Here is a 126,453-nt window from a genome sequence, read left to right as displayed (position 1 = left end):
ATTTGAAACTCTTACCACTAAATGGCGTCTTCGGCCTTCCTTCTCCAGACGAAAACATGTAAAGATGTTAAAAATTAATGTTAATTGCAAACGTCTCCTTAATAATATTTTATTTTAAAACACTCCCATGGTTTAAAGAAAGACAGTATATGTGCCTGCCAGGGGAGAAAAAATACATCTTTATAAACTAGACTATTTAAACCTCAAAATACAAAAAGGAAAAAACCCTCAGTGATACATGACAGACTGGAACATTGTACTGATAAACATATCTTATTTGTTCAGTGTTGGCATTAAAGCAGGATGCAGTGATTAGAAGAGAAAATGCCATCTGTACTAGAAAACTCAAAGTATTTTAATTAAAAACTTGATTTATATGGATCAGATTTATATGGATCAGATTTTTATTATCTGGCAGAAGGAAAAAGAACCTCACAAACTTACAGTTGCTTCAAGCAATAGGGCTCAAGCAGTGCATCATTTTACTCTGTGTTTGCTTTAAAACAAATTAGGTACTGACTGAATACTTTGCTTAGGAGTTCCAAGAAGGAGACCACTGCACTCCAATCCACTGCTTGCAAATATGTTGTTGTCTTGGAGATCATGAAGTTATTGCCACTCCATAGGGGAAGTCAGAACAGTCTGCTTGGAGGTCTGTGCCTTTCAAAGAGAGATGCATTTGGTAATTTATGCCCTGATTTAAAGTTCATAGGAACTAACATTAAGTTATAGATCAAGTAATTATTAAATAAGGATTGCAAGATTAAGCATGTGATAAATTCACTCCCCTGGGAAACACCTGGCACCAAATACCAGGCCTCATATTTAATCAAGTTATCAGAGAAGCTGAGATACATGAAGATCTGTTTTACTCAGCATCTGTGCAGTGACTATTAGACATCTGAAATGTACAAATCCTGAAGAATGTTTTTATACCTACAAATATTTTTAACCCGCTCAATGCCTAGGATTAAATGTTTTGAGATAGGTCCTCAGTCTTACATTTTATAGTCTTACCGTAAAAAAACCCTAAACAAACCAAAAGAGAAATAAGGGGAGAAGAAGCTATTTCTTATGGAGGAAAGCAAGTCAACATTTAAAGATTTGCCACTAAAACATACCTGTAGGTATATCACTGTATGAACTTCAGACAGGAAAAGTATTTGTTCCTTAAATCATAAAGCAGCTACTTATTTTCTAGAGTCTTACCACATTTGAATTACAGAGATGATGTACAGTACATGAGGCATATGCTGTTGCCATTTCATGGTGTCTCTTCATCTTTTTACATGCTCCAGACCATATTCCAGAAAAATTTCTTCATTCCTTTCACAGAAACATCTGTCCAACTGGAAAACCGACCCCTTTTTTTTGTTGTTTTGTGGCTTCTATCACAAGACTTAAAGGCACCATATTTTACAATCTAACACATTTAGATTCAGTGAAACTCTATGTTACTGCACGCTAATGTAATAATGAGAAATGTAATTAAAGTCACTGCTATAATAACATCTTATCGGAATGCACAATGAAGATAAACTTGCTTATTCCAGAGACAGAGGGCTTATTGCATAGGAAGCAGTTTGTTCTGATGGGTTCTTTGATCTACAACCGGTATTTCTGTTAACTGGAGGGGTGAGGAAGGGCTCAGTATATATTGCCACATTTTCCTTTGGCTGCCAATGGGAGGATAATTAAAATAAAGGGGGCTTCAGGATCAAAGAAATGGAAAAAGTTATGCTGCCTAGTCAACAAACTGAGGGAAAAAGTTTTTTAAAAAGATCTTCATTAGTAAATATTTAGAAGGCGCAGATGCTGAATAAACACTCATTTAGCTACAGAGTTCAGCAGAACAATTACTGTATGAAAAAAATCAAAATATTCAAAAGAAAAATAAAACTGGGTTGGTGGCTAGTATGTAAACTGTGTGTAGAAATACCACAACTATGCACAAGGTATCAGGTTTTCTTCATAAAGGGCGAGAAATTACTCTGACTCATCTCTCCATATTTTGTACACAAATGAGACTGGATAGCAACTGAAAGCCTCAGAGAAGGCTCAGAAGTCAATCCCTGGGAACTGCGTGAGATAGTTTCAGCAAACTGGCCCTTGGCACCGTGTATATCAAACTGGGGTGCCCAACTAGCTCCACTCTCTTCCAAAGGAAGCACTAACAAGACCAAGGAAAGAGAGAAGAAAAGGAGTGACTTCTTTATTCTGCACAAGGCTTGCGAAAGATGGAGCACAACATTAATTGTTTATTCCAAATACTTAAACAGTCAGTGCAAGGGTCCATGTTTGCAGAGTCCAAGTGGAAATGACTCAGCATGCTAAAAAGAAAAAGAGCAGGCTGTCTTGTTGTAATTCACATAATTAAAATATTCTGCCTAAATGCATTACATCTCCCCACACACATCAAAGGCTTGTGTTTCCTCAAACTCTCCATTTACATTTAGGGAAGCAGACTTCTTAAGCTCTTATGAGAGAGAAAATATGATGTGGTCTGGGCATCTCTGCCTTGCTGTGCATAACAAATCATACTACTGTGTAAAATACCAGGTCCCAGGCAAAGATGCCTGATTTTCAATACATACTGCAGCAGAACCACTGCTCTGCTACCCTTTGCTGCGTGAAGGGCCATGTGTCCAATTCAGTTTGTACACCAGCCTTTATTGACATGAGCCTGCCTGTGGGCCCACCAGCAGCCCAGCAGTGCTGGAAAACTAGGCTGCAGGTCTTAAGGAGTCAGCAGGAATTTATATCCTAGCTGGCATATTTTTAAAGTTTTTTTTTGTTTCCTTGCTTTTTGAAGGCTGTGTGGGGAAGTCCTGGGAAGAAGAGGTCTGCCTAGAAGAATGGCACTTGTGATGTGAATGGGCAAGGTCCTGCTGGGTCACTGTTGGCATTTGGATAGGGCTGCTCTTTTCCTCTGTGCCTTTAGATAGCACTGATGAAGGCTTCATCAGCATATGTGAGGTGTTTGCTCCCTGGCCTGGCAGCCTCCAGGTGATAGAAAATGCAGGTGGAGAGGCAGCAGTTTAGGGAAATAAGGACTCAGCAATCCGCACAATGGAAAGAGCAGCAGCTGTGGGCTTTGGGCCAGTGACAGTCATTGCAGAGGTGAAAAAGCAAGGAGGAGCCAGCAATAATGCTTGTGTGTGCTGTTTGCACTGGGACTGATTGGATTGTGGGTGCAGCCTTGGGGGTTTGCTGGGAAGAGACATTGACAGGGAAGATGAGGAGCAGGCACCTAGTGCTTGTTGTACCCTCTTGTATCATGCCCTGGAGACAAGTGATGTAAGTAAATGACGAAAAGTTTCAGAAGAAAAGGTGGTTGCTATTTTCCCTTTATAGCCCACCTGGGCCTACAGCTGGGATGGTTTTAGGTCAAGGATGATAATGTGAAGAGAGTGAGGATAGGGGCCAGGGTGTGGTAGTGTTACCCTCTGGTGTGAGATCAGGTCTTTTCCCTGGATTAGGGGGTTGTGTCCTGGGTGACTATGTGATGGACAGTGTCTGGACTCTTCTGGTGGGGGCAGCCCCTCAAAAGCTGGAGCCTGTTACCTGGCCCACATTCTTCTTATCTGAAGCAACATCTCCCTTTAGGTTTCTTTAATAGCTTTGTATTAGGTAATTTGGTATTTCCAGTGGGTTGGTGCTATTTACTGGGGCATTGTACTGTGTATCTTGTGAAGACAAGACTTAGGACTGACCAGTCTAAAAAACTACTACATAGTTCAGGGAATCAAGAAATGAACATGTGTTAGAAAAATCTTCTTGTTCAGTATTTTCCCATGATACTCCCAATCTAGTTTTCTCTAGCAGCAGTAACCAACCATTCTGTGGCATTTAGTCTTATGCTACAAAACATCGGTTTCCCAATTAATTTTCCCTCTTAGTGAAGAGTTGGGGAAGAGATCTCATTTCCACAACATGGGTGTATAATCCCTTTTTTTTTTTTACAGCTTTGATGAATTAGAGCAGTTCTCCTTGCCTGCCTCAGCCCCTCAGCTGAAAGCTGTTGGGCATAACAGCTGGTGCTTGGTACTTGTAGGAGAGTGAGAACCAGACTGTCATCTGAGGGAGGTAGGAAGTAGGGGCTGTGTCACCACAGCAATATAATAGCTACAACAAAGCATAGCAGACAGTTTTTGGATCTTGCTTAGCTTAAAGGAATTTAATCTGTGGTACCTCCTTTCTGAAACAGTCATTGAGCTACGGACAGGTCCAGCATGAGGCCACTGAAATCTATTGGGCCACTGTTCAGCAAGGAGTGCAGGACTCCTGAGGACACAGGCAAAGTGGTGAGGTACACACCCTCCCTTTTAACAGAAAAATGTGTTTGAGAATGGGAAGTCTTGGTTCTTGTCCATGTGCTGGAAACTGCTTCACAACACTTTGCCCAAAAAGCAATTGAGTAAAAAATGCCTCTGCAGCACTGGAAACAAGACAGAGGACTCCTTTCCCAAGGGGATATTTAAACTTTTCATTGGAAAAGATTTAAACTTGTCATTCGACATATTTTGTCAGCAATGATTTTATTACTCAGTGGCTATTAATCATGGACCTTACTGTGGCATTCATATTTCAAGTCATTAGCCTTTTATTTTCTGGCAAAAATGTAGTAGATCTGTAAGAGTGACTGTTCCCTGCTGTTGAGAAAGCCATGGCATCATAAAACTTGAGAAGCCTTGCACTAATGTAATCAATCTACTAAATGACAGCTATGTTTGAAATACAGTGTGCATGTATAATGCCTCACAATGGAAAGCAAAATACTGGTAGCACTCCCGTGTTGTGGCTCCACACCAGCAATTTGGGGAGTTTCTTGTGTGAAACTACTTCCATGCTGCGAACCCTTCTTCTTCTTGAAGGTCTGCTCCCTCAGACTTGGTGGTGCTTCAAATGGTGTGTTGGCCACATAGCATTTTGATGTCAGGTTTGCATCCTAGCAAAATGACAACCACATCTTTTTTTTTGTTAATTACATTATCTCTCAGATATGAAAGATAATGTTTGCCACTAACTTTACATCCAGCGAATGTTTCCTGTAAGTATTTTTTTGCTGTGTTAAGTAAAGACCTGTGAAACCTGAATCAATTTATTTTGAAGTTCTTTACGGTGATATTAACTACAAAGACAACAGCCATCTTAGGAGCATTGCATACTTTTATTTGTCCTCTTCTTTGAGAATGAAGAATTAATCTCTACAGACCCAGTCCCATTTAGTATGGGATTCAACTCTGAGTGAATTTATAAATGCAGATTAAATTGAGGGAAAAATGTTGACAAGTCTGCAGCAGGAACATGGAAAGAACAAACCTTTTATAGAGCTAGGAATTTCCTAAGAAACTTTTAAGGTCCTCGTAAATTATTATCTAGGCACAGCTGAGAACATCAGTCTACATTCCTGCGGAATTTTCCTAACTCTTAAATATCTGACTGAATGCAGCAATGGCTTTATGAATGACTATTCTGCACATTTTTTTCCCCAACATCAAACATCTTGCTTGATGGAAAAATAAAAGCTCTTGCACATTGCTCGAACTTGTGCAGTGATATTATCCATTAGATTTGCACTTAGTAGCAAAGACAGCATTCTCCCCAAAGTAATCACAGTGCATAATAAAGCTTCTTTCAAGTGGGGAGTGTAATTGCCTGCTGTTGACTGCACACCTACAGAACTATAAGGGTAATGCTTGCATTGATAGAGAACATCTCAGGAGCAGAGGAGCCAAAACCCCTGGATTTTTAGTGCAGCCTACAGGCAGGGTAATTGGGGCCCAGGTAGTTGACAAAATGACTTCATATTCCCTGTGAATGTTTGCTGTTCACAGTGTGGAGCTTCTATTCTGACATATTAAAATCTTTTGTCCTACCACTGGAAAATTCAGCAGAGGTTTTTTGAGGGTAATTAAATTATCATGCCCATCTTCCAGATTAGGGCTAGACTGATTTACTGTATAATCTTGGGTAAATAAGGAGTATCCAGGAATAGAAAGAATGCTTCATTATTTTACAACCTAGAGAAATCATTACATGTGAAATTAGATTCTTGTAACTACGCAGGTCTGTTCAAGGCACTCCTGAAATTCCTTTGTGATGGGCAAGGGTGCACACAGCAAGATCACTATTCCCTCACTACTTTCTCCAAAACCTTTCAGTACTGGAGGCAGAGCATCCATGGTTTCAGAGAATGGAGCGGGCCTTACACTGAATTTTCCTTTCAGTCTTCTCAGTGTAAGATAAAACCCCATTCTCTTGCCTCTGAATGATTGTTCAGCGGTGCTTGAGCAGTGACCCTGCTTTATCATGATCCTCTTCTACTTTGTGGAAAGGGGAACGTCCAGGATATGAAGTTAGCTGTTCCCTGGCTCTCATGAGGCTTAGGAAGGCACTGGCAAGTATGTGAAAGACACATTACACATGTAGAACAAAATGGTGAGTAACATCTCCACTCTGCAGTATTGCTGTAGGATCTGACAAATCACAGCATTCCTTATTCTTTGTTTAATACTTAAAGATGAATGGCTCTATTAAGTTGTCTAGCTCTATTTATTCATTTTGGTAAACAGATTTTTCAGTAATTAATTTGTTTGATAAGGTCCAGATTTCTTCTGCCATGGGATTACTTATATGCAGATATGAGTGTGGGTGCAAGAATTTCAGAGGTGTCATGGAAATTGAGGCAATACATGAAAACATGAGTAACACATACAGAAGTTGCTTAAATCTAATATATTCTTGTGTAATCAACCATTCATTTTTTTCTAGCTTTCTAGCAAATACTGGAATGAAATTGCTTGCTGTCTCCTTTATGAGAATAATTTTTGTATTTGTCCTTTCTGTAGTCCCCTTGCAGTACTCCTGCAGAAAATGGGCTGTTTTTCATTCTGTTCTTGTTCTTATGAAGCATTTAATTGAGAAACTATATTGTCAAGAATGGTGAAATTAAACATAACATCAGAAAACATTTTTGTGAGATCAGAATTTTACTGTTTGATTGAAAACCAGTAAAGGTTGTTCTAATCTCATCTGTGTTTCATCTTTCATTATCAAAAACCTTTTACCAGGGCAGAACCTAGCCAGACTTGTAAAACAACCAAAGGGAGAGCTGACACAGTTTATTACCACTTCCAAATTGTATGACTTGGCTGAAAAACTGGAAGATGGCCATGGATATGGTTTTGGTTTTTTGGCAGCAAGATATGGAAGTTATCAGCAGTTCTGTTGTTGAGACCTTAAATGGCAGACCAAGTCAGCCAAAAAGAGTTACAAATTCCTTGTGGTTTTGACCTTTTTCCTAGTCTGACAGCAGATGATTGAGAGTATGCAGTGGTTAGTTTATGACAGCCTGTGCTGCACAATGAAGGCTGTAGCGTGGCTACAGGGTGAAGCCTGTCCTTGACATAATTAGCTAAACCTTTCTCTACTCTACAAAGATAGGAAGATAAGGATTAGTCCCACATGTGGAAGGCTGCTTTCCAGAGATGAGGCAAAGTGAATTTGCCAAAACTCTTCTCAGAACTCCATGATTCTTCATCATCCTGTGGTTCAAGTACCACTTCTGATCTCCAGTCCAAAAGCTGACACTCAATATTTCTCTTTGTTTTGTAACGGGATCTTTATACAGTTCCAGAATAACCCCAGATGAAACACCAAAACATGGCAAAAACCAGATGGGACTGCCAGAGTTCATGTCACCTCATTCTTCAAGAATATTGCATAGAATGTGCCAGCAACAAAGGCTTGGATTCAGTCTAGATATTGAAGTTCATTCTGCTAAAACAACAAATTGATGAAAATCCAATGGAGGAAAGTGATCTTGACAGCAGAGCGTGAAGAACTAAGGAAGGCAGAGCCTGACTGATGCAAAGGGAGGTACCTGAGGGAGAGTTAAGGTCATGTAGGTAAGAAGGATCACCTGTGGCTAAGCCATTTTGGAAGGATGTTTGCTTGGTTTGCAGCTGTTTCTTTAACACTGAAGACTGTTCTGGTACTTGGAAGACTAAGCCCAGCAAGCAGGACTGGAAAGGTTTTGTTTGTTCCTATTTTACACCAGGGAAATATCTAATTATGCAGCCAGGGCAGTTGAACAGATCCATGAACGAAAAGTTAAGTAGATTAAAAAACATTGAGGGAAATGGAGGCTAGTTAGCCCTTTATTTTCTGATGGATCTCTTAAATGAAATCATATTCTAGCACACCCCTCTCAGCTATGATCTCACAACTATTACTAATGCTTGGTCATATGAAAATATAATTTCTCTCCCAGTAAGAAACAAAGGTTTGTCTGTAGCTTCTCCCCTGAGCCTCAATGACCCCTTGGGCTTGTGCGCTCAAACTCTCTTATGTGCTGTTGGACAAAGCAATAGGCACGACTTGGTACCATCCCATTCTTAACCTCTGAATCTCTATCCCAAAGAGGTAGATAACTTATGGTCCAGCTGGCAGGGTGCAGCCTCCAGCAGTGCTGGAATACTACTTTAATTCATGCCCCTTGAGCTATTACAGACATGCCACTGCATCCCTAAGAAACACACACAGATCATAAATAAGGTTAGATGTTATTTTAAGTAATAAACACTAAGATACAGAAATTTCATTGCAGCCTTCTGTCTTTGTCTGTCTCTTCGTTTCGACTATTTTTAGTTTGCAGTCAGCATTATGACTGTGAGCTCAAGGAACACTTGGACAATAGGTACATAAATAATTATGGATAAGTCTCCAGAGCCTTAAACATTAGCAGAGAATTTAAGTTAAATACTGACTGGTACTATTCTGTGGCTTGGAAATACAAACTGTACTTATACACATTGCTATAATTTTATTTCCCATGACCTGGACATTGGTGGTGATGGAAGGGTCTGCACAGAAGCTTCAAGAACTTCAAACTGATGTATTACTGAACACAATTCTGCAGAACAAACTGGTGCCATCTTCTACGTTTATCTGCTTATACTTCTCAGTAGTGAACTTTGAGCTGTCACAGAAACGATATTGCACATCCACAGACATGCCCGAGAGTAAAAAGAAAGATTTTTACTGGTTTTCCAATGGATATTTAAAACGTGAGTTCAAAAAATAGCTTGTAAGGATAAAAGCTAAGTCTGTAAGGGATAATGCATGGCTAGTGCTTTGGGTTGTGATAAAAAATAGTAACAGTAAAGAAAACTCATGTAAACTACTGAACATTTTCTAGTAACTTTTTTTTTTCTGCATGTGTTTTTCAAAGAGGACTCTTTAATATTCTTGCCTTTTGAAAAAATCTCTTGTGAAGTATTAGTAAAGTGGTGCAGAAAAGTATGGTTTTGACGCAGAGATATAAAAGTTTTTTTTCTTAACTTGAAATCTGTATTTTTAAAAGCACTGCCTACACAGACACTGATGTTGGTAAGAATGTTGCAGAACTACCATGTAGATTTTCTCTATTTGTTTTTATTTTCTTTTCACAGTCTGTGAGAATACTTTGAGTCTATGGAGACCTGGGTCAGGACAGTGAGTAATATAGAAGACTTTCACCTCCTGCAGGTCACCTCTGCAAATGCAAGGCTAGGAAGAAATAGTAAAAGTTAAGACTCCACTGGAATACAAATAAATGTATCTCTGCAACTCTACAAAGAAAAGCATGAGGACAAGTTAGGCAGAGCACTGGTTTGAACGACAGCCTTGGCAATCAGGGGGGCTCTTTGTTTATATCTGAGGCACTTAGTACTCTACACAGTCTCTGCAATTAAGCAGGCCTGCATCAAATGTGAATCAATCAGCTTTTCTCCTACTAGGAATGACTGAAACATTCTACTCAAATGTCTCATTTCATGTTGTATCACTTTGTAAAACCAAGTGGGGTCCCTGGAACACATCAAGATCCAGAGTCAAATCTTTCTTGATGGAACAGAGTAATTCAAGGTCTCATTTTGAGAGGGCAACAAGACCTCAGGTCTTGTATGTGCTTAAAAAGAGAGGAATTTTACTTTTCCTGCCCTTGGACAGTGAACTAGCCTCCAGGTGACAAGTCAGTCTACAAAATTGTGGTAAATCACAGCTACCAAAGGGGGAAGCTGTCCTTTTGCTGCTGCACCCTCTGCCTGCTAGACCATGGAGGGAGTAATTTTAGATCACTGAAATGGTAGAAAACTATCTCAGAAGAAAGGAAAAAAAAACCAACACACATGCAGAAGATGGCATCCTGCCATTCTAGTCAGCTGAACTGGCTTGAGGGAGTCTCTAAGTAGCCCCATAACAGGTGTAGAGAGACAGAGCAGGAATACTCCTCTTTATGGCTTTGTGCCACTAAACCAGTACACCTGTTTCTGAAATGGAACCCAGGAGAATCTTTCCCTGATTCTGGGATTGCTGTGCAACAATTGAGGTGTGCTGGGCCTGAAGGAACACACAGGAGAGCAGAGCAAAAATCTAAATGCAAGTGGGGAGTCTAAAACATGCTTTTTTAGAGCATGTGTGTGGTGAGTCCTGGTCTCCTCTCTCTCACACCGCCTGTGTGTCTTGTATTTCTAATCTGCAAATAACGGCCTAGGAGATGAGTATGCTACCCAGAAGACTTCTGACTGCTACATGAGTGACAGAAGACCAAGCCAACCATCTTTCTCAGCTAAAGTAAATCTTCCATTTCACTCGGGCTTTCAACCTCTGCCCCAGATCACGCTCCTTTTCTATTTCTCCCCATTCTCCTTCCATCCCAGTTGGCTCCTTTTATTCCAGTTCAGTCTTATCCCCCCTGCAAGGGAATGCATCAGGCTGCACCTATAGAAACAACCATTATAGGTCCCTTCCAACTCAGAATATTCTGTGATTCTGTGACTCCACACTGTAGCAGGTGTCCTGAGGAGCTTATTTTATTCTAGTAATGGCAATGAGGAGTCGTGATTGATTCTGCAGAGGTGACAGACATGTATCTGGACAAGGTAAGAGAATAAAGCCTGTGAAGTCAAACTGAATATATTTTTTGAGAATTTATTCCAGCACTTTATAGAAAACTGAGGTAACCCTAACAGAAGCAAAACTCAAGTCAGTATTACAGAAAGAACAAAAAAATCACCGGTGAATTCACATGTGAAAGTACAACCATATATACTGTTCATTCTTTAAAGCTCTTCAAATTTGTATAAGTTTCAGGAAGACAGATTGGCTTAGTTTGTTGGCATTTCACAGCTACATTGAAAGCACAAATGAAACTGTTACTGTACTGTAATGCAGTGTGACATTAGTATGAAAGAGTCAAGACCCTCCCTCTGTCTCTGATCTCATTTGAAGCATGCCAGCATCAGACTGGCATTACTAATGCACAGGTCCCCAGTGTACACTGGCTCTCACTTTTGCATGCTCTGAGCTTTCCATACCCTTTTCACTACAGATCTGTAGATGTCAAGGACCCCTAGCCTTGAGCATGCAGTACTAAGTATGTATGAGCAAAACACACTTATAGAAGACATTTTAAAATTAAATGTACTTTCTCTTGGACCCTCTACAGTCTGGAAAAGATCTGCAGTTGGATCTCAGGAAAACTATTTCAGCTTCAGATAAAAACATTTGGAATGTCAAGGGACTACTGGAAGTCCTGAGAACAACTTTATGAATATTACTGTTATAACTCAGTAAAATCCATTAACGTTTCCCACAACATTGAATCTAAACATGCATCAGTGTGAACCATGAATGATAATTCCAAGCTGCAATATGTCCTAACATTTCCAGATATAACAGAAACAAATGGCTGTGGTCATTCACAACAGAACATTGCACAATGTCGAACAAAGTGCCTCTTTTTAATACGTATAAGGAGATTCCAGATGGATGATGAGACAAAAGCAGATATATTTATTTGAATGAATTTTTAAGAAATGTTAAAGCTACTATTTAATAAAATAAAAACCTGATTACCACATAAGAAAATCTTTTTGGAAATGCTTTCTTTTTTCAAAATGTAGAAATTCTCTGCTGACAATCTTATAAAACACATACATGCTGCAAAAACGAAATATACAGAGGAGCAATGAAGAATTACCTCAGCTTTCACCACCACTTCATTTGATTGAAACTGTTCTTGTGTTCCATTAAGCATAATAATATATTTGGAAAATGTAAATAACCTAATTATGTTTTTTTGCTTCAAGCTTCCAGGCACCAGTCATATATCGTAGTCGTATAAAAAGAAGATCCCTGCCCATCTGCAGCCAGCTCCAAAAGGGAACTAACTTAGAACCTGTGATTAATGAAGAAGAAAATCAGAACGACATTGTTAGGAAAAAAATGAGCACTGGCAAGACTCACATTTAAGCAGTCACGAAACTCTGCACTCTCAGCATGCTCAGCCCCACAACCTAGATTTTAACATTTATAAAAAATATGTATTTTGAAAGCAATTGCTATAGGTGAGACACTCTAGTTTGCAAGCAGCACAGTAATTCCATGTATGTGACAAGATGCAGACTGCTCTCTGTGACAAGCTTTGTTCAAGTAAAAAGGAACCTGAACACCAATAATAAAGCAAATGATTTATCTAGCAACTTTGGAGAAGAGGACCACCAACCTGTCTTACAACAATAATATGAAGGTACCTATCTTCAGGCAAGGCAAGGAACCCATACTACAAAACCAAGCCTTCTACCATCTCTGCTAGTATTTGTGTTGGGTGTAATGTACACATGGAACTGCACTGAAACATTTCTAGTAAAGCTGGCTCAGGACATTCTCTGCTTGCACTTTTCATCATTACTACAGTTCATTATAATTTCTGTTGTCCAGGGGTTGTGCTGAAGAGATAAAAAAAAATAAAAAACATGAAAAGGGCAAAAAAATAGAGGAACTGCATTTGATGGGGGGGAAGTGAGCTGAAGCAAGCAGTACCTCTTAAGCTGGTTCTGCACTGAAAAAAAGAGCTATACTTCCCAGTAACTCAGTGGCAGAGACCTCCCTACAGGTCTGAAACAGTATCACATCTTAAGAAGAGATGGTGCTCTAGAGGAAGCCCTAGTAGCTGAGAATTTTGGAAGGCAAGATACAGTCAAATGGAATTGAATCAGTTAAGTGATGATGGTCAGACTCCCTGCACAGTGTTTTAAAATGGCACTAATTTATTAACACATTATAGCAAGAAGACATGCCAAAATAGTGTTTTGTCCTGGCACTGTAATTCCTTACTTTTGTCTCCAGTGGGACTGCAGAGTTTCTCTGCTATTCTACCCCTTCACCTACACTTTCTGTACCAAGCCATAGCAATAGGCTGGCAAGGACACGAAATTCAGAATGTATATGGAAAGAAGGCCGTGTGCTATCAAAACCAGGTAAATAGGGCAATAACCTTGGATCTGTTATTCTGGATTGACATGTCAGGAATCTTGTAAGAACACGAACTATCTCCCTCCCTACCTTCTATTTCAGTCCAGTTGACAGCAACTTCTGCTATAGGTATTTTCAAGCGCTGGGCTATATAAAGAAGTTCCACGTCAAAAGCCCTGAAGAAGAACAGGAAATACCAAATATAATCACACATACTCCCAGATGAAAGACAGTGGAAATGTTAATTAAATGACTTCAGTTAGTTACGCAGTTGATACCAATGCTCTATGGGTCAGATACACATGGATGGGAAATTAATTTTCTTGACTGAACATCTCACAGAACAGCCAAAATACAGAAAACAATAATAGTTCTCTGTGTCCTGTATTTGAAGGTATAGATCACTCTGTGTTCAGCTCACTACTTGCTTTTCTTACTGTCACAGTCACAATTTAAACATTTTTGAAGACCATGAAAACCAAGCAGTCAAATGTACAGTGTCACTCCACATCTCTAGTAGTTTCATCAAAGAGGACATCTACCTGCTGTGGCTTTATGCTGATCTGATGGGTGCTCCTTTTACTTTCTCAGTCAAGGAACTCAAAGCAGCAGCATAGAAGTGAGAAATTATTTATGTTACCATGCACAACCGAATCCAAACAACAGTTTAGTGACCACTTAATGCACAACACAAAAACCCTCTAGAGAGACACATGTTTTTTATTGGCTCAATTTTTTGCAGGTTGTATGGCAAAATGAATAGGGGCAGTGATCCTGCTGTGTCAGGTGCTCCTTCCTTTTCACTTTGTCCAGAATGCGCCTTAATCCTCTCAGTTCTCTGCACAGTGAATTGTCTGTGTGTTTCATTCCTGTAAATGCATTCTCAAGTAGGCCTTCTGGCTCTGAAACACCAGATTTTTGATATGCAGTAAGTAGTCTGGCAGCTTTTAATGCTCATTTAGAAATCAGCATATGAAACTGCCAGTAGCTACTACTGCCAGGGTTGAACACAAATCACAATTATAAAGATTCTGATAATTTGCCTTAAATTCTCGTTGCTAAGTCCAAGATAGTTTTCTTTTAAAATGAAAGAAAATATTTTGGCACTGAAGGAAATGCATGCAATTAAAAAAAAACCCCAAAATTATTAATTCATGCTTAAAGAGTTGCTTGAATTCATGTCTTTGGTAATTCCATTTAACACTAGAGAAAAGATGGAAAGGGACAAAGTGATCAAGATCAGGCAGAAGACACACTTTAGCAGGTTGCTTGCCTAATTCAGCTGTTATTTCCTTCTACTTCAAGCCACCTTCTCCTTTTAAGCAGTGCAGTTCTGTAAAACTATTAATAAATGCAACAACAGGAGCAGTCCACTCTGAAATGTGCAGGTAGGACTGACACACACAGGTAGGTTCCCACTGAAGTACAGACCACAGCAGGCTGGCTGTGCCTGATACCACAGGCACACCTGCACAGACTCGGACTCATGCTCTCCATGTACACGGCAGGAGAGCCCCTGTTTCCACACGGGACAGCACTAAAACAAGCAAGGGCAGCACAGACAGAGGTTATCTACAGAGGCTACAGATATTGTGTATAGGGAATTTTGAGCTACTTTGCAAATCTGATGTTGATTAGGACACAGGCCTTCTCACTGCCACCAAAAAAGTTAGAAGAATAGATTATTTCTTTACCTCAGCGAACTAAATCTGCTCCAAGCATCCCTGTCATTTCACTGCTGTCTTTACATGAGGGTTGAATATTATTTTATTAATCACTCCATGGTCTCTTCTACTGAAGAGGTAGTATTTAACTTTTTGCTGACATTTTACATTTGTAAGCCAAAAACCCAATGTATTCACCTTTGAATGTTTATGAATCATGTGTATTAAGACTAAATTTAATTTTGTAATACTTACTTAAATGACTAAAAATCTTAAGAGACGCAGAATAATTGTCTGATGAATTAGACTGTATGAGCTTCTCTAAAAGTATTACAAACTATTAGCCTAGTGAACTAATAGTTATTTGCAGTAATTCCTGTGGACAACTGATTACTGGAATGTCAGCACATACATCACAGAACAACAACATTAAATAGTTCTGTGAACTACAGGGCTCAAAGTAAGAGATTAAAAGCACAGGAATTAATCAGGTTGAACACTAATATTGTTACATGTGGTTGCCATTTGGGTAACAGTGAACATATCCTGAAATTAAAAAAAAACAAACCTATTCAAAGCTGAAAGGAGAATTACTTCAGTAGAATACCACTGGGTTATCTTTTTTCTTCCCTTTTCCCCATCACCTTTCAGTATGCCAGAATGGTTAGTCAAGGAATACAGACTGTAGTGTTCTCAATACACTGACAACAGTACAGACATACTGCAGACCACCAGATCCATATGGTACAGCAGAACCATACAGAAGCTTCCACAGCCAAGATTAAACTTGGGTGTCTTAAATGGAGCCTACCCTAGAGGAGATCAAAGCCACACCAGTGGATAAGCTGTAAGTACAATTCATGTGATTTGCCACAAAGCCATTTGTGAGCAGTTAACCTGTGACAGAACTGCTCCCAGAAACAGCAAGATACTCTTCACACCATGTACTTCATTCTGCTGCCTCTTGGGAGGGGGACACATAGCTCAGAACACCCAAACTTGGCTCCAGCCTGAAAGAATTCAGATTCCATTTCAGATATCTATTTCTAATAGTGTCTCCATGATGTGCTAAATACCACAAACGTGTATTGTAAAGTAAAGAATAAATTCTCCACATGATTGTGTTTTGGTTAAGTTACAATTTAAGGCAATGCTGGCTAAAATTCATTTAAACTAAGAATCCTTAAGATGCTTGAGCTTATAAAATATCTATCCTTAAAAATTATTCTGTATTTTAAAATTGCACTAGGACTCTTTCTTTTTCTGGTGCAATATTATGTGTTTCAAAAAAGAAAATCAGGCCTTCAGCTATAATGTTTTAACTGGAATTTATGAGTTTTGTACATCCAAGATATGTTTTTCCAATAAACTCTTAAAGACAAAGAAAACAGCGAATGGTCAAAGAGGTCTAACAATGAAACAAGATGCCAAGTGGGCTAGACTGCCAGAACTGCCCTAGCTGAACTTGGGCTTTTGAAGTCCACATGTCAGCCAAGAGCAGGACTTTTTAAAAGACAAAACAGACAGAGTTAAAACAGCAAAAATATTTTTGTATTGACTAGACACTCATAAACAATTCTACTTGCCATGCACAAAACCAGGAAAAAACCAATTTATTCCACTGCTTGTGTTGGTCTATAATGGCACAAAACTGGGAAAAAAATCCCTGCAGCAATATGAATGCTGATATTTCTGAAATTTTTATATAGAAACTCATATTTAGAGATTAGTGACAAACTGGAGAAACAAACTTTTTTTTACCAGTTTCTTTCCCAGTTTTAAAAGTGAAACAGCATACCTTGTTCAGAGCACAAGGCAATTTTTACAGATAAAAGTAATAGCAACAATTTGATCTCTTCATTGATCTGCTGACTTGTACAATGCCATCATAAATTGCCACTTCACAAAAATATGTCAATCCAACCAGTACTAGAACTACATTTTGAATTTCCCCTCATTTTATCATAAAGGTAGGACTGTAACTGCTATGTCTAGTTCTCCTAAGGATAGACATTTTCCAGCTGGAATAAAATTTATCTTTTTTTTTGTTGTCAGAAGAAATCAATGATCAAATTTAGGATAGGAAAATTCAGCCAGCGAGACCATTTAATTTGCCAGTATTTCTCCTGTGCATCAAAATTTAACACGAACAGTTACATTTTTCAAGTCAAGACTGTAGATGCAGAACTAGATCTTCTTTTATAGCCTGAAGTGACTAATTCCAACTGTCTCTGTTATGTTTTAATAATATCTCTTTTAATTTTCCTTTAAGTTTTAAATTAAAAAATCTGCTCCATCCATTTCTGAAAAACAGATTGCTGTGTAATCAAATGCAGAATCTAAAACACGAAGCATATGCTCTCTGTTCAAAAGGTTGCTTTCATTTCAAACTAATGTCAAAACTTCGCTATTTAGAAAGTAAATTTCAAGAATGTTTCATTTATACTCATATATACACAGCCAAAGGATAGTTAAACAAAAAAGACAATGAGAACACTCACCAAAAAAAGCCAGTTTAAGATGTAAGTATTGAGTATATAAACAGTTTGTAATATCTATTAATTTTCAAATGCCTTCTAAAATTTAGGGTTAGAATAAAAAATTATTCTAGGAAATATCCTGATCTCTCTTTAAGAAGTGTTATGTGATCCTTACTGCCATAATAATAAAACTGTATTTTTCCTTGTATACTTCAGTTTCAAGATTTCTTAAATGTAAGCATCTATAAATCAAATTCAGTGGAACAAGAAGAAAAATCTGGTCTGTTTTCTAGTATTTTTAATATTAAAGAGGTGATATTCACATCAGTGTCCACTGGAATGGAAAAATCATGGTGAAAGCATTAAGAAGTGAGAGTCTAAGCAGGTGGGAATTATTAGATAGCTGATTTTATAATACTTTTGCATTAACTTCATGAGTAAATATGTTATGCCTCAATTTTAGTCTAAATATCTTTTATAAGAATTCACCTAGCACTGTAGTACCCCCCCCAAATCCAAGCCTGACTAAGCTTGAGCAGACAGTTTGGTTTGTGCAGAAGCCTGGTGTTCATTCCCTTCAGCAGCTCACCACACGTTCCAGTGCAGCAGCTGGGGAGCCCCCAGCAAGCTCAAGGACCAGGGTGCTTAACTCAGATGGCTTTTATCCTATTAAATCCAGCACTATCCTTATTCCCAGAACATCTGAGCACTGACTACACAGAACTGAACACTCCTTCTAGTACCTACTAGACCCGCATCCCACTTGTGGGAATTTAAGGTTCAATGAGAATCAAATGTCCATTTCCTTGTATGTCAAGTAGCCCCAGTGCAGTGACACAGAAGTGGAAATAAATCCAGATTTCAGAGCCTCTTAGCCGGTACCAAGACAGTGATTCCACTGCTACCCCTTGCTGATGGTTTGAGTATGAAAAAGTTGCTCTGTGACCCAGCTGGGGACTCCACATTGTTCCAGGCCAGCAGAAGTACAATACCAAGTACTATTTCTTACTTTTCTGTCTCCATACTCATGATATATACCGAACCTCTATGGGACAATATCTAATCAGTTTGTATTTTCTTTTTCACATGGTATGCAATGGAAAGATATCAGGGACCAGATTTGTTTAAAATAAGAAGTTTCCAGCATTGAGCTGTTTCAGATTCTTACACAATTATATACAAAGAAATCTAATGCTATGGGATGAATGTTCGATGTCCCTATATAATTTCCAATTGCAATTATCCCAACTGTTTGTACAACACTGACATTTCACTTAGGACTAAAATTTCCCTGAATATATGCACTCTCCCCACATACAAATACCTCGCCATGTCCCAGTTTACTTCCAGATCTTATGAATATTAAATGGGAAAGGGACAATACTTGATTTGTGCACTGACATGCTATCTTCCAGTTACAGATGCTAAATGACTAGCTGTGGAGCAGAAAAGTAACTTTTGAGATCTTACTATAAGTTTTTTTCTTCAGCAGTGGCAATAATCTGAGTTTCTCTCCTCTAAGAGGGTTTAATTTTCCACTAACCTTGTCAAAGCTTTTGATCTTGAAATCTCTACTGTTCTGTCAGATTTGGTTTGAATTAGCCAATAGATATAAAAAAAGGCATGTAAACTGAGACTGTTGATTGAGAGATCAGCACGAAACCAGAAAATACATTACCAGTTTGTCCAGAAGTAAACCAAATTAAAAGACCCCAAAAAAATCTATAGCTGTTTTAGGCAAATTTGAGACTTGGAATTATCTGAAGAACTTCTTTCTTGGAAGAACTTGAGTTGTTCTTTTCTTGACACACAAAACAAGCATTGTTCATCACCAACTAGCACATTTCAGATAAATAAAACACGCAAGGGGATTAGTTTATGGATTACTATAGATAAAAGAGCAAGAATCAGGCTCTGATTCTACGAAGAAGGCTCATCTTCCAGCGGCACATACAAGGCTCAATGAACTAAGACATGAAGATCTGGTATGTTCCACACCAATGATATAATTACTATAAAATGCTAGCAATATCCCTTTTTCATTGCTTCTATTCCTAGATAACGGGGTATAGCACAATTGTTTTTACTCTTTCATTATTTTGGTGCTAGATAATTGAAGTGGCAGAAGAAAGCTTGTTTTTATCTAGAAAACACTTCAGATAACCAATAACTCCAATTACAAAAAAATCCTTCAGTTTAAAAAAGAATAAAATTTAAGATTGAATTTTTACAGCTGAAATTGATTATCCTAATTTACTTCTTTCAGTTTTCTTCTTGAAGTGCTTAATTTATAAAATGAAGTTAAAAAAGGCAATTTTGAGATGTGCACTTCTGGGCCTCGCACATGAGTTTAACTGTTTATTATCAGTATTTAGAAAATCCCTGTATGTGAAATTTACAGAGCTTTATAGATCAAGACTGGCTTTGGAGGTAGCAGCAGAAATCATACTTCTGGCTCAGCTATAGTCTCCTTTAGGTCAATAAGCTACCCACTCAGGTGGGAAAGTGATTTTCTGACTGTTGACTGCTCAGTTCAATGCAACAATAGCTCTGTTCCACATGAGATTCGTGTGCGTGAACACAACCTTTGCAACTGCGGTCTGGAGGGGCAGTACAGCTGTCAGAGCTCAGCCTAAAACTATACACATTGGAACAGACTAGGACTGTAGGATTGCACATGTTTGTGTTCGGGAACATTGTTCAGCAGTTCTGTTACCTGTCAACCAAACAGAAGCTCGTGAGAGATTTTCCTGAATGAAGACAATAGTTTGAAAAGGTTTGATTACACCTAATTAAACTATCCTTTTCAGCAAAAATTGTGGCATAGAAAATCTACAGGAATTATGGTATTTGTGTGAAAGCTGCTTCAGTCCCATAACAGCAGTCATGGCTGTATCACTCACATACGGGAACTGCTCTACCTAAATTACAACCAAAGGAGCTCTAAAGTTATTAAAAGACCACACATAATTTTCAGTTGTCTTAAATTAAAGATATCTGTCAATGTTCCTCACATAAAATACTTTAGCAAGAAAGTAAGTAAAGAATAAGCATTTGCTTTCACTTTAGAGCCCTCAGCAATTCCAAACACCTTATCAGATATTAATTTTACATAAAATACTTTGGTTAAGCATTACTGAATTGTAATGTATTAAAAAATAACACTGATAGGAGTTTTGAATATGATTAATAACTCTTAACTTTCCTAATCATAATAACAGCTCCTCTCTATTTCTTACTGTACTTGCATGGCTTATATCTGTAAAAGGAGAGAGGACTCTCAGAAATTGGAGTGAATTACAGCACCATGTAAAAGTGTTTGTAATTTCTTCTGGAGGTGAAGAAAGAAGAGTTATTGGGATTTTCAGTTGTTTGAGGCCTTTTTCCTCTTTTTCCCCCTCTCCTCTTTCCTAATCAATTACCATTTCCTATGACAAGGCAAAACCAAAGTATCCTACCTAGGATTACATACATCTCTTGAGAAAAGAGAATAAAATTAAATAAAGAATAAAATTAAATACCCAACTACTTTACTACAATGTATCTTAATAAGAACATAGAATTTCTAGCAATTACCAGGATACTTTAACATAACAAGAAATCGAAGCTGCCATGCAGGCAATACTATAATTGGCTAAACTGAGCAGCTGAGATGCATACACAGACATCACATGCTTCATCATAACTGCAACACTAAAATTACTTTTTCAAACCCATGTTCAATTATAAAAAAACACCACCAACAAAAAAGGAACAATTTACCAGCGTTCTATGTGAAGATTTGAGAAAGTCTGCAAGGCAGCTTCCCTGGTTAGAAGTTTAAATCCACACTGTGTGTCCCGGATCTCTTTGACACAGAGAAACCACACCAGGAAATGGAACCCATACATGAGGAGAGTTCGAAAGTAAGAGCGCTGTGGACAAAAGGCAAGAAGTTAGGTGGTTTTATTTGAGTGATGAGAGAAGTCCTTGAAGAGAGCTGTCTTACAGGACAGTAACTCTTGTTTTGTGATAGCTTTCAAAGTTTGTAAACTGGCTGTATTTTGCACTGGAATGAAAATAGAACTTAACAATTGTTAAAGTACAAACAAAATTTTGGCTGAAAGGGAAATATTTTCATCTAGGGAAAGACTTGCCAGTCATGTGCATAGTCTAGGACACGAGAAATCCAAGTTCCTTCTTCTCCTCTCCCCACTTCAGAGCAGTTTCTCAGTCTGGATTATGCCTTATTAAGTAAAGCAGAAACCTGCACCTGGATTTCAAATAATTAGTGGAACAGCCATAGTGTCTTCTGTATGACTCTTTGGAAGTACATAATGGACCAAGTGAAAACCAGGTCTAAAGTAAAGGCTGCTGTGCAAGATATTTCATTTTATATTACCAGCAATGTTACAGTCATCTCTTGTTCTTTTGGTTTCACGGATATATTTTATATTCTTAATAAATGTTCCCAGCCTACCTGTTGGTTACACTTGTGCTCTTGACACAATAAAAATACAGATAAGTTTGGCGATGAACTCCAAAGACTGAAGTCTGGGTTTGCTGAGGTCCGTCTTAGGCTTTTATTCAAAATAGCTCCTAAACAACTAGAACTGTGATCTAAAAATTGCTTCTGAACTCACTGCTGTTCCCATGGTAAATTTAAGTGACTGTATCTATGACTGCAAGCCACACATCATATAAAGTCTTTAGGAGCCAATGACTCAAATGTTAAGTATCTCTGGGTGATAAGAAATGCCTTTAAAACCAACAATTTAGAATCTCACTTGAAAAATAGAGAAGATGCTTGGTTTATTATGTAATAGCCTTTGGCTTAAGGAAAACCAAATTCATAGCTTGCGTCTTTTGAAAAGTGCTCCTGCCCCAGGTTAATGGTGGATCTGGTGTGGCTTCTTTGGCTCTTTTGGGTCTGTGACGAGGAACACCAGGCTCCCACCAGGCCAGAAGGGAAGTGGTAGGAGGCTGCATGACTGTCAGACAGTGAAGCTGTGCACTTACTTCACAAAGAGCAGTTCCTGGGTTATGCCTGTCATTTCTAAGACCATGCAAGTCATAGTATAGATTCATTAAAGGACATTAACAATTCTGGAGGCAGACCCGAATTCTTGATGTATTGAGACTGAACACAAGGGTGAAATTCTGGTCTTAATGAATTTAATACAGCTGCTTATCACAGCTTCATTCTACAGTTTTAGATGCCAGTAAGTCCAGAGAGAAATCCCAACATCTAAAAGATTGCTCTGCATCTTTTTTATACCTATTGTACTATACAACAGTCTTGTCCCACCATAGTAAATGTAGTCTTTCTATTCCCGTCTAGGGACCACCAAGCGATGAAACAAAATGGGCTACACATTTCAAGCAAATCAGTTCTGCCTAAACAGTTTGTGATTCCTCTATTAAAAATTCAGAAATATGGGGAGAAGCAGGAAGCAAAGGATGGACATGTCATAAAAATTGTACTTTTGTATTAGAAGATGAAAGTCCTGTCCCAATTCCTCTCCCTAATGTAGCAAGAAATATGAATGCACTGAGGAAAGTCTGTCCATATCCAGTACTTGACCATGCAATGAAACATTTTTTCTGGGCTCCACTTTATCAGCTACATAATCTCCTTGTAGTAGTTCCTAGTTTCTGATCATGATGAAGGCTTTTTTCTTGTTGTTTTTTTTTTTTTTTGTTTTGGTTTCTTTTTCTTTTTGAGGATGAGGATGCTTTGAGGATGGAAATATACACACAGCAGTATTTGCAAGAACTCAGGAAGAGTGTACCACTCCAATACTATCTCATAAACCAGAAGGAAAAAGTACAGATCTGCCAGAGGCTGAACATTATCAGTGTAACTTCTTTTGAATGTCTGTAACTATTTTAGTAGTCGTGTATATATTTTACAATACTTTCAAGTACTAAACATCAGTATAAACAAAGCTTACTCTTGAGAACATTCAACGAGCTGAGCACATCCAATGACATTAAAAAATGAGCCCAGCAATGTGTCTGTTGCAATACAAGTTCCATGCCTGTGCTTTGTCAATTACTGTCTGCCAAGACATCAGAAAATCAGATGCAAGCTAAAGCCATGTGCCTGTGTATCACTGTTCATTACACAAGAGTCACACAGAGAACAGTACTGTCTGTGTGTTCAAATCTCAACAATTTTACTGTGAGTAACACAGAATACTTAAACCACTTTCCCATGAATAGAGGTACTCTTCAAACAGCTGGCTGCTAATTATCCCTAACTAATTTTAAACAGGTTTCAAGATCAGCAGGCCAAGTTCTTGCATTGGAAGGCAATCAATAATAATGAACTCATCAGCTGCCTTCCCTTCCAGCCCCAGTACTGGTTGCTGGACTCCAATTCTGTCAGGGTTTCGAAGCTCTGCTTGTGAGATATCATCAACTATAAAAATTAAGTCCTTAAATTGGAACACTAACTGAAATGAGTTCAAAGTGCCTAAAATCTAGAACATACTCTTTGTATATGATGGAGGACCTCCTGCATGTATGACAAGCTTTTCCTTATTTTTAGCTTCTATTCTTTTAAAAATATTGATTATCTAATTGCAAAACCTGTAGAGCAGAAACAAATAATGGAAATATTTGGTTATAAGTACACAGCAGGAAATGAAAACAAACCTTTGCTATTGAGTCCTTCTCCAGATGAGCTCTAGAACCACAGGAAACAGCCATCCCTTCCTGTACAGGAATATAAATTAAAGAGTTATTTCTTAAATGAATATTATTTGAATTGGTGGAATCTTGTGTTGAGAACCATAAAAAAACCCCCAAAACTTCACAGCAGTACACTTTTCTGCTTCCTGTAGCTGTACTTCTTCTACTGCTAGGTTTTGACCCTAAATCAGTCTTTTACAATTAAGAGACAATCTAAAGTTTATTACAATTTGCATAAGGTGCATGCAAATTGCCTCCATTCATTCAGCTCTTGTTTAGCTTTACATTGTTTATGCACATGGAAAATATTAGCAGAACAGATAAGTACACAGCATTCCTAGGAACTAAATTTTATAATGTACATTTTCCTTAAGTATTGCACAATGGAAGCAACAACAGAATAAAGCACTTGTTGCACTGAAGTATCTTCAAAGGAATAAAATGTCATGACATCAGCCAAAAATATAATCTCAAATGAAGTCAACATGATGAAAACAAAAGGTTTAACACTATTCTCACACTACTTCCCACATAAAATCTCTCAAGTCTATTCTATTTGAGGCCAATGCTGAAGAACCAGCAGCTGCTGCAGCCCTGATAGGGAAGAGTGTCAGGGTCACAATGCCGCCCATTGTGTCCTGCACTTGTGGCTCTTCCATTCAGAGGCTGTGACCCCTTCCACAGGTACATTCCCCACAGCTCTGTCTGAAAGGCTGCACATCTTTTCTGTCACTCTGGGAAACCAGCTACAAGTACCTCACCCATCTGCATTTAAGCAGAAAATAAACCTCAGTTCTTTCAAGTCAAGCTTCCAAAAGAGAATGACTGTGCAGGGAGGTGTTCTTGCTCCACAGGTTGTTGAGTTTTTGTTTACAATAGAAGTTCTTCCAAATCCTGTCATTAAACTAAGAACTCTGAGAAAATAAGACCTGTATAAAAGAGGGTGGAATTAAGATGCACCCTTAAAGGTATACAGAATGACATCAGATAAAATGAAAAAACAGAACAGTTCACAAAGAAAACTAAGTAGGCATCACATGGTATTTATACAGAACAGAACAACTTCAAACTATTTGCAGGAAGGATAAACAGCAAATAGAACATTCTGTACTGCCTTCGAGTAGGCACAATGGATGCAAAGGAGGTAAGAACTCAGTGAAAGCTCCTTCTGACAGCCCATTCTTGAGGCTTCTAATCTTACACTTAGGTCTTCAGACTTACACCTGCATCTTCAACTGAATCTCAAAAAATTTGAAGCGAGCTACAAAAGTCTATTTTTGTGTATTAAAGTATGCATGTGTATTGCAGTAAAAGCACGAGAATTTATACTCACAGGCCATGGCTGGAGACTCTTTAGACCTTCTTCTACTTTCTCAATATCTGCAAATTTTGTAGCTCCATCTGCATCAGCCATAAGAATCATCTTCCCCCGAGAACTAAAGACACCCTGCAATGAGAATAGCCAATAAAAAAATCCAACAACTTTGTAATAAATTATTTGTCATAAGCTAGGTGCAAGACACTCCAAAAACCTATGTAGTAACAAGACAGTGGTATCTCACAGATTCCACACAACAGGTGAGTATTAATATTCTGCTACTAACAGTAATTTACCTATTTATATGGCAATAACATCTAGAGGCTTCACACTCTGAGTGTCCACAGTGATAGACAATGCATGAACACGAAAGGCTAACAATCCTTCCCAGGAAAACCTAATCTAAAAGGCAACAAGTTGCTACAGTCAGCTCTAGAGGGGAGCAAGGAGTAGCAGTGATTAGCAGTTGCCACGGCAGGGGATGCCTTTTCTTTGTCATGAGCGCGTAGAAGGAGGATGCAGTGCGAGTTTTTCCTAACACTGTTTAATGAAAATTCAAGAGCTATTTCTCAAAACTAATTTAAGACTAAGTCTCAAGTCACAGTATCACTGCAAAACACTTGTGATACACAGGTTTCACAGTTTATTTTGCCATATGCTTGGTCAGAAAAATCTCTTAATTTTTGAAGGGGTCCAGCCAGGAAAACAATTATCAGTGGGTGTGACAAAAGTACTGTTGCAACCAAGCATGTGTGCATCTGGAAAAGCCTGTCAAGGAAGTAGCTGTACACACATCCACTCTACATAATGCATTGTAAAAGTATATCACATAGACAATTGTTCTCCTTCCCTTGGAAAAATTTCAAAACTGTATCTCTTACAACAGTTCCATATGTTCTAATATTATGTTCTCTCCATTTCCAATAGTTATTCAGTTTTCATAAAAAAGAAATTGACATACTAAAGATAGAGCTGAAAATACAGATAAAGACACTCACTGACAATTCATAGATGATACCATCCTTTTTCAGAAAAGCAAGGTGTCATGCATCATAGGAATACAATGTTCCTTCTAAATGTGCAACAGCTATTTCATATTTAGAACATGTTCATTTTACGATAATATCCATGTGAAAGCATGAATTGTGCTGTTCTGACTATCGAGTGTGGGTGATAGCAGTGGGCTTCAGTAAACACAAACTGTGCTGGATGAGTTCCTGTTTATCAGCCATGTTAAAACCACAGCCACGACCTGGAGAGAGAAGTTTGCCAATTTGGCTCTATTTTGTCTACAAAAGCTTAACTTTAATCTATAACAGTTTTGGTGGTTTTTTTTTTTTTTTTTTGGTTGGCTTTTGTAAATGCAAGCCTATTTTTAAGTAGAACTAACATGAATATGAAATTCAAGCAGATTTTCCACTTTGAATTCTCATGTTAAAAAAATGTCTTTGTTATTGATCTTTCTGGAAAGACAACACTGCTACCAAGATGTAAAATAAACTTATTTTGAAAAAAAATTTTGCTTTAATTTAGAGAATCTGTACTCAGTTTTCTCCTCATGATTTTGTTAATGCATTGAATTCAAAATGTCAATCAGCACAGCTCTATCTTCTGCATATTTTGGCACAGGTAGTTCAAACAGAGAAGGAGATGAAAGTATTAATTACCGTCCTGACTGCTCCCCCTTTCCCTCGATTTTTTTCCAAAGTTATCACTCGCACTTTGTCACTTCCATATTTCTTGCAGTACTCCTTTGCAACCTGACAGATACACAAAAAGCCAGCATAAAACAAAACCAGGAACCAAGGGAGAAGTGTACATTTGCTCACCCTTCAAAAGAAAATAAATTAATAGCACAGAGGTATAACCACTTCAGTCAGCACAAATATATTGCCAGTGTTCGCTGGAGTCTGTTTGGGAAAATAAAAACAGTTCACAGTCAAAACAAAAAGACTGTAGAAACAAAGTAATGTTCAATAGGAACATGATATTTTCCTAAGCAATTTCAACCCCCATCCTCCCACCTCCAAAAAACTCAATCCTAATTTAATTTATATCATACTATTACAGACCTTTTCTATTAACACCAATAGTTCATAAAAGAAATACAATTTTCTATGACAGCTACCTATTTCTCACTTGTCTTGCTGCTATTTGTGGTTTTGAAGAAAAATTCATATTGATCTAAGACTCCATTCACACTGCAAGGATCTGAACATTTTGGTACATGTTGTGGGGAAGAGAAAGAAAGCTCAGGCTTTCTCCTGATTTTTTTCTAAAGGTTGTCTTGAGTCCTTTTAAGTCCAGAGGCCTGCAGCCATTGTATGCTCAGTTGAAAGAGATGGTAGAAAGAATGCACAGCAGTCAAAATTATATATCAGCAATCCTTAAAGCAATATACATTTTAGTGTCTACCTCAAATATCTTCCAAGCAGTAGGGAAAAAACCCCACAAGCTGGCTAGCCTTCCTTGCCAGTGACATAGACAAAAGCTGGAGCAGAAGAATACAGAACTATTTTGAAAATACTAATACTGGCATGTGGATATTTAAATGAACAATCCCACAATGGGTGTGGGAAAGAACCATGTCAGCTGTTCTGTCAATCACAGTATGAATGAAATATTTTAAAAGACTTTTTAGCTTCCTGAAATTCCTATTCACATCATCACTATGGACATGCAGAGTATTTAATGTGAAATTTCTTGAAGTCAGTATTAGCATTCTTAGAACTTCAGCTGCAGAAAAGTGGCTGTCACAGTTGCCAATCAAGAAAATTGAAATCTGCAAAAGAATTGTGTGTGTATTCATGTGCCTCTGCGCCATCCATGATGCAATGACAGAGATAATTCAGATTTGTGAACTTCAACTGTCAACTGCTTCAAGTACCAAAATATAAATATAAACCACTGGTATATTCCACAAATATACAAAAATCCAAACAAAATTCATGCCTCTGATTGCTTGGGAAGACATTACTTTTTCTTACCTTCGCAGTTTGATCTTTACTGCCATCATTAACCACTATCACTTCATAAGTGAATGAAGGATCTTGTTTCTTGAAAATAAAAGCAGAAATAATGCATTTTATTTCAATTTCATCAATTTCATCCAATTTCTTAAGCAGGCAATAGGTCTTTCAAATGTCATTATTCTTTTCTCCCTAGCAGTCATTCATAGTTGCCAACAGATACTAATATGATGCAGTAAATTTGTTAAGATGGCATAATTACAGAATTTTGCTATATTTGATGCAGGAACTGTTACACTGGCTTTCATGCTACCATCTAGAACTGAAAAATCAATTTAGCTGAAGCTCAGAAAAACATAACTTTTAAGAAAACCCAAACAAACAAAATCCACAAACTTTCACAATGAGCTTCTTACCCAGAGAACAAATCCTAATGAAGAACAGATGCTTACGAAACTTGTTGGAACAAACCAGGACTTAGTTTAGAAAATTAAATGCATGGTTAATCCCTAGCTCTGTCTTGGGCAGATTTCATGCATATGAAGATTGTTTCATCTACAGTAGCATATTAAATTTTTACTTCATTTAAAAATCCTTTCTGGCACTTGATCTAAAAATAACTGACAAAAGACAGAAGCATTATTTCTAAGTGGCCAAGTACTACTGTTTTAATGTACACTAACATAATAAAATGACTAGATCACTGACTTCTTATACATAATGCACAGAGAAACAATGAATTTTGAAGGCAAAAAGAAAATACCTGTCTTTTTTCTAGATAATCCAAAGCTTCATCCATCATAAGTGGTACTAGAGAAAAGGTGGAGGAGGTCAGGTTAGTAGCTTATAATACCAAAAGCACCTGCACAAGCAAGCTGAAAACAGCCGCAAACCAAGGCTGAGCAAATCAACTCTTTCATACAACACTACCTTCAGTAAACAAGCTTAGCAGCTGCAACTCTTAAGTGCTGTCTTTTCTGAATGCAGAAAGAACACTGAAGAAAATCACACAGCTGATAAAAAGACAGGATAAAAACTTTTATTCTGAGGAACCAAATTTTCACTTTGAAGTATGTAATTCTCTACATAACATTAAAGGAAAAAAAATCATTCTTTAAGACTGACCCTGTAAAGCAGCAGTAACTTTATCTATTTAAGCAATCTGTCAGCTTGTGTACTGCCCCATCAGCTTTAGAGCTCGATTATTTCTATCGCATCTAAAAGCCTTCACTCAGTATTATGTACTCCTATCTATGGCCAAGTCAAACACAAACCCGTGAGATCATCACTTTTTCTGCTTGTCTGAAGCTTCTGTTGTTGTTTAAAGAGTGGGAAGCTCTCAAATCAATTTAAAAAGTATTTTACTACTTCTTGCCTCGCAGCATTTGCAGGGGCAATGAACAGCCCATTCTTCTGGGGTTCATTAAAATTAAAAGGATTCTTACAAGTGCCCCATGCTATTTTTAGCAGTAGAAATCAAGTTACACTATGCCTTAATTTTGAAATTCAATGTACTTGGACTGTTTTCTGGAAACTGTGTCCAAAATCTGATATGTAATCTGGCCTGCCAGAATCTACTGCTAACCCAACTGACCTCTTCATTATTACAGTAACAACAGATAGATTTTCTTCTTTTCCTCAAAACTAGAAAAATCTTACACCGGTTTTCCTCATTGTATGAAGGCACAACGACAGAGAGTCCTCTTGTAGCAGGATCATGTATGTTTGGCGCAGAGCCTTTTGCATCTTCGTGTGGCATTGTTTTGGCAGTTACATGAGCGATTACACAAATCTGTGATGAAGAAGAAATGAAAAAAGTTGTCAAGCATTATGTTAGAAGTTTACCTAGCTATTAGATGTGCTACCAGAAGCAACCAAGTATATTTTAGCAATGAGGTGGGTCACTGCTGTGGAATTTCACACAGGACCAAAACCCCCTCACACCGTTTGGTTACTCCCACTCTGACCACTGTCAGCATCATTGGCTTGCTGCTGTTTTTATCTGCAAAGCATGCAAGTGCCTCCAAAGCCGTGGTCCAAGCTCCTTCCCCAAGTAACCTTGAGTACATAAGCAGGTGGTACCTTTGATCCCCCACCAAGCCACTGAAATCAATGGCAAGGCTCACAACCAGCCAGCCATATGTGATTGCAAAACCAAGGCTCTGATTGCTTTTTGCATGGCTGAAAAAAAAGCGGTAGAACTTGGGTTCTGGAGCACTTTTACTTGGTGACATCACACACAGAATCACCTGTGTTGAAAAAGACCTCTGAGATCACCGATGCCCCAACACCACCGTATCAATTAGACCGCAGCACTGAGTGCCACGTCCAGTCTTTCCTTAAACACCTCCAGGGACGGTGCCTCCGCCACTTCCCCGGGCAGGAAGCATACGTGGCACTGCGGACAGGCAGCAGAATTTCGCTTTCCAGGGGGTCGACCTTCTTAATCTCGCAGGACATTTCGAATAAGCAGAAACACAGCCACTTCCCAAACGGTTCACGCGAAGGCGTTACCAGGACATTTCCCAACACGTACTGCAAGGCTGAAATGCTCCGTCCTGGTGCCCTTTGCTAGGCACGGCACCCCACGCCTTGCCGAAACACGTTCCCCGCACAACCCCCCGCACAAGCGCAGCCCTGCCGGCTTCTGCCGCCCACCCCAGGCCGGCCCTGCCGCCCGCGGGGCGCGGCGGGACCCCGGGCAGCGCCCCTGCCTCGCACCGGGGGGCGGGCACAGGGCGGCATCGCGCACCGCCCCCGCCACGGAGCCCCCGGGCCCGCCGTGCGCGGCTCTCACCAGGACGAGGAGGAAGGCGGCAAGGGTCGCTAGCGCCAGCGCGGCTGCGGGCAGGGTCAGGGGCAGGGACGGGAGCGGCGGCAGCGCCATCGCCCGCGGCAGCCGCGGGGCCCCAGCGCGCCGCGCCCCGGCGGTCACGGCCCGGCAGCGCCGCCGCCCCTATGGCCGCTGCTGCCGCCGGTCCGCCCGCGAAGGCTGCCGGGAGGGCGGGCCGCCAGGGGGAGCCACATCCGGGGCGGAGACGGCACCGCCATGGCGGCTGCGTTCAAGTAAGTGCTGGGCCCGGGGGCCGCGGTGCCGCCGGAGCCGCGCTGCGGGTCCCGCCCGGGCCCCCACCGCCCCGGCCGCTCGGGGACCCTCGAGGGCTTTGTCCGGGGAGCGGGCTCGGCGCGTCTGGGCGGGATGGGGTCGGTGCTGCGGGGGCTGTGGAGCCCCGATGTGTGCGGGAAAGACTGAGCGAGCGGGGTTTGGCCAGGCGGGAAAAGGCCCGGCAAGAAGCGGAGCTCAGTGAAGCCCGGAGCTACCTGCTAGCAGAATTGCAGAGTATAACGAGGTGGATCCTTAGAGAGCAGCGAGTTCAGCTCCTGGCCCTGTGCAGGACCCCCCGGAGTCACCATGTGCCTGAGAGCGTTATCCAAGCACTTCTTGGACTCCGGCAGCTTTGGTGCTGTGACCTCTGCCCTGGGGAAATTCCAGTTCCAGTGCCCAGTCACCCTCTAGGTGACAAATGTTTTCCTACTCTCTGACCTAAACCTCCCCTTACAGCTGATAGAATTATAAGTTAAAACTGTGGGGAACACAATGACTTTCCATTTATAACTACTTGTTTTAGAATAGTAAAATGGTTTGGATCGGAGGGGATTTTCCCAGATCATGCAGTTCCAATCCCTCTGCCGTGGGCAGGGACACCTTTTGCTAGACCAGGTTGCTCAGAGCCCCATCCAGCCTGGCCTTGAACACCTCCAGGCATGTGGCATCCACAGCTTCTCTGGGCAGTCTGTCCCAGCACCCTTGATTCTATTGTATGGCTTAAAAGCTTCAAACGAGGTTTAGCAAGTGCTGTTACATGAACTGGAAAACAACAGACCTTGTGTTGTCCTTATAATCCAGTGGTACAGGACCAACACATATGGAGCCTACAGGGGCCAATTCATGCTGGCCGTTATGTTGGTGATTCCTCTGTGTGTTAGTCTGCATTTGGACAACTTGCCTATTCCACTTATCTTTTTCCCATCCCTGCCCCAGAAGCACTATTTTAATGAAACTGTGAATGCTTTGTTTAAATATTGGCGACACTTTTTATAAAAGCTTTCTTTTTTTACGTTAATGATCCCTGCTTAAATACTAATACACAGGTACTGTTACTAGTGCATGATTAATAATAAGCAGCAATTATTTATCATCTGAAGCACTGCACGGAGCATATTTTGTAATTTTATACTTTCTCAAAGATTCTAAGAAAAACTGAATAATTTAAAATTTTTTACAGTTTTCTGCATCTGAATGCAGTCCTTGAACTAACATATTTCACACAGTGTAGTAAAATTTTCCTTTTTGCATTCCTTGAAAGGCACTTTCCTTCCTACACCCTTCTGTCACTAAACACTTCTTTTGATTTTAAGTGAATAGGATTATTGAAGCGAAAGCTAGCAGTTTTTGTTAAGTGTATGTGCAGGCATGTTCCTTGTATGGAAGAAGCATTTTAGAAGTGAATTTAGGAAAACATCTTTTTTTTAGATTGGTTTAAAATTTCCTTATTGTTCTGTAAATGTATTGTGAAGCAGCTTTGTCAGGCGTCTTGATACCCAGATTATTTATTATTGCAGGTTTGTGGGGTTTTTTTTCTTTTTTTTTTTGTTTTTCCTCTGTGTCTTGCCTACTCAGGAGCTTGCATTTGAACTTCTCTTTCTATTTGTTCTAGAACTGTGGAACCATTGGAATATTACAGAAGGTTTTTGGTAAGTGAAACATAAGATGCCCGTATAAGTTCCTTGCAGTGATTTTTTTCTTGCTTGCTTCTGCTCCTCTAACTGTATGGAAATATGAAACTATGGAAATGAAAACTGAAAAAAAACCCCACAAAAAACTGTCTGAGCAGGCAAAAAACATTTGTGCTCTTCAGATATGTTTTTCTTTCCATCAGTGGTGTTGGTGCTGTTAGTCTTGATGGATAAATGCTTCTCTTGGTCGTGAAAGGAGTTCAGGTTAAATTAGACAAAGATGCAGGTTTTTGCCTAGTATAGATTATGTCAAACCAGGCTTTTAGATGCTACAGAAATTAGTAATGGAGACTATTGCTGCTAACCATGCACACTGTAACTGCAGAGGAAGAACACTGACTTTTGTTACCTTAAATTAGTTCAGCTATTACTGAAGTTGTATTGACTTAGAAATGGATCCAGTATTATTGCAAATTCTGGTTCTCATAATTGAACCAAAAGTGTTTGCTTTTGAAAAGCTTGAAACTGTGGTGAGTAACAATTCAGATCTAAAATGATAGAATACTGTTTTCAGTTTCTAACATAGGGGTTATGTGTTGTACAGCTTCTGACTGATGTTATTTGAATGCCATATTTTCTTTGGGTGCAGGGTTTTTCTTTTGTTTTCTTTAGTTCACTCTAATTTTAAGAGCTCCGCTAAGCAATGCAGGTGGGTAGAAACTCTCATTTTAAGCTACCAGCGCGTGTTCATTCTTGGATGGTGTTCTGAATCTAGTCTCCTGTAGTACCTACCCTTGAGACAATCAGTCTATTGTTATATTATCTAAATAAAGTTAAATGGATTTTTAAAATTAGGAGTTGTCTTTTGCAGGCCTGCAACACAAACTACATATAAGTTGATTAAAAGCCAACTAGAGTGTGACTGAGTTTTCCCTCATATTTTTGAGAAGACAGTAGTCTTTTTTATGAAGTTCTGTAGTAAAAATATTACTGTGTTATTTGATAAAGTATGTTTTCTAATTTGAAGTTTGTAATTTTTCTTTAGAAAGAGAACTGTCGGCCTGATGGAAGAGAGTTAGGTGAATTTCGTACAACCACTGTCAACATAGGCAAGTGCTTATGTGGAATAATAATAATAATAATGGGGGAGGTATTATTAATATCAGGTTATAGTGGTGACCTTAATGACTTGCTAATTGGTTTTCTTGGTAATTGCATTTGGAAACCAGGAAGAGGAAGGATTTTTTTTACAGTTTCAACAAGGATGAAAAAGAATGTGTGGTACAGTGAAATCCTTGAGCATTGTTTTCAGTCCTGTTCCTGGGCTAATGTGCACGGTGTAATTAGTCAATTCTGCTCCTGTATGTGCAGCACAATATAGGTGCCCTCACAAGTTTGCAGATGACACCGAACTAGGAGGGGCTGATATGCCATAAGGTTGTGCTGCCATCCAGAGGGGCCTCAGCAGGCTGGAGAAGCTCAACCATTCTGTGTGATTGGCTGTTTAATACAGTCAGTTTAATAGGTTCTTTCCCTCTCTGGATTTGAGACTTTGCTTGGGCTGTCTTTAGTGTAAAATGATGGAAAGTAAACACTCTGTGTCTGCTGGATGTTATTTTGCGCCCTTTGAAGGGAAAATAGATTTTATTCAACAATACTTTTTCTCTTCAGGTTCAATTACAACTGCAGATGGTTCTGCCCTGGTGAAGTTAGGAAATACCACAGTGATTTGTGGAGTAAAAGCGGTATGGTTGGTTTTTATCTTTATTTGTTAGCTGACTTTGTTCATTTGTGTTTAGAATTAATTGCCCATGGAATTGCAATAAGGTGCCAGTCAGATGCAATTACAGTCTTTCACCTGACTTACTTCCAGACCTGAAAGTTAATACATAATGTAATTGTATAATCCTACCTGTATAGTCTGAGAAACATGTATTTTTGTGATGCCCATTGTGTATGGGGAAAGATGTATAGAAAACTAAAGTCCTTGTTATTTCTAGATAAAAGCTCTGTAATTGAAAAGTTCCTGAACATGGATCAGTAAGTGCACTGGGAATGAGCTGGCTGGACTATTGAATGTCTTGTAGCCTCAACTCTACTGCTGGCCTGCCCTGACTTATAAAACAAATGACTGTTCATCCCTGTACTGAGTTCTTCCATAGGAAATTTACAGACAAGGACTGATTAAAAATGACTTTTGTAAATCTTATTGTTATAATAATTGGGAAGAAAACAACCATTTTTATATAGAACAGCTGAAAAATATTTTATACAAAATTCTTAATTTTGCTCTTTTCTATTTCTTCAGGAACTTGCTGCACCTGCAGTGGAGTCTGCTAATAAGGGATATATTGGTAAGTGTTTCAGTATGGATCTGAGGTTTTGTATTACTTCAGCTAAAAGGTTGTGGAAATTGTGTTCTGTAGATTTCTTAAAAGAATTAACTTTGATCAAACTTTATTGCAACCCTTCAAATTAATTTCAAAATTGGTATCCAGGCATCTAGAATTCCCTTTGCTTTGCTTGTGAGTTTTCCATACACAGCTACCTTTTTGTTGCTGTTTCCAGGCTGGGCATGGAAGGAAACCTGCATCATTGTGTATATTAAGAGGGAGAAGATACTCCATAAAAGATAGTGGCATGCATGGCTGTGCAAAGGCATGTTAACTTCTGTTTCAAAGTCCCAGTAGGCAAAAAATGTAACTGTTAAAAACAGTGAAATAAAAACTGTTTATTTCTCAGAGAACACTAAGTCCCAGTGGTACCTCCTCACTCTTGTTTGGAGTTTCTTTGGAAATAAAATAATTCAGTGGAATTGAGAGACAAAATCCCCTTTTTCTAAGGCATCTCCCAAGTATGTTGTTTTCAGTAAGCTTAACTATGCTTAGATTTTTTTCATGAATGTTTATGCTTCAAGTCTAAAGTCTCACGTTTTAATGGTTGATGGAAAGCAGACAGCATAGCAGTGAAGTCAGGCAGTGGGATGGAAATGGTACTGTTTCTTGATCTGCTGAAAAGTGCTTAAAGTTTTGTGTGGGTCATGATAGAGAAGGATTATAAACAGAGAATGGTAGCTAGGAGTATGTGCTTTTCCATGGAATATATAGTTTCTGAGTACAGAGAGTACTACAAGTTCTTTAATACAAACTCATGCATAACTTTATTTTTGAGGAGAGAATAAGGAAGGTTTGATTGAAAAATTCTTGGTCTTGCCTTTCATTTGAAGTACATAAAATAGTATTAAGAGCATCTGTTATTTATTTTTTTATTTTTGATTACCCATTGCCTGCTTTCTTTGCTTTATGACTAATGATTCTTGCTACCTAGTTCCAAATGTGGAGCTGCCATCCCTCTGTGCAGAGAGGTTTCGCTCTGGACCACCTGGTGAAGAAGCTCAAGCAGCGAGCCAGTTCATCGCAGATGTGATTGAAAAGTAAGAACCATCTTAATACTGTCAGAATACAAGCAACACTGCAAGAGTTTTCTATTGCCTTGCTTACTCTCATTTCATTTTAGTTCACAGATGATAGTGAAAGAAGATCTGTGTATTGCAAATGGCAAGGTAAGTTGTATCTCAGAATGAAGAGGGAGATAGTAACAAGATCACAGGACCTGTACACAAGTACAAATACAGAAGGTATTTAAGGTTAGAGGGGGTTTTAGTGTTGTTTTTTCTTTTCAGTGTTCATAGTTTACATCCTAAGTGCAAAAATCAAATAATAGAAATAAGTATCTCTGTTTAGAGTGGCCAAAATTTTTCTAATATATTGCACCATTTGCTTAGCTGATGTAATATCTCACATGTGTGAACCTTTTTTGATAGCTTGCATGGGTGTTATACTGTGATATCATATGTCTGGACTATGATGGAAACCTTCTGGATGCCAGTGTCTTTGCTTTGTTGGCAGCATTAAAAAATGGTAAGGCTTCCTTAGAACAAGAGACATTCTGATTAGTGTTGCTTGGAGAAATGCACTCGTTTTGAACCTGATAAGTGGGCAACTCGTTCCTGGGACTGTTTGTTTCATTTGAATGTAATAGAAGGTGGAAATTAGGGTGGGATGCCATAGTGTGTAAGACATGAAAAATAGGATCTTTTTTGTACACTTATTATTGCTTTCTTAAAAGACTAATAGCTATTCTGCCACATGTTCTCTGGGGTTAGATACCCAAGTCTTTTGGCAGTGGCCATGAACAAGTTTAACATCTACGTGGAGTATTACTTTGATAATGTATTTTGTGTAGGCAGGATGAGCTGCCGGAGGTTTTGCTTACACAAGTAGTGTGTCACAACAGAATATTCCTTTCCAAGCTTAATGAATTATCGTTTGTAAAAAAATGTGTGGCCTGACTGTTTGCAGGTGTGTGACTTATAAATGCATGAAGGCAGCAGTTTAAAGGGAAGTTTATGGCAAGGCCTCCCTTTCTAACTATGAATTGCCAGCTTTGGAATTCCCCTAGCTACTTTGCTCTTGTCCTCCTTGTCACCAGCAATGTATGGGTTGTCACAGCAAGCGTTAGCTGAAGGTCAGGTTGCACTGTTTCTACAAATATATACAATTCATGATATGAGACTATATTCCTAGTTTTTATATGTCCAGTAGACTTGGAGAAAAAATACTTCTGGTTAAATACGATTCTGAAGTATTTTAATTGTGTGGCATTTTGGAAGTAGAAAATATTTTTGTGTAAGGAGAAAACCTTCTGTTACCCTGAGTACAAAAATCAAATACTTCCTTGAACGGGTAGTTCTAAGCTAAATACTTTACTTGAATTCAAATTTTTTTTTTTTTTTGTAGCGAATACCATTAGTGTATGAAAAATTATTCAGATTGATTTTCAGTGGGTTAAGAGAACAGCTGAAATATTTCAGTAGTTGTCGACATCTCTAGGCCTGGTAAATCCAGCATGTTTAATATTAGACCATTGTAATTTTTTCATCTCTTCAGTGCAATTGCCGTTGGTTACGATAAACGAAGAAACTGGTTTATCAGAAGTTAATTTAAAACAGAAGAATCCTTTGATTATCAGAAAGCATCCAGTTGCCACATCATTTGCTGTATTTGATGAGTAAGTTCCAAACTGTTTTGTACTTTATGGAAACAACAGTGTCTGTAAAACAAATGAAGGACAGAGGATGCCACCAGTGATGTTTGTGCACTCCTGCCAGGGATCAGAGTGGAGCCTCAGGCAATGCTGCTCCACCCATCTTAAATCCACAGCCTCTCATTGAAGGGGCCTCTAGTTCTGTGATGTAAGGAGTGCAAGGAACAAAGTGCAGTCTGTACTCTGCAGCTTCTTCCTGTGGCTTAAAGCAGAAGTGGTTCCCAACCTGAAAGATAAGTTTAAAAGTGCAGGGAGGGTACTGTTTTAGGTTTTTGAAGTATCTCTAAGATGAAAATGTTACCAGTGCAATTAATGTTTTAGAAGCCTGTGTAACTGATAGAAAGGATGATAACTTTTGAACAGCTTATGCCAAGGATGTAGTCAACAAAGGAAGTAGGAAGTAGAAGTCCAGTTAGAACAATAGAACTCCTGGATAACTGAAAACATAATTACCCAAGGTGAAGTATAACTAGCATGCTTAAGTCATTGTTCATGTAGGAAGAGAATCTGATTATGTGAATTGAAAGTGATCACGTATAATAACTTGATTCCTCATCTGAAATTGTCTACTTGCTCTTCCTTATGTCAAGAATGTTAAGAATGTGTTCTGCTGCTGTTTTTAAGAAATGCAGTCATTTCTAGTGACATCCATTTGCAAAGTAGAAAGTGACAGATAAGTGCTCATTGTGCTATTCAAGATTTAGGCCCGTTTGAAGATATAGGGGGGTTATGGCACATTAATTTGTATTCACAGAAATATTAATACAGGCCTTTCATCCAAATAACGAATGGGGTGGGGAAAGCAATAATCTCAAATGTTGACCAAGTGATTACCAAAATGCATCAGAGCAGGACATTATTGGTACTTTAGAATGCCTCTGTTAATTGCTTTAATACCATTTCTACTGAGTCTGAAATTTGATGTACACTGAGTGTTTGGGTAACATACTAGGCAGACAGCTGGCAGTAGGGTATTACTCACACACAAATCACACATACTTGCACATAGACCAAAAAGCTGCTGGGGAAGAATGCTTTCCATGAGTGTCTGTTGGGCTTTGTTTCCTTCCCTGAAACCTGTTGTTGCATCAAAAAAGTTACTGAAGTCTTCTTTTACCTCCTAAAACTTAAGTATTGAGGGGGTGTTTGCCTGTGTTGTGTGGTTTGCGTTGTTTTCTGGTTTTGTGTTTTTGTTTTTAATTCTGGTTAATAGCCTTTTCAATAAAATGCTTTACATACTCTGGCTTCCAGAGGCATTTTTCTTCTACATAAAAGGCCTTCTTGAATAAATGGAAGTGGTAGGTTGCTGGTTAGTGTGGCCGTGGCTGAGGAGCACTGCTGCAGGGCTGCTCCTGTGGCAGCGACCTGTACATCAACAACAGCCATGCACTGAACTGCTCATGTGACAGTATGACAGCCAGAATAAGCTGTCTTAAGCAACCCAATGAATCTGGTTTTGAACTATTCCCAGTCTGAATGAGGTTACAGTTCACTGACAACAAACTGAGAACTACTTTGGTGAACATAGCAGTGGAAATGAGTTTTACTTTAAGGTGTCTGGTAGAAATTAGTGCAGCCTACACGTAAAACCAATGCCAGTCTCCAGTGTAACTACAAAAGAATGACTGCAATCTTTCATAATGCATACTTGCAAATGGCAGTTTAGTGGCATTTTCCTGCAATACATCACTGTCACAAATTTATGAAACCACTTATATGCCTATTTTCCACATGATTATGTGGAATCTCCCACATTTTTTTGGCTTTTTTATTTTTTTAATTGGTGCATTTTGGTAGGAAAACAGCTTGAGCACTAAATCCATCGACAAGTATTTAGTAAGACTACAGTAAAAATTGTATTTTGCAATAACATTAATGGAGCAATGTATACCAACATATCTGCTTGCATTTCTTTCACAAGCACGTTACTCATTGTTGATCCAACTGCTGAAGAAGAAGATCTAGCAACTGGAACAGTAACCATTGTAACTGATGAAGAAGGCAGACTGTGTTCTGTCCATAAACCAGGTACTTCTAAATTTACTACAAAGAAACCTATGGAGATGATGTTAGATCAAGAAAAGATTCTGTACGTGCTTTGCTTTGTGAGATGCAGGTGCTTTATAGTAACAGAGTGACTGTTTGAATAGTCATTAAATTACCTGCTCTTGAAAGGAGTTGTAAGATGATGGGTGGAAGATGATGGGTGGCATAACTGAAGTTCAAAAAGCAGTCACATCAGAGGACTAATTCTGGGCATGTGTCCTGTTACAGCTTGTTTGTTTCCATTATCTTTGCCTGAAGCTAGGGCTGGGAAAGCTGTATGCTCCCCAGTGAAAGGTGCTGGTAATGACAATTACTGTATTTATACTCGCATTTGGAAATAACAGTTAGATACATGTAACTGAAGTACAAGTAGAAAATCAAACTGTTCCCTTCAATGTTTAGGTGGAAGTCCTCTTACAGGAGCCAAGCTTCAGGACTGTATCACCAGAGCAATTACAAGACACAAAGAAGTAAAGAAGCTGATAGACAAAGTAATAAAAAGTATAACACCCAAGTGAACAAAAAGAGAGCTCTTTTCAAAAATTGATTTGTAAAAATTGTATTTGTTACAGTGTTCACAAACCTTTTTATACTAAATAAACAAATACCAATACTACATTTACAAAGTTCATTTTTTCTAAAATGTTTTTCACCCTTATTCTATGTACAATGTTGTTGACTGGTAAAAAATACAAGATAAAACATTCTGTTAAAAAATTAAGTGACTAGAGGAAACCAGATCCTAGCCGCTTTATAGATGAAATTTCTAAGTTCTGTAAGGTTGGCTTCCAAAATCAGTTCATTTCTTTTAGTGTAATGTCTAAAGTTCATTTTCCCACCAGTAATATAAAACGCTAATTTTATTTTAACCCTGTTCCTTAACAATCTGAAAAAAAAAAAATCCCCTTCCAGTCAATTTTTTTTTTTGGGGGAGGCAAGAATCATGATTTTGGAGGGGTTGGCGTGCCTCTTTTCCTTTTACTTTTTGAGTGGCTGCCTGAATGTTGTTGATGATGCAGGTGAGCTGCTTGTGCTGCTGCCGCTGCCATAGCCATTTGATGCTGCAAGAATCGCAACTGCTGCCATGGAGGAGAAGGGAGAAAAAGCTTGTTAGTGTTGACTATAAAGCTTTCATATCAGGAAGAATGAAGGGGGGGAGAGAAAGAAAAACTGAGGAAGCACCAGGCTGACAAAAGGAACACACCATGTACTGGGGCAATGGGTACAGTCAAGCAGCACCAGTGGCACAGAAGCCTGCTGAGGGCACAAGCTAACATTTTACATGTGAATGTGCACAGCTTTGTTTCTTTGCCCTTTCTTTTCATTGCAGTAACTGCAGTAACTCAGCAACTTCACTGAGTGTTTGGGTTACACAGTACCTTTTTGATGTGATAGCTTCTCAGTGTATGCATTGTATGAATTTTCTGTATTTATTACAAACATGAGACTGTGTGCTAAAAAAATGCTAAAATGTTTTCATGAAGCATCTGAATGGTAAAGAAATGCTTTGCAGAGCTCTTGCTTTCATGTACTGACTGTAGCAGTGCTACATTCGATCTTCCAGGTGCTTACATCCATGCCATTTTGAAATCTACTGGCAGCTGGTATAGTATTTAGATATGTGCCACAAGCACCCCTTGAATGTTTGCAAATCAGGAAGGTGGAGGGCTTAAACAAATAAAAATAAATTCAGTGCTCCAAGCTGAGAGAACCACAGATTTCAGATCTTGCATGATGATTTGCCAAATACATGTTGGTTTTGTTGGTTTTTTTTTTTTTCCTTCAGTTTACAAGACCATAACTGCATTAGTTAAAAAGAGAGCCCAAGAGGGCAATATTTTTGATTTTGGAGCCAAGAATTGTATTTTTAATTTAATTTTTTTTTAACACAGTCAGAGTGAAGTTGCTGGATTACTTGTATCTGTTGCTGCTGCTGCTGCAAGGCTTGTTGTTGTTGCTGTTGCAAGGCAGAAGAGAGCTGGAGTCTCTGCTGAGGAAGGCTTTGCCCAGGTCTGTTCACGGCAGAGCCAAGCTGAGACAACACTGAGAAAGGAGAAGGGGAAAGCAGGCAGGTCAAAGAGGTCAGGTTGAGTTGGTCAGGGGAGGAAGACATAGGAATACAGTGTAACAGGAAAGGGATCAATAGAATTAGTTTCAGAGTCAAATTTGGAACAGTGCAGAATAAAGTATACATGATATACATACTCTGTTAGTTAGAACATAATTAGATTATGAAGTGCTTGTGGAGACACAAAGGTTTCTCACACTGGATGTTAAGCACAGAGTTAAAGAAACATTCCTTAATGAAGTCTGGCATGAAGTTCCCTGCATTTTCTTAATTTTTGTCTTAAGTGTAACTTGTTTTCATGTGATACCATCAATTGATGGCACTTAACTGCCAAACAAAGCAGAGAAGTGCATGCTTTAGAAGTCGAGTATGTCTCATAGAATTCATGTCCTGATAAACAGTAAATCATTCTGATCTAATGTAAGATTTCCTTAAGACCAAACTTCATTTCAGTGTGAATTTATCAACATAAACACTTTGCTACAAAAGGAGGCTCAGCAAGCACATACCTGTGGCTTGAGGTTGCATAAAATTCCCTACTCCAGTCAGGTTAATTACAGCAGCTTGTTGGGCAGATAATGCCTGATCTTGATTGGATGGACCTTGGTCAGACCCCTAGCAAAAATGAAAAGCTTGATCCTTATTACCAAACTTTTGTATCAATGAATAAGCAAACAAAGCCAGTGCGAAGGCAAACTTCTGAAGTGCCATTTAAAAACATTTAATGCTACGTCATCCAGTGTGTGTTACAGTGTAGCCACTATCAGCAGAACAGACACTGAATACCCCAGAACAGCTTTGTTTTGGCAGAAATGGTATTGCTGCTGTTACTCAGCAGAAGTCCACGTAGTTGTTAATTTCTCTGCAGTCTAGCAGAGACTGCACTTCATGGTTGTAATCTTACGACAATTTCCTGCCCCACTCCCAGCCCCAAAGTCTTTAGGGGACCCCGAGATATCCATGTGCAAAGGTTCTAATCAATCAAAGTGTGCAAAGGCTGACACATTCCCATGTTCATATTGTGCCACACGCTCCTTAATTGCATAAAAATACATTCCCTGTTTTTAAAATTATATTTTCAGAACACCGTAGTTTTCACAGTAATCACTTCAAAGGAATTAGTGGAGTCTGACCTAGTGTCTCCTGAAGTCAAAGGGTGCTTAATTATGACCTCTTTTAGACCTTAAATTATGCACTGATTTATAACACAGGGAAATAAAGTATTATATGCACAATTCAAGGAAACTGCATGGCTTATGAGTTGGAAAAAAGCTGGTTCAGTCCAGGAGTTGCAATGCTTCTTTAGCATTACATTATAATACTAAGATCTAGGAAAACCAGACCAAAAGACTGCACGTTGAGACATCATCATCTCCATGATGACTTAAGACATAGAACCAATATGTGGGGAAAATCCCTAAGTATGAGAGAGAATGCATATTTATATTATATTGGTAGCACAGAAAATTGTTGGTTTTGAGCCTAACTTTTCTCACTAAGCACTGTGAGTACATACATTCCTCTCTTTATCAAAGCTAAGGAATCTAGTGTTTTAATATCTCATTTTAGCCAACAATCCCTTCCTCTATAATGCAAGGTATGAGATAGGTTCCTTAGGGCAGTTTAACCAATGCAGAGATTGATTTTCTCCAGAACTTTCGTGCCACAAGAACTAAACTTACATCAGCCTTTTTATTAATACCCTTGATGTTCAAAATCTAGAAAATAAAATCCAACAGTACAAGGTCACATTATTTTTTTTAGTAGTTCAACTACTAACTGACATTTAGAGATTTGGATGCTGTGAACAAATTGGAAAGTTTCCATTAAACTGTCCCACAATCCAGAACAAGGCCTGTGGCACAGGAGGGTATATACCGTAAAAAATTTCAGAGAGGCATTTTATTTATGAACAGTCTACAGTACCACAAGTGAAATTATGACAAACTTGAGTATCCAGTAGAGAGTATTTGGTAAGCAGAAGGCTTGTGTGTCTGAGAACACAAAAGCAGAACAGCTAGTTTTCTCACACTGCTGCATCAATGTTGGTTTTTAAATACTAACCTGGTACTTGCACCTTAGGATTTTTAAGGTGCAACTGACCACTCAAAATTTGTCATTTGAGGATGGATTGGTGCCTACCACCTTTAACACTAGTTACAGGCAGCACCAGAGCTAATGTCTTAAGATTACAGCTTTAAAGACAACTTGTATTTTCTTTGGTGTAAAGAAAATTCTGCTGCTACAGCAGCGAGGTTTGTAAGCCAACTCACAGCAGTATCAATAACAAGTATTTGTTTCTCTGTAACAATCCTCACTGCATTTTTTTCTATGTTCATCTGATATATCTGTTAGTTATGATAAACAAAGCACTAAGCTGATTTTACACCACTCATACAATGGGGCTTGCTCTCTTCATGACAGAGATAGACAATGCTCAGCAGTTGTTACAGGTTTTTCTATACAGGATATAAATAAAGAAGTATAACCCAGCTCCAGCCATAGCAACAGAGCCACTGCACTCTGCTGTTTCAAAAAGTTTAGGAGGAAGAGTTTCAGATCTATGGGGTAATGGCTCATTTACTTGTGGAGATGGGGAGAATAAGAGAAACTGTTTCCTCCACGCACCCCAGACTGAGGGCTGTTAGCACACTCCTGTTCTCCCTGTTGCTGGGGCCTACAGGTTGTAGGCTGCTGAGATTGCTGCTGTGGAGAAAACTGTGACAGCTGCTGCTGGAGTGGGTTAAAAATAAGTGAACCACCTGGAAGCTGCTGAAGATTAAAAACAAAAGGCATAATTCAATCAAACTGCTGAGTTTCCTACTGTTCTAGGACGAACATGGTATTGATAGTGGTGTACTTCCCAGAGGCTTGATTTTCATTTTGTAATGCCTTTAAAATCAATCAATTTACAATTGTTGCTGTTTCTGAAAAAGGGTCATGCTCTGAAAACAAACTTGCATGAACTTATAGAAAGGTATTTCCACAGGAAAACATTTTATTTTAATTAAAATGGCAGATACTGTACTGATACTGGAAAGATAAATGCCAGTCTCTAACAGCACTGTATTGTAATTGTTTTCCACTTTCAGAATATTCCACTGAATTTTAATAGACAGTGAAATGGCTTTGATTACTCTCCCTTACTCCAGCTTTAATTGCACTTATTTCAGCTGAATTGTTCTTGGTTTATGTGAGTGGCAGAGCTACCTTGAAAGAATGTCCTTCAACATGGAATCACTCAAATACAAGCATTTAATTCTATAGAAGAGCTCTACTCTGGCGTAACTGCCTCCTGTGCCTGCCCTTTTCCATGTTTCTGGAGTGTACAGGAGTGGGAAGAGGAAGTAGCAAAGCTGGTAGTAATTTTTTGAAGTGTGGTGCAATCTATGAGGAACACTGAAGCTGCAGTTCTGCACCTGAAAGTGGCAGCTGCCTTCAAGGTCTGGGAACTCCACCCAGTTCCACAAACAACCCCTGCTCTGCTATTTTTTTTTTAAATGCAACTCTGACATAATAAATGCTGCTCATGTTTGTATTTGTATGTACGCTTAGTGCAAATAAAGCATTTACAGTCCTTCTAAACTCCCTATCTTACATGAACTTCCATTTCCAAAAACTCTTTAAACCTATTACTGCACCTACCTGTGCGTGCTGAGCTTGGCTTTTAGGCATTCTGTGTGTAACCTCTGAGTGATTCTACTACACTGTTTTGTACACCATAATTGTAACTTTAGTCTGAGATCTGCAATGAAACCTTAGGCCAATCCTGAAAGATTGTATTTTAGGATTAATATTTTGAATCCAAATGTCAGCATCTTTATATTGTTACTGAGAATTATCTGCTTTTTTCTGAGCTAGGAATATAACTTCCACCTGGTATGTCTATGGAGATGTCTTTTCTCTTATTCTAAGCCTTTTAAATCTGTGTGGGGCAGTGCAGTAAGCAGCACTAAGCAGGTCTCTACAGAAAGATAAGAAATTATCATTATTATTGTGTCCAAGTATATAAATTACCTGTAGAAGATTTAAGGGCCGAAGATTTGATGTATTTTTCAAACCAAATGGGCTGCCTGTTAAAGAAAACATCTTTTTATTAGTAGTGAGTCTTTATTCAGTTGTATTTGTGTTTTGCACTACACCTTTCCACTGGGACTATTTCTAAACATCTGGAAGTTGGAAAACTGGCAAGTGTAAATTGAGTGTAAACTTAATACTAAGTGTATAATAATACAAATATAATAAAAGTGTAATACTGGCAAGTGTAAATTAAGGGTAAACTTAATACAATGCTGCATTTTCCATAATGCAGTTCAGTTATTCAGACTCAAAGCGCACAAGAGCTGACTAAATGGAAAGAAATCTGTATCACTACATAACATTATACCCTGTGACCTATAACCTGTTTGTGCATTTACACAAAGGTGATTGTGGAGAACACCACAGCAGTTATTTTTCAGTGATCCTTCTTCAGCCTTTAAAAAGCTTAACTGTTTGTACAGTAAATCCAAAAAAGTCCAAGGGCTCAATGAAGTAATACACTCTTACCAAACAGAAAACAATCCCACCCCAAATCTGAGCAATGCTCCAGGAAGACAGCAGCTATCAAACAGAAGCCCTGGAGGCCTTGCACAGACCTAGCTCAGCTCACTAACTACATCTGTTGTGTGGGTGACAGCACAGCATGTACAAATCTGTGACACCTAACTGGTAGAAGTTGATAGTGCTTGAAAGGACAGAAGTAGACTAAAAGCGATCCTCATGAACTGAAGAAATGGTCCAAAACTCAGTAACATTGATTTAAAAAGACAAATGACCAAGTACAAAGTTGTAACTATCTTTGTGTCTATACAGCAAGAAAGGACATGAGAAGTTACAGGAGGTCACAAACATATCCAAATCATCCATATCACAAAATACAGAGCACACAAAAGAAAAGAACCTCTTCACACAGTTTACATTTATAAAATTCACTGTCACAGGATGCTGTAGAGATTCCAAAAATACACAATTAGATAAAAAAATCCAATTAGATAAATCCACAGTCTAGAAATCTAGCACAGGATATTAAGCACAAAGATCCATGTGGATATTCTTCAGCTGAGAAAGTCTCAAAGCTGTAGATTGCCAGAAGAGGTACAGTTGTAGACAAGGGATGTTTCATTTCACACTTTTGCCTCATCTCAAACACTCTCCCCAGTATCCTCTAATGGCAACTGTCAGAGACAGAATATAAACTGGATGGATTTTTGGCCTAAACTAGTAAAGCCATTCTTATGTTAAGGTAATGCTGTTGCAAAAAATACAGATAAAAAACAGGCAGACCTCATTTGGGGAAATGTTAACAGGAATGTTGTGAAAGAGATGAGATGCATTTATTCTGCTGTGCTCCACAGTGGTAAATCAGCCAAGCTCAGGCTTGTGTCCCGTTTTGGTTATCACATTTTAAGAAGGATGTAAGCAAATTGGACAGTCTAGAAAAGAGTGACAGGATTATGAAAGGTTTGAAAAATACGACCTATCAGAAAAAGACAAATGTGGGACATGACAGCATGTTTGATACTTAGAAGGTAAAGAGAAAGAGTGAACAACTATTTTTCACATCTGAAGGATATAGGAGGAAATAAAAATTGCAATTCAGGAGATGCACTGTAATTAGAAGCATCAATTTTGCACTGATAATGAGCTGCTCCAAACAGCTACTGAGGAAGACTGGAATCTTCTTCAGTGTAGATATTTAAATACAGTTTAAATAAACATTGGTTCAGTATGGTTTAGACAGATTTAACTTTTAGCATAAGGGATGGATATCTTGAAGTCTTCTACTGTTGTCATTCTATAACCATACCTATAACCTTTTTTTAATTATTTGTTCAGAAAAAATAAACTGATAATTTAAATTGTACTTTTAAAGATTTATATAGCTGCATTTGAAGGCAATAAGGAGCTACTTAATTGTTGTACAAGAATAAAGTAGTACCAGGGCCAGAATAAAATGCCCCACACATTTAGAAAGTGAGGCCTCTTTCTAAATTCAATCATGACTTTTTTTCTGGCAGTCATCATTACCAAAATTTCATTTAAATTTGGAGTTTCTCTCTAACTTCTTACTGAGTGCACCAAGCAATCCAGGTTTTGACTGTGTATCCCCAGCCTAGCTCACCAAAAACCAGCTTCAAATAAACTCCAACACAGCCTACACCTTGAATACAAAAACATGTATGTTGTTCCTGAGCTCCAGCCATCAAATACACAACCTCTTCACACAATGGCCACTTCAGTCCATTTTTCTCACAGAATGTCTTCACACTGTCCCTGTCTGAAGGGTGGCTTTTCCACTCAGTCACACTGACCTGCTTGGGAGGCAGATTGCATTGCAGCGGGCAGCGCACTTGGTACCAGACCTCCTGGGGGTAAAATGCCACTCAGATTTATACCTGCAGGGGCTATGGCACCAGTGTTGCACCCCAACATAGGGTTTGAACCACTCATCAGTGACTGTGCTCCACTGTAGAAGAGGAAAGACAACACATCAAACCCAAGTGGCACAAGTAAATCTGAATAACCAAATCACTGTCCTCTGTCTCATGGCAACTAAATCAGTAGCTTGCTGTAAATTATAGGACTATGGATAAAGCATCAATACAGCTTAAAAAAATAGTTTTGCCTAGAGGGTAACATATATTTCATATGATGAGCACATACTGGTTTTTTTCTTCTTTGATATCAACTGTTAAGAATAAACAACAAGTGGTCCTTTCATTCTAGAAACACTAAAAGGCCAACAGTCTTCAAAATGGTTGTACTATCATAAAAGGAACAGGTTTATTTAAAAAAGTCCAATTTATCAACATGACCAGCTGCTGAACACCTTAGCTGGATAATCTGAATGTCTGAGACCTGCATTGAAGCACACTATGTGTCTTACACTGACCATCGTAATCGCAGAATTTTCCTTAGTCTAAAAAGATGTTATACCATACCATCTATTCTTGACAGCATTTATTATTTTCTTCAAACCACAAAATGAGTTTTAAGAATCAAAGAGTGTTTCATCGCAATGCTTTTTCAAATTGATAGAAACAAATCTGTTCCCATTTTTCATTTAGATTGGTCTGCATATGATATTCTACCTCCCCTCTGATTAATAAAAAGTTTTCAAACTTACAGAGCAAAACCTCAGAAATCACTTAAACTGAGATAAAGCTTTCAGAAATGAACCTATATGACTTCACAAAGATGAAAGCAATAAAGGCCTTTCTTAATAGATCTTTTCAATAATCTACTAGTAGGTGACTTCTGTTTGAGAAATACAAATAGTTTCTAGTGTCTCTTCACTTTGTAATTACAAAGTGAGTGATCTTTTTTGTACTGCAGATCCTGAAAAATATTTGCCCTAATGGATGGTGGACAGTCCTGGACCACATCCCCTCCCACCAACCAACCAACCCCTCTGGCAAATTAAGAAACCATCATAACAAAAGACTTACCACACAGAGCCCACTACATTGATGAAGTTAAGTCCTGCAGGGTTTGCCATGACCTGGGTGGATGTTGTTCCTGTAGTAATGGATGTTACCATGGTGGAAAGAGGAATGGTCATTACAGGCAGTGCCTGGCTCAGAGACATTTGCTGCTGAGCAAACGGGGTTAACAAAGTGGGCTGAGGGGTGAAGCCTGAATCTTGGGGAGTAGGGGTGGCAGAAAGGGTAATAGGAGTTGAGCTCTGAGCATCAGGAGGGTGTGGGGTCGATGAAGGGGTGTTGGTTGGAGTAGGAGTAGATGGTTTAGGAGTTCCAGACCCTGCTCATTGAGAAAAATAAAAAGTGCTAGTTTGTTATAAAAGGCCAGTCCTTTTTGTATAAGGTTAATGGAATCTTACTTAGCATTGACAATTTCTTCCGTTTTTTAGACTGCAAGTGTTAATTTCTACATGACAAGTGTTGCAGCACACACTCATTGTTAAGGATGCAGTAGAATCACAAAGAAAATCCATTCTCCATGCTTCATTCCTTGTGGCATACACCAATTTCTATTTTGCTTTAAGGCTTCCATAATCCATCAAGCCATAATTCTATTCAGAAATACTTAAAATAATTTCTTAGTGACCATTTAAACCCAATTAATGTTTATCCTAAACTGTTAAACAAATAGTGTCCATGTACTGCCTGCACAATAGGTTGTGTTAAAAACTTATCATGGAAAACAAGAGTCAGCAAGATCATGTACAATTTCAATGATCATGGGGCTGATCTAAATTTCATCAGATAGTCAAACTGCAATTTTCCAAGTATCAACCAAATAAAAAGCAACTATCTAATATTTAAGAACCATAGAAGAGGATAATACTGCATCTTTAAAAGCTATTGTGTAATTCTTTCTACTTAAATGTAACACATACAGCTGTATTTGTTGTCGATGCAGTAGGCAAAATCTATCAATAGAAAAGAAAACAAAACAAAACCCCCAAAAAGCTTGAGCTGGTTTCTTTTTGTTTTTCTTTTTTTTTGTTTTAGCTTTCATGTCCTGCAGAAAGAAAGGAAATAAATATGAATGGTGACCAGAGCCTTAAAGTAACTGTGTGCAGCAGATTTACACAATTCATAACACTAACATAAAACCAGACTCATTATTTTGGAAGAAAACTTAAGTTTTCTTTTTTATCTTGTGCAAAACAAGAAGGCAGAAAAGTTACACCTTTTGCGCTATCCAGATTTTAAATTATTTAATGCAAAAAGCATATTATAATACCATGCAGGATACTGGAATGTGCAGTATACAATTATTCATAAAAAAATTGAGAAGCTGCAGCTATGTTTCCTATTTGTACAGATCTGTTCACGAAATGGCTCAAGACACATACATGTTTTAGAAACATTTATGATCTACAGCTAAGATTACAATGATCCTGTCAGTGTTAATGAAAATACTTTAACTAGGATGTCACTTCTGATTGAAATTTCCATTTTTACACCTGAGAATATGGTGCTATCATCAGCAGCATCACCACCACACTTGCAATCAGCAATGATTTGTAAAACAGTGTAGGAGTGTTTTTAAAAAATCATCTTATCGTTTATTGTATCATCACCTCGGGACTGATCAGATTATATACATACACAGATACACAACTGCACCAGCTCCTATAACATTTAAAAAACCAGATGCTTAAATAATGTAAAGGCAAATTGATCTAACATACTGTTTTTACACTGGAGGAAAAAAAATCTACACTTTGGAATTTATCTCATCACATCATCTACCAGCCTTTCATATATGAGGAGATCATGCGAGTTGCATAAAATGTATTAAAACGTATACACAGAGGGTGCATACATATATATACAGAAAACGAACACAGTTACAATAAACATAAAATACATACAGTGAACAAGAGACCTGCCTAAAGCTGCACAACTTATACAATTTAGGGTACACTGTACACTTAAGTTTCATCATTCCACAGGTTAAGAAGTTTATCTCAGGAAGCATTTATGCAAAAGCCTAAGATTTAATGGAGAATTTAGGTCGTGACTCACTTTGTGAAGAGCTCGCAGGAGACATGGCAGCTGGAGAGAGCATGCTAACTTGATTAACATCCATAGATTGTTTCCGAGAAAGACCAGGAGGCTTAGAGGGAGGAGGTGGAGTTGGGGATTTTAGATGGCCACTTGACTGTTGTGAACTAAAAATATTACCTGAAAAATCAAAATTAAAATACATTACTATTCTGTGAGTACATGTTCACTTGAATATTAGGATACAATTTTGTGAACAATATAATCACAAATTTAAAAAAAAACAACCAAAAAACCCCATGCTCTTCTCACAGATAAGATTCTGATATTTTTAAATTAAATGTTCACTAAAGGGCTATCCTTTCATTTTACAACAGGCAGAACACGTTAAAATTAGATGTTTGAGTCAAAAAATAATTACCTGAAGAGCTACTTCCTGAACTTGAAGGTAATTTGATAGGAGGAGGTCGGTGTTTTACACCTTTCCCCAGTACTGAAGACTGAACAGAGCCTGACACACTTTCTGGCTGCTGGGAGGAAAGAGAAATTAACACTACCACAGCAATGATGAGAGCTTTCACATAGCTGACAGAAAAGACAATTCAACTGATTTGTATGAAGGCTTCTCAGAACTATGACAACATTCCTTTCAGCAATTTCAGATGCTTACATATTTATCTAAAAAAAATAACCTATGATGAACTCTCTTTAGATAAAGTCTTTACCATCAAGAAGCAGCATGAAAGTGCTAGTAAAAAAATTAAACTGAGCAAAGAAATAAACAATTAAAGAGTTTCACTTTTCTCCATAATTCTGGATTTTTTTGTAGTAATTTTCACAAACACAAAAGTGATGAATACACCTGAAATAATAAAACATTTAGGTTTTATTTGAAAAATTACATAATTTCATTAATACATTCTGTATATACCTGCCATTTTCAACCAAGAGAGACTTAAAGAACAGGATCAGAACTCTTCATTCTGGGAGCAGGATTTCAAATAAATATAGGAAAATCCTGAATGCAGATAAATCAACACACATTTTCCCAATGTGTGGGACCAGAACTAAATTCGTAATTCCAAAAGCTGACATTGTCTAAAGACTTAACAGTGAAATGCACTCAACAGTGAAATGCACTTATAGTCTGTGTGTTTTTACCTTATAGCAGATATCCATAAATGACAGTAATGTTTAAACAAACAAAGTTTGAAAACTGCTGAAACTAGGAAATGAAACTGCCAATTTAGTGGATGGAGTATTTAAATACTGGAGCCTCAATTAAATGTGCATGAGCTAAGAAATCAGAGCAGAATCACCCTTTTTGGGGAGCTTAACTTCCACTGATTCTCAGTAATAAGAGACAGTCCCTCTACATGTTTCTAATAGCTTGCTTATAAAAAAGAATCTTTTGAGGAGAATTCTGAGGACTACCTTCCCATTCTTCTATTAAAATCTGCTTTCTTAGTTTTGAAAATAAAAACCAATGCCCCATTCCACCATCCAACTAGATCATTAAATACAGTAACCTGAGTAACTTTAGTCCAGCTTTTGGTAGGGGCTTGGATAGGCAGACAAGTTGACTTTGGCAAGCACCCTTCCACCCATTTATTATATTATTTTAATTTATATTTACACACGTGTGTGTGTGTGTGTGCACACATACACAGAAACATCCATATCCCTTTCTGCAACTGCTGGACTTGGAATGCTGCTGGTCTGCCTGACACCAGGAACTACCTCCTGCACAAAAACATTGCTGGAGTTTTTAAGTGGGTATTTAGGGGAAATATGTCAAGGAAATACCCCAGGGGATATAAATCTCATTTACTAGCTGGAGTATAACATACAGCTCACTGCTGAAGTACTGACTCTGACCAAACAAAGCCAGAAGCAGCAAACACATGCAAGGCAATGCCAACAGGCAGGAAAATTTGGGAATGCAAGGGTTTATACTGGATATGTAGAAATGTATGTGCATGTAAACATACACACTTTAAAGTTGATGGGGTTTGAGTTTTGGAGGTTTTTTTGGTGTTTTCTTGTATGTTTGGGGGTTTTTTGCCTTTGGCTTTTTGTTTCTTTTTGTTTCTTTTTGTTTTTATTGGGTTTTGTTTGGGTGGTTTTTTTTTAAGTTTTCCTCTTCAAATTGAAGACAAAATAATTTAAATTTCTAAAGGTAAAAGAAGTTCAGCTACTCCATCTGCTTCTGTGTTTACTGACCTGTAAAACAAGACACATAGCTGCATTTTACTATACTGTGCTATGAGAAGTTCACCTGAACAGGGGAAACTGCTAAAACAAAACTTTGGAGCTACATGATTCAGACCCAACCCCTCACCCCTCAAAACAGCTAAAAGACAACATCTGAACATGGAAAATATAAATGCTTTCCACTAACTTTTCCAATATACTCACACTGAATGTTCATGACCATAATGCATTTAAAAATTCATTCAGGATAACATTTTTAGCTCATTTTACTGTTAAACGTGGATAGGAAAACTTATTCTAATAATTCAATAATTAAGTGCAAATAAGAGAAATCTGTAGCCTGATAAACTCACTTCCATTTCCTTCCCTGGAGAAAGACGACTGACTGATCCACTTGAATTATGAAACATTTTCACAGTACATTTAGCTTCATTTTGCACTAACTCCTGGTACTGGTTCACCACCCTGAAACAAACAATAAGGACATAAAAAGATTAACAAATTTGAACTTCCAAAGTAGATACTTACAGATAAACACATAACTCTATATGTTATAGTAATATATTTTATATATTGTGTAAGCATATCTCTATATAACATAGAGATGCACATATATAAAACATACTTATATCTCTTTGTATCTTTCAACATTATATTCCTGGGCTCTTAGATTTATTTAATTGTAACTTTTAATCTCTTTTTTTTCTCATACAAAATACAGTGTAAGAAACACTCTACTGGAGGAATACAGAAAACAATAGAACAGTTCCATTCCCAAAAGCAGCTGCAGATCTTTGGGATATCAGTCAAAAGGCATCCCGTTCCCCCTTTTTTACAGAGGTCCAGAATATTTTATAAAAGTGTCTCTTCTGGTTATGCTGCCTGTGAAACAGTCAACCCTCCTTCAGCTTGAGGTCTTTGTCAGATGAGGAGTCTAAATGCAGGGCTGAACAATACTCCCCTGTGAGCATTATGACAGACATATGATAAAGCATCAGGGAAACAAGTTTAAAATACTGTTCTATCAAATTATCTGAATCAGATACTACATCCCTACTAATCTAAGACAACCAAGCTGAGGGAATACTGTTTCACAAACATGAGTGGAATATAAAAAAGGACCTTGAAATATAAACCTGAAGTGCTGTGGTCACTTACACTCTGGCAGACTGGACCTCAGTGAAAACCAGCTGGAATATTTCCATTACCTCACACCTAAATGTGATGAAATACTCTTTATTTTGATGTAGCCCTGCTTCTGTCATATGCTGTTACCTGACTAATGCAGACATAAGCAAGGGCCCTGACACACATGACAGAGGGAAGTGGGCAGTGCACTTTTTGTAGCAATTAGATTTTAGACTGACTTAAAAATCGGCAAAATCAGGGTAGTAAAATGCCATGTACTCAAAAAGGTAGTCCTGCACTCTTCTACTGTTTCTTCTTGTCCTTGACACTGAAATCCTGTTGCTTATTCTGATGAAAGGACTTGTGCAACCCAGTGATAAACATGATGCGGAAATCCCAGTTAAAACTAGCCTCTTGTAATACTGTTGTTTTACTTTTCAGCCAGCCAATCTCCCCAGTTCAGCTTACAGAACAAGCAAAAGTATCAGCACAAAGGAGATAGGAGAGAACAAAAGCAAAGAGTTTCTTGATCAAAATTACTTATTTAAAAAAAGAACATTATTAATGATTTTTGATCAAATCAAAGAGTCATTTCCCTGCCAGGCACATAAGGGTGCATGGGATAAGAGCTATGGCATGTACATAGCCAGCGGTATCCTATGGAGGTACAAAACCACACCTGGCTTTGACAGAGGTTCCTTTTTAAAGGTTCTGTGCTTATACGCACAGGCAATCTAATGTGATGTACTCTGACAAACACTTAAAAAACCACTTATTTTGCTGCCTCAGTTACCCCTGAATTGCCACTCCTACTCATTCTACAACTAAAATATACTGAAAAATTGGTCTATTATTTGCTTCTCTAGGAAAGCAGAATCAAGACATATGCAATACACAAAATGAAGGTGTATAAGTCTTAAATCCTTGATTACACTTCAAATGACAAGTTTAAATGAGCTATTTCCATGATTGCTAATTTACCATGCCAAATGTTAGGATGAAATTACTGCTAAGTGCTCAGAGTTCAGGTGTACTCACGTATTTGATGTCCTCTATTCTTCCTTCCTTGTTAAATACAGAAACTACACACTATTCTACTTCTTGATATGATGACTAATTCCTCTTATTTTTTTTCATTTGTTCTGCATCTGTTTCCATAACTGTAACACTGGCAGTCATAACTGCCAAAAAGGAACAAAATTTATTATTTGTCATCAAGCCACATAGCTGTACAAACTGTATTAATTTACCTTTCAGCATCAGTCTTCGAACCAATAAGGAACCTAAAATATAAAGTACATTTTCAGTCATGAATTGGACTAGAAGAACATATTTTTGTAATCACAAAACTTCAAACAAATGGCAGTGCTGTGTTTTTTTCATACCTGCTTGAAATACAAATGATAATGTATCCACTCAATGGACTGAGTATCATTCAGTATTTGAAATACACACTTAACTTCCTAACTATAAATACAATATACACGCATGATCTAATATTGTCTCCTTTAACAGTAAATTACCTACAAAGCAAAAGGCAGAATATAGAAGTTTTGGATTTTATATTTTTAAAAAAATGAAAGCGAGTAACTGCTACAGAATTATTTATGTAAAAAGTACAAAGGAAAAGTTATGTATAAACCATACCAGTACACTCAGACTGAAATACAAACATGCTGAGGAGAGGTCAAAAACAGTGCTATGCGTAATATTTTAACAAACATTTAGTTTCCATTGCTTGATTTCATTTATGCCAATTCCAATTCCCCATGAATTTCCAGACCTTCTAAGTAAGTATCTCTCTTTTGTGTAACACTTATGGCTTGCAAGCTTATTGACTATGTTTCTTTAACTTTACAGAACTTTCTCTTTCTCCAGCTCAAAAAAAAAAAAAAAAAGTTAAAAAAAACATTTTATTCTGCTGAACAACAAAAATGTTTATTTCACCTTTCATTTCATATGACAGTTTGCTAAGGATGAGTTACCCAAGCTTTCATGAACTTTATTGTTAGTGTCTTAGCAATGATTTCCAAAACCCTCCAGGCATTTAATACCCCTAAATTAATTTAATTCCCAGCCTTATTACACAACTCCAATAACACTGTTGTTCCAAAAAGAGCAGTACTAAGTATGTATGCTGGTTTTGGCTAGGGTAGAGTAATTTTCTCCAAGGTAGCTGACACAGGGCTATTTTGGATTTGTGCTAAAAACAGTGTTGGTAATACAAGGGTGTTTTAGCTATTCCTAAGCCGTATTGACAAAAGTCTCTCACAAGCAAAAGGGCTAGGGGTGTACAAGAAGTGGGGAAGTGACACTACAAGGACAGCTGACTCCAAGTGACCAAAGGAAGGGATATTCCACACATATCATATAGCACCATGCTCAGCATATAAAGCCAGGGTAAAAAGGCAGAGAGGATAGGGGAAGCATTTAAAGAGAAGGCATTTGTCTTTCCCAGTAACCATGAGGTGCAATAGGGCCCTGCCCTCCTGGAGACAGGCGAACACCTGCCTGCCCATGGGAAGCGGTGAATGAATTCCTTGTTTTGTTTTGCTTGCATGTCTAGGTTTTCCTTGACCTGTTAAACTGTCCTTATCTCAAGCCACATGGTTCCTCACTTTTACCCTTGCTATTTTTTGCCCCATCCCACCAAGGAGGTCAGGGGAGGAGGTAGTGAGTTTGCATGGTGCCTAGCTGCCAGCTGGAGTTAAACCACAACAGTATGGAAACAAACAGTGAATATCTCAAGTCTAAGGATAAAATATTCTTAAAACTCAGGATGTTTTAAGATTTTCATAAAAAATAAGAGAATGATTACATACTAGAAGATAAAAATAACTTTCATTAGCAGAACTAAAAGGTTTCCTCATTCCCACTGCTCCTTGCCTTAGTGAAATTTATACGCTCTACTCTGCTGCATGGGTTCCTCCACACAAATAATCTGGTGTATACAACAAAAACAGCCGAGAGCAGCGAATCTTTGTAGAACAGCAGCCAAAACCAGCATATTCCAAACAATTCGAAATTATGAAGCTTCTTAGAAGCTTATGTTTTTCTTCATTTATTTACTTCAACTGGATCTAAGAGTAAACAGAATATAGTCACATCTTACGCTTTCATAGCATCAGGCAAATTTTGAGAACAATTAAGATTCTGAGTATCACCAAAAAGGAGTGCAACAACATCTCATAGTCTCTCCACAACTTTCACGGTCTTATTTTTCCTCCAATGTATCTTTAATGTAAAAGAATGTACTAATTTAATGCAAAAGTACATTTGAAATATGATGGTTACTTATACACATTTTGGTTTAGGTTTTTTTTTGGTTAAAATATCTTAAGTCAGACTACTAGCTCTAGTGTATTTTTGTGACTGAAAATTACAAGTAATGTTTGTTTTCCTCCACCTACTGATCACAGCATAGTTTAAAAAAAGAACATGTAACTTACTGTGATGGAGTTAATAGGTTGTCATTTTCCTCATCACCTTTGAGCGTCTGAATTTTACCATAGTACAAGGGATTGCCAAGAGACTGAAAAATGGTCAGTTTTGTTTTTTGAACCTGATTACCAACTTCACATTCAAACACATAATCATCCTTCATTTCCTAAAAAGACAGAATGACCTAGTAAGTCTTGAACAAGCCTTAGCTGAAATAGCAAGTAAAGCAGACCAACTCCATATACAACACAGAGTAAGAAACGTGCTATAAGTAACTTTAAGTAACACTCCACAGGAAGAGGTGCATTTTTTAAAATGGAAGTGATTCCAGAAGTTCCATTAACAGGATGAGAGGAAAAGGATTTATCGCCTCTTAAAAATACAAAGTTATTGCAAATCCCAAACAATCATGTTACACATGGAAATGTAGACTGGGTAAACATATATGGAAACAGTTTTATATAAATTATGACCATGCAAAAAGAGAGTAAAATGTTGGAGCTGAACATCAAGTTCTATGGGGAAGTATTACTTTTTTCCAACAGGCAACTACAAAAATATCATGACACATGCTGTTAATAAAGCTAGTGCCATCCCTCTGAAATTATAAAAAATTAATCAATTTTGTGATTTAATCACATAACTAATCAATGAATTAATTATTATTAACGTGAATTAATCAATGATTATATTAAATTACTACTTCTGATTAAATCACATAGTTTCTGCCAAAAATCTTAAGGTTAAACATTGCAGAAGAAGCTTTTTTGTAACAGGCATTTATATTAATCTCTTCTAAAATGTAACATTTTGATTTCAATAAAGCTCTTTTTCATCAGCTTTTGAATGTCTGAGTAAAGAAAGCAATTTGTTGTGCAGAGTTCCATGTAAATTATGATAACTTCTTTAGTACAAGTTGCTTATCCTTGTATTTCTGGAAAATCTGAGGAAATCAGACTGATCACATGCTTGCTTTACTGTACAAAATTATAAGTATCTCTGGTAATCTTCACATGTCTCTATAACACATGAAAGATGAATTAAATTGGGGGAGGGAAGATTATTCCACATCACATTGATTTTGTTGAAATAAGAGGCATTTCAACTAGAGACAGTGAAGTTTGGCCAAAGGTCTAAATTACTCACGTGTGCTGGCCAGACAGTTGGTTGTGAGTCATCAGACTTGATAGACTTTTCCACTTTGGCATATTTTTCCACCTTAAAGAAAATAGATCAGAAAAGAAAGAAACCCCGATGTTATCTCCTACGTTTCTTCAAGGAAACATAATTTAAGAACCTTCAGAACTTTATAATGTTATACCACATTTGTTATGTTAAACTTAACAGAAGAGTGAAACATGGTTTCAGATTACAGATTGAAATAATTGCCTGCAATGTGGAATGGTTAAGTAATTTCACAATAACAGTCATTCCTAAAGCCTCTGATTAAGTCAGGTACAACAAAGTTGAAGTGAAAAGAGAGGTTTGTTTTGTAGAAACTTACACTGTCATTTGCATTCTTACCGGCCCTATGATGTCCAAAGCTACAGTCTTGTCTAGTCTACAGTCTTTTAAAAAAATCTCAGCATAGTAGAGAAAACTTGTGGAAAGGGACCTGGACATCCTGGTTGGTGGCAAGTCAAATATGAGTCAGCAGTGCCCTGGCAGCCAGGAAGTCCAAGCATGTCCTGGGGTGCATCAGGCACAGCTTGGCCAGCCAGGCAAGGGAGGGGATTGTCCCACTCTGCTCTGAGCTGGGGCTACCTCCCCTTGAGTGCTGGGGCAGTTTTGGGTGCCACAATATAAGAAGGATATAAAGCTATTAGAGAGTGTTCAAAGGAGAGCCACGAGGATGGTGAAGGTCCTTGAGGGGAAGCTGTATCAAGAGTGGCTGAGGTCACTTGGCCTGGAGAAGAGGAGACTGAGGAGAGAGCTCACTGCAGTTACAACTTCCTTGTGAAGGGAAGAGTTGGAGCAGGCACTGATCTAAACTCCCTGGTGACCAGTGACAAGACACAAGGGAATGGCCTAAAGTTGTGTCAGGGGAGGTTTAGGTTGGATATTAGGAAAAGTTTCTTCACCCAGAGAGTCGCTAGGCACTGGAACAGGCTCCCCAAGGTAGCCTCTCTCAGCACCAAGCCTGAGAGAGTTTAAGAAGCATTTGGATAAGACACGTTTTATGATTTTGGGACTTGTCCAGTCCTGCAGGACTAGGAGTTGGACCTGATGATCCTTGTAGATCCCTTCCAATTCAGAATATTCTATGAGTCCCTTCTGTACACTACTAGTATGTGTTCTGGCAGTGCCAGAAAGTAAGAATATGAATGCCCCCAAGAGAAAAATGCACACAGAGCGAAAAAAACAACTCTCAACTACAATTCTCTGCATAAAGTCTAAAACTTTTCAAAATATTAATGTCCCATAGTATAATATATCAAAAGATAGGAATTTCTACCAAGATGAAAGAAAAGTGACTAATTTTTAAACAATCTACAAACCCCATTTGCTTTTTAGGTTTTCATACAATCAGACAACTTCAAATAGACATGTGCTCATTGAGTCCACAGAAGAACAATGCTAACAATTTGTTTGTACTGATTAATCTATCCAGACTATTCTGATACAACTGCAATACATTACAGTGTGGCTAAACTTGTGTTTATACCTTATGGTACAGAAAAGTAACTGTAAATGTTAAAGTCACTCCCGCTTTTTAAAGGTCATTCTTTGATACTGTTTACTTCTTAGAGACTTCTTCATATAATACAATTTCAAATAATTGCTAATTATACATAACAATTGGTGGTCTTACATCTACTTCAGAAGGAGCAGTCAAGTAGCAAGGGTTCTGTTTCCACATATCTACGCACTGGAAAATGAAAAACAGGATTAACATATTAAATCCTTTAATTAAATAGTTAGGAGTATATTACATCACTTTTCAGAACACTTACATTTCCAGCTTTTGAAATTTTGAGGTCATATTGCTGGGCTGTTTTCCTCTCCTTCCTTTTCTGTAAGTAGTCAAGTAGTCTGAGCTGAGGTGGAGTTGAGTAGTGAGCTACTTCTTGCTGTCTGTTCAGAGAGGACCTTGAGTACCTTTTGAAGCACCTATGGCAAAATGACACCTAAGCTTGTAAAACCATCAACATTAACTTCTCCACTGCCCCTGTACAAAACCAAAAATATGCAGGGAACTGCTACTTACATGGAGACAAGTAAGTTTTTAAATACTAATTTAAAATTGCTTTTCTGGATTACACTGTACAACTCTAAATTATGATTTCATATTTATAAAATATACCAGTGTTCTGTTCATCTGTTTCAGCACTAAGAATGTGGTTATTTTTTAAATGTCTGATTTAAGTACATCATCAAAATGAGTAATTAAGAAGCTGCCAAGCTTAAAATATTTATCTATTACCATAATTTCAGTTCTATCAAATGATCCTTGTCCTGCTTATGTAACTATAAAGTTATAATGACAGTAACTACTCTCTAGTCTTTGTTTCATGACAAACTCATGGGTTCAGTAATGCTGTTATGGACACTCATTTAATCCCTTTTCCTATTTTTCTAGTGGAATATTTGTTGACCACCAAGCTTTAATTTCAGAGAAAGCTTGATCAAATACATTTTTTTTTTTTTTAAATTACTGCTGGTTTGGTACTAGCATAGTATTTCAATGCAAATTTATTTTTAAATATTTTACTAATTGTGACAGACCATTAATGCATTTCTATTTGCAGAGTGAATGTAACTCTTGTGATAGAAAAACACGTTGAACAAAGGTTTCAAGCTTGTGTGGAAATAAGGAAGAGCCCAACCATGCACAAAAGTGAAATAATTTCAGTATTTCGTACATAGTGCATACCACATTATTTTAAATTTTTCCAATATTCTTATACACTTACACTTCCCTTTAGCCTCAATGTCAAACAAATAATTATTTTCATTTGCTCATTCAGGATGAAATTTATATGCAGCTTTTAACAAATCAGAGACCAATATGCAACATATTTGTTTATGTATTTTACATTATTGAGCTGTCATCTGACTCTGCTTACACAAAACCCCAAATCCAAACTGCACTAAAATTGATTATTTTAAGAAAATATATATACACTTTCCTTTGGTATACCAAAGTGAGCACACTACAGTATCTACTAGTAACCAAAATAAAATACAATATTGAGCACTTAAAAACATGATATAATTTCTTGACTGTTTCTCACACATTCCTATTTAAATAGGTGTATTACCTACGAGGAGCTAAACTTTCACATAAAGCATTACTTATAATCTTCCTTGAAAACATATTTCATATTGCAAACTACCGTTTCATGGGGCGAGTGTTCATCTTCTGCTTGTTGTACAGGAGTCTGTTTGTAGTACAGGTCACTGCTATTGAAGGATCAAGACACAAAGGCTCTGCTGTAGCCAAAATAAGTTGGCTCTCAAGTAGGAGTTTGTCCTCCTGTAATATACACAGATATTAATAAATATAAAAATTTGAAAACTTTTACAGTAGTAAAGTTCCTATATACCTATGGATGTAGACATTATCTTAGAAAAAACTGGAAAAAATTATAACAAATTACAAATATGTATAAATTTTTGTTTTGTTGTGTATTTATGACATCACTGTAAAATTTTTAAATAACCTCTAACCTACCTGTGTCCATTTGTGGTTGTCACTTGTTATAGAATGCACATCACAAATTAAAGTCTGAGGAAAAAGACATAACGGTAATTATGAATAATAGGATTTGATAATATATGTTCCACTTATATATCTCCATTCTATGAACTACCATAACACTGACAAATTACTTAAGGCTCCTCTTTACCTGCATTGTAGGTCGCAAAAGAATGTGCTTGCTTTGGTACGTTGGAGATTTCATGTTACCAGACTGCCTATAGTCCCGTATTTCTGCTATGACACATCCACAATGGAAAATATTAACCTGGTTAAAAGAAAAACACCAGCTTTTGAATAAACAAGCATTTACCAATCTTCCCCTGCCTCTACAAAGAAGTTTGCTATATAACATATAAAATTCAGTGAAACTAGGAATAAAACTAATGACTAAGTTTTTCAGACCAGCAGACCTTTCTATGTACACAGACATGCTTGTCCTAGACATAACCTAAAATACAAACTTCAAATGCAGTGTTTTCATATGCCAGCAATGCAGTTTTAAGAAATTCTCATGCCAAACATTCTATAATGAGAAAGAACGAAGGAAATATTGCTAGAGCAGAGTTGAAGATGTTTCACAGCTGTAACATAGCAATCTTTCTTTTATCTCCTTCTCCTCAGTAATAAGTACTGTTTTTTTTCCTATATATCAATAAAATACTTATTTGGGGCATTAAATACTATAGTTTCATATGCACAAGTGTCTTGTGGTTACAATCATCTCCGTGAACCACTTAAAAAAATCAAGGTCTATCTGGGTGCAGTACTTAAATTCTTTTTGAAAACAAAAATTTCAAACCTGAGATTTTTCTAAAAGATCAACCAAAATAGGTGGTAGTTCCTCTGCATCCAAATATTCAAGCAGCTCTCCTTCTTCATAAGGCAGACGGATGGTCTCAGAGTCTGAATTTAAACAAAATACATTACCTTTGTGTTTCAAGTTCGCACATTAAGAAATCTAAAACAAACTTGCCACAGGAAAAAGCAGGGTTGGCAGAAACCTATCCACACATACCATATTTTTGGATTCTGTTATTTTTTACATCCATTTCTGTACTTAAGAGTTTTAGTTTGCTCTTACTGTGCTAGCTTTTCCTTCCAGGTAACATAATGTATGCTCTTACTGCCCATGGCAGTACAAATGGCATGAAAATGCCACCAAAGTGGAACACAAATGTTTCTAGGCAGATCTAGACATGGGAAGCAGTGAAAGAAACAATCTGACAGAAGGAACCTGAAGTGAGAGAAACTTGCATACGCAGCTGCAGAAACTAAGGGGAAATAAGAGACTGGAAGGCTATAAAAAAGACTCCTATCTACAGAATTTGTCTGCAGATAAACAGCTCAGAGCTCTATGTAAATTTTTAGCTCAAGTACAGTTGGTTGTTCTCCCACCCCCCACCGGAATTATGTTGGAGGTAAAACAGATAAATGTAAACAACAACACATTCTAAAAATTTATACAGCGTTCTGAGTATTTTTAAAAATTCAAGAGCAAAATATTACCTGAACCATTTTTTCCCCTGAGCATCAGTGAATAACCCTCGTTTCCTGGATAGAGGTTTACCACCAGACATGACAACGTCTCCTGCATAACCAACTTCTCAAGTAAGTTCACATTTCGTCTCAGCTTCTGCTTTAAAAGTAAACATTGCTCATGAACATAGTACTATGAAATAATTAGCAGAAATAAAAACATTGCTAGAATGTGACTTAGATTAATGGCAAATTACACATCTAAACAAGCCCAGTTAAATTTAATTTACTGTATTCAGCAGAATAAACATATTATGTATTATCACGCATGCTTATAGACACAGATTTTTGTAAAAAATCCCACTCATTTAAATTACAAATCTTAGAACTGGAAGCCCGCAGACAAAGTTAATAGGAATAACATTATGCTAAAATGTTGTAAATCTACAATGCACCATTATTTATATCATTTCTATGAACAGCATCAATTCAGTACAACTTGTTTGGTAACAACAAAACATGTAGTACTTTCAAATATTCCTAACAGAAGAAGGCATTTCTCTCCAGGATTAAAATAATGAACTGGAACATTTGGAAGCTTCCTTAATTGCATTTTCTTGTCTTTATTTGCTGAAATCTGATCCAGCAGCCATAGACACTATACCCTTATTTAACTGTAAAACTATCTTTTCGATGTATAACAGATTTTTGTAATTTATTGGTGTGTTTCAGAGACCACATAAACATCCTACAAATTGAAACATTTGAAATCCCCTTAGAACTTAAGACAATGAATTCTGAACCTCAGATAATTTTACAGCCTCTGGCTGGAGACCATATTTCCTCTCTGAATACCAGCTCTGGGTACAACCATTAACTGGGAGTTAACCTGAGTGCTCATTTGTCTTCCCACTCATTTTACTTCCTTGAAAGCAGCAATAAAAAGCAGCAGGTTCCACAGCTTTATATTCTTGTTCAATTTGACCTTCAGAGTTTAGCAAAGTAATTTGTGCCTTTTACACCTTATATTTAGAACTGATAAGCCTGTTTGAGTCTCTTATCTAACATTATGAAAATTTTTCACAAAACTTCTTAGCTTACCAACAATTGGAGAAATAAATCTGAATTTACAACAAAATTACAGGGTCTGAAAAATGTTCCACATTTTTCCACAGCAGTCATACTAAGCAACTGATTGTGAAACAACAATGCACATGGCATTGACACTGGTCCTGAACTTGAACACAAGTGCCCTTCGGTGACACAGGATTAAGACAGAATGAACAGCTCACTAAGCCAGTCTAGCTAGGCCTTACTATTCACATTAGGTGGTCTTATCTTTAAGTGACTGCAGGATTAAGACAGAATGAACAGCTCACTAAGCCAGTCTAGGCCTTACTATTCACATGAGGTGGTCTTATCTTTAAGTGAATACTACAGTAGGAAGGGTTTATATTTCATTTAACAAAGAAATCAAATGGAATTAAAACCAAAGTATTTTCTCAACCTGCCTGTTTAGACAGAAATGAAAAGCTTTTCAGCAATTTCCACTTACCTTTATCTCAGGCTCCTTTTCACATTCTTCAATATATAAATCATAAAGTTTTTGAAATACAGATTTTCTGAAATTAAAAAGACTCAACATGTAACCCAAATTAAATCAAAGAAATGCTATTAAGAAACTAAATACTGAAACTCTTGGTACCTTCCACTGGATAAATATTTTCTTTTGGGAGGTCTCTGACGGGCACTTTCAATGATATACTAAAAGAGAAAAGTAAACAAGAAACCAAAATACATTACAAAGAAATTTAATTCCAGTTACCACACAACTAGAGATCATTACCAGACAGCATTCCATGTATACAGAAAGTAATTAACACTTACAGTACATGACTGCTCCAAAAGTGCACTAAACACAATCTGGTTTATGTTACAGTCATCATAGTTACAGTCATCATATATTACAGTCATCATGTTACATCATCAAGAACACAGCTCAATTTAGCTGTAAAAGACAGCATTTCATGCCCATGGCATCAATTCCATGCAAGGTCTTGATTCTACACTCACATTTTTTAATTACAGTAGTAACTAACACTACAACACTACTCTACTTAGCTACCACTACTGAAATTCATGTGGTTAACACACTAAGGTGCAACCAAGTTTATGCATACTGGCTTGACAACATTTACAAATCAAATACTCTTCAACATGATTATTTCAGGAAGTTCTCCCAAAAACAAACAATCCAAAAAAGTCTTCCTTGGCTCCTAATGTTCCTTCTCTGGTACTCACTTAAGCTCTGACCTCCTTTGTGCAGGAATAATGTGCTGCTGCTAAATGAACTGAACAATGAAACTGATTTGGGGCAGGGTGGAAAAAGAGGACACTATCAGGAACCAAAGTGTTGTAGGAGAATGCCAGAAGCTTGATTCATCTCCAGGTAAGTCCAGAGAAGCAATGCATTCACTTCAGTGGCAGCTGGATAAAGTCCTTAGCAATGTACTCATGACAAGCTCTAATATTCAGTTAAGTTAGGAACATTTGCAATAGGTACCTCTTCCCAAACATGCATTTGTCCTATTCCCTCAGTTTAAACCATCCCTATCAGCTGCTTCTAAAAGCAAACAGCTCTGTTTTAGCCTCAAGGAACAGAAGACGCATGAGCCATGTCCAATTTGAGGTAACACAGTTATTACATAGATAATATTTTATTAGAATAGAATCCAGTGAAAAAAACCATACTACACAACAACAAGAGAACAACAAAGAAATATACAACAAAAACACTCATATAATATACCTAAAACAAAATTTCTTACCTGTTTATGAAAATCCCCCCACCTACTTACCATGCTACTGTGTGGTAGAACCTGCCATGACAGAACATTTTAATTTTCAAATGTCTAGGTGTTTTTATGAAAATGTCAAATACTGATGCTTTCTGTATAAGAGAATATATCTAGCACATACATCTACAATGCCTATGTTTAGGTATGATTTCAAATATTCAATTCACTGACTGTTTAACATTAGGTAAAAATCCATGGTAATATGAGCACCTGGGAATACAAGACTACTGTGCAGAAGCAGGATTTATATACACCCAACTTCCTGCCACCAATCCTGACCAAAAACATCATAGGGCAATTCCTATGCTGCACTGGCCAGTGAGTAAGTGATTTGAAGTATCCACAAGCTATGAAGACACTCCTAAAAAGAGAAATACCAGAATTCAGCAGTAACAAGCAAAATAATTTTTTAAAAGAAAATGTCAAATATTAGTGGCATGCTCCTCATCAGCCAGACAGCTAGCAGACTACAGCAAAAAGATCTGAAAAATATATGATCTAAATCCTAACTTACCATTGTAGTTGAAGCCATGTGGCCAAATGGCAAAAGAAGTACTTAAGGAGTTTCGTGTAGCAGGCAAAGAATCATATTTGATGGTCAGACTTGGAATACTGAAAACAAAAAATTCAAGGAGAAAAAAAAAACACCACTGAGAAACAAAATGGGCATTTTACTTAAATACAACATTTCTGGTGGTTAATTCTACTTTAATTTCATTAGCATAGTTTTCTCCAAGAGTAGGAACAAGTGCTCCATCCGCTGCTAGTGCGGAGGTTCGCACATCAATGACTATTACTTTACACAATCATTTTGCATTAGTTTTATTCAACAGTAAAGCAATAAGTAAATGTAAATATTACATTTATGCAATAAATGCACATATACTTTTCCCTATTGCAGTAGTCTCCTAGTACACATACTTATACTATTATACCTATATATATACTATACGTACATATATATACATATATTATATGTACATGTACTTTTCTCCATTGCAGCAGTCTCCTAGGCTATCGCAAATGTCACATCCTCAAATGCACGGGAGGCTAAAACACTTAATAAAAAGCAGAGTGTTTAGCAGACCGCATCAGCTCTTTTGTTTTGCTTTTGAGAAGGTGTTATTCCATAGCCAACACCTCCACTAGCGGTGTCTTCCAGCATTGTTTGCTTTTAAAACTGACTCACAGCAAGCTGTCCATCAAGAAATGAAAAAAATTTGCTGCCACCGCCTCCTCGGACCCGCCGGGGCGGAGAGCGAGCGGCACAGCCCCCGACGGCAGCAGCCAGGAAGAGCCGGGCCGGCGCAAGCCAAGGGCGCAGGCCGGACCGCCGCTTCCCTTCCCTTCCTGCCCGGCCCCGTCCCGCCGGCCCCTCCCCGGCTGTGGGTCCCCCGTGCCCGCCGAGCGCCGGTACCTGGCGGCCTCTCCCGCGGAGCCCCCGGCACAGCGGGCCCGCCGCCCGCCCGCGCATCCGCCCCCGCCGCGGCGCCCCGGCCGCTTCCGCCCCGCCGCTTCCGAGCCGCGGCCGGAAGGGGCGGGCAGGTCGCCGTGGAGACCGCTAGGGGCGGGCCAGGGCGGGGAGCGGCCGCCGGTGCCGCGGTGCGTGTGGGGGTGTGGGTTTGGTGGGGGACTCGGATAGGCACCGAGTAATTCAAGGGGTTTAGTGGTAGTAAAGAGCCTGGACTGCGCTGCCAGTCACAGCTTTAATGCCTTTGTGAAGATCAGGAGAGGATCCTGTGTGTCTCAGGGATGCTGTAAGGATATTTGAAGGGGTTTGGTATGTCCATGTGGCCCTGCACAGGACCGTCCGCAAGAATCACACCGTGTGCGTGAGAGCGCTGTCCAAACCCTTCTCACGCTTGGTGCTGCAGTCACTTCCCTGGGGAGCCCATGGGCCGATGGAGCCTATGCGCATCCATACTCAAGCTCTGCCAGGCACACCTACACCGCACATTGTACATGGGTCCCTGGGCACGGCACTTTTATGACTTGTAGCACGTTTTTCCCAGACCTTTCTAGCACTTCTCACTGAGCCCTAATGTATTTGTTCACAGCAATGGGCAAACGTGCTGGCCTGTGATCCTACAGCCAGTCCTATAGGAAAAACCACACCTAACACCACCCTTCAATGCCTTTGTTAATGCTGTGGTGCTGACGTGTCCTAGCAAGGACTTGAAAACTCAAAAAAATGCAGACACTGGGAGCTCCAGGCAGCTCTGGATAAAGTGAAGCACTTCTTGTAGGACTGCCCAGGTACTTTGTCTTGGTGCTGACACTTCTGATTTCAGCACTGGATTCTTAGGAGCCCTTCTTTGTCTCACAGCATAGCCAAAATTTTGGGACTCAATTACTGGTTGTGTCTAGAGTTTCTCAGAGGTTCTCAGTGCATAAAATAAAAACATCTGATGAGATCAGTATTCTTCAGCTGTGGGCCTAAATAAGTTGGACACCAATTTCAGCAACAGGAAGGCTAGTTTATTGATTTTTTTAGGAGCCCATGTTGTTTCTGAACACCAGAGAAAAGATGGCCAGAATCCTGTCCTGGAGCAGGTGGGAGTTCTTCCCTGACTCATCTAGGCACTCAATCGGTGCATGGTCCAAAGGTTCAGCAGCTGCATTTCATCCAACTTTGAAGCTCCTTTGAGGATGCAGTTGTGCCATCCTTTAACCTGTTTTTTTCTAAATTTCTGTGCTGTATGCCTGGGAGAACCAGAGTTCTGTAGCCATACTGATAGACCTGTCCCAGTACAAAATTGCAAAGCTGTTTTTCATTTTCCTGTGCTCTTTCAAAATTAAATGGCTTACAGGCCTATGAATCTGAGTCAGATTTATATGCCGAGGCTGAGGCAGTGATTCAAGTATGGTCCCTCTCATTTGAGTACAAACATTAAAAAGAAATGACAGCATGCTGTAAGTAGAAAGTGCTTCATTCAAATGAGACAGACTGTAGGCATGTGGATGAAGCTTAGGGCAAACAGCCATGAACTCCTGAATTCTAAATCAGTTATGTCATTGGCTTTCTGTGTGGGCAGTTATAAATCCCTGTGGTAACATTTCCTACCCTGGTTATCTACATCTGTATTCAGGACTTAAATGATTTGCAGACATGAAGAAACCCCACATCTTCCATTTACTTTTGAAGTCAGATACATTTTGTTAGGTATAACCATCCATTCTTTTGTAGGCAGGTATTTCTAACTTGACTGTTTAAATAGAATTTTAAAGGTCTGGCAAGTGTAGCACGGAGGAGATCTGTGCTCTTCAGCTATGGACATTACCCCTGTGTTAGTCAGCCTCCTGCTGGTCAACCAAGTCACTCCCTTGGGACTTGGCTGCCTTGAAGAGTTCCTCTGACTATGGGAGCATTAACCTGGAGACACCTAGAATTATCTGTCTCCATCTCAAACTGAGCCTTTCTGCAACTCATACCTCAGTTTTGAGATGCTTAGTAGAGACAGCTAAACCAGCCTTGATACTCTGAATTTTCTGACTTACGCTTTGTGACATAGGCATGTTTAATTCCATTCTTTCCTAATTGCTCCCCATTTGTTTGAACTTGATAGTTCCTATCAGACACAGCAAAAACTGTTCAGCAGGGGATAAAGTGGGTAAAGGCTTGCTTGCATTTCTGTACACAGAATTGTGGCTATCAGAGAATGAATTTAGGAGCTAACAATCCTTTTCAGGATAGCAAATAAAGCAAGGAGATTTAATAGAGGTGGTAAGTCTGAAATGTTGTGAGCCACAGGGAATAAGCCAGAGGCTGAGATTACTAGGACTGATTTTTGGATGCAGTTTTTTCTGTTTTCTTGAGAAAGGCAGGGAGAAGGAAGTAAAAACTGAGGACATGTGCAGTGGTCAGAATACATTGGCTCCCTGATGAATCTGGAGGGAGGCAAGGCAACATTAGCTTGGGCCTGAGGAGGTTATGCAATCCAGGCTGTACTTTATATAGGAAGGCTGCTTGGGCTGGTCCTTTTCTTGACATGGGTTTACATAGAAACCCTTAAGAGAATGCCAAAGCATGCTTATAGTAATTAATGTCTCATGATGCTAGCTCAATCTGGTATTTGGATTTGGGATAGGTGTCATATTCTTTCCAAGGGCCAAGGAACCTGTGGTTGGAGGAGTTTGGCACTGAAGGCATTTCAAGGAGAACTTAGGGCAATACAGATACAGGCAAAAAATTTGAGTCTATGATGCCAAACTTACCTAGCTTGCGAGCACATAAAGGGAGGCTTACAAAGAAACCATTATATTTAGGGTATTTCTGGGAAGAGAATTTTGTCCAGTACCAGTTGATCCAACATGACCAATCAAAGCAGTCAACTAAACAGTGAGGTTGCCATGGCAAACCATAGTGGAACAGTAAAACGAGGCCCTCTAATTAAGGCAATGATGTCTGAGTGCAAGAATCACAGTGTAACAAAGTTAAGGGCAGCTTCAGGATCCCTAGAATTTTTTTGTCAAATTATTCTTATTTGGCAAAGTCTAATATATGTGCTTGGATTATGAACAAAATTAATGTAGATATTGAATTAATAATTCTGTAATAAGGATAGAAATAGGATGTTTTCTTCTCCTTAAAAGATTAAAAATCACATCTTTTAGTGAGCATCTTCTGTAATGAATAAGCAAAGAAATGTACTATTTCTACATAATTAATTTTTGGATTGGCTGCTCTGACTGAGTAGTCCAAACTTCATAAGTAACAGCTTTGTTGGCCTTCTTTTGCAGAACTCGGAATCTGGATAACATATCTCCATATTTGCATTTTTAACTTTTACAGATGATGTGAAAGTGCACTGCATTTGTCACTCTTTGGAATAGGTGTCTTTGTTTAATTTTAAAATAATAATAATAATAATAATAATAATAATAATTTCAGTAGTGTCACGCTTGTTATGTTCTGTCTATCTAGTTTGGTCTGATTCCCATTTGCTTAGTTCACAGCAAACCAGAACAACATTATACTCATTAATGTAGATACATAATGTGACAAAGAGAATCAGCTTTCATGAGACTTCTGTGCTGGAGACTGTAGGACATGTAGGAAGGAGTATGGCAGAGTACCTGTGGCTATCCTGTTAAGGCTATCCATGCATCATTTATCCTGTGTCAGGAACTTGACAGATGCAGACCACATTCCCATCACTTTGTGTCTTTCTTTGGCCTTCTGGATAAAGGCAGCTGAATTTAATGTTGTCTCTTGCATATTTTCTGCAGTCTTTATGTGGAAGCCTCCCATACTTAATTGGAAAATTATTTCAGTAATCTTTTCAGAGCTCTGGATTTAATTTTCACTGTGGGATAAAAATAACAGGAAACCTAAGATCCTCAGTCTTTGAGTAATGAGTGTATCATGCAAGTGTTAAATTTTTACTGAACGTAATAGAGGTTCATAAGCCTTTGCAGCAATCAGGTCTTAATCTAATTCTTAGATTGCAGAAAAATTGGAATGTACTTATCCCTAACCTGTTTTACTTGTTTTTCTGAATCCAATCATAGGTATCTTTTGGTCTGAAGGTAAGTTAGCAAAAAAAAAGATAAGTCAAGCAAACTTTGCAGATAACTAAGAGTTACAGAGTGCAGAGTTCCCAGTGGGAATGAGCAGTCATCTGCTGAGAATCAAAACACCTCATCAATCAAATGGATGTTGGCATAAGGCAAACACAGTACTGCTGTTAGCCTGCAATTAATTTTCATCTGTTTAATACAACAGCTATTCCTTGGCTGATTGCATGGCTTTGCTTTCTACATTTTCCAGGTTTAAATGATATTGTTTATGAAACCAAGTTAGCATGTTATCCTGCCTGCAATATTGTTTCACTGAACCCACTAGAGGTCAGGGCTGTACTGCTAAGGTAAATGGTTAAAATCAGCTAGCAAGAAATCTAAAGAGGTTGCCAAAAGGGAGAGTTTTGTGAGAGACTTCTAAATTATGGAAATTTAGAGCATGTTACATAATGCAGCTAATATTAAACAATCCATTGTATTTACTACTGCTGAAGTAGGTAAGTTGGGCAGGTCCATGGTTATTGTAAAATTAGAGAGCAGTGACAAAAATATCTAATATGTTTTTAATTATTATATCTCTAAATTTCTATTAAATTGATGTTGCAGTTTTAATTCTGGTTTTGTGATTGCATTTTATACATTGGTTATCTAAGTATCTACTTAAGATCAGAGACAGGTATAAGGAATTTTTCTTAGTTCCATAAAACAAGGGTTAATTCAAGTCTCATAACCTTCTCAGTAACATTTTAATTGAAGGGGTTGCAAAACTAATGGTTTGTAATCCAAAGCAAGGGCAAGGTCTTCAATATCACATTTCACACACAGTCCTGGGACTTCTATACTTTAATGAGTGGTAATAGGAACTGATGTTTTCTTGTTATGAAAAACTAAAATGCAGCACATGATCAGTGCTTTGTTCATATTTTATTCTCTCTTTAGTAGTGCTCCTTTTGAAAAATCCATGCATGCTCAATCAAGGAGAGCCACAAGGCTCATGGCAAACTTATACAAAGGCTTAACATCCTGACTACATCAGTGTATGACAAAGCCAAGGGAAGGCAGATGAGCAGCTTCATATTGCCTCTGGTGTGAGAAAGAAAACATTCCTTTTTTATCCTGTATTGACTGTGTGCCTGACAAGGCCAGGTCCACCTTGTGACAAGAACAGGCATCCTGAAGAAGTGAGAAATTAGTATTCATCCAGGCTGACAGCAATGCTCATTTCTTTACCATTGTTTGTTATGAGATCAGCGCCTAAAATATGTGAGACATCTCTCTCACGTGACCAGTGTGTGTTTAAACACACAGCACTCGTTTCTCATTTTGGTGTCTATGTGCACTATGGATGTGTGACTGCAAGTGGGGGTGAGAGGAGCAGCACCAACTCCTTGCTGTGCCTGTGGCATTGCAGGAGGGATGTGTGCCTGCCTGTGGAGTAGATGTGCTCCAAGCCAGTGCTGGGGGTGCTGCAGGGAAGGGCTGTGGCTGCAGTAGAGCCACGTACAGTGGGATTGTTCTCCTGGATTTGCTGGCATTCTGCCAGCCCAGTAGCCATGTTGCCTGATGAGTAGTCAACAAATCCCAGATCAGGTTCACATGTGACATCTGCCATGTGGCTCTGGAGTAGTGAAGCTGCAAGACCACAGATGGAAAGGACTGTGGGAGAGCCAGAAGACTGAACATTAAACTGAGAGCAACATGTTTGAAAGGTGTGATAATGTTTATTTTTATCATTTTTCAGAGGGTGAGACCTCCCACCTTCCCTAAATTTTTGAAGAAGTCAATAATTTAAAATTTCACATATGCAGTTGTGGTTTTATCCAGAACAACTAAGATTCTTTCCATGATAATTGGCTTAATTATGCTTTTGAAGTCTCACACTTACAGAATTTGATTGAAATTTGATCAATGGAAGTTGTTATGTTTCTGAGCAGGTCTGATATCAGTATTTGCAGGAGAATGCAATGTGAGGGGTTTGTGCATTTGTTAATACTCCCTAGCGAAGGAAATACTTGTGGCTGTATGCTGGGATTCGTTTTCAACTTGTCTTAGTAAACCAAAATTAGGAAAAGCAATGTGGACTCTTCTAAATTTTTCACAATATTGTAAGATGGTGCAGAACAGACTTACCTATCTCTGTCTGCAGGAAGGGTGATACATGTTGTGATTATTTGTTACTGTAAACTTTATTGAACTTTTGCTGTAGCACATTGACAGTCAAAGATAATTTAATTTGGGTTTTTTGCCAGACCTGGCTGAGCCACCTCATGCTGCAGTATGAACAAGCTATGGTGTTGAAGCCCCAGTTGTTTAAGCCTTTTGACTCTCACATTTTACTTTTCCCGTGATACTGTCAGGACACTCAGTTTAAGAAGAGTTACTTGCTCAGTGCATCTCTGTCCTACTACTTATGCCAAAAATAATCATGCGTTGCTGCTGTGTAGTAGTGACGTGTATGGTGTAGTTGGTAACCTCAGCCAACCTTCCTGCATGTCAGAAGCTTGCTGAAACCAATTTGGTTACCCAGTATTTGGCAAAAGTTGGGGTAATGAAGTGAGGAGTAACAAATGACAATCCTTTTCTCCACTGAGATGGGCTGGTGGCTTGTGATGGTCTCAGGGTGGATATCCAGGGCCAGTTCTCCACAGAGCACTCCAAAGGTGGCCCTCTGTGTGGGGAAACTCTTCATCCATTGTTGGTCATCCCACTTGTAGCAAGACTTGCCAATGAGTGTTAGTCTTTGAGGCCTTAGACTTTTCCTCTCTTAAGAGGTAATGCATAGCAGACTTGGGCCCTCCTTATTGCAGTTTGCCTTGGCAAGGAATTGTGGATATCAATAGCATTTTTCTTTGTTCCATTGCTGAGTCCCAAGACAAGGCATAGGTTATGTGTGTTGTGGATCCTTTGCTGACATAATTTTGTCACCAAGAAGGCAAGCCTGAGAAAGCATGCAAAGCTGTCTGATATGGATAAAAGTAATAAAATAATCAAAGCAATTGGAGCTTTGGAAGTATGAGCATCCAGAGGCAGCATGTTAAGACACAGAGGGTTCAGCAGCTGCCCATGTGAGTGCATCTGTGGGTCTGAAGTTATTCAGTGCATATGTCCTATCGGACATGCAGAGAGGTGTGTGGGCCACTTCCAAGCTCTGGGAGATGGATTCCATGCACTAGTCTCTGCCATCTAACTGGCATCTGGCCCAAGATCACTGTTTTGGAAGGTGGTGAGTTTATCAGCCTGCATGCACACCATGCTATGTCAGCTTGCTGAAGGGGCAGAGCAAGTAAGTGCTTTGGCATGCTCCTTTTTGTACTGGAAACATATTGTAATTCTGTTAGGCAGAGCTAGGTACCTATGGATGTTTCATGAGTGCCAACATGCTGATTGGGAAGTCATACGTGCTGCACTGTTGAAATTGTTGTAAACAGCAGTGTTGTTAATCATAACATTTCTCAGCTTTCTCTGCAGCAGGATCATTGCACAGGAATTCCTTTGAAGGTAAACCCATAGTAACAAAATTAAGGCAACATCAGTCCTTGCTCTCAAAAGATGATCAAAGATTAGATTCACATTTTTCAGTCCTTTCTCTGGGTTTTTTCCTCACTGTCTTTCGTGTTCTTTCTCCCTATCTAGTTTGAAGAACCTTTTCTTAATAATGAAAATTGGCCCAATTTGAATGGAGCTAACAAAAACAACTCCTATTTTTTCCATTCTTCCCTCACGCTGTCTTATGCTAGAAACATACATTTTTCTGAACATCCTAGAGCTGTGGGGATGGGATTCCCTGGAACAGCAGGAGCAATATCTTTAATCACTCAAGAAAGGAGTAGATTTAAATGGCTATCATACAAATCTTTGCTAATCACTCTAATCATTGTGCGATGATGGAAAGAGGGACACTTCAACCTTCCTTATGGAGAGATTGGTACGCTTCATGTACACTACATACTCTGGACATGCCTCAAGAATTGAGCTCTTAAGGTAACAGGCCCGGGCCTGGAGGAACACTTTACTTGGTTTATTATGCGTGAAATAGGTGTTGAGTTTTCAGAGCTATCAGGAGCACATTTCTCCTGACAAGTCCCAGGTGCAGCATTCTAGGTGTCAGGTGAGCTCTGGTATCAGAAACTTAGCCAGCTGCCAAGCTTCTCTACAAACTGAACAGACACCAAATGGTGATTGTGCTGAGCTGTACTTCCAGTTAATGCCTGAAATGGAAGTTGGAACTCCTCTGCGGTGAGACTTTTAAAGGAAGTCCGGATTAAGCTATTTAATACTAGTTTTAACTGTAGTAAAACAGTTGATTTAACTAGTTTTTAACTGTAGTAAAACTAATAACTGATAAATGCAATAGCTGACAGCAGGGCCCTTCATTTTTTTTCCCTCAAGCCTGGAAAGAATGTTATTATGTTGCAATTATCTTTGTGTGTCTGAAAATCTAAAATTTTTCAATATGCCTCTGTTTTAAGTCAATTTTAAATGGTGTTCAGTATAAATAATAGTCTTTCTTATGAATAAGTAGTTCTGAAAAAAAATTCAGATTAAATATTGCTCAACTGACAGAGCATGGAAAAATCACATGGTGAGAAGGCCAAGTATGCTTATGATGTAACTTTGTCTTATATATCAAATCATAATTTTGTTTGAGAATATATGTTTGTTTACAGCTGTTGGCAGCTGCTGCTTTTCATCTTTATGACCTTCAAGTGTGTCTGTTCAGGAGAACATCTACTCAAAGCCATTTTCTTTTACTTGCTTTCCAGATAGGATCACTGCATCTCCTTTTTGTTTAGAGAATCCAGAAAGCTGTTGTATGAGAATTTTTTTTTTTTTGTTCTTGCTTTTAATTTTCTTTCTTTCATGTATTTTTATGTGTTTATATATGCTGTAAATGACAAATAAATCCAAAACTTTGAACTGATGCTGAACCTAAAGTCTTTAGGCTTTTCTTACATGAGCACAGCCAATTTATTCCATATGTTACTGAAAAGCTGGCTTGTAAATTCTGCTTATGTGTTAAATGTCTTATCAAGACTAACAGCTACTCCTCATGATTTTAAGGAATTTTTGTCTATGGATTTCATTTGAGTCTTGAAAGAAGGTGTAGGAAGGTAGGCCTACTGAAGGGACTGACCAGCCTAAAACCTGTGGCTTTCAAAGAAGCATAGTGTATTTTCACTAACCTGGTCCCTCCACAATCTGAGGTCTCTTTTGTTTTGCCTTTGTTTTGTTTTGCTGAAAGTGTTAATACTATGCCCAGGACAAACTACTGCCTTGGAAACAACATACTTTTTGAATTTGCAGGTCACACACGTTTGCATATTCTCAAGTCAATGGTACTTTTAGTTATTGTCTAAACTATTGCTGTGTCAAGGACTATTTTTTGGTGCTACTGGTCTTTCGTGTTAATAATACCACATTTGGTATGGGAAATAAAGCGTGTCATGGCTTCTGGTGTGTGTGAAGGCAAGGAAGGGACGTGTGGATGTGTCTTACTTTGGATTTGTCATTCTACAGCTGTGGAAAAGTGGACTTGATACTTAAGGGCATCCTATTTGTTTCTATACATTTGTAATCACTAAAGAACTCCAGACAGGCTATGCTATTTCTGGTTTAAGTTCTGATATATATATGGAGATATCATTCAAGTATGTGTACCTTCAGGAACCCAAGATGGGAGTCATGCCCAGACTACAGTCACCTAAGTTTCTGCATCTCAAAAGAAGTTTCCACATTTGCATGAGGTGCCTCAGATGCCAGTATAATAAGGAGATCAGTATGGGGAACAGAGTGGGATTCAATTGCATTAATTCAGCTCAACTCTCTTAAAAGTTTGTTCAGCTGATCACCTGTAAGTGTCACTTTTAGGTAAACTGGTGGGAAGATGATTTTGTTTCCTATGCATGTGAATTTAGTGCCCTTTTTAGTGGCAAGGGTACATTCCTGGAATTCAGCTGCTCCACATTTTTCCCTGTGAGTCCTGTGACATAGCTGTCAGCTCTGTCCAGGTGTTCTGGATTGTCCATGATGCTGGAAATCTCTAAGGTCACTGAATCCCACTCTAGCTCTGGTGACATCAAAATTTTATCTTCAAAGTCTGACACTGATTGAAGCCTTTGTCCTTTACTGTTCTGCTAATCACATCTCTGTTAATCTACCTTGGATTTTTGTTTCATGCCTAAGTTTTGGACACTGGTTCTGCATTTATGTTATAAACTTTATATCATATAAGTAATCCAGTCCTGGTTTTAAGTTCACAGTATTACTCAAACATTAAAAAAATACTGATACATTTTTTAATTAGAAATTTGAATCAAAACTGTATAACTGTTTTGTCTTTATGAAAGGCCTTCTGAACAGTATAATGTAATTTTTGAAGTATTGCTGTATTTCAGTTATTTGGGAAGTGATTCTTAATTGCAGTTTTGGGATCCTTCAGAATTAATATAGTTGGTGTAATCGTTATCTTCTTTCATTATGAGTTTTACCACAAATTTAATGATGTGGGTTATAAATACTGGATGTTCTTTCTCTTGACTTCATAACCGTGTCTTTTAAACAGCTCAGGCATTATTCTGATGTAGACAGCAACTCTCCAGTTCTGCAGATGCTATGAACAGCTTAATTAAAAAAACCTTACTCTTCTATTCTGAATGGTGAGACAAAAAAATCAGATTTTGAAGCTGATCCAGCTGTAAGCTGGAGAAGTCTCTGGCATTGCGTTTTGCTATTTCTGTCTGAAACAAATGCCTTCTACAATAACTACCTTGTATATCATTTCAGACAGCTACCTCTTTCAAATGCACCCTACCATATATCAAAAAGTAGATAAAATTTTATGACAATAAATGAGTAAGAATTCATAGTAAGGAAGAAGTAGAAATGCCTCAAGTGGAGTTTTTCCAGGTATTAGTGTTGCCTTCCTGAACTTCAGAGAATTATAAAGAGTCAGAGTATGTGTGGCTTATGTTTGTGTTTCTCTATAACAAAGAGGCAACTTTACATTCAGATTTTATTCTAGCATTTTGCTGAAGATTTTGTTCAGTACTGATTGACTCAGATAACACTCAAATAATGCCACAGTCTTAGATGTTGTAAATGTAGTTAGGAAGATCCTTGACACAGCAGGAAGACTGAGGAAACACTGCTCTAGTGGTCGCAAGAAATAAAGGTTATTCGCTAGCTGTGAGAGTTTACATGCTGCACACCCCTCACCTTCCAGTGTTTTCCTGTTGTGCTGGGCCATATCACTCTCTCTCTATCAAAAGGACAGGGGAAGAAAATGCAATGAAAATCTTGTAGGCAGGCTAAGGAGAGAAGGATCACTTTTCAACCACCATCATGGGCAAAACAGACTCAACTTGGCAAAATTAATTTAATTTAATTTATTATTAGCCAATAATGAGAAATAAGAAATAATCTTAGAATACCTTTCCCCCACCCTTCCCTTCTTCCTGGGCTCAGCTTCACTATAAGCTTCTCCATCTCCTCCTACCCTCTTCAGCACAGGGGGATGGGGAATCAGTTCATCACGTTGTCTCTGCCACTCCTTGTTTCCTGGTCTCTTCCCATGTTCCAGTGTATCCTTAAACATAGGCTACAGTCTTCATGACCTTCTCCAATGCGAGTCCTTCCCATGGGCTGCAATTCTTCACAAACATACTCCTCCATGTGTTCCTTCCACAGGGTGGAAGAGTCCTTTAGGAATGGACTGCTTCAGTGTGGGTCCCTCATGGGCTCCCAAATCCCACCAGAAAACTTGCATCAGTGTGGTTTCTTCTCCAGAGACTGCAGCTCCTGCCAGGAGCCTGCACCTGTGTGGGATGTCCGTGGGCTGCATCTTTGTTTGGGGCACACTTATCTGCTCCAGCATGGGGCCTGCCATGGGCTCCAGGAGGATATCTGATCCACTGTGATCCTCAGGACTTCAGGGGAACAACCTGGCTCACCATGTTGTGCATCACAGGCTGCAGAGGAATCTTTGCTCTGGTACCTGGAGCGCCTCCTCCCTCTGCTTCTCCAGGGTCCTTGGTGTCTGCAGACTTGTTTCTCTCATATTTTTTTTCACTCCTCTCTCCCAGATGCTGCTGTGCAGCATTTTTCACCCTTTTAAAAATATGTTATCACAGAGACATTACCTGTGTCTCTGATGGGCTCAGCTTTGGCCAATGATGCATTCATCATGAAGCTGGGTGGAAACTGGCCCAGTCCAATGGCGGGCAGCTTCTCACAGAAGACAAAAATCTGCTCTCCAGATATCAGCAAGCCAGCATCACTTAGGCACCAGGTTTCTCCTGTGTAACCACAAAATACATAATTAAATTGACTAGTAAGCTTTACCTCTTAGTTATATTGCTTCAGAGTTGTTCTAATTATCCAAAGAAAAAGCAGCTGAAAATGTATCCTGTGAGACATAATTGTTTCATATTTCCTGTTACGATTTTAGAAAAAATCCCACTCTTCAATCAGTTCCACTTTGAGAAAAAGAGCAACCTCTGTAAACATTACCCAAGCACTCAAATGGAAACCTCAAAATTGTATGAAAGGGTGTGAGACATTTCAGTAAAAAACAGATTTGTCATTCCCTCATTATGTGTTTTATTTGTCACTGATAGATTTTCCTTTTCTGCAGCCACCCCATGCCCCCCACATGGTGCAAATAACATGAGGCTTGCAAATCAGATATCATAGATATTCTTTGGACAGATAAATAAAACCACATAATTTGGCATATAGTTTAGCTAAGGTTTCCAGCTGGAGTCTTCTTGCAAACCCAGAAAGAACTGGACTAAATGGTTTGAGATTTTTTTTTTTACAACTACTTTTTCCTTGTTCCTTTTCCTCTTAGAATTAATTAGAATAACATTTAAGATTTGTTCTGTATTCTCCCCCCCCCCATCCCGCCTTGTAAGTTTGTTGCCTCTTCATTGAAAAAAAAAAAAAAAAAACAGCAAAAAAGAAAAGGAAGAAAAATATGTCCACATATGAGGGAAGCTTCTGAACTTTACTTACTCCTTTGTATTTAGTGATATGAAGGGGAAAGGGTATTTCGAGACATTAATTTTCATACTCTGAATGCGTTTTGGTTGTGAGGTTGAGTAAGAGAACGACTTTATACAATCTCTCATTATACAAATAGAGAAAAAAGGGTATTTCTGGTAAGTCAAAGGGGTGAAAGATGTTCTGCATAACTCAGTAATGGTGGTCTCTGGATTGGAAATTGCAGGAAATGAAGAAAATATTATTAAAAGAATATATCTCATTTTTTTTTTCTCTTTTCCTTTAATCAAGTGTTAGAGGGCACTGTTGAATCAAATTAACCTCTTTTGGTAGCTGGAAAGGCAGTTCTTACGTTCTTAAGTTCAAATATTGTCTTTATTTTTGAGAATTTTACATGCTAACACACTTTTCAAATCCACCCAGATTGCCATATGAATGAAGGGTTGTTCTTCATTCTAGATTTTCTGTTTTGAGAGTCAGATGTTTTGGAGCCCATTGTTTGACATTTCTCTCCCAGAGAGAGATGCACAGCAGTCAATAAAATCTGTGTCTCTGACTCAGATTCTGTCTATATCCTACATGTTTCCTGCTGAGTCACTGTATGACTTTCTCACTGACTTTTAGTGTTTTCGTTTCTGAGTGGGAAATTATTTTGGCTGAAGACCATACTTTTCTGTATTTCTATGTATTATTTACAACAAAGAAAGTTGATGTGAAAAGCTGGGGAAAATAGCCTTGGGGTGATCATAATAAAGTACTTTTTGAATGAAACGGATAATTAATTTAAAAATTAAGAGAAAAACATAAACTAGTCTTCTTTCCATTGACTGGCCACATCTTTTTGTAGCAGCTGGAAGCAAGTGACCAAGGAAGTCAATCTGCAAATTTTCATTTGGACAAAGGGGATCTTCATGCTCACCACACTAATTTACAGAGAAGAAATGGAGCTGTTAGTTCTATACTTGTAGTTCTACGGCTCCCATATTGCCAAGACTACCTGCTAGAAATCCAAAAACCTGAAGAGTGAAGCAGGTGTAGTTGAGATGAAGAACTTTATATAAAAACTATGAATTATGCTTAGAAAAAAATGTTTCTCGTGGTGGTTTTCCTCTTCCACTTTCTTCACAGTTGCACATCTAAAATAATCTGCTGCCAAAACTCAGCTACATTAAATTGAGAAGTTAAATCAGTCTGATAAAATTGTAAAAGCGGTTTTAAACTTCTATAACAGTTATAAATTTATAAGAACATCTTCATGTTCATGTGGATGACAGCATATATTTGCACCTTTAAAATAATAGTTAGAGGCTAATAATTAATAAAAATTAATTAATTTTCTAATGTTCTATTGGTCTTCTGCGGTAAGAGAAATATTATGGACTTACAGAACAATGCTTTATTCCCTCTTCCTGTCCCTTCCAGGCTTTCCACTTCATTTCGTGTGTTCTTCTATTCTTTGTTTTTCAGCTTTTTTTTCATTCAAGGAAAAGTTTTAGCAAATGAAAAGGTTTTGTATTCTTAGTAAAGCATTTAAAAATTGTGGCTTAATATGTGGTAGCCTCTTACTGAAAATTCTCTGTCCGCTGGGTAGGTCTGAACTGTCCAAGTCTCTCAGGTCCCAGCCCTTAAATTATCATTACTGCTTTGGCTTTGTGGCAGAATAAAACAGAGAGGTAGGGAAGCTGTCTTCATGGAATTGATGTAGCAATGATTGCTTTGTCATTAAGTAAGCTGGAGACACCAAACTCCACAGTTGATTACAAAAGTTGAGAACACCACCAAATATTGTAACAAATTTGTGATTTCAGTATTCAGAAAGTTACTGCATAGCTTCTGCAGCTTTCTTCACTCATACCAATGCAAATGTTTATATCTCTGGCAGATGAGTATTAACATTTCTGGTAGGATTGTTTTAAGCTCACTTTTTGCATGGTCTTTGAACAAGAATGAACTCTGGATAGAAAGTTTTCAAAACTTGGAGATGCTTAGTTTTCTATGTCCCCTGGATTAGACTGTGTATGTGTAACAGATTTGCACATGTGTCTCTGGCACATCTCAAGGACTTCTGGACATGCAACAGTCAGTAGGTGATTGCTTGGAGCAGAAGGATGGCAGGGTATTGCTGTGTAACACTTCAGGCAAAGCCTGAGAAATAGCCTGAATAGCCACAGTCTGTTTCTCCTTTGAGTCATAGTCCCAGAGGTTCCAACATCAGCTATTTTGCTTTAATCCAGTCTGTGAATCTAGGCAGCTGTTTCTTGTGATTGTTTCCTAGTATTTCTATGGTATTTTAGTTTTTGTGCCACAGTGATTCAGTTGTGTGAGAAGCTTAGCAAGATTCATTGGCACCCTCATCCCTTTTCTGTGTTTACTAGAATGAAGTAATTGACATATGGGAGCATTTATGGGATTGTGTCAGACAAGCTAGACTGAAAGCAACAGACAAATGTCCAGTGAGTTAAATATGCAAATCTTGAATGTAAATGATGAATTAGATTAATGAACAGATGAAAAATCAACATATTAAAAATTACTGGAATCTGATCTCATTCCTTCTGGGAGAGTTTTTGTGTATCACATTATTATTACAGAGAAGGCATGTTTCTGTTTTAGTGTTATTCTGGATAGCTGGCACATTCTTTACTACTATCATGCTATGCTTGAATGTGTTTTGCTGTGCCTAAGTGGAACTTCTTGGTAGGTACTTTCTGATTATTTGTCATTCACATTCACTTTTATCTGGACATAGCACCAGGTAGTAACAGGAGTCCTGATTCATACTCTAAGTAAGTTTAAAATTCTAATATTTGGTGTAAAGGTGTCCGATCAAAGTAACAAAAATAAAGTTCTGCATTTCTTTTCTCGCATATATTTTCATCCCTGGGAACTGTGTGCAGACACACAAGACTTGATTTTGAACCACTGGAGATTGTAGGGTTTTGCTGGGACACAGCTGAACTGATCAGATTTAATATGAAATGCATTTAATTACAACAGAAGAGATTAAGTTCTTTCTAGCAGACAGCCTAATATGAGGTATTTTTTTAAACCTCCCTTAAGCCAGTGGAGAAAAGTAGACTGAGGTCATGGCCAAAGGCCCACTCCAAGTCCGCGTGCCTCTGGCTCCATTCATGCCATTGCTCCTTCTGTGTCTCTTAGCAGTTGCTGGAATAAGCAGAATCAGTTTCCAGTGTGCTGTCTGTTTCCCTGGAGGGATGCAGGAGCATGGGGAATGTGGAAACCTCCCTTTTTGGTGACAGTTCAGGTTTCTGTTGCATAAAAATGCCCATTTAACTACAGTTAACAATGCCTGTAATGAGCTGTACTGCTTGCAGCAGGAGCCCAGACAAACAAGTTACTTAGTTACTTAGATAAACAGAATTAATGAAGATAAATCCTGGCCTTAGTCTACTAAACATTTACAGTCAACAAAAAATGAAGTGTTTACATGACAGGCTGTGTGAGGGTGTGGTATGTTAAGCCTTTTCTGCATTTCTTTCTTTACAGCTACTTTATGAAATGTGAAATAAGAAAAGAAAGAAAATATTAAATAAGTTAAAGATAAGCATGCAGTTGTAAATATTGATGTAACTGCTTATTGTCACAGAAACACAAAATAATTGATTGGAATTTCCAATCAATTGATTTCCAATTGATTGGAAATTGTCTGGGCCAATATTCCTGTTTAAGCAGGGCCACCCAAAGCCAGTTGATCAGGACTGTGCCCAGCTGGGTTTTGAGTATCTCCAAGGATGGGGACTTCACAAGCTCCCTAGGCAGGTGTGCCAGTGCTTGGTCATCCTCACAGCAAGAAAAGATGTTTCCTGATGTTCAGATGACATCTCTGTGTTTGAGTTTGTGCCCATTTTCTGATGTCCTTTCACTGGGCACCACTGAAGAAGATAGTTCTGTCCTCTAAACATTCCCTTCAGGTGTTTACAGACATGGATAAGATCTGCCTGCACCTTCTGAAGTCTGAACAGTCCCAGTTCTCTCAACCTCTCTTCACAGGGGAGATGCTGCAGTACCTGTATCATATTTTTGGCCATTTATTGCCCTCTCTACTGTCTTTCCATGTCTTTGTTGCATTCACAAGGCCCACATGGACACAACTGTCCAGGGGCAGCCTCACCAGTGTCAGAGGGGCAGGATCACCCCTTTTGACATATACCTCTACCTGATGTTGTTCATCCCCACATGTAGGACTTTGCACTTCATCTTGTTGAACAAAGAAATTGCTAAAATTATTTAGAAAGAAAAAAAATCTCTTAAACTGCTGTAACCACAGGGACGTTCCTTCTTAAGGTACAGGGCTTTCTTTACCCAGTCAGGTTTTCTCCTACTGGTCTTGTTTAGTTTGTCTGTGGGATTTTTGTATAGTTTTATGAGGAAAAAGCAATAAAGCATTGAGTTGAAGAATGTAGTTAAAGTATTTTGTGGTCAACCCTCAGATGTCACTCTTAAAATCTGGGTACAGAATATTGTTTCCAACCATTGTGGGTCTGCAAGAAAACCACTTTCCCTCACATTCTCATCAGTATATTCTGCCTTAAGCCTCAACTCATATGAAAAAGTGGAGAAAGTAATGGTAATGCTTTCCTACTTCTTTCACCCCTCTCATGTGAGGGCAGCTGAACTTGCTATTTATCGTCTAATGAAGTAGCAAATTGCAGTGTCATGATTTAAAGTAAAGCGTCACTAGCTTTCATCTCCTTACATTCCACAATCTTTACTGGAGCAGTTTGGAGGGTGATTTGTAAGTGGTTTAGTGCATTTTATTTCCTTCCACTGAAGACAAGGTAGACTTCCGGGGTTGAAGTTTCATCAACAGCCCTGTTTTGTTTTGTCTCCATTCAGGAGTCAGAGCACTTTAATCCTAAATTAGCTCTTCAGAGGAACTTTGACTCGGTACATTTTAGTGTGTCATTTACCATAAGAGTCCCTCCATGTCACCTGAGATTTCCAGTCACTATGACAGCACAAATCATAACAAATTGGTGAACATCTGAAAGAGGTTATGAAAAGGCAATATGTAGCTGGGTAGTTTTTTAAGAGATTTCATTAACCTATTTTCAGAACGAGCAGAAGTGCAGGGCTTGGGAGTGTCCGTGCTCTGTGAAGCTGAGTCATATGTGAGTACTTTCACTGTTAAAATGCAAGCTGGGTTTATGACCCAATGGTGGGATGTCTTCCAATTGCTCAACTTCCACTTGTGGATGAGGTGGAAGGATGTGGTTTTGGATATGTTGTAGACAATGGTTGTAGACAATGTCACCTGGTTTTGGCCATTCCCAGAGGACCCATTGGGAGGTGCTGATCTACTTTTGTAGGAAAAATGGTGCTAAATAGGCAGAGAATACAGCTGCATATATGTGTATTGGGCTTTGGGAGCTACTTTCCAGCTGTAGGCATTGATATAAATAGGTGCTTTGATTTACGCACTTCCTTTTCCACCTTGCTTTCATCGTGTGAGCAAAGGCTGTATACATGCTGTGATCTGCTTTTTCCTAACAGTCTGCTGGTATGTGCTTCTATTTGAAGTGTTTATTTTCTCAGCAAAGAAGAAAATATTAGTTTTGTACAAATTTAACAGACATTTGTAGCAAGTAATTAGAATCTGAGTATTTCCAAGTTAAATATGCTGTAACTAAGAAATACTTGTGGCTCAGAGAGATAATACTTTGACTTTATTATTGCAGACAAGTGAAGTATGCTACAAAGTATTTATCTGTGGGAACAGTGAGGTTTGATGACTTCCTAGGCATTTACAAATTAATGTGAGTCATCCTTACGATGTATTTGTTTCCTTGCATGAGGAAACATAATCAATGCCTCTCATTACAATTGCACTTTTTTACAGCTAAAAACCTGCTTATTTGTGGTGGTGAGATATCAGTCTGACTAAATGACTAATTCAGGCAATAAAGGTCCTGTGGGGAAGGTGGGAGTGAACTACTTACATGAGAATTGGTCATTGTTTGTTACATGTCAGAATCAATCCAGATTCCAATTCCTATGAACAGAAGCCCACATTTTCCAGTAAAACTTGAAGCTCTGACTCAGAAGTTTGATTCCTAATTGTGAAGTTATTGTCTCTCTCCTTTGGTATTACAGAAACTTCTTTGGGGCCTACCCAGACAATAGCAGTGAATCCAAAAGTAGTTAACCTTTTACTAAGGCATCTGGACTACCACTGCTTAAGACATGTAAAACACCATTAAGATAGTCTATTAGAAATCCTTAGAAAATATCCAGAGAGAATCTGTATAAGTAAAATTTCATATTCCTTTAAAATCCTTTACTAACTCATTTAGGTAAGTTTTTAACAATATTTTGTTGTGTAGAGCAAATGAAATAAGGGGAAAACAGAACCTGTTTTGTGCTAGAATTTGAGTGAGTCTTTAAGTGGGGGGCCACATTTTACCTTCCTGGGAAATGAAGGCATGTATGTGAGTCTCAGTGAATGGGTTTAAATACCTTGTCTTGAGGTGAAAGATAGTCAGAAGCAGAAGATTTGATGTCCTGTCCCACATTTCAGGCATAGGCATCACTATGAACTTTGATTTATGTGCTTCTTTTTCCAGTTTGCTTTCATTGTGTGACCAAAGGCTGTGACTACACTGTAATCTGCTTTTTCTGATAGTCTACCAGTATGTGCTTTGGTTTGAAGGATTTATGTTTATTTTCTCAACAGAGAAGAAAATAATAATTTCATATAAATTTAAGGAAATTTGTAGCAAGTATTATATATATAAAATTTATCTCTTTTTATCTCTACTATCTTCTGTGTATTCCAGGTAAAGTTTTAGCTTTACTATAAAAATCTTCCCTATTTTTTGCATATCTATGGGCATTCCGTGTATAGGTGTTCATGTGATGAAGAGCCTGTATTGTGTATTCACCTTATATTACTAGGACAGCTACTTCCAGCTCAGCATACTTTATCTCACTTGCTCACAAAATTACTTCTGGGTACTTTTTTCCTAGTTTATCTACTCTGGACTTAAGAGAGTTACAAGTTAAATTCTGTTAATGGCCAGTTTTTCAACAGAAAATCTCTACCCCTAAATTTAGGAAATCTTTCTTTTATTTCAAGTATCCAGGAGCTGTACATACTTCACTGAGTCTACCTGGAAAAGTATAGTCTGTAGCTTCTTAAATTATACCTGGCTCAGAATTAAGGCAAGAATTCATGGAGAGAGATTTCAGTTTCCATAAGCATAAAGAATTTATAAAGGGAGAAGCAGGGTAAAAAGTGAACAAGCAATAAAAGTCATATAAAAATGCTAAAGATATTTGCACACTTGACATGTGTCTACAGCTACTGGCTTAGAATGATCCTGAGTTGTGCCAGGGACAAATATAAAACAAGTTCATTGCTTGCATATGAATCTTTAACGGCCATGTGTTAAGTTAATGTGCTACTGATAACTTATCATGTTTTATGTCTAGACATCCAAGCTAATGTGAATAGGAATACTTTCATGTGTTTTTTTCATGTGGTTTTCCCCCCACAACTGTGCTCTTTTTCTGCTTAAGTGCTGCTAAGAATAATAATGGAAACTTTCTGTCAAAAAAGACAGGCAGACACACATGCCCCCAAACCCCCTGTTACCTTTTCATGATGTAATGTGGAATATGGGGCTTTGAGCCTTGCAATGACATGTTTCAATTTGAATGTGGTCATTTCTTCCTTACCTAGAATAGGTGATGTGCTGTTTACCTATAGACTTATCATTGAGGGGCTTAGAATATTTAGGTCATGTTTTGCATCTTCTGTAGTACACTTGGATTATAGATGGGTTACCAGATAAGAAAGACAACTCTCCTGGTCGTACAGTAGATTTTTACACTTTTGTAGAGCTATTCACTTAGACAAAGTTTTAAATCAGGAGAAAGTTCTTGAATTCATGGTGATTTAGCTACTCTTGCAAATGGTTTTCCATTAACTTTGTATAAAAAACTTTAAAAGCTCTTCAATTAGTAAAGTTCCCCTACTGAAAGATTAAAGAGTGATAAGACTGGGAATTGTCTTAAAAACACTATGGAAACATACCTAATTTATGTAAGTTCTAGCCATCTGACAACCTTTATAACATCCTTTGTTTTTCAGTAGATTTATAGATCTGCCTAAATACAATTTACATGTCCGTGTAATATTTGCTTATATTTTACCCCATCATCCATTTGGCTCACAGAATTGATTCCATCTTATTGTCATCAAAATTAGGATAAATTTTCCTAACAACGAGCAATGTATAGTTACCCATAGGTCACTATAGGTCACTTAGAGGCTTTCAACAATACTGATGATGAGATATTTTGCCTTAAGTAGAAGTAATATCCAGGTCAGCTTACTGAAACAATTCCTTCAGAACTGTATCTTCTGAGCAGTGAAAGAGGCTTGTATCTCCAACATAGTGTCTTCTGACATTTTCAGGCCTGTCAGGGTGCAGTGGTTGCTGGGCTGTTCTGCAAGAAACATAGAGCCTGTAGAGATCCTTGGTCCCATGGTACCCAAACAAGAGGAGCAGAGCAGGTCTAAGGGGTTATCAGGACAGTAAATGACTTTCATTTCTAGACCATGTTGTGGTGACAGACTTGGTCTGAAGCCACACTGGGAAGGCAAGGCAGCAGGTGGTCACAGCCATCCCTGAGTGCTGCTCAGACAAGAACTCTGGGCCAGGATTCAGGCCAAAAGCAGATCCTAAGCTGGGAAGAGCTCTCCAGCAAGGCATCTCTTGGGTCTTTCTCACATAGCTCTTTCCCAGCAGCTTCACCCGAGGTTCAGCCACACTGTGCCAGTATTGGTCATGAGCACCCAAATCCAAAGAGTTGGCAGTGGGAAGAGTCTGCAGAACCTCTTGATACACTCAGCAAGTTGAAGCTGAGGAGAATAAAGTCTAGTTGGGGTAATTTGATAACAATCTGCAAAAGACTGTTAAAGACAAGGTGAACAAAAGATGATTCTTAAAAGCTTGGAACAATTAATTTCAATCATGAGCTCTTTTTTTTTTTTCTTTTAAAGAGATAGTTGCTGATAAACTGAAGATAAACAAAAGGAAGTATCTTCTACATAGTGATTTGCTAATGAAAAACTTGTGGCAGCAGAAGTCTAATTCAGAAGTAGCCAAAAATACTTCATTTTCTTTGTAGAATATAGATCCCCAGACGACAAGTATACTTCATACTCAGAATGTGACTTTTGGTTCAGGGACACCCTAAACCATTGGCTGTGAGCAGTTTGGAAGATGTGCCAGGGAAAAAATGTCTCTGCATCAGGCATACTTGTTATATAAAGTAATTATGCTGAGATAGTTAATCATGCCTTCATAGTATTAGCATTCACTATGATAATATAACTTAGCTGGACATGAGTCCATTAACTCTCAGGATGTTAGAAATAATGCAGTTTGCTGTTGCATATCTTTTCAGTTATACAGGTGCTAACATCAAACTTGTCCTTCAAACAAACAATGGGTTCCTATGGTACTTTTAGTTTGTTTCAAGAGCTCATCAAAATATTTATTGTCTCAGGCCAAGGGTATCTAAAAGCCATCCTGAATCTCTTGCTTGATGATTTTCGTATCTGCACAATGCAATACTCGTGAAGTTTTCCTGGCAGTGTTGGAGGATTTGGAAAGAAGTCACTGGGGAACTAAGGATCATTACAAATGTCAGCATATTTTTTTCTTTCAATCTGGCTTTTTCTAAGAAAAAATATGTGTGACTCTGTATTTTAATACAGTGTGGAAATAAACAACTCTTTCAGAAAACCCAAACCTTAAACCTAATAAAACCTGAACTGCAACAGAACAAAGCTGTCCTATTTTGTCTCTTTTGCTCTCCTGCTCCTGGGGAATTGGTGGGGAAGATCCACAGCATTTCATAGTCTTCTATGTTCCCTTTTCTTTCCAAATTAAAGTAGCTCAGATTGTACTGTAATAATCACAGAGGAGAATAAATATAAAACAGGACAAATGTCCCAGTTTATGCCCAAACTAGTCACATTCCACCATGTTAAATCAATTAAACAAACTAGTAGCTTTTTTCCTTTCCTTCCATGGAAGTATACGCAGAGAAATTTGGAAGTCCACTGTAGACTGAAAATGCAAAGAGGGTATTAACTTATGCTATTTAATTTTTATATATTTTAACTCCTATTATGTCTTCACATTCTTACTGTGTTTTTCATGAGTAGAGATCTCAAGATTTTGTGTTGGGAAACTTATACAGCAACTCCCCATTTTACTCTCCCAGTCCCCTTTGTAGAAATAGTGGTTTTAATGTTGTCTGGCCAGACAGTCAAGGAAGACAACTTGATACGATGTCAAATGACCCTATTCTGAAGATATAAATAAATAGTCTACTGCTGGTATATGAAAAGAAAAGCAGCAAACCAAATAATTTCATCTTCTGAGGATAAATTTTCCTTAGATTTGACTCCTTCTAGCACAAAACATCTTTTGGAGGGAGAACTGGAACCTTCAGAAACTCGGGAATTAGCTACAGAATTCTCAAATGCTACCCACCCTCATAATTTCTAGCCATGTGACATGAGCCTGAATAAATGCAGCCGTGCACAGTTATTTGCATTTGTGGTAGGAAAAAAAAAATTCTGTACATTCAGTGTGCACTCAATGCTTGGCCCAATATGCACGATTCTATTTTACAATAACTATCCCAGAGGAGTCACAGTAAACTGCCAGCTGGAGCTCATTTTACCACCTCATGGATAGTTTTTAATGGGAAGAGTTCATGCTGAGGAATACTGTGGCAGTGTTTCTCCCCTTTCTCCATTGTCATCTTTCAAATGAAGTCCTGTGATCCTTAATGGTGTCTTTTGTCGCACACTTTCTTATGAATCTAAATTCAGATGTGAGTCCACCACAGGTGTAATATGTCTTTTGTCCCTGTTTGAGTTTTCTCCAGTTCTCATATTGCTGTGTTGGCAACCTACAATCTCCTAATACCTTTGTGCCATAATAGTGTCTCTCTTGCTCCTTCTATGCTAGAAAGGTGGAATAAGTCTGGGGAGCAGATGGAAAATGTTTACTTGTCTCTAGGTTCAACCTAAGCTCATAGCCATAGCATCAGACTTGGTTTGGGGAAGAAAATCCCATTTCCTGTATGTTCCTAACTGGGGATATGAGATGTGGATATTCACATCACATCTGTACACCACTGGGTGTGTTAATGAAATAAGGTTGAGCATTTGGGTCTTTAAATGGTTAATTAGGAATCTACTGATTCTGGTGAACCCATTTTGATTTGAGTCCAATACTAAGCATTCTTGCTATGAGATATTTGGATTTGGGGTTAACCCTATGCTCTATATTGATACTTCGGTCAAATTCCATTGATACTGTTTACTCCTTGGCTTTCATTTTCACATCTTTAAGTAGTCAATAAAACTTTTATTGTTGTGTGTCAATGAGATACACTTTTGAAACGTTGGTTTTACGTGGGGAATTCCGCTGTCTACTTCTCTGTATGTATTTCAGGTAGAAAGAACTTCTAATTAAAAATTGTCATTAACAAGGAAAAGGAAATTATGTATTATATAAACTTTTGAAATCCTGTTTTATGTTGAAAAATTATGAAATATGATTTTAATTAAATTTAAACAACACCTCGCTCTAATTATCTGCAGTGTAACCTCAGGGGGGGTTCAGGCTTTTAACATTTTCTTTCAAATGTGTAGATACTTTACTAAGGCATTACGTACTCCCAAGGCATAAATAATCAACAGCAAGGAGTGAGTGAAGACGTCATGCTCCGACAGTATAAAAGAAGATCAGATGCCTGGATCAGGCAGGAGAAACTGTCTGTAATCTCACTGCACACATTGTGTCAGATCCCAGAATGGCCTAATTAGTAACAGTTGATTAAAGTGATCTAGTGCAGGTAACTGACAGCTACGACAATTTTTGACCTCTTTGTGTCAAAAGATTAACAGAATGACTGTGGGGTTGATTTTTGAAGTTAGCTCCATCCATGTGCACAACTTTGAAAAATGGTAAGTCTGTGTTGCTGCAAAATTAGAATTTTACTCTTTGTAGATGCTGTGCTTTATTCATGTTTCACCATGTTTAAGCTGGTCAGTGATGCTCAGTCACTTTGGGCATGACTAAATGTGATGCTGGATGCTTTGCTCTTTTTGCATATGGAGCTGAATATGAAGAACTGGTGAGCCTTAACTTTGCTTTTTTACAGAGATATTAATAGGTATTTATGGACTTACTGAATGAAAGCAAAAGAAAGTGTGTGTATTACACATTATATGCACATTTGTTGTGGTAAAGTGCAGGAAAAGAATTATTACTGATGAGTTTAAGGTATGGTTGTTGGTGGAACCAAGAAAAAGCTATGGAAGAAAATCAAGCTAGAGGCGATAAACTACTTCAGCATTTACTGTTTTGCAAATACTTTAGCTAGCCTTTAAAAAAACCAAAAAGATGGCATTTCACTTCCTTCAGTTATATAACTCAGAGGGACTTAGTTGGGGTTTCTGGAAATGTGTTGGAGGTCTTAATGTAGGCTCTCTGGGCTCCAGCTGCCTTTCTTTAGGCACACGGGTCACCCACAGCTTCTTGTCACACCTGCCAGCTCCGTGTCTTCAACACTGTAAGTAATTGCAAAATGATTCTAGGTACCAGTGTCCAGACAACTGAATCATCTTGTCTTTCTTTTTCCCTGCATCTCAGAAATGGGATTTTTTTAACCTGGATCCTGGCCACATCATCTGTCCTCAAAGTCCTGGCCTCTCAGTCCTGCATCTTCAGCAGCTGGTGGAGGCTGCATGGAGCCTGTCCAGGGTAGGCGTGTGGATTTCCTTTGCAAGAAAAAACAGGGCATGTGGGAGGATGAGGTGTGTAGGCAGGAAACACACCCACTAGGATGAGAAGCTGGGATATGGACATCTGGGCCTGAGGACTGGGATGTGTACCTATCTGGGGGACTGGATATGGTCTAGACTATGTCTAGACATGATCTAACAAAAAGTACTAGATTTTTGGCTATGGGAGCTTGAAAAGTTCCCAGGTTGATCAGGAGGGATGCCGAATCCCTCATCCAGCTGTTTCAGGACAAATTAATAATGGAAAATTCTCAAGTATGGTAGTTTTCACAGCACTGGTTATCTGGCAGTCTTACCACTACTAGAGGTAGGTAGCTTTGAACTGGATTTGTGGACATAAAATGAGCTCTTACTATTTGTCATATTTAATTGCTGAATTTGGTAAGAAAACTATAGCTCTGAAAATATTTTAGGAAAAAAAAGTTATTTGTACCCTTAGAAAAATAACATATTCATACATATATAAGAACATTTCTATTCATAAAGACATTTTTCAAAATAAAAATAAAGTATTCCTCCTCAGATTTCCCAACCCACCAATTCCTGTTTATGTTCAAGTTTCAGATGATGTAATTCAACCTCTTTGTGAACAGAAGTTGGGCTGAAAAAGAGAAATTTTTTTTTCAATTCAACAAATTTTTTTTAGATCCCAGGACTCCTACAGACAGAGTATCAGGCTCTTCATTCAGTTATACAAATATAAATCACAGGACCGTAGAGGAATGTATTGATAGACATAACTATTCTTCGGAAACCAGAGAAAAGTTCCAGAGTTTACTGGAATACTGGAAGATTGGCATGTATGTCCTTAAATATTAGAAATCTTACCTTTGTAATTAAGTGTTGTACTCAGTGATGTCCTTGGTGACTCTTCAGTGAGCAGCGTTGGTAAATAGGTCTGGATATGCTATGGGAAAACCACTGTAAGTTAAATCTGCTGTGAATCTCTTCTCTGAAAGTACATGCATCTTCAGTCAAACATTCAAGCGGAACATTTCTTGTTGATAGGAATAATTTTTAACTCTGTATCAACAAGATAGTTGATGTCTTCCAAGAAAAGGATGTTACCATGAGATTTGTTCACCAATCTATGGAGAGAAACCTGTGATTGGAAAGATAAAGAAAAGGGAGAAACCTCATCCAGAGTTCTGTTGCTGACTTTCAGAAAAGTTTTCCGTACTTACTATGTCCCAGCTGAGTGTCCTTATTGCTAGCCTCTAATCACAATTCCCTGTAGCTGCTCTCCTCCTGGTCTGGTGACTCTTGCATGCCTGATCCCACAGCACGTAAATCACCTCTCCTGAGCGACCTGCTATCCTGAATCCCAGGGCTGTCTTGTGGAAGATATGGATTTGAACCTCTTCTGACTGAAGGAAGCCACTTCATTGAAGGTGCTCTTGCAACTTTGTGGAAGGTAGGAGATGTGGCCAGGAAGTCCCTAGTCCTTCAGGCAAAAGAGAGGAAGCTGATCCAAAATGGATCTAGGTATCAGTTTCTTTGACTACAGAACAAAGAAACAGGATCTCCCTTCAGAGGTTTTCAGACACTGTTGCTTCTCTCCCTGATGTTCCAGCATGATTGGGAGCTAATTTATGAGGTGTAACTTATATCCTAAGGCAACCACTGAACATAAGAAAGCTGGATGCACAAGATGGGCAATGATGATGTGCATTGTGAATTACATGTAAGATTAATATAGGCCTTTAATAGAAATTCTTTCCAAATAGTTGTCTTTAATGGGATACATGCAGGCCAGAATGAATAAATTTGCCCAATTTTCCCTCTTTCATTTGAACTGAGAAACTCCTCATATTTCAACTTCACTTGTCTCTTTGCAATGGCACATTGAACCCATTTTGCTGCCTAATACCTAGTGCAGAAATATTTGGCTAATCTTTCTTTTTTTCTGTTTCCTTTTATTTTATTTGCTATCATTTTTATAGGCTCTTTTCAGATCATGGTAGATTTTGCAAGACCAGATTTAGTTGGTAGTGGTACCAAAGGAAATATTTCATTTAATAATCTTTGATCACAAAACTGCTTCCTTTGCTGTGGTATCTAAACTTAGGTTTATTGTCAGCAAGATCACTTGCTGTAGCACTGTTTCCCTTTGAAATTTATCACGTTCAAACCCTCTAGATAATGCCAAAGGGTAATGGCTTTAAACTGAATGAGGGTTGCTTTGATTAGATATTAAAAAGAAGTCATCTGCTGTGGGAGTGATATCCCAAAGAAGTAGTGGATTCCCCATCCTTGGAAGAGTTCAATACCAGCTTGGATGTGACTTTGAGCAATCTGGCTTGTGGAAGGTGTCCCTGCTCCATCCAACCTGGCCTACTGTAGCTTCTCTCAGGGGAATTTTTTATTACACTTTCCCTTCTTCCATAAAGCTTTGCCAGTTCCAAGAGTGAATTGTCCCTCTGAGGCAGACTGTGATGAAAAATCCCTGACCACCTCATCCAGGCAGCAAGCAGAGAAACTGTCAAGGGCCTCAGCTGTCTGCCCATAATTAGCATTTGTTTAACCTACATGTTATTTACACACTGGTTATGGACAGCTTCTCCAGGAAAGCAGTCCTTTGACCTTCCCAGCTGGGACTGGAAGCAGGGAGTTCAGTGTCAGGGCTGATGCAGGGTGGGAGCTCCCTGCAGAGGTGTGGCTTGCCTTGTGCGGACTTTCTGCAGCAAAACGAGGGAAAAAGCTGCTTTTTGGCTGTGTTTCACAACTAGTCACAGACTTTGGAAAGGTTGCGCATGAAAAATATTAGAAAATCCAAGCTCTGAAGTATCAACTGATTCTTGGAAATCACTGAAACACTTTGTTTCTGTGGTTTTTATTTATTTTTTTTTTTATTTTTTTTTTTTGTTTATTTGTTTTTGTGCTTGTTTTTTAGGTCAGGGAGGGAAGGGTTTTTGGCAGACTGAAATTTTTCTTTATGGAACCTCACCTGTTCTCATAGCATCTAATCCATGCACCACAAAAAGCAACTGGAAAATGCTAGTAGAGTTTTGTCAGGCTTCTGGCTGAGCCCTTTACCTTGAGCTGGGACTGTCTATACACAACATCAATAACAGTGTTTGGTACTGGCAGCACATGCAGAAGGGGTCACAGAAATGAAATCTAACCCCAGTTCTGGGTCCAAAAATCCTGTGCTACACAACTTGGGGCAGGGGATAAAGCAAAGGACCCCCTTCACAGTAGGTAGGGATAGTAGCACTTTCCTACTCAAAAGAGGAGCTCTGAGGAGGAACAGATCCTCGGATGTCTTGTCTGTGAGCAGGGCTGTATCACTGTCAACACTGAAAGGGTGAGGTAGAGGGACTAGAACTCCATAACCTCATCCATGGACACACAGAATCAGCCCTGATGTATTAAATTTGTAGCACACAGACTTCAAAATCAGATTTTTCGCTCTGACATTTTTCCAAAAGTAGTTGGTTTAAGTAAACTTACATTTTTTACATGATATCTAATTCCACTAGTTACATGTGGTAAAGATTTATTCTAGAGGCAGGTTTGCAAGACTGTCTGTAGTATACTAAATATAATAATCTGCCTGCTTTGTTAACAGGTAACAATTAAGTAAAAGCTGTAGAAAATTGCTCTTATTTATGATCAAGTTCTCTCTTGCCTGTACAGGTTTGGAGGTTTTGTTTGGTTGGTTTGATTTTTAAATGGTATAATATAGCAATTCTTGCTCTTGCTAATTCCATTCTGAAATTGCTGTTGTGATAAAAAAAATCCTAATCTAACTAACCCAACCCAATCACCCAAGTGTTTTACCCAGCACCTTGTGCATTGGGTTGTCAAGACAATGTGTTTCTCTCCCTTGACTGCATTCCTTCAAAAAGGACAAGTCAGCACAAGGTGGTGCTAAATAGCACACCATTAATCTTTTTCTAATATACAGCCCTGAAGGGAGCTTTAGGAAAAGTTAAAGGATCTTTTTTTTAACTGCTTGATAAAAGGGTTTTTTAGGGTTTTTTTTTTTTTTGTTTGTTTGGTTTTTTTTTTTTTTCTTTTTGTTGGGTTTTTTTTTGTTGGTTTTTTTTTTTTTGGTTTTTTTTTTTTTTGGCTGTCAAGGATGACAGCCAAAACTTCTGAGAGGTGTGGGCCTCCAGTCTTTGGATAAATGAAGTAATGGCATTTTAAGCTTTCCTTACAGGAAAGTGTAGCCATTAGCTACTTATTTTTAAGTGGATGTTGGTATTTTTTCACCTCTGTTCCACAGATCTTTGGGTTTTGTGAGTTGTTTCTGAGAAAATCTGTACGTTGTGTGCTGTGGGCTTAACTTACAGGGTTCTGTATTTCATTTGGACAAATTGCTAAGGAGAGGTGCAAATGCAAAATGGGTGGAGAAATCTGGAATGCCTGAGCAGATTCAGGGCTGGCAGAGCCAGGGAGGATGGGTGCCCCTACACCCAAGAGCTGTTCTGTTCTGTGTGCTGCTGCTCTGCCAGAAGAGAGGAGGTTGTTTGCAGTGTTTGATGGGCTGCTGATCTCTTTGCTTTGTCTGCAAGCAGAAGCACTATTTTGTTTTCTTTGCACCAAATCACCTCTTCTGAGAAAATGCTCCTGTCATGCAAAGGGATGGGCATCTTTAAATACTCTATATTTTAGGAGAAGGCAAAATGAAAAGATCTTTCTAAAAAACCCCAAAAAACAAATTTTGTTTTTGCTAGTAAACACAAATGGGATCAGCTGGAGTCAATTAGCCAGAGTACTGCACTTGCTGATGCTGTGTTTCTCGAAGAATCTTGACACCACAGATATTTGGCAGCACTTTGACATTGTATCTGCCTCAGAGACTTCCTTTCATGTCTTTTGCCCTTTAAAACATGTGTTATAGGTAGGAAATGTCTCTAGGAAAGCCTGGAACATTATTTCTTTTGCAAAACAACATAAGTTTCAGAGGGGTTCTATTTCTTTCCCATCATTTAAATCCCATTGCCAGAGAGAGCTTCCTAAGGAACTAGGGGAGCAGTTACTAGGCTTCCTAGAGAGATGGTTGATACCCCAAGCCTGTCAGTGTTTGAGAGGAATTTGGACAATGCCCTTAACAACATGCTCTGACTTGCAGTCAGGCAGTTTGAGAGGATGATTGTTGTAGGTCCCTCCCAATGGAAATATTCCATTCCATTCCATTCCATTCCATTCCATATAATGAAATGCTAACTTTCTCTCTTAATTTGTTTGGACAGGAGTTAAACTAATGAGTTAGAGGAGGCTGGCTCTATTCTCTCTTATGTGGACATATCTTAGTTAATGTATACTAATATAATAATATTACCAGAATTGAGGTTTGAAATCCAGGATGAGTAGCTCCCTAGTTCTTATAACCTAATTTTCCACCAGTGGCACCAGATCTCTAAAACACATTTGTAACTGTAGTAACACATTTTCTGTTGGAAACAAAGTGCAAATCATGACTTGTTCTTCCTGCATGCCACTGAAACTCCATTTCATTAAGAGACATTAATTTGATTGAGAATTAATGCTTTATCTATTTGTTCTTCCTGCATGCCACTGAAACTCCATTTCATTAAGAGACTTTGATTGAGAATTAATGCTTTATCTAATGACTCTTAACCAGGCTTGACAATGTTGTTGTATGTTAGCATTCTAAATCATGTTTTATAACTATTCATAAGCATTTTCATCAGAAGATGAGTCTGGACAACTCATTAGGATCTGAAACATCCAAATTTATGGTGCAGTTCTTTAGGTGATCGTGGTATGAGCTGTTGGAACAAAATTTGGCAGGCATCAAGAGATTAGACATGTTTATATAGTGGGAACATTGAATTAGTTTTGGATAAGTACCTGGACTTCAGAATATAGTTCAGTGACTGTCTGGAGTAAGCAAGACATTCCTTCTTCAGATAGGTTATCCCACAAGTTTTTACTGGATTGATGGATCAGAAGTCTGTTCTGATATGGCAATCCTTGCTTTGTATGTTTTAAACATCAAGTGCAGAAAAGATCTGGAAACAAAAATTGGCATTTTCAAGGGTGAGATCCGATACTCCTCATCTCTGTTTTTAGTTTCAGCCAGGAGTCTGAGTGGCTGAAAATCAGACACTATTAGACAATATAGTGGGGTTCGACGGGGGGTGGTGGTGGTGGCATTTTTTGTTTGTTTGTTTTGTTGTTGTTATTTGTTTTTTTTGCTATTTTGGTTTTTTTTCTTGTGAAGAACATGAATTCATATACCGATAATCTTCCTTTTTCTTATGATCTGTCCAGTTTTTCAGATGTGAGTCTGTGGATTCTGTAGCTTTGCAAATCCTGGACTGCTGACTTTTTATTTGTCCTCCATCCCCTACCTCAGTTTATTTATCACCCATTTTGACCATTAGAAGTAAATTGCTTTCTTGTTCACCTAAGGGAGGCAAAGAGATCTACTTTGAGCCCATTCAGCACCAAAATTGACTTGGTGTAGAAAGTAGATACATTTCCATTCAGGAAGGCAAGAGGGAACATGTGAGGAACCAGCCCAGTTTCTTGGTTAGATGGAATGTTTCTAGGAGCTATTTCATAATGCAGCTTTGCAGTTACTGAGTTGGCACTGAAAGCAAGTAAAAAAGACAAAACAAATCAAACCCCAGAAAACTAACAGCTTTATAGATAATGATTCTCCAGCTATCAGGAGAGGCTCAACAGAGGAAAAGCAGATGGTGAAGTAGAAATCAAATTGATATCTACTGATATCATTGCTCCTGTCAATACTATTGCACTGCTACTTGTTTGTGCCAGTGGGAGAGAGAAATTTGTGTTGCTGAACACCACAGCATGGTGAAGAGCTTCAGAAGTGCTCTGTATAAATTGAGAATGAGTTTACTTTGTTCCCTAACCTGGTCCTTTTGAATTGACTAGTGAGAGATTTTGCTTGATGTTGTAACTATTCTCATTTAGCACAGCTGAGTCATTGGTTTCTTTCCTCTGCTTTATTGTCTTGTAATTATACGTCTGCATACAAAGGTGTGAGCCTTTGGCATCTACATTGCCCCAAGTGATTAAAGTGCTGAAAGAGGAGACATTTTCCTCATTTTGTAATAACACTGCCTTCGATGAATGCTATAAATCATTTGGTCCTTATGCTGATTTTCCTTTGGCCTTCTGGTGTTGTCCCTCCTGCAGTCTGGAATGAATGCTGCTATGAAACACAGCTTGTTTCTGGGAAAATCATGCTGGCATTTGTAGCTTGAGCTCCTCTGGAGGATGCAGCCTATTCATGTACAGAGAGGCCTAGTGCTTCACTTGCTGGAAAACTGTCAGTACTCTCTGGAGTGTTAGTAGCTTAAGTTACAAGTGACTGCATCTGTCAGGCTTCCAGCCTCTTATTCCACTAGGATATAAGAATCTGACATTTTGATTTTTTGTTTAATGAAAGCATTCTCTTACCTATAGCTCAGCTGTTCTGATATTTAAAAAAGAAAAGAAAATATATATTTTGGAAACCAGAGATCTTGACTATATAGGAACATTGTTTTCCATCCATCCAACAATGTGACGCCAAGCAATTAGAAAGAAGAGTAGCATTGGCCTTCACACTGTGTTACAGTGAGCAAAATATGACCAAATATTAAACATAAATTGTGCCCATAATCTTAGATTCAGATCCCAGTTTTAACAACTTCCACTATTAGAGGTGCTTGCACCGGGTCTGGGGTTCAGTCTAGGGTAAAGGGAGAGATCGTTTGCGTGTGTGGTTTGCAAATGGGTTTGAGTTTGAGTCCATTTCCTCAAGATGGACGTGGCCTTTGCATATGATTGTTCTGGCATACTGCTGCTCTGCAGTGTGCTTTGGTGTCTGTCGGATCTTGAGGAGCTTTTCTGGGTGGCTGCACCATTCAGCTGTGTCTGAGCAGGGCTGCAGACACTGCTCCACTGAGTGCTCCCCTCTGAGATCTTAGAGGAGAAATGGGCTGAGCTCTTGCAGACTGAACTCATAGCAACTGGTGCAGCTCTGTGTTGTGCACCTCACACTGGAGTCTCCAGGGTCAGCTGACAGCAAGAGAAACCCTTGGAAGCACGAGGTCTTCAGGAGCCACGGGGACGGGTGTGGTGCAATGAGTAACGGTATGTAATGCATGTGCAAGGGGCCTCTGGAAAATACCTGAGAACACCAGAGATAACAGCAGGAACTCTGTATTTATCTCTGAGCTGGAAAGAGTTGCTCATTCAGTTCACTATCCGGTCCTAGCAGAGCCAGCATCTGAGAAAGATATATGCCAGGTCAGACAGATAGCTAACCTGCCTTTCAGAAAGGTCTTCCTCCTCTTGGCTGTTTCATTAGTCTGTGAGCTAAGGTAAGAATAATATATATCTTTAACCTTTTCAAAAAGAGCTTTGGATGTTCTTATTATCTGTATGAATGTCTAATTCTACTTTTATTGCTGGCCAATGCTTGAATGCATCACACAGCAATGAGTCACACGGCGTAATGATATGTCGTGTAAAAGGCACCCCTGTAAAATGTATGTCTTTTCTGTTTCACTACTTGTGGCTTTTCTTCTTATGTTTATGGAAGACTTGTTTGCATGAGACTTCTTTCAAAATTTATTTCTCAGAAAGAGACTGGTTTCACATGAAGGTCCAGATTCTTATTCTACAGGCATGCAGTTTAGAAGAACTAGCACTACATGAGAAATGCCACACAGTCTACAAAAATGTGCATTATGGATTTCTGTTACAGCTGCAGGAAGAAGAAAAAAAAACCAGGGAGTTGCAACAAGTCCCTTTAAATAATGCATGGTCTCTTGATTTCTTGATTTGGGAAGATCTTTGATATTTTTCATTTTCCGTGACTTTTTAGGCTAAGGGAAAGTTAGGGTTTTTTGGTTTGGTTTTTTTTTTTTTTTAATCTTTAATATAGGCAAAGCTGTAGCAGGCTTTGAACCAGACAGAGTTTTTGAAAGTAGCTGGGAAGCTGACACTCCTTTTCAGTAACTACCGGGCATTGTTCATTTGCTCAGGTATTCCATGTTAACTGGTCTTGCCTCTGTCCTCTTGGGCTCCATGGTGGTGTGTGTGAGTGTGTTAACCAAGAAAATTCACAAGAACAGTTGAGCAAGACAGTGGTTTCTATTTTTCATAAGAGGAGTGGCTTTTCTCTGTTTTTTTTTTTCCATACAAAATATTTCTCTCATTCTTTGAGGAAGTTTGCATTCTTCAAATTCCTCAGAAATCCCTTCAAATGACTCTGCTTCTGCCTGTAGCAGTCATCTTCACAGGAGCTTCAGCTTTGTTGGCTGGCAAAGAGACTGGTACACATAAAGGAGCCTACTCAAGTTTCCTGAACTCAGCAGAAAGTTTCTCCATTTACAACAGCAGATTCTGAACATGATTAGTCTTTTCTGATGGACTTTTCAGAATGGAAGAAAATCTATTAATAAGTTTTTCAAGAGTTTGTTAAAATGTTATATTAAGACTAATTTAGTTTGCAGAGGGTATATCAGAAAGTGAAAATGTCCCTGAGGTAAGGTCACAAAAAGGCTTGCAAGGCTAACACAGTAAATGGAAGTAGCGGGTTATATTGACAGGTGCAATGCCTAGCAGATTAAATACTATGGAAAACTGGGAAACTGCTTCCAAAATTTTATGTGCTATTTGGAACTTCTCTCATTAATTTATTTTAGAATTAATTTATTTCAGTGAAACTCATCTTATTTAGACCAGCTGGGGATGGGGTCTACCATATGCTGTTGGGGAGAAGCAGGAACGCATTTGAGGATGTTTGGCAAAGTTTTCAAGCTATTCTTGTTGCAAGTGTGAGCAAATGTCTGTGCCTGAAGAAAGTAATCAAGCTACCGTCATCCATGGCACTTATTTATTTCATGTGTATTTAATAACTATGTATTTGATGCATGACGTTCACCACATATAAACCCAAAAACAATGTGAAGGATTTATGTTGAACTTAAAAGTGAACCAGAGGCTTTGCTGCTTCCAGTGCCTTTGGAAAATTTTTACCTGTTTTCTGTCTGCACAAGTGCAATTGACTGAAGGTTACTATTGTGCTGGAACACTGTGAAATGAGGGAAAAAAAAGGCACAACAATAATGTCAAAACTGAGAAGATTTCCATAGCAATTGAATGAGTGTGAATTTAGTTCACTGACTTTAAACTAAAGGCTGAGTGAGTTTTCTGCTGATAGGGTTTGAAGGGCAGATTGGCAGTATGATGCATTTCTTCCTCATGCTTTACTGATGGAAACCATTATGAATTCATATGGAACCATAATTGAAACCCCATGATTTCAAATCACTCTAATATTTTAATTTTGTCTTCATAAATCATATAATCTGTTATTTCTTCTCTCAGTATGATACTATATAGGAGTATTAATACTTTCTCCAATACTATGAAAATACAGACAGGTCCCTGTATATAGTGGGATATTTATTTTCTAACCTCCAACAGCCTTCTCTTTCCATGCCTCAGGAGCCCTAACTCTGCAATTTTCTTTCTGTACATTTTCATCTCTTCCAGTGAGCATTCATTCCTACCACAATGTCCTCCCAAATTAATTCCCATCACATTATCCTCCCAAATTCTTTTCCTTAATAGTATGTTTTTCACTGCTGAGTGCCACTAGTGCACCTCAGCTATTCAGCAAGCTGCTATACCAGGTGGATAGAAAAAGGAGTTGCTAGGAAAGAGATTTTCCTTGCTTTGTGCTACAAACTGAATACAGGACTGCAATAGTCTGTTGATTTAGACAGAGCAAGGAACGTCCTTTCTGTGCATCACACAAAACCTCCATTTTTTAGTGTGCTATGACAAACTCAATATAAAAACCAAGAAGTCATAAAAATATCTTGAATGGGTCTCAAAGATGCAGCAGCCAAAGGAAAGAATTCATAGACAATTGAATTTAAGGTGTAAATGAGTGAGTTACCCAATAATGAATTTTATGTAAATATCAAAAATTTTAGGAGAAACCAAATGGCTTCATTTGTACACCCTTGCTTCTTTTCTTGTTTAAAATAATAATAATAATAATACTCCTGGTAGCAGTGAAATAATTTAGCTCCACTAAATTAAATGTAATGTGCTTTATGATTTATTTTTCTGGCTGCCTTCTATGGACAGCTTTGCCTAAATTCTGTAGAGCTGAAGGCAGTGGATAGTGGCATGAAGCCATGGAACATTAGTTAATGTAGCAAAACAGAAATGCAGGAGTTATTGTAACTACTGAAAATCTTGGAGAAAAAGGAAAGTAGCTGAAGAGAAAAGCTGAAATAGCCACTATAATAACTTGATAAGCCTAATGTGTGGATTGGCCTGACCAACAGCAGGAAGGGGAGCTAAGTTGGGCCACACACAACTGTCATTTGTGCTATGTGATTACGTGTACATGAAGGGATTTCAGGAAGAGTTGATAGGTTGAAACTGATTGTGCGAGTCCTCCTGGCACAGATCACCTGATCTGCCATGAAAGTGCCAGGGAAAGGCCTCCTCTATTTTCCCTAGTCTCAGATCTTTTTTTTTGGTATTTCAAAAGTAATCAATAATAGAGTGCTCTCATAGTTATCATCTTTCCCCAATCTTTGCTGGAATGTCTGTCTGTCTTTTTGATTTTGGCTCTTGTCAAAACTACTACCATTTCTTTTCATCCACCACAGGAAGAAGTTCATTTTCGCCACCTTTATCCCCCGGAATTATTTTAAAACGGGCTGCCTCTGAAAACGTCTGGCTGTGTTTTAGTATGCTGTTTATCAAACTTGCATACTATTAGGCAAGTACAGAATTATGAGTAAGCCATACCAAAATATGAGCAAAATAGTCATGCTTATAGAGCATAAAAAGAAACAAGCAAAAATATATTTCATTGGAAACTGATAATTTTTCCTTGAAGAGTCATTATATAGAAGTATGTTTAGCTTTATATGTATGCCCTTGTGCTCAATATTGGTTTGATTTAGGGGAAGAAGAGAGGAAGAATGGGCAACTCTTTCACCTCTGCTGCTCTGATGATCTCAGTTTCAGTGATTGAGTAATTCCTAATTTGTGCAGACAGCAGATGTAGGCTCTGAGGTCCTCTGGTTTATCAGTTTCCAAGAACTGGCTTAAGAAACCTTTTTTAAAAGTTCAAAGAGCAATGTTTTGAAACTATCTCTGGGATACATTGTATTCTAAAAGAAATAATTTCCATGTCCTTTGAGGTTTGGTGCTCAGTTCTGTTTCACTCTAGATGAATTACAGTGTAGGAAGGCAAAAAAGGAAGGTGTTAGTATTTAATCCTACTCCTATTTTAAAAAAGTGGTTTAGAAGGGATCAAAGTTATTTTCATGCTCTACTGAAGACTAGCCAAAAGATAATCCTCCCTTGTTTTTGACTCTATCTATGATTATGGATGCATTATGGACATTCATACTGCAAATGCAGCTGTCATTGAAAGTTCTGATGTGAACACAATATGGGCTCGTAGGTGTTTACATTCAGAGCTGTACAAGGTCAGTAGTACAGTCACTACGGACATGAGTAGTCATTTTTCATTAGTTGCTCTGAAATTTGGTGAAAATAGATTAAAATTTAGCTGTAGGTGAATTTTGGTCATTTTTGAGGAGACTTGACTTTGCTTTTAATTGACTTTTCCTTTTTGCATTGCAGATTTTATTAAATGAAGACAAGATGGATGCACAGATCATAAAACATTTCGTAGTGAGAGGTCTGTCCAGTCTGCACTTCAAGGGAGGGTTTTTTTGCTGGGTTTGTTTGGTTTAGTTTCTTTCTCTGTCATGCATACTCACATCCATTATGTTGAAGAACATTCCTGCTGTCCACTGAACCACATCAGACCTGTAATTAAAGCGTGCTCTGTGCAGCTTCCTTAGGCTGAAATCAGACCTAGAGCTAGCTACAGCTTCTCTGTAGCATCCTTCCAGTTAGAGCACAAACAGCACACGTCATTGCTGGACACCGAGCAGAGGCGAACAGAGCATAGTTCACACCCACACTCATCTCTTGGATGACCTTGCAGCTCTTGGTGGGGAAATGTATCCAAGTTTCTTATCACCACATGGAGAGCTGGAGGGAGAACAGGAAGAGAAGCATCTGTTTCTCTCCTGTTAGAATGCTGGCTCTAAGGTTAGGGGCACAGCTAGAGAGCTTGAGAGCTTATTAGCACTTCCAAATGTTTAATTTACCAGTTTTACGGCTAATGGCCCATGCATGTCCCATCCTTTGCTGCTTATGGAAAAAGACAGGCTTGAATAAATGGTCTGTAATAATCTGGGAAATGGAAAAAGGGGAAGAAAGAGAAAACTTGTTATCCCAATTAATGTGCCATTAGACTGACTACTAGCTTTAATATTGCCCTAGTATTGTTTGGGATGAAAACTTACTGCTTCCTATCATTTACTGATCATACCATCATTTACTGATCACATCCAAGACCCAGCTAGCATAGGCCTCCTCACCTGGGAAAGTAATAGCTTTGTCTTTGCTGTTTCCTTGAAATCCAGGTGGAAGATGGAAAGTGCAAATATTACTATGTGTAGTGGTTAATTTAGCCTTCAATTTTATAGTTACACTGAGGAGAGCTATTTTGACCCCTCCTAAATCATTAAGTGTGCAGCTCTCTGGCACAGGGCGTGTCCTGTCTTGGCTCCTTAATGTGAGCTTTCAACAGCTTTTATATTCAAATTAGTTTTCTTTACAAGTCCTCTCAATTTGTTCCCTTTTCAGTCAAGCACTTGGGGAGAATGACACTGTTCATATTTCTTTATAAGAATCTCAGACAACACAAATTTTATTTTCATTCTTAAGTGTTCCTCACACTGCCCTATTTTTTGCTACTTCACTGTATTCAAATACTATAGACATGTGTTAATTGACATTTTTTTCTAATGAGAAGCAGCCTAACTTTTCTTAAAATAATTCTGCCAACTGTCTTGTACAATATACTGGCTTTAATTCACAATCAGATGAAAAATATAATGCATTTTTAGTGATAATTTATTAGATGTATAAGTTTCCACTTTACACTTTTGTACAGTGAGAGTATGTATGCTTTTGATGCATTTACTATTTACTTCACAGAGCAGTCACATCACTCTCATATCCTACACGCCACTTCAGATCCTCATCTGAGCAATGCTGCTCTCAAGCAATGGTTTCCAATCCACAGAATGTGGGCAATGAGCCCAACATTACTCATGGTACATTTGTTCCTATAGATTTTAATTTCTTTAACATGACTTGAGATCAGAGTGGCACGTGTCCTCTGAAAGCAGCACAGACACTATTAGTCATACTTTTATATACCTCTCATAGTTTACATATACTTTCCTATCTACTCTGGAATATTGATTATATTTTCCAGGGAAACTTTTGGACTGCTCAGATACAGTCTAAAGAAACAGTATACCTTAAAGGTTATTCTGCACAAAAAGATCACTGTATTTTTATAGGTACCTCCTATCACCTCTTTGATTCATTAGGCATGAAAAAATTTCCTATAAAGAAAAAAAAAAATCAAGTATTAAACCATTTATTGCTTCAGTTGAAAACACTTTGAAAAAAAGGTCTATATATATATATATATATATATATATATATATATTTATGGTCTATAATATCTGATAGAGTTTATAAATTTATTTCCTACAGTGATCATGGGTGAATACAAACCCTATGGTGTCATTTGCTTGGCTGTGACTTCTGGAAAAATTATCTTATTTAACTCTTCTCTTAGTACTTGCTTTTCCTCTTGTCATTACCCGGTACTATTGTATGCTGTATCTATCTATACCTATATCATCTGTATCTATATCTATATCTATATCTATATCTATATCTATATCTATATCTATAATCTATATCTATATAATCTATATCATCTATATCTATATCTAATCTATATCTATATAACTATCTATCTATATAATCTATATCTATATGTATATCTCTCTATTTCTATCCATATATCTATCATCTGTGACTTTTTTAGCACTAAGAAAGAAAGATTTTCCACTTTTTTTCTTGTGTTTCTGCTATCATCTTTGTTCATGTTACTCTCATCATGATGGCATTGTCAAGTTCTTGCAAGCAGTGTAATCAGTTATTATTATTCCTTCTGGTTTTACAGAGTCTGGTTTCTACTATTTATCACAGCATGCAGGGGTGTTTTTGTTCTTTTGTTGTTTTTTCTCTGAACTCTAATTTTGAGCTCTGTGTATTTTTCTGTCTCAAGTCTCTTTCCTTTTAGCATGCTGGATTATTTATCACATACCCATAAAGTAGTCCACCATAAAACACCTTTCATTAGCAACATAGGAGATTGAGAGGGGACCTCATCAACGTCCGTAAATATCTGAAGGGAAGATGTCAAGAGGCTGGAGCCAGGCTCCTCTTGGTGGTGCCAAGCAATAGGGCAAGAGGCAACAGGCTGAAACTGATGCACAGGAAATTTCACCTGAACATGAGGAAGAACTTCTTTACTGTGTGGGTGACCATGCACTGGAACAGATTGTCCAGAGAGGGTGTGAAGTCTCCCTCACTGGAGATATTCAAGAACTGTCTGGACACAATCCTGTGCCATGTGCTCTAGGATGGCTCTGCTTGAGCAGGGAGGTTGCACCAGGTGCCCCACTATGGTCTCTTCCAACCTGACCCATCCTGTGATCCTGTGGTTCTGTGTCTCCCTTAGGTTAGCATCTCCAATTTGCTGCCTGGCTGTCAGGTAGAGACTCTCCTTTCCCAGTTATTATTTGCACAGATGGCAAGTGCCCAGACTGGGCAGTGAGACATATTCAGTATTTATTTTTGCTGAGATAATTTATTTTTTTCGTTTTACCTCCAGAGCCATAGGCCATTTCCAAATCCCAGGGAGCCTGGCAGAGGCTGGATAAAGTGAGGTCTGCCTTCTGACTGTCTCTCTGACCCCATGACACAGCAACATCCAAGTGCCACAGCAGTGCAGGTCAACTGGTTTTAGCTGGGCCAACTTACAGGTACAGTTTCCCCAGATACACCAGGAAAACAGTAAACATAATGTGTTTCTGGTTGTGACCAGAAACAGATTTTTTCCATAGGCCAATTTAGGCTTTTTTGACTGTTTCAAGCAATAGGGTATGTGAAGTCCTTCTGGAACTGACTCTCATGAAGCTTGACTCTTCCTTCCTCCTGACCTCCTTTTGACTTTTTCAGCTATGATGAATGAGTCAGGGTTTGAGGGTGGTGATCCAGGCACAGCCTTTTCTTGTGTTGCTGCCAGAGGATGCTTTCAAAAGGAGAACCAAACACACCATCCTTTAGGAGTTTCCTACTTGCCCTCCTTTTCATTTCTTTAATAATGTTCAAATATTACAACATAAAAGACTGCCATATGTCAGAGCTTGCCTTGTTGCTTGGCAGCACTCAGGCAACAGATTATGATAAATTATAGAGACATAAGCCTCTTTCTTAGAAAGCTAGAATAGATCTGCCCTGTGCTGTTGTGTCCTGATGTGTGTAAATAGTCTCTTACACACCTCTGGAAGGGTTCAGAAGATTAATGCTCTGAAATAGCCATACCCAGAAATGAAATTGTAATTGTATCTTGTTGGCTCAAAGCTTTCCCTCAGCTGATGGAAATAAAGGGTTACCAAAAACAGAGAGAGAAAAAAAAGTGTTTCTTTGGGTCATGTGCTCATCATCAAAAGGGGAAGGAGACTCCAAAGAAAGCCTTTCAGGTTTTGTAATCAGCCTCCTGACCCTTCAACTACAGGCACTTAACATCTGCTGGGAGAGATGGCTATAAAACCAGGAAGAAATTAGAGAATTTTTTTTTTTTAATTGTCCTATTTTATTCCCTGGATGACTTTCTGGTGATGTGGAGTGCTCTGTACAATCTCCAGTAGTACTTGAAAGTATGTCAAAGCCAATAAAGCTTTATGATTTTAGCTAAACCCCAGATTTTTGAATGAAAAACTGAGAATTCAGGGATTATTTCTATCTGCACCTGCTAAAGCTTTTGGCATGATGTGAGGTGGGCAGAAAGAGGCAGCATTTTCTTGAGCTGGCACAACCTAAACCTGTTCAGCTGAGCTTCTTGAATCCTTAGGCTCCTCTCTCTTCTCTGCATTCATAGTTCATGAGGTAGTTAGATCTGAACTTCACCCTACTTCTCCCTGTTCCTCCTCTCCCATAGGACAGTGGGACAGAGCCAGAAGAGATGCTGAAATGATGAAAAGTGGAAGATTTTCATACATGGATGAGGAGAAATGGACTAGGAAAACGTTTTCTTCCTTAAGTTTTGAAGATAAGAGTCTTTCAAGATGTGGCCATGGGAAAAGTCAAGGAAGTCCAAGAGAATATGAATTTGTGGGTGGTAAGAAAAGATTGTATGTAACTTAAGTTACAAGCTTGTGGTCACTTTTTAGCACATAGGAAAGCAGTCGTAAGTGCTTACACTGAGTGTTTATTGATGTAGAGAGATAGATACTGTTGAAAACCTCTACAGTATACTTATTTTCTTTATTACCTTTAATAAAAAACCTATTTAAAATGATACTTTACAGAGTCTGTGTGACTTTCTTACCACGATAATAGTGGACCAGCACTTCCTGGTGTAAGAACAGTGCCCCTTAGGATCAAAAAATGACAGGTTTTTAAAACAATGGACTGTGTCTGAGGAATAAAGATTAATCCAAATTTTGTCTTCCCTTTCATAGAAAACATTTTGTTTTGATTCAGACAGAGAACTGCAACACAGAGTCCTTAATCTATTTTAATCAGTAAGGTTAAAATTTTTTGATTGATGGACTCACTTTTGCTATAAAGTTCAGATAAGGTAGATCAGCTCCTGAGATGGAAAAAAAAAAAAACAGTCTGAGCATTGTTTGCCTGGCTCATTTCTGTGCCTCCTTACTTGCATGAAAACATAGCTATAAGTCACAGTTTCTCTCCCACTGGCATCCTCTGCTCACAAAGGGCACTCAGGAGTTAGCTGTTAATGCTGACTTCCAGAGCATTTATACTTAATATACTTAAATAACAAAATTACTGGGAGAGTTCAGGGAGGAAATTCAGCAGCTTGCTTCCACAGCTGTGATTCAAAACCTCAAAGACATTCATACCCAGTGAATGAGGCTGCTGCAGACCAACACTCTTTTCGTATCCTGTCTGCTTTCTATCACCTCATTAGTTTTATTGGGATTTTAGTCAGAGGTCAGCGGTGTCCCTCTCCCATTTGTACACCTATGGAGGGAAGCACTTGGTGAATTTTCTCAACAGTATGAGATTTCATCTTGTGCTACACAAGTTGTATAATAATGTCTTTTGAAAGTCTCGGTTTTACTTTGCTTATTTTATTTCTCATATTTCCTCTTTGTCAGGACTATTCCTCTGTGGGCAGCTACTGGATACTTTTCTTTATAAAACTGATCCTATGTAATAGGTGGGGTGCTTTTTCTGTTTTAAAGTATCTGCAACTGGTATATTGCTTCTCTGTATGGCTGTGTTATGTTGTATTTCAACAAGCTAGGGAAATGGGCCTGAAAAGATGTGCTCTTATCTGTAAATAGTACTTAGGGATACATTTATCTTAAGCACATGACTGTTCCCATCAAAGCTGTCTGTGTGTGTAAGAGCTTTATTAGGTCCTTGTAGCAATAGTACATTTTTTTCCACATTAGGGCAAATGAGTACTAACAAAAAGTTGTGCTGAATTCTTAATATTTACCATCCCCTAAAGGCTGGAAATAAGTTTCTCATGTTTGGAAACGTACTTCCAAGGAGATGTTAGGTAAATTATTAATATTTTTAGAACCTGGAAGTCAGTTTTAAGTATTGGTGACAAATAGGAGTGAAACCTTTGATAGTTCTTCCAGATTTGTATGCTATGACTAATCTCCACTTCCACAGATTAAGAAAGATTTCCTTAGAAATTTCAGTTGCACAGAGGATGTTTTCTTTTGACCTATTATAATTAGTTCTGTGGAAACAGCATTTTTTGTCTGTTAACTTGGAAAGTTTTATGACAGAGAGCGCTAAGCAGCAGATATCTGCTTACTGCTCCTTGCTTAGTGGTTATGTGCATAAACCCACATGTAAAGAGAATGCATTTGCCATGCATGATGAGTAAAGACAGCAGTTGTGACAGAATGTATTTTAATATTTAGGAACGTCAGCAATAGTGGAGAGGATCAATTGTGAGATACCTCTTACCTATCTGAGGCATGTGAACCCACTTTGTCATAGCCTGCTCTGTATTTTGCCCCATAACTTCTTACAAGAGAGTTGGCTATTGTAAGTAGGGATTTCTGAGAATGATGTTTATGCCTTCTTGTTTTCAGCTATGAAATGTAGAAAGCAGGTGATGTCTCAGCATGCTGTGGGAAAGCAGGCTGGAGGTACATGGGGCAGGGTTATCCTCCTGACTAAGCCCAGCAGATATTTCATGGTCAAGTTGTGCAACCACAGGATGCTGAAGTGAAGGTTCACAGTGCCAGGGGTCAGCCAGGAAAGAGCTGTCAGAGCAGAATGCTTTCTGATCCTGGACTGTGTTGTGGGATGAGGAGGGATGATAAGATGCCATGACCTCACTAGCTGCCAGGCAGGTCATGATGGCAGTGACAAGGCAAGCTTCTGGGTCCCAGTGTGAAACAGCATTCATACACTTTCAGTGTATGGTTCTATTGAATCATAATTGCAGAAAAATCCATACAAAGCTTCACTGAGGTTGTGTACATGGAGGACATGAAGGATAACCTGACTACAGTTTCCACCCTTCCAGAATGCGCCCAAATTTCAGGCTGCAGAGCTGCCTCCTGTGGAAGGGAAGACAATGCCAGCAGCACTCCTATAAGTCTGCTACTACACTGTGTGCCTGCTGCAGCTCACCTGCACATGTCAGGTATAACCCACTTGTCCTGTAAATCACCTACTGCTGCATGACCTGGAGGCACAGCATGAGTATGGTCAGGGTACTGGCGTCCCTCTTCCTGTCCTGTGCGGAGATCCCTGGGAAAAGGACTATTATTATTATAATTATCATAATTATTATTATTATTAAAAATGCACTATTATATTATATTATATTAATATAAAATAATTTCTTCATTGACGGAGGCAATTTCTCATTACAGTTGTTGATTTGAATTTATTTGATGGGGATTATTTGTTGGTGATATTTCTGAGGATGAAAAGGATTCTTTCTTATTGTGGGTTTTGATAGATCTCTATTGTCAAACGGTGTCAGGGCCAATATAAAACAAACAAGTGATTTTTTTTCATTTGGGAAGGATTTCTATTTCTTTACAGGATTAGCCTTTTTCCACCTTGTAATGGTTATACTGTAGAGGTTGTGAGTGGAACGTAAATTTATTCCCCCACATCTTCACCAAGAAACAAATTAGGAAAATACGGGAAAAAAAATCTCAAGTGTGTTGCTTGGTGTTTTCATGGTTTGTTTCTCCTATTGGCTTGAACTGTATTAATTTTGTTGTTTTCAGGGGGTTTTGTGGCTACAGGCATTCAAGGTGATAAATCATGAGAAAGCATAAGTAGTATCTTTTGGCTCACAGACAGGGTGATTCATGGTTGTGGTATGGAGTAGGTCAGGCCTTTCCCAACAAAACATAAACTGCCCATTACTGTAAACCTTAAATTTAAAAAAGATCTTGGATACCTCAGGTATGGCCCTGTACTGTAGCTGTCTAATGACCAGTATGCAACGAATACCACCCTTTCAAAAATTTTTTCACATGGCAGCAGGATCTTAAAATCTGGGATGTATAGCATTAATACAATAATAAGAATAAGAAGTGCTAATTACTTGTTTTGAAGGTGAGATTACTCTTATTCCTGTGAGGGCTTCCTTTTCCCAGATGTATCAGTTCCTTTTGTTGCTGGAGCTGGGGAGGTTGGATGTGTAGCTTATCGATGTGAGTGCTTTCCTTATGCCACACCTGCTGACCTTCCTCAGTTTGGATCCCTGACACCTATGGGTCTCTCTCACTGTACTGAGATGATGCTGAAGGCATAGTTTCATCATGAAGGAGTATAGACCAAGGAGGAGCTTGGACACAGATGTTTTTAAGCTGTCTAGTACAGTTTAGGGTAGAGAATGTGAAGGATAAGTGATAATCCATGAGTGCTGGAAGAAACGTCTCTAACCACATTCTATAAGGTGCAGAGAAGGGAATGGGATGTCCTCAGCATGACCTTGTTTCACAAATCTCTGGAGGATGTATCATGGCTATTCCAGAGAGATTAAAAAAGTATATGTTGCTTTTTCCAAGAACTACTAGACCCTGGGACCAAAGGCTGAATCACATCATTTGTCAGTTTAATTTTCATGCTGTAAGGAAGTCATGTGATCCCCTGGCCCAACACTGCCACTAGCCACATGACTGGGTGGATGAAATCAGTATCTATGTTACCATCTTTCTGTACATCCTTATTGTTGCTATTTGTTTGGTTTTTTTCTTTACAACAGCTTTAGAAAACATTAGATTTTCATTGCTTGAGAAAAAAACCTCACTTTTTTGGCCTTCTACCAACTCTTTCACTATTCATCTTTTCGCTTTGGAAATCTGGAATTTCTTAATATTATTGAGTATTTTCCATCCAAAATAAATTGACTGAGCCTACTGGTTGAATACACAGATTGCCATTGGATAGAGCAGCTTGGAAATAAAATATATAGGAGACATATGAAGAGGCCTGCGTGGTCAAAAAGCTCACATAGCTGTCCAGTATGTGGCCAGCAGGAACTGTCACCAGCTTTGCTGGCAGATGTGATAACACAGAGGTAACTGGGCTGAAGACATGCAAATTGTCACTGTGAGCAAAGGTGAAACCTGAAAAGAAACCATCAGTTTGTTTTTAGAGTATTGCCCAAGTCTCCAATAGTCTTTCTTTGCTCTCCGCTGTACTAAGACTAAATACTGTCAGAGAATAAACTCAAGGCTCTCCTTCACAGTCCACAGGGTTCATGCAAGGGCTTAACAAAAGGCTTTGACAAAATAATGCATGTCCTATGTCTCTGCTGAATACCAGCCAACACTGAGAATGTTTAAACTTCCTAGTAAACTTGATGTTCATCAGAGATCTGTTTATCTGGTCCCTGTGGCTTTGGGATCAGTGTCTATGCCTGACGGACTTCAGCTTGGCTTCTAATTCAAGCCCAGCCCTGCCTTGGGCCTTTCTCTGCTGAGGCCCAGTGACAAACCTGTCCCATTAGGCATGGCCTGCACATGGCTTGGCCTGAGCAAGGTATTATGGCATTGCCTGATGTGTCTGACATGCTCGTGGCCTGGCAGGACCATGTCACATTGTCATGCTCTTCCCAGTGTTGAGCATCACCAGATCAGTGTCTCACAAAGTCCAGCCTCACCTGGTCTCGTCTTCACAGCCTTCAAACCTGTGTTTTCCACCTTTCATGGCTGTACTGAAACCACAAATCTCTGGGCTCTCCTTGGTGAGTAAACAGAAATGCATAGATTTGTGGCATCTTGGTTGGAGCACTGAACTAGGAAGGAGGTTAACTTTTGGACATCTAAGCCTACACATTTTATCTTTTAATTGCTTCCGGTGAAATGCACTTTAGAGGCAGGGAGGAAGGGAGTGCAACTCAGGATTCTCTTTTTCCCTCTGACCAGTAAAGTAGCAGACAACAAAGTCTAGATCCACTGATAGATTTCATAATAATTTTTATTCCTATAACTTTACAAAAAATAAAATATTTTTTCTGTAAAATTTCCCAGATTACCTGTCAATGTTAGTCCAAATGAGTTTTGAAAGAAGTTGTATATTGTATTTCAGGTATTTTTTTACCCAATTTGTATGTAAAAATAATCAATATAATTATTTAGGAGTGATGAGAAATGTTATCCATAACTAGACAAAATTTAGCTCTTACCCACTTTGTGGCAGAGGAAATAACTCAAATAGTTGGATTACATTGCCTTGCTGGCTTCGTATAGGAAAAAGCTTTTCCTGGGCTCACTAACAGTATTTCACTTGCCAACATTCATCTGTAATAGAGTTCCTTATAGTGAGACACACGCTCAGCCCCTGTGATATTTCAGGTACTCTACACCATGCAGCAGAGAAAGGCACAGAGATGCTTAAGTTCACATTGCTGGGGCTTTCTCCCTGTCCAGTGGCAGGTCTGCTGGGCCAGCACAGTGTTGCAGCTAAGATGAAAAGTGTTTGTGAAAGCCCTCATTAGTTCATGTGCCAGTGCTGCTGTGCTGCTCTGGGATCTTGGAGATTATCTCCGTTATGTCCTGGTAGTGTTTAATGGATATTTCTACTCTTTCAGTGCTAGTTTCAGCATCAGCACACTGTCTTGTGTGATATGAAGACACCTACTGAGACAAGGGACACTTCAAAGGGAGTACAGCCACCACAGGCTGCCTAGTGGAACTGGGCAGCAAGGCAGCAGAGCTGACTTCTCTCTGCTACCTGCCTGTGTAATACCAGAGGCTGATCCATTATGGGGAAAAGAACATCTAGATTAAAATATAACATCAAGATAATTCTTGCAAACCATTCCTGTGTTGAGATGTAGAATCTGGTATAGTGAGTGATTTAATTTTGCAATGTTCCATTTTCCTGTCTAACATGTACAACATTTGGCACACTTTGCTCAACAGTTCTATATTAGAAAATACCATCCATGTCTATTTCCTCACTAGTCTCCTTGTCTTCTGCCTGAAGACTGCAGAGTTTGCATCCAGCAGGCATTTCTTGATGGCTAGACACAGAGACTCCAAAATTCAGTTAATATTTGGGTCAGATTCTGATCTTTGTTCTGCTGATGTGAACTTGGAATAACTCTCTGTATTTCAATGATCCAGACTTGTACTTTCAGTGACAGAAAGTTTCTTGGTCTGGATTTCTGGCTGAGACAAATGGGTGTGCCTTTCTTGGACATGAGGAGCTACAGAGCTCGATGTAGATGAAGTTATGAATTTACCGAATATGCTGCTTTTACATTAGTAGGTATTAAAACCATGGTGTGTTTGGTTTTTTGTAATTTGATTTGAAAGTCACAGCTGTGGAGTAGATTTCCATTGTGGTTACAGACACTGAGCAGCTTTTAATTCACTGTCTGTAATGCAGCTGGCTGAGTAGCCAAGAAAACACAAAGCTCCAGATGGGATGAAAGATTCGCTTGAGAGAAGAGCAAAGGAACCTGCTTTGAGATCTGTACTTCTTCAAGCAATGTCAGATGTTCGTGAGCTACAGGCCCTGTGCTGCTGTCCCAGACTGCACTGAAAGACTGTTGAAATTTTATTTCTTTACCCCTGACATCCCCTGTTCTAATGAACAAACAGTGGTTTCCTAGTGTACATATACATTTTTGCATAACATGAAAAATGTCCCAGTCTGTACTTTCCATTGTTGAAGGTATTTCTGTTATCTTTACCACATAAAAAAGGAAAGCGTTTTACATCCTTTTCTACATGTAAGACATATTAGCCCAAGGAAAGATGACTGTGCGCTGGGAGGGCTTTTTCCTGTCTCTGACATTAGGCAAATCAATCAGAACTTGATTTTCAAACAGATATTTTATACTTCTTGTGGTTACTAAGATCAACAGGTACAAGTAGTTCAGTAGTAGTTCCTTGCAATCCATCAAGTATTCTCCACCGTTTTGATGTGAAAGGAGAGCTTTCCTGGCTAACAGCAGTCATGAAGGAGTGATTCATTTGCATCAGTTAACACCTGCTGCCAAAGGATATGAAATAGAATTAACAGAGAAGAACCAACTCTAGGAGCAGCAGGTTACTAAATTATTCTATTTTTGAGAACTTTTTCAGAATTGCAAATAATTTCGAAACATTTATAAATTCTCTTTCTGACTTTGGACTGAGGACTTCACTGTACATTTGAGAAGCAAATGTCAGTATGAGAAATGGTGTCCTAAGACTGAGGACATGAAAGTTTATCCTCAAATCATTACCAGTGCATTCAGTAACCATTTAAACCATCCATTAGGGGTTTTTTATCCTCCAGGACCACTACTGCACTAGCCAACAGAAATTCTATGGCAATCGTAGACCTATCAGCCTTCATTATGACAGCTTACTCTGGTCATATCAATCATCATATCTGGTTAATTTAGTGGAGTTCATTACACTCATACAGGACAAAACTACATGAAAAAATGGCTTTATTGGGTTAGGAATTCTCTGATAGGTTGGGCTCAAAGAGTTATATTAAAGGGGTTCACAGAGTCACAGAATCACAGGAGGAATGCGGTTGGAAAAGACCTTTAAGATCATCAAGTCCAACCTATGACCTAACTTAACACCTCCTCATCAACTAAACCATGGCACTGAGTGCCACGTCATGTCTTTTTCTAAACACATCCAGGGATGGTGACTCCACCACCTCCCAGGGCAGACAATTCCATTGCCCAGTCACTGTTTGAAGAATTTTTTCTAACATTGAACCTAAACTTCCCATGGCACAGCTTCAGACTGTGTCCTCTCGTTCTGTCAGTTGTTGCCTGGGAGAAGACACTTTCATCCAGCCCGTTGTAACTTGATGTGCATACACCTCATTCAATCCAGTAAAGAGGCATAGCTCAGTGATCACTGATCATTACTTTCCTTCCAGCATCCTAGTTATTAATATTCTCCCTATTCATAGCAGCAATGCTTAAAATTTTGCAAATGTACATTTTTTGTGTGTGCATGTGGTTGTGGGTGTGTGGGGGTATGTGTGCGCGTGTGTGTGTGTCTGTGTGTGTGTGTGTGTGTGTGTGTGTGATATCAGAAGAAGAATACCCCAGGTCTCATATTTAGTGACCTTCCTCTCAAAAAATCAAGTCTTAGAACGAACAGAAAGATTTTAAGCAATGTGGTTTATCACATACCTTAGAAACTATTAATTTCACTGTTGGCTCTTGTTCTCCTTGATGTAAGATTCCATTTTATTCAGTAATTTTTCAATGGGACTTACTTAATATATAGAAATCAGACTATTACTTCCCGCCCCCCCCCCCAGGGGAGTTATTTTCCCTTTGTCTTAACTTTCAATGGCTCAATTTAAAGGTAGATTTTATAGTCATACATTCAACAATGGTCTCTGTGAAGCATTCAAAAAGTTTTTAACAGTGGAAAGGCAGTTGCTACCTGCTAAGTTGATACCTGTTAAGCTAAATAAAGATAAAATTGAGGAAGGAAAGAAAATTTTGCAGTACATTTGCTATTCAATTGATGTTGAAGTGGGTATCAACTTGCCAGCTTCATGGGAAGGTATGTGCTAACTGAGTTTTCATCTGCTTTACTGCAGCAATGACTTCCAGCGTTTTATGATTTATTTCTTGAAATCTTATTGTTTTGGAAAAATAATTTTAGTAATTACCTCAGTTCGAAAAAAAATCTGATGAAACAAATAAAACATTTTTGGGATATGGTCTTTTCAGGAGCAAAAGGAGGAGAGGCTGAATGCAAGATATTTTGCTTTTATAAAAAACATGCTTGTTTTTCTCTGTCCAGATCCACCAATTTATTTTGAAAAGCTGCATGTGAAAGACCGATTTTTGTGTCACTTATACACTACATGAAATTTTTTTCTGGGGTCATACTCATAATGGCTGGAGTAAACTCATTCATAATCGACCTACATTAATTAAAAAAACAACAAAAAAAAAAAGATTGCAGTGTTTCTGAGCAGTCCAGCAATATTTTTCTCTGCAGCTACATCATGCTGAAGTCAGGGGTTCATTGACAGAGTTCAGTTGCAGGGACTGATATTTCCATCTCATCATCACCACATTAATTTTTTTCTCTGTGAGTAGCAGTGCATAGCAGCCAAGCTAAAAAAAAGAGGATCAGGGGATTAAAAGGAAAACTGACATTAAGAATAGAGAAATAATTTTAAAATTCTTTAGACTGATTAATCTTTGTTGCCTACAACTCAGTCTCAACTGACCATTTAAACAGGCCTCAAGGATTTACTAACCTTTTTTCAAGTTATTCTGGTTTCTGTCCAGCTTCAGTCTGAGAGGACAAGGAAAGAATAACAATGTCTTCCTGGTCTCAAAGGCAGCATACCAGTAATTATTTTCTTCCTTATCTTTCTATGCAAAGTTCATCCTGTATATGCTGAAAGTTTAATGACTGAATGGGAACTTTGCCTTGCTTTTGCATTACAGAATCAGACAGTCGTTTGAAGGGACCTTTGAAAGTCACCTACTGTAACTCCCCTACAGTGAACAAGGACATCTTCAAGTAGATGAGGCTGCTCAGACTTCCATCCAACCCAGCCTTGAACACTTCCTGTGCCTGGCGCAACTGAGTTTTTAATTACTTTAAAGGGCCAATGTAACTTTTCCAGGTGCAGCACTAAATCTGGGTGGCATTGCTACTGCACCTCAGCCCAGAATGAATCAGGAATAAGGGAAGGTGACAGTTGTAACCAAAAAAGAATTTCTTTAGGTTAGCTTGTGACAGAAGCACACTGACTAATAAATAATTATTGAGTCTAAAAGCTTGTAAGGCCTGCTGATACCACACATTAATTTTTCTTCTCATGATATTGAAAAAAGTAGATATACAGATATATCTGAAGATATATAAAGATACAAATCTGTTACAAAGATACAAAGGTCTTATAAAGATACAAATCTGATTTTTTAAATTTTGAAGCATCACCAGATGCAAAGTTATTTTTTCAAACTGTCTCTAATGGGTAAGAATAACACCTAACACCTGTTGATACTTATCTACCAGCTGAGGCACAAAGTGGCTCAGAGTCAGTTGCTGCAAGGATAACAGTTGGCCAAAGAACCACTGCTCAAGGTAAAATGTATAGTCATCATCACAGCAAATGCTCATAAGCTTCGCTAAAAAAGGAAAGAGAATTATAAATCATCTCCCAGGTGAAACTTAGCTACATATGGAAAAACTCTGAGCTCGAGCAGACAGTTCAGTCAGAGAGTGTATCAATGAGCAGACATCTGAAATGATTGGTGAAGTGGAAGAAAATCAAGCTGATTTTTCATCAATCAAGCTGAGAAGAGATATCTCAGAGAGATATCCAGAGGTTGGGGTGTTTTTTAAGATTTATTTTTAAAAATACATTGGAAATATCTACTTAAGAAGCCAGGACAATTAAGTATTACTGAACTGAGATTTCACTGGAAAATGAAATGGAATCAGTGCCTCAGAGTCCTCGCCAAGTGAAGAATGGAAATTGTGGAGTATAGGTCTGACAGGGAGCAGAGGCACTGGAGGAGACCAAAGGGTTGTGTCTGGAAGCTTTGCACAATGACATCTGAGGCTTAAACTGCAGCAGGGTGAGTGCAAACTGCTGCTGGAAGCTGGGAACAAGAACAAATGAGACACCTCATATCTGGCATGCTCTAACTCTGCTGGAGAGGAGGTTTGCACATGAGCTGTTAGGAGGGGTGACCAGGCTGCTGGAGCTGCAGTTGTAACAGTTCAATAGCTTGGTTCATTGGTGGGGGTAAATGCAGACACAAACAAAGCAAAAGGATGGGCTGTGAACAAGTGTCCTGTCTCTGAGGACGGCAACATCAAAGTACAGCAGGTAAAGATTAGAAAAGAATATGGGTGGAAATTTGTCTCTGACATCTTCCATCTCCCTGCATCATGACCATAACTCCTAGAAAGATAGTGGCAACATGACTGTCACACTATACACATAGTGCTTTGTCCTGGGTTTCCCTGGGCCCTGTCTGGTGAGCCTAAGCATTAAAGAGCATGTGCTGGACTTCCATTCATGGTATCTAAAACAGTGCAGGGAGGGGCTCTGTTATAGCCTGCAAAATTGTGTTTTTATAACCTGAAAGTTAGATTGTGTGTTGAAAGTTCTGGGGAGGGGGAGCTGGGAATCATGTGGGGTGTTTCAGAATGCAAAATCTGAGAACTTTGAAGGACAGGTACAAAATAGGTACAAAATCTGATGTAATGCAGTTCGCATTGGCTTTCAGAGGGATCACTCTAGTAAGGCACCCCCAGAGCCATACTAGGACATTGTCTGGGAGACAGCTAGGTGGTACACACCAAGACTGAACCATGGAACAAGGTAAAATGACAGCAGAGTGGAGTGGCTGAGCTGGCTTCCCAGCCTCTTCTAATTTAACAGGGCAGGTATGTCTCTTCCTCTCTTCCCCATCTGAGCACCCTATAACTCCCAGAGATGGCATGTAGAAAAGGTACAGCAGAGAGAGGTCAAGTGTACCTTCAAATTTTCAAATGTTTTTTACTTGAATTCCAGAAATACCATAATGGGATTTCCCATTTTCATAACCCTTCAGGGAAAATTACTGATGTACAATGGTACACCTGGTTGCTGCCTGCCGAGGTACTGCCTGTACAGGAGTGCAGCAATCTGCCAGGGAAAAGCAAGCAAGACATACCTGACAGGTCTTGCTGAAATGGGACTGTTTTCATCAGATCATGATAAACAAGTAAACTCCAATAAAAAATATCTTGGAAGCCTTCCAATGGGAAACACCCATTAGTGACACAGCAAATCATCCAGACCCTACTCAATCATCAGCAAAAAGTTCAGTTTGCTGAAGCTTAGAGAACATGAAGTTGTTAAAGGATATTTATGAGACGCATTCTATGGAAAATGCTTTACAAAGCAAGAGTGTGTGATTGTATAAGGCCCCAATTCCCATAAGATGTTTTCTTTTGCCAAAACATGTCGATGGATGCATGTATTCTTGTAATCCTCTCATTGCCTGAAGAATATAGCTGCTTACTTCTAATTAAATCAGGGTTTTGTGGGTGCTCATTGGTACAGGTTGTAGGGTCAACGTTCCATGAGCATTAGTCACGATCAATCTCTTTGATAAAGTGCAGTTATGCCATGCTGTCTTTTGGATATTGAGCAAGCTAGGGAAATGCCAGCACTTCTTTGTGAGAGAAATACTTCTCATTGCACTACTGATGACAGGTATAGCACAATAACTAATAAAAAAGAGGTGACTATATGTGACAGATATCAATGAATATGCATGAAAAATACATTTATCTATGTATATAGATAGATGTATAAACAGATGTATAAACAAAAGGAAACGCAAGACAGGCACCATCAAAAAGCCAGGACTGAAAGATGGCTAAAGAAATCCATGGAGGAGGGAGATCTATTGGTTGGTGTAGGTATCTCAGATAGATCTTAGCATCATTTAGGTTGGAAAAGATCTCTAAGATCATAATCAGTTCCTGTCATTAACCCAGCACTGTTACACACTTACCACTTAACCATTTACCCAGGTACCACATCCATACCTTTTTAAAACTCAACCACTTGTCTGGGTAGCTCAGTCCAATGTCTGACCACCTTTTCAGTAGAGAAATTGTTCCTTGTATCCAATCCAAACCTCTCCAGCACAACTTGAGGCCACTTCCTCTCATTCTATCACTTGTTACTTGGGAAAAGAAATGGAACCCACCTCACTACACCCTATTTTAAGGCAGTTGCAGAGTGGTAACGTTTCCCCCTGAGCCTCCTTTCCCCCAGGCTAAACAACCCCAATTCCCTCAGACACTTCTCATAGAACTTGTGCTCCAGACCCCAGGTCCTTCTCCACAGAGCTACTCTCCAGCAACTCAGTCCCCAGCCTGTACCAGTACTTGAGATTATTGCTCTCCAGGTGCAGGATCCTTGCTGAATTTCAGGAAGTTCCTCTCTGCCTGTGTCTCCAACCCGTCAAGATCCCTCTGAAGAGTCCCACAGCTCTCTGAGGTCCCATAGCCACTCCTCCCAGTTTTGTATTCTCAGTGAAATTGCTGAGGAGGATATGTGCTGAATTCCAGTCAGCTGGGACCTGCCCCATTAGCCAGGACTGCTGGTAATCAATTGAAAGTAACTCTGTGAGCACTTTCATCAGCTCCCTCAGTACTCTTTTGTGGATCCCATCCATCCCTAGAGACTTGTGCATGTCTAGGTGGTGTTGCAGATTAATAAGCATTTCCCCTTGGATTCTGGGGACTTCATTTTTCTCTCTGTCCTATCTTTTAGCTCAGGGGGCTGGTGAACAGCTGGTCTTACTCTTAAAGTCATGCAGATAGCCTCAATCTTTTCATCATCATTTGTCAGTATGTTTTCCCTTGTATCCAATAAAGGATGGAGATTCTCCTTAATTCTACTTTTGTTGCTAATTTTTGTTGTATTTATAGAGAGATTTTTTGTTGTCTTTTACTGCTGTAGCGAGATTAATTTCTAGTTGGGCTTTGGCCCTTCTAATTTTCTCCCTGCATAACATCACAAAATTTTTGTAGTCTTCCTCAGAGGTCTGTCCAACTTGCTCTTGAATCTTTAATATTTACTTCTTGAAGAATATCCAGACATTTTTGCCCTTCAGGACACTGTCAACCAGGCTCCTAAACAGGCCAAAATCTGATCTGTGGAAGTCCTAGTTGTCAGTTCTGCCAGTCTCCCT

General features: G+C 38.6%; 3 protein-coding genes across 4 annotated transcripts; 1 reads left to right on the top strand and 2 right to left on the bottom strand.

The window, feature by feature from the left end:
* Window positions 1-11,815: 11,815 nt before the first annotated feature.
* ALG5 (ALG5 dolichyl-phosphate beta-glucosyltransferase) lies at window positions 11,816-31,321 on the bottom strand. 2 transcript variants are annotated; one of them, XM_041407353.1, is made up of 10 exons: window positions 31,203-31,321; window positions 30,065-30,197; window positions 29,169-29,215; window positions 28,424-28,492; window positions 27,104-27,196; window positions 25,452-25,565; window positions 24,083-24,142; window positions 21,206-21,357; window positions 13,390-13,475; window positions 11,816-12,223 (listed from the first exon to the last, which is right to left on the bottom strand). In XM_041407353.1, the coding sequence occupies exons 1-10, from the start codon at window positions 31,290-31,292 to the stop codon at window positions 12,111-12,113; spliced, it is 957 nt and encodes a 318-aa protein (XP_041263287.1). In that variant the 5' UTR covers window positions 31,293-31,321; the 3' UTR covers window positions 11,816-12,110. The 2 variants fall into 2 exon arrangements, with proteins under 2 accessions (XP_041263287.1, XP_041263288.1); XM_041407354.1 differs by lacking the exon at window positions 31,203-31,321 and having other exon boundaries at window positions 30,067-30,141.
* Window positions 31,322-31,409: 88 nt separating this feature from the next.
* On the top strand, window positions 31,410-40,910 carry EXOSC8 (exosome component 8). The gene is made up of 11 exons (XM_041407214.1): window positions 31,410-31,471; window positions 33,124-33,160; window positions 34,188-34,251; window positions 34,814-34,887; window positions 35,451-35,496; window positions 36,470-36,575; window positions 36,659-36,704; window positions 36,966-37,062; window positions 38,092-38,212; window positions 40,170-40,276; window positions 40,697-40,910. Exons 1-11 carry the CDS (start codon window positions 31,455-31,457, stop codon window positions 40,810-40,812), a joined length of 831 nt encoding a protein of 276 aa, XP_041263148.1. The 5' UTR covers window positions 31,410-31,454; the 3' UTR covers window positions 40,813-40,910.
* SUPT20H (SPT20 homolog, SAGA complex component) lies at window positions 40,840-66,818 on the bottom strand. Its single transcript, XM_041407266.1, has 21 exons — window positions 66,729-66,818; window positions 66,547-66,605; window positions 66,397-66,463; window positions 64,872-64,998; window positions 64,165-64,268; window positions 63,514-63,630; window positions 63,339-63,392; window positions 63,001-63,140; window positions 61,618-61,774; window positions 61,476-61,532; window positions 59,810-59,881; window positions 58,672-58,829; window positions 56,473-56,505; window positions 54,448-54,559; window positions 52,302-52,410; window positions 51,902-52,060; window positions 49,853-50,165; window positions 48,716-48,870; window positions 46,380-46,435; window positions 42,872-42,977; window positions 40,840-41,373 (listed from the first exon to the last, which is right to left on the bottom strand). The coding sequence occupies exons 1-21, from the start codon at window positions 66,816-66,818 to the stop codon at window positions 41,273-41,275; spliced, it is 2,346 nt and encodes a 781-aa protein (XP_041263200.1). The 3' UTR covers window positions 40,840-41,272.
* Between the last annotated feature and the right edge of the window lie 59,635 nt (window positions 66,819-126,453).

The sequence above is a fragment of the Onychostruthus taczanowskii genome, unplaced genomic scaffold (genome assembly GCF_017590055.1).
Source record: "Onychostruthus taczanowskii isolate IOZ18803 unplaced genomic scaffold, ASM1759005v1 scaffold26, whole genome shotgun sequence".
NCBI lineage: Eukaryota > Metazoa > Chordata > Aves > Passeriformes > Passeridae > Onychostruthus > Onychostruthus taczanowskii.
Note: the sequence above shows the minus strand (reverse complement) of the source record. Positions and strands in the feature narration are given on the sequence as shown.

Excerpts from the sequence above, each read along its gene's own strand:
- ALG5 (XM_041407353.1), bottom strand. The coding sequence starts at position 31,292 with ATGGCGCTGCCGCCGCTCCCGTCCCTGCCCCTGACCCTGCCCGCAGCC. Across the intron at positions 25,566-27,103 it reads AAGGGGGAGCAGTCAGGACG|GGTGTCTTTAGTTCTCGGGG; the intron begins GTAATTAATACT and ends TTCTCATTGCAG. Across the intron at positions 24,143-25,451 it reads AGAGTCTCCAGCCATGGCCT|GAAGGGATGGCTGTTTCCTG; the intron begins GTGAGTATAAAT and ends ATTCCTGTACAG.
- EXOSC8 (XM_041407214.1), top strand. Across the intron at positions 34,252-34,813 it reads TACAACCACTGTCAACATAG|GTTCAATTACAACTGCAGAT; the intron begins GCAAGTGCTTAT and ends TTTTCTCTTCAG. Across the intron at positions 35,497-36,469 it reads TGCTAATAAGGGATATATTG|TTCCAAATGTGGAGCTGCCA; the intron begins GTAAGTGTTTCA and ends CTTGCTACCTAG.
- SUPT20H (XM_041407266.1), bottom strand. The coding sequence starts at position 66,818 with ATGATGACTGTAATATATGATGACTGTAACTATGATGACTGTAACATA. Across the intron at positions 66,464-66,546 it reads AAATATTTATCCAGTGGAAG|AAAATCTGTATTTCAAAAAC; the intron begins GTACCAAGAGTT and ends TTTTAATTTCAG. Across the intron at positions 52,411-54,447 it reads CTCCAGGGAAGGAAATGGAA|CAGCCAGAAAGTGTGTCAGG; the intron begins GTGAGTTTATCA and ends CTTTCCTCCCAG.